This window comes from Dendrobates tinctorius, unplaced genomic scaffold (assembly GCF_039654945.1).
Source record: "Dendrobates tinctorius isolate UK_male_01 unplaced genomic scaffold, ASM3965494v1 ptg000065l, whole genome shotgun sequence".
Taxonomy (NCBI): domain Eukaryota; kingdom Metazoa; phylum Chordata; class Amphibia; order Anura; family Dendrobatidae; genus Dendrobates; species Dendrobates tinctorius.
Genome location: NW_027361733.1, coordinates 27,066,748 through 27,210,926, shown reverse-complemented (window position 1 = coordinate 27,210,926; position 144,179 = coordinate 27,066,748). Strand labels below are relative to the sequence as shown.

Genomic DNA, 144,179 nt, shown 5'->3' with positions numbered 1-144,179 from the left:
CACTGGGGAACAATTTGAAAAAAAATTTCTGTTGAGTTAGGTTTTTGAGCTGATTTATACTAAAATTGGCATGCTGATTCCAAAAATGTAGTCAGTTTTTTTCTATCACGTCAAGTTTTTCCTCCTCAACTTACCTGCCATAGAAGCACAATTGCACTGATTTCTGTAATAAGACTTGTTATCTGAGTACAATTCGACTCATATAGAGCTACGTGGCAACTTGTAAGAGTAGTCACAACTGAGACAGTGTGGTGAGAGGTGTGTACAGCTCCCAATACGTCATAAGTATCAATATCTTTTACACAAAAAATGTATCATAGTAGGAATAAATAGGATTTGTGATAGCTTTTCTCTTTACATTGGGCGCTTAGTTGTAATTTATATATCTTTTATGATTTTTTTCTTTGTTAGTTTTCAAAGCTTGTAACTTTCCATCTCAGTGTTTTATTTACTTATGTACATATTTCCTTTGTTTCAGATCATGTCTGCTCCTTCTTCCTCTCGTCATAAATGCCTAAACAACCCTGACTCCTTCTGCTATATTTGTGGTGTTTTCACCATTCCAGTTCAAAGGGCAAACATCAGTGCATTTGTCAAACAAGCATATTTTGCATATTTTAAAGTAAAACTCGGTGATCAAGATAAGCCATGGGCCCCTCACATAGTGTGCAAGCAGTGTGTCGAGAGTTTACGGATGTGGACCAAAGGAACACGTGAAAAGTTGGCATTTGGTATCCCCATGGTGTGGAGAGAGCAAAAAAGTCATTCCACAGACCGTTACTTCTGTTTAGTGAAAACATCAGGATTTAACAGGAAAAATAAAAGTAAAATAGAATATCCAAATCTACCGTCAGCTATCAGACCAATGCCTCATTCAGCTGAAATTCCAGTGCCAGTTTTCGAACAGCTACCATCTCTAGAAGGTCTGAGTGATGTTGACGAACACAGTGACAGCAATGATGCAGAATTTGAAAGTCACAAGGATTCAGTTCGTAAGGGATTTGATCAGCACGAGTTAAATGATTTAGCACGTGAATTGGGCTTATCAAAAAAAGCTTCAGAATTACTAGCATCAAGGCTGAATGAGAAACAGTTACTTGAACAAGGAGCGAAGGTATCATACTTTCGTACTAGAGAAAGTACATTTTTGCAGTACTTTCGGTGTGACAGCGGTTTTGTGTTTTGCCATAATATTCCTGGTTTACTACAAGAATTAGGGCTTTCAATGTACAATCCAAATGAATGGCGACTGTTTATTGATAGCTCAAAGCGGAGTCTTAAGTGTGTCGTTCTACACAATGGCAATTTATTTGGTGCAGTCCCTATTGGGCATTCTGTCTCTCTTCGTGAAGAACATGGAGATGTAAAGAGAGTTATTGAGTTATTGAAATATGACACACACAATTGGATCATCTGTGTTGACCTTAAAATGGTTTGCTTCCTTCTTGGTCAGCGACGTGGGTACACAAAGTATCCCTGCTTTCTCTGTATGTGGGACAGCAGAGCTCGAGAAAAGCATTGGGTTGAGTCGAATTGGCCTCCAAGATCTGGTCTTAAACCTGGAGATCCTAACATTCTACATCAGCCACTTGTTGACAGGAAGAATATACTATTCCCACCTCTGCACATAAAACTAGGTCTCATGAAGCAATTTGTAAAAGCATTGCCAACTGACGGCGACTGTTTTAAGTACATCATGTTGGCACTTCCTGGACTGTCCATTGAAAAAAATCAAGGCTGGTGTGTTTGATGGTCCACAAATTCGACAGCTCATCAAAGATGAACATTTCACCGGGACTATGTCAGATCTTGAGAAGAATGCTTGGTTATCATTCAAAGACGTCGTCAAGAACTTTCTTGGAAATACATGTGCAAGTAATTACAAAGAAATTGTTCAGAAACTATTGGAGAGCTACAAAGCGCTTGGTTGCAACATGAGTATTAAACTACATTTTCTGCATTGCCATCTTGCCAACTTTCCGGAAAATCTTGTAGCTGTTAGCGATGAGCAAGGTGAACGATTTCACCAAGATTTGAAGGTTATGGAAGACCGTTACCAGGGTAGATGGGATGTACATATGATGGCTGACTATTGCTGGAGCATCAAGCGTGATTGTCCTCAAGTTAAACACTCCAGAAAAAGCTATAAATGTACATTTTTACCTTAAATACTTGCATATATATATATATATATATCCTTTGTAAAAAACATGATAGTGTTAAAAAACATATTTGTCATGCCTATTTCTTATATATTTCATTTTTTGTTCATATTTGTACTATTTAAAAAAAAACAAAAAAACTTTAGGTACAGTAGTTTACATATTTTTGAGAAGACAAAAATCCTATAGATCAAAAACTTGACGTGATAGAGAGAAACTGAGATCATTTCTGGATTCAGCATCCAAAAATTAAGAACAGTTGTCTGACCTAACTCCTAAAAAATTGCGTTCCCCATAATTTAACACTCATTTTTAAACAATGTTTTCCAAACATATGAAACAATCCATTATGACAGGCAACGCTACCTCACGCCTTTCACACAGATATTACATGTGTGTAGAAAAGAGAATATTTAAATGCGCTATACTGTAAAATGAAAGGATGAAAATACACTACTCACTTGCTAACGCCTAGGAAAGGCGTGCTCGCCTTAGTTAAGTAGTCACCTTTTTTGGTATCAATCTCTAGGAAAAAAATTCTAGGCGACCAGCATTCAGAATATCACGCTCTCTCTATGTCTTAACAAGTGAGTTTTGTATTTTCATCCTTTCCAGTATAGCATGCTTAAATATTGTCTGTTCTACAGACAAGTAATATCTGTGTGAAAGATGTGAGGTAGCCTTGCCTGTCATGGTGGAATCTTTCTATGATTGGATAACATTATGAGGAAATGTGAGTGTTATCTTGTTGCCTTTATTTTGGTGATGGAGCTCACCTTTTGTTGCCAAATCTAGGTTAATCTAGGCATGCAGCAATGTTGTTATTGCCTAATGTTTGTTGCAGTTTTGTTATGTAATGTTAATTTTACACCAAGTTAAAGAAGGCACAAAGGGTCATTTTGGCCATTGCCACATTCGTGTTATGGCAATATTATGTTTGCCTTTAAGCAAACCAAAAAAAAAAGGCAAAGCTAAAAATTTGTCTACTATAGTTAACGTCTCTGTGTGATTTTTCACAATCCCTCACAACATTCTAACAGACACCAACCAATGCAATGAAACACTCATAGAATCATAAAGGCTTGAGCAAAATATATTTAGACACACTTAAAGAAACAAATTATAACATAGACACAGCATGCTCTTGCCAAGAAGTTGCCCCCTCAGGTGAGATAAAGTAATTTGTGAAAATATCACGCACTTTGAGGCCAGAGAGCGGTCTACGTAGAGGGTTGATAAGTGGTCTCACCCTGCGCACATTGTCCGGCCTACGCACAACACCATCAGAGGAGGAACAATCATGTATCCTGGAGAAGTTATGCAGAACAACACAGGCTTTCACAACTTCATTCACATTTTGCTCACTCAACTGAATGGCAGACTGGAGTACCGGCCATTTGGCACAAAGAATCCCAAAGGAACACTCCACCAGTCGCCTAGCACGTGATAGGCGCAAGTTAAAAATTCTGCGCCTGTGGTCAAGGTTGCGCCGGGGATATGGCCTCATGACATTGTGTGATAACTGAAAGGCCTCATCTGCCACAAGGACATAAGGGACTGATTGTTCGGGGGAGCCTGGTAGCTGGCGTGGTGGTGGTAGATCCAACTGGTTGGTGCGTAGCCGCCGAGCCATTATGGAAGTATTGAAGACTCTAAAGTCTCCCGTCCTTCCATAGGCCCCAATGTCAACAATTATAAACTTGTATTGAGGGTCTACCAGAGCCAACAATACAACAGAAAAGTATTGTTTATAATTGAAGAATTGGGAGCCTGAGTTCGGCGGCTTACGCACCCTGATATGTTTGCCATCCAGGGCCCCAATACAATTTGGAAACTGGCAGTCCTCCTCAAAGTCCCTTGATATCCTTAACCAGTCTTCCATCCTGGGCTCGGGCATGACCACTTGATAGAGTCTTGTCCAGATTTGTGCACATGTAGACCTCACTATGCCTGAAATGGTTGACTTTCCAATGAGAAACTCATGGTGGAGGGCGGCATAAGACAGGCCAGTGGACAGGAAGCTGTAGAACAACAGAAATAGTACAGTTTAGAATGGCAAAAGTAAAAAAAAATCAGTTACATGCCGACCAAACTTGGTAGGAAATGAGAGAGAACAACACACACATATTTGGTGGCACAATGACTAAGTGATATGCAGGACATATTAGATGTAACATTCTGGTGTGTCAGGTGAAGCATATTTTGAGTAAGATGAGGGCTTAAACTTTGTCCAAGAAGGCCAAAAAACATAATTCAACACACACATTATGAACATAGAGAATGTGGTTGTGTAGTACATACCGTATTGTGAGTAGAAGTCGCTCCTCTGCAGATATGGCTTTGCGCATCCTTGTGTCCTGAAAGGTGATCCCAGGGCGCACTGTCTCCAAGAGGCGATCAAATGTGGAAATACTCATACGACAGTATAGGTAAAATTTCTCCGGATGCTCCCGCAGAGAAGAATAGAGGCGGTGAAAATGACCTCTTGTGAGTCGTTGCCTCAAAAGTGGATGAACCCACATGCGTCTCCTCCTCCGCGGATCCACTATCACAGGATATGGTTGCCCAAAGCGCCGTGACAAAAGCCAGGTAAAGAGAACCTGCTCAGTTGTATTGAATTGCAGACCATCTGCCATGCTGCACAAAGAACACAAACACTCCTCGTGAAAGCAAGGTGACAAATGTACAGAATGTAGGCAGCCACCTGTTTCTGAGTGTCTAAATAGGGTGCAGGTTAATGATTTAAATTGTTTGCAGGCCTCAAAACCGTTAAATGTCCATTTTGCAAGGCTGCGAGAAAATCTCGCCATACGGATTGCATACGGATGCCACACGGATTACATACGGATGCTGACATGCGCAAAATACGCGACCTCACCTTGCTTACGGATGACCTACGGAGCACTATTTAGGGGCCATTCATCCGTATTACGCATGTATACTACGGACCGTGTTTTGCGCAGGTTAGTGTGACTCCAGCCTAAGACATCTCTATGGGTGGAGATACAAGGAGGGAAAGTAATAAAATCCTCACAGGGGTTTGTTATAAGCCACCAAATGTAACAGAAACCACTGAAAATGTATTATTGAAACAAATAGACAAAGCAGCAAATCACAATGAGGTGATTATTATGGGGGGACTTCAACTACCCCGACATAGACTGGGAAACTGAAACCTGCGTATCTCAGAAAGGAAGCCAATTTCTGACAGTAACCAAGGATAATTATCTGTCACAACTTGTGCAGGGCCCAACTAGAGGGACATCCCTTCTGGACTTAATTTTAAGCAACAGGCCAGATAGAATAACAGAAGTACGAGTCGATGGGCACCTAGGGAACAGTGACCACAATATAATACAATTCCACTTGTCCTTCAGTAAGGTGCCCTGGAAGGGGGTTACGAAAACGCTGAATTTCAGGAAAGCAAAGTTTGATCAGCTTAGAGAGGACCTTCGCTGAATTGATTGGGACAATGTCCTCAAAAATAGGAGCACAGAAAATAAATGGGAAATATTTAAATCAGTTTTACCCACCCACTGCGAGCTAGCCATACCGTACAGAACTAAAAGGGCTAGGAACAGGAGAACACCAATGTGGCTAAATAAGGATGTAAAAAGGGCAATAAATAACAAGAACAAGGCATTTAGGAAGCTAAAACAAGAAGGCAATGAAGAAGCATTAAAAAGTTATAGAGAAAAAAATGTGTAAAAAAACAAATACATTTAGAAAAAGTGGAAACTGAGAGACTCATTGCTAAGGAAAGTAAAACAAACCACAAACTATTCTTTAATTATATAAACAGCAAAAAGATTAAAATTGATGGTGTCGGCCCTTTAAAGAACAATGAGGGTGAAATCATAGATGTGATGTGGGAAAAGCAAATGTTTTTAATACTTTTTTCTCAACAGTGTTCACACAGGAAAAGGATTTGCCAGGGGAAATGCAGAGTGATAATGTAAACTCCCCATTAAGAATTACCTGCCTAACCCAGGAAGAAGTGCAGAACCGCCTTAGTAAGATTAAATTTAACAAATCACCAGGCCCTGATGGCATTCACCCTCGGGTATTAAGGGAGTTAAGTAATGTGATAGACAGGCCTCTATTCCTTATATTTAAAGACTCTATAGAAACAGGGTCTGTTCCTTTTGATTGGCGGCAAGCAAATGTGGTACCAATATTCAAAAAGGGGTGTAAAAGGGAACCTGGAAACTATAGGCCGGTAAGCTTAACATCTGTTGTGGGTAAAATTTTTGAAGGGTTTTTAAGGGATACCATTATGGAATATCTCAATGTTAATAAATGTTTAACTCCATATCAACATGGATTTATAAAGGATCGCTCCTGTCAAACTAACCTGATCAGCTTCTATGAGGATGTAAGCTCTCAAATGGACCAAGGAGAATCATTGGATGTCATTTATCTCGACTTCTCTAAAGCTTTTGAGACTGTCCCACATAAAAGATTGGTAAGTAAGAGGAGAAAGCTTGGGCTAGGGGAAAATGTGTGTAGATGGGTAGGTAGCTGGCTTAGTGATATTAAACAAAGAGTGGTTATTAATGGGGCATACTCAGATTGGGTCCAGGGTTACTAGTGGGGTACCTCAGGGTTCTGTATTGGGCCCCCTACTATTTAACCCCTTAAGCCCCATGGGTGGTTTGCACGTTCATGACAGGGCCAATTTGTACAATTCTGACCACTGTCCCTTTATGAGGTTATAACTCTGAAACGCTTTCATGGATCCCGCTGATTCTGACATTGTTTTCTCGTGACATATTGTACTTCATGTTAGTGGTAAAATTTCATTCATATAACTTGCGTTTATTTGTGAAAAAAAACGGAAATTTGGCAATAATTTAGAAAATTTCGCAATTTTTCAAATTTGAATTTTTATGCCCTTAAATCACAGAGATACGGCACACAAAAAACTTAATAAATAACATTTCCCACATGTTTACTTTACATCAGCACAATTTTGGAACCAAAAATTTTTTTTTGTTAGGAAGTTATAAGGGTTAAAAATTGACCAGCGAGTTCTCATTTTTGCAACACCATTTTATTTTTACGGACCACATCACATTTCAAGTCACTTTGAGGGGTCTATATGATAGAAAATACCCAAAAGTGATACCATTCTAAAAACTGCACCCCTTAAGGTGCTCAAAACCACATTTAAGAAGTTTATTAACCCTTTAGGTGCGTCACAGAAATTTTTTTATTTTACCAAGGGTAACAGGAGAAATTGAACTGCAAAAGTTATTGTGCAATTTGTCCTGAGTACGCCGATACCTGATATGTGGGGGGAACCACTGTTTCGGCGCATGGCAGACCTCAGAAGGGAAGGAGCGCCGTTTGACTTTTTCAATGCAAAATTGGCTGGAATTCAGATCGGACGCCATGTCGCGTTTGGAGAGCCCCTGATGTACCTAAACAGTGGAAACCCCCTACAAGTGACCCCATTTTGGAAACTAGACCCCCCAAGGAACTTATCTAGATATGTGGTGAGAACTTTGAACCCACAAGGGCTTAACAGAAGTTTATAACGTACAGCGGTACAATTAAAAAATCATATTTTTTCCACAAAAATGAGCTTTTCACCCTCAATTTTTATTTTTCCAAGGGTAACAGGACCCTAAAAGTTATTGTGCAATTTGTCCTGAGTACGCTGATACCCCATATGTGGGTGTAAATGACTATTTGGGCGCATGGCAGAGCTCGGAAGGGAAGCAGTGCCATTTGACGTTTTTGGCTGGAATTGAGATCGGACACCATGTCGCCATTGGAAAACCCCTGATGTACCAAAACAGTGGAAACTCCCCACAAATGACACCATTTTGGAAACTAGACCCCCTAAGGAACTTACCTAGATGTGTGGTGAGCACTTTGAACCCCCAAGGGCTTCATAGAAGTTTATAATGCCCAGGCATGAAAATAAAAAAATCGTATTTTTTTCCACAAACATGATCAATTAGTCCCCTTTTTTTTATTTTCCCAAGGGTAACAGGAGAAATTGGACCCCAAAAGTTGTTGTCCAAAGTACGCTGACACCCCATATGTGGGAGAAAACTACTGTATGGGCACACGTCGGGGCTCGGAAGGGAAGTAGTGACGTTTTGGAATGCAGACTTTGATGGATTGGTCTGCGGGTGTCATGTGCGTTTGGAGAGCCCCTGATGTACCTAAACTATTGAAACTCCCCACAAGTGACCCCATTTTGGAAACTAGACCCCCCACGGAACTTATCTAGATGTGTGGTGAGCACTTTGAACCCCCAAGTGCTTCACAGAAGTTTATAACGCCTGGGCGTGAAAATAAAAAAAATCATTTTTTTCCACAAAAATGATATTTTTGCCCCCAATTTTTTATTTTCCTAAGGGTAAAAGGAGAAATTGGACCCCAAAAGTTGTTTTGCAATTTGTCCTGAGTATGCTGATACCCTATATGTGGGGGTAAAACATTGTTTGGGCGCATGGCAGAGCTTGGAAGGGAAGGCGCACCATTTGACTTTTTCAACGCAGAATTGGCTGGAATTGAGATCAGACGCCATGTTGCATTTGGAGAGCCCCTGATGTGCCCAAACAGTGGAAACCCCCCAATTATAACTCCAACCCTAACCCCAACACACCCCTAACCCTAATCTCAACCCTAACCCTAGCCCTAATGGGAAAATGGAAATAAATACTTTTTTTTATTTTATTTTTCCCTAACTAAGAGGGTGATAACGGGGGGTTGGATTTACTATTTATGGCGGTTTTTATGTTTGGCAGCTGTCACACGCTAAAAGACGCTTTTTATTGTAAAAATAGTTTTTGCATCACCACATATTGAGAGCTATAATTTTTCCGAATTTTGACCCACCGAGTCATGTGAGGTCTTATTCTTTTCGGGACGAGTTGACGTTCTTATTGGTACCATTTTCGGGCACGTGACTTTTTTATCGCTTTTTATTCCGATTTTTGGGACGCAGAATGAACAAAAACCAGCGTTTCATGAATTTCTTTTGGGGGGGTGCGTTTACACCATTCCGCGTGCGGTAAAATTGATAAAGCGGTTTTATTCTTCGGGTCAGTACGGTTACAGCGATACCTCATTTAGGTTTTTTTTATGTTTTGGCGGTTTTATGCAATGAAAACTATTTTATATAAAAAATAATTATTTTTGCATCGCTTTATTCTGCGAGCTATAACTTTTTTTTTGTGGATGACGCTGTATGGCGGCTCGTTTTTTGCGGGACAAGCTGACGTTTTCAGCGGTACCATGGATATTTATATGCGTCTTTTTGATCGCGTGTTATTGCACTTTTTGTTCGGTGGTATGATAACAAATTATTTTTTGCTTCGTTTTTTATTTTTATTTTTTAAGGGGTTCGCTAAAGGGGTTAACTAATGGGACAGTTTTATAGGGCGGGTTGTTACGGACGCGGTGATACCAAATATGTGTACTTTTATTGTTTTTTTCTTTTCAAAAAATGAATTTATTGGGGAATATATTTTTTTTTTTTTTACTAATTTATTTGGCGATTTTTTTTAAATTATTTTTACACTTTTTTTTTTTTTTTACTTTATTACATTGTCCCAGATGGGACATCGCTGATCTGTCACATCACAGATCACTATGCCAGATCAGCGATCTGTCACAGGCATAGACGCAGACTTCCTCATGCCTGCGCTTTGCAGGCACTGAGGAAGCCAGCTCCCTACAGGCCCCCGAAGGTCCCCGTCGCCATCGCCATCTTGGATCCGGGGGCCTGTAGGGAAAGAGCCCCCCGCAGCAGCGCTGCACATTGCGCTGCCGTGGGGGGCTCAGGGAAGCACGGAGGGAGCCCCCTCCCTGCCGATGCTTCCCTTTAACCCCCGGTACACCGCGATCGTGTTTGATCGCGGTGTACAAGGGGTTATCGTGTCGGGGGCGGTCCGTGACCGCCCCTGACACATTGTGCCGGGTGTCAGCTGTGATAATCAGCTGACACCTGGCCGCGATCAGCGGCGCTCACCACGTGGGCGCCGCTGATCGCTATGACGTACTATCCCGTCCCTGGGAATTAAGTCCCAGGGCACATGGACGGGATAGTACGTCATATGGGATTAAGGGGTTAATATATTAATGATCTAGTGGATGGCTTACACAATAAAATATCAGTATTTGCAGATGATACAAAACTATGTAAGGTAGTTAACACAAAGGAGGACAGTTTGCAACTACAGACAAATTTGAGTAAATTGGAGAATTGGGCTGAAAAATGGCAAATGAGGTTTAACACAGATAAGTGTAAGGTTATGCACATGGGAAGGAGAAACAGATGCTACAATTACTTACTAAATGGGAAACTGCTGGGGAAATCAGACATGGAAAAAGACTTAGGCATCTTAGTCAATATGAAGCTAATTGGAGTGCCCAGTTTCAGGCAGCTGCCACCAAAGCAAATAGGGTCATGGGATGCATTAGAAGAGGTCTGGGGACACGAGATGAAAACATAATTCTCCATCTATACAAATCACTCGTCAGACCACACCTGGAGTATTGTGTGCAATTTTGGACGCCGGTGTTCAAGAAAGACATTACTGAACTTGAAAGGGTTCAAAGGCGGGCTACTAAAATGATAAATGGAGTTGGTTCACTACAGTACCCAGAAAGGTTATCAAAATTAGGTCTATTTACTCTAGAAAAGAGAAGACTTAGGGGAGACCTAATATATATGTACAAGTATATCAGAGGGCAATACAGAGATCTCTCCAATTAACTGTTTGTACCAAGGACTGTGACAAGAACAAGGGGGCATTCTCTTTGTTTGGAGGAAAGACAATTTCTGCACCAGCATAGAAGAAGGTTCTTCACGGTAAGAGCAGTGAGGCTCTGGAATTCTCTTCCTGAGGAAGTGGTGATGGCCAACTCACTGAATGAATTTAAGAAAGGAATGGATGCTTTTCTTGTGAGTAACAGTATAGAAGGTTACGAATAACAGAATGTTATAGGTAGATGGTTGACCCAGCTTAGGGGAAGGAATTTTTTTCCCTATGGAGAAAATTGGCTTCTACTCTGTGGGTTTTTTGCCTTCCTCAGGATCAACAATGCAGAACAGCTGCACTAAAAATAGGCTGAACTAGATGGACATAAGGTCTTCTTTCAGCCTTCAAAACTATGTTATGTTACATACTGTCAGTCTCCAATGAAACATACAGACTGTAGTCCTCCTATTAGGCCTCCTCTAAGACATACAGACTGTCGGCCTACTATTAGGCCCCCTATAAGACATACAGTCACCCTCTTAGATACTGTACAGACCGCACTCTCTGCCTTTGTACAGCATACAGGAGGATGATAGTACGGTCGGTATACAGGCCATATAAGAGTGTGGTGTCTGTGTATCTTATATAGGAGGCACTGGCAGAGATTGTGATCTGCGATGCTGCATCATGTCATGTATTAGCAGGGCCGGTTTTAGGCAAAATGGGGCCCTAGGCAAAGTTTAAAATGGGGCCCCAAATGCTAACATATTGCACATAACACAGAAGCATTTCAATTGTATTTACATGCGCTGAGTTCAGGACGCTAAATGAGTGTGATGGACAATATTGAAGTCGTTCAACACTTGTTTCCCAACCTCTGAGAAAGAATGATGGGGACAGAACAATCACTAATGGATCAATCTGTCCCCATACAGTATCATGTTATCAGCAGCACATCTACAGTTTACACTCCATAGTCCTCCATATAATGTGATATACTATATGGAGGACTATGGAGCACAATACACTCCTCAGTCCTCCATATAGTATAATACATGCAGGGGTGGCATTTATGCACATGTAATCGAAGTACATGTATCAAAGTACTTCTGGCAGTTATAACATGGATGAATGTGACACGCATCTCTATTCTCTTCATACAGGTAACCAGCTTTTCCAATCTCTGCTCTGAATCCACTCCTGTGTCTCCATTCAATGTCAGCAAGCAGTTAATCCTGAATGCTATCTCTGTGTTTTCAACTCTGCAAGCTTATATCTGGTAACCAGCTTTTCCAATCTCTGCTCTGAATCCACTCCTGTGTCTCCATTCAATGTCAGCAAGCAGTTAATCCTGAATGCTATCTATGTGTTTTCAACTCTGCAAACTTATATCTGGTAACCAGCTTTTCCAATCTCTGCTCTGAATCCACTCCTGTGTCTCCATTCAATGTCAGCAAGCAGTTAATCCTGAATGCTATCTATGTGTTTTCAACTCTGCAAACTTATATCTGGTATATAGTTTTTTTTCAACTTACTCTGCTTGTCCCCTTATGTTGTGAGGTCAAGAAACTTTTCAAAGTGCTTTATGATCCATGTAGTGCTGGACATGTGTTTATTTGACCACAACATTTTATTGGGTCCTGGTGTCTCAATTTAGTGTGATTGATTAACGAGAAGAGAGAGCCAAAAAAACAAAAAAAAAACTTAGCCTTAACCTCCTATATATTCAGACATAGCTAGGGGGAGCATTTATGCAGGGGTGGCATTTATGCACATGTAATCGAAGTACTATTGGCAGTTATAACATGGCAGTTGGGCAGGAGACAGGTAAGACATTTATATACATCTACTCCCTGTACATTAGGAGTACAACAAATATACCATATGCATTTGTGTAATTTTTATCCTGGCCGCTGCATTCACACACATCCACCGCCCTGGCATTAACTCTCCACACTCCATCCATATTGGCCCCTCGCTTCTTTCCTCTCCTATGTATAGCACTCACGCTCTTTTCACATTGTTAAATTGCACAGATCCAGCCAGTCCCACCATTCAACACCAGAGACGCTCTCACAAATCACTTAACCATCTGCTCACTCTTTCTATCCTCCTTCTCCTAGTCGCAGGAGACATTGCTCCCAACCCTGGTCCCCCATGTTATAGAAAGTCAAACCCCCCCACTGCTACACTCAGAAACCCCTCTAATCTTATTAATATTCCCTGCATGCCATCTGTCTCTCTTAATTGTGCACTTTGGAATTCTCGCTCATTGTGTAACAAACTCTCCTTCATTCATGACTTCTTCCTTTCTAATTCTCTTAACCTCCTGGCTCTCACTGAAACCTGGATCCAGCAGTCAGATACTACCGCTGCTGCTCTTTCATACGGGGGGCTTCACTTCTCTCATACCCCAAGATCAGACAATAGAGCTGGTGGAGGCATTGGTCTGCTCCTATCACCAAAATGTACCTTTCAGGTTATCCCTCAAGTACCCTCACTTGTCTTCCCTTCTTTTGAGGTCCATGCCGTCAGACTCTACACCCCCTTCTCCATGCAAGTGGCGGTGGTGTATCGTTCTCCCGGCCCCTCCCATCAGTTCCTGGATCATTTTGCCACTTGGCTTCCACATTTTCTCTCCTGTGACATCCCTACCCTCATCATGGGAGATTTCAACATCCCCATTGCTCTTCCCCTCTCCCCATCTGCTACTCACCTTTTATCTCTAACCTCCTCATTTGGCCTTTCGCAGCTTACTAATTCTCCAACGCATGAAGACGGAAACTCCCTCGACTTGGTCTTCTCTCGGCTTTGTGCAGTGGATGACTTTGCAAACTCCCCTCTCCCGCTCTCTGACCACAATCTTCTTTCATTCTCTATCAAGAACTGCCAGGCTGCTCAGGTCACCCCCACTGTCCAGACTTATAGAAACATACAGGCCATTAACACCCAGAAACTTATGAAGAACTTGCAGTCTTCATTGGCCCCTATCTCCTCCCTCTCATGTCCTGATTCTGCATTGAAGCATTACAATGAAACACTTCAAAGTGCCCTGGATGAATTTGCACCCCATATAAATAGAACACCACAACACAGACGGCGACAACCCTGGCACACGGTGCAAACACGTTTCCTGCAGCGGTGCTCCAGGTGCGCCGAACGTCTGTGGAGAAAATCCAATCTACACGAAGATTTCATCCATTTTAAGTTTATGCTTAGAACATACAACACTGCCCTTCACCTCTCAAAACAAACCTATTTCAACACCCTCATCACCTCACTGTCCAATAACCCGAAACGTCTCTTTGACACTTTTCATTCTCTACTCAATCCAAGAGTACAGGCCCCAACCACGGAGCTCCGAGCTGACGATCTGGCTAATTACTTCAAAGAAAAAATTGACCAGATCCGACAGGAAATTATCTCCAAATCCCCTCATACCATGCACTGTCCTCCCTCCCCCACTGCATCTAACTCACTCTCTGATTTTGAACCAGTCACAGAAGAAGAAGTAAGCAGGCTCCTTGCATCTTCTCGCCCAACTACTTGCACCAGTGACCCAATTCCGTCACATCTCCTCCAGTCCCTTTCCCCTGCTGTCACCCCTCACCTAACTAAAATATTTAACCTCTCTGTCTCTTCTGGTATTTTTCCCTCCTCTTTTAAGCATGCCATCATACATCCACTACTTAAAAAACCATCCCTCGACCAAAACTGTGCCGCTAACTATAGACCTGTCTCTAATCTTCCCTTCATCTCTAAACTCCTGGAACGCCTGGTCCACTCCCGTCTTATCCGCTATCTCTCAGAAAACTCTGTTCTCGACCCTCTCCAATCCGGTTTCCGCTCTTTACACTCCACTGAAACTGCCCTCACTAAAGTCTCTAATGACCTGCTAACAGCTAAATCAAATGGTCATTACTCCATGCTAATTCTCTTGGATCTCTCTGCAGCATTCGACACTGTGGATCATCAGCTCCTCCTCACTATGCTCCATTCCATTGGCCTCAAGGACACCGTTCTCTCCTGGTTCTCCTCCTATCTCTCCGACCGCTCCTTTACTGTTTCTTTTGCCGGTTCCTCCTCCTCTCACCTTCCCCTTACTGTTGGGGTTCCTCAAGGATCGGTTCTAGGCCCCCTCCTCTTTTCCTTGTACACTGCCCCTATTGGTCAAATAATCAGTAGATTTGGTTTCCAGTACCATCTCTATGCTGATGACACCCAATTATACGCTTCTTCTCCTGACATCACGCCAGCCTTTCTAGAAAACACTGGCGATTGTCTAAACGCTGTGTCTAATATCATGTCCTCACTATATCTGAAACTGAACCTGTCAAAGACTGAACTCCTGGTGTTTCCTCCCGCTACTAATGTACCTATACCCGACATTGCTATTTCTGTGTGTGGTTCCACTATTACTCCCCAGCAACATGCCCGCTGTCTTGGGGTCATACTTGATTCCGAGCTTTCCTTTGCCCCCCACATTCGATCACTGGCTCGCTCTGGTCATCTGCACCTCAAAAACATTTCTAGAATTCGACCTTTTCTTACTTTTGACTCTGCAAAAACTCTTACTGTTTCTCTTATTCATTCTCGTCTCGACTATTGTAACTCTCTTCTAATCGGTCTCCCTCTTACCAAACTCTCCCCTCTCCAATCTGTCTTGAATGCTGCAGCCAGGATCATATTCCTCACCAATCGTTACACCGATGCCTCTACCTTGTGCCAGTCATTACACTGGCTACCCATCCACTCCAGAATTCAGTATAAACTTATTACCCTCACCCACAAAGCCCTCCATGGCTCAGCACCACCCTACATCTCCTCCCTTGTTTCAGTATACCACCCTACCCGTGCCCTCCGTTCTGCTGATGACCTGAGGTTAGTATCCTCAATAGTCAGAACCTCCCACTCCCGTCTCCAAGACTTTACACGTGCCACGCCAATTCTTTGGAATGCACTTCCCAGGTCAATACGATTAGTCCCCAATCCCCACAATTTTAAGCGTGTCCTGAAAACGCATTTATTCAGACAGGCCTATCGCCTCAACACATTAACCTAACCTATCCCTGTGTGGCAGAGCCAAAAGTTTTACCATAACCAGGTTTCCAGCATCATGTTCCCACATGCTTTATGCATCCATTAGCCCTCTGTGTCAGTACTGTTACACACTTAACATTATGGCTGGTCCATACAATCAGAGCAACTGTTACCACCCACCTTTCGTGTCTACCTCTTTCCTCATAGACTGTAAGCTTGCGAGCAGGGCCCTCACTCTTGTTATTTGTTATAATCTACTGTATGTGATTATTGTTATGCTGTAATGTCTATTGTCTGTACAAATCCCCTCTGAAATGTAAAGTGCTGCGGAATATGTCGGCGCTATAAAAATAAAATTTATTATATTATTATTATAATACACTCCTCATAGCCCTCCATATATTAAAATACACTCAGTCCTCCATATAATATAATACACCCCTCCATATATTAAAATACACTGCTCAGTCCTCCATATACTATAATAAACTCCTCATAGTGCTCCATATAGTATAATACACCGCCAGTCATCCATGTAGTACAATTCACTTCCCATAGTATAATGCACCCCATAGTTCTTCATATAGTATAATGTATTCCCCATAGTCCTCAATACAGTATAATGCAGCCCACATATAGTATAATGCAGCCACCCCATACAATATAATGTAACCCCCATAGAATATAATGCAGCCACCCCTTAGAGCATAATGTAGCCCCCCAACATATAGTATAATGTAGCCCCGCCATAGAATATAATGTAGCCCTCCTCATAGTATAATTGAGCCCCAATATAATAAAACCCCTATACAATATAATCTTGCCTCCCATAGAATATAATGCAGCCCCCCATAGAATGCAGTGTAGCCTCCTCATATAGTATAATGTAGCCCCCTCAGAGTATGATGCAATCACCCCCATAGAATATAATAAATCTAATACAGCCCCCCATAGAATATAATGTAGCCCTGAATAGAAAATAATACAGCCCACCTCCCCACAGAATACAATGTAGTCCCTCATTATATAACACAGCCTCCCCCATAGAATAAAATGTATACTGTACCCCCCATGGTATATAACACAGCCACATAGTATATAACACAGCCCCCCATTGGTATACAGCACAGCGACATGGTATACAGTACAGTACCATGGTATACATCACAGCCCCACATGGTGTACAGCACAGCGCCATGGTATACAGCACAGCCCCACATGGTATACAGCACAGCACTATGATATACATCACAGCGACATGGTATACAGCACAGCGACATGGTATACAGTACAGCCCCCCATTGGTATACAGCACAGCGCCATGGTATACAGGCGACTGTTAGCACTGCAGATAGCAGCTCACCACACAGCCAGCTCTACACATGGCAGGCCACAGGAGTCAGACAGAGGGAGCCTGGAGAGCAGAGAGTGAGAGTGTCACTCACACCACACAGCCGGCACTGCAGGACAGCGGGAGCTGGCAGAGCAGAGCTGCCTGAGAGGATGGGTCACGGACAGGAGGACACAGACTCACTCCACTGTACTACTCGCCACCGGAGCTGGCAGTACACAGAGAGAGCAGAGTAGGAGTAGAGTAGCTATTAGCCAGCCAGGAGCCAGCAACAGAGCCAGAAAGCAGAGCGCGGTGCGTGTCGCCGCCCATAAAGAACGGCGACGCAAGGTCCTTATCTGGGAGTGGAGCCAGAGCCAGCCAGGGTCACCCAACGTCGCGTCAGAGGGGGTAGCTATGGTACGTGCATGTGCGTCACTGCAAATACTGAGACGCTCTTTTAAAGGGTCCACGCTTTTAAAAGGGCCACGTTTTTAAAGGGCCCCAGCGACCCTCGGGGCCCACTGGGCATTTCCCGGCTACCCCGCCAGGCCAGACCGACACTGTCCAAAACCATCATTTTTTTCCCTGCATACAATTTGCCTTTCTGGAAGTCTATTGAGCAATAGCCAAGGCTTTTACTTGATAGGCTCACTCTGCACAAATGCTAAAGGCTTCCTGGGCGGTATGCCACCAGGTGTTCATACATTAAATTTGTAAGGCCCCCACATGGTCTTTTATTCTCTTAAGTTCGCATTTATGGACACAAGCCATGGCAGGAACTGCAGGTGGAAATTGCTTAACCAGCAATCTAAGGTGCTGTCCTGATTCTTACTTCTTTTGGATTTCCAATGGTTCCTATGTACTCCAGTGAAATGCCTAGGAAAATAGAATTTTTAGTTTTTGCTGTTAAATCTTTTTCATTGTGGGAACCAGCTTCCTTCCTGATTGCCCTGAGACATTTCCATTTCTGGAGTTTTTTTCCTCCTTTGTTTTGTATTTATGCTGCTTTTACTCCTTTTTAACTACTTGGTTGTAACATGGTGCGACTAGACGAGTGTGGCCTGCTGCGGAGGAGCTGACTGTGCTGATATTACATTAGGGTCAGCCTCCAAGTGGTGGAAGCGAACACCTTTGGTTCCTGTGCCCTCCAATGAAGTCTATGAAAAAGAGATTTTATGCCAGATACCAAAAATCCTTATTTTTACATTGATTATTAATACAATGTTTTCTGTAACTGTAGTAAGGAATAATCCAGAATTATTATTTGCAAATATTGCAGTTTAATGCTTCATTGATTATTAATACAATGTTTTCTGTAACTGTAGTAAGGAATAATCCAGAATTATTTGCAAATATTGCAGTTTAATGCTTCATTGTTCCTGGGATGCTTGTGTGCACAGGTCTCCTCTGCTTGTATCACAGCATCTCACCTGGGTTAAGGTCAAGAATCTAATGTAGCCATACCAAAGCTCAAATTATTTAATTTTTTCAACCATTCTTTACTCATGTGCTTTGAGTCACTATCAAGTTGCATCTTCCATCCTATTCTTAGCTTGAGATCATGGACACTGCTGTTACATCACCGCTGTAAATGCTTCACACATAGGATAATGTTTTGGTGTTGGTATGCAGTGTTAGAGTTATGTATTGGTGCCGAAAAAGTATCACTTCTTTGTGGTAGTCTCGGACAAATTTAAGATGGGCCGCAATGGTTTTTGTTTTTTTTCGGGACAGTGATTGCTTAAAGGGGTTGACTGCAGACATATGAATCTCCCCAGCACACGTACCGTGTGCTGTGGGTGTTCGCTGGTTTCTGAGTGCGTAGTGGGAGCGGCCTTGCTTCCATACCTCTAGTCGGCCATGCCCACGGGACAGCCTCGTCACTATATGGGGTGAAGTCTTCCTCAATACAAGCGTATGGCGTGAGGTCATGCCCACTAGATGGGCCCTGACCTGGAGTATGTATAACGCATACATACCCTCCGGTCCCTGCACAGAAACCAGCAAATCCCCAAATTCAGTCACACAGATAAACTGTAAATTTATTGACTTGAACTGGACAACCTCATTAATTTGTAGTGGCCTTCCGTGGACCGCATTCATAGTTTTTTTTGCAGTTTGTAGAGTCTTCAGTAGGTCTTTGATCTTTGGTTTCATTCTTACTTCTTTCATGATTGCCCATTATGGTCATGAAGATAATTTGTCTAACTGTAGACAGATGTACACCCAGGTCTTCAGCAATGCTTTTGTAGCCTTTTACTCCTCATGCATCCCTATAAGGCCACATTCTGTATTTAGTCAGTCTTTTACATCCGTAGTTGTAGCCAAACCCAGGAGTGGAACAACCAGAGGAAAAGTATAATAGAAACCCGTCACCACTTCTGGATTTATCACCCACTCCAGGTTTTGGATTACTGATATTGATGTAAAATACTGAGCATGTGCGTGTGGTGAAACACATCTTCTGATGTCTCGGTAAGTTGATTCACAGATCTGTTCTCAAGAACATCTGGTTAGTCAGCATCCAAGCTTTGTCTCCCCGTATTTAATGGTCAAAGCACCTCTAAAACTCACACTTTTAATCTCAACTTCTAAATTAATTTTTTTTTTGTTAGAAATTATCTCTAAGAAGTCCTAACCACAGAAGTTCACTTCCTTTTGTCCTGTGGATGTGTTTCTTAAAGTGCTCAAAAGAAAACAAATGGGCAACATTTGGTTAGTAGTTTACATTGTCTATAATTGTAACTTCGATGACAAATCTGCCACATCTTATCAGTAATAAATGCAGAAACCTAAGTAATTTCAAGGAGGTCACCTATTTTTTTTTTTTTTTGCAACTTGAAGATGACATCTCATCTAGGAAATGTCAGCCTGCAGCTCTGTCGTCACAGCCTTTTATGTATTTAGGTTGTGTCTGTGACAACACGGCAAGAGAGTTAGAGAGAAAGAGACACGTCAGGTACATGAAGCCGATGTGTTACGGGCCGGACACAACGTGGATGAAACTCAGGCCAACAGGTAATGATACGGTAGAATTTTTTTGCTGTCGTGTCCAGATGATAGATTGAGAATTGTGGGGACATTTTTTGCATAACTTTTAAAAGTTGAATTGTTCACAATTTTTCAAGGGCAACAACTCTGAACAGGAGTCATCCATTAAGCCCCTCTAGCAACGTGAGTGCGGGCCCAAACTAACCCAATCTACTTCTTCCCTCCACGTCCTGTTTTCAGTTTTATTAATGGAGAAGTAATTTGGTGTGTGTATACGTGTGTCGATAATGCAGAAAATGTACCTGCCATCACATGTAAAACCACAGATAACGCTCAACTTGTTAGAATCAAATCATTGATATGATGAGGGGGGCAATCTGCACCATGAGAAATCTAACCGGCAGGGCTCCTGCTGCAGGGTCTGTCCAGTTTAGATGACAGGAAACCCCCCCCCCGACCACACACAGGAAGGTCTGATAGTAACCAATTATGTTGCACCCAGTCTCGGGGTGGGGGTTTGGTGTGGCGTCTATAAATTGTGAGCTGTGATATTATATAGTGGAGATGGGACGTTGATGTACCTGCCAGGTAAGTGATCACATCACTATACACTGTCAATGGATTTATAAAGATAAGGAAATTAACACTGTAGGGCTTTATTGATAAAATCTAGTGCGGAGCAAATGTGTTATCGGAGCATGCTCGGGCGTGATCAGAGTATCTTGGGCGTGCTTGTCTACTATGTTCGTGTCCCCGTGGCTGCATGTTTTGTGGCTCTTAAGACAGCCTCAACATGAGGGGATCCCCTAACAAGCAGGCAATCCCCTCATGTGTTGTGGCTGTCTGAGGGTATGTGCACAGGCTACGGATTCACGTGCGGATTTTTCCGCACGGATTTGCAGGTAAAACCGCAAATAAAGTGACCTGCGGTTTATCTGCAGATTTGCCTGTGGTTTTCCCCTGCGGTTTGACACCTGTACAATGGAACAGGTGTCAAACCGCAGCGGAATCCGCAGAAAGAATTGACATGCTGCGGATTTAAAATTGCAGTAAATCAGCATGGAAAAAAATGCATGTGCACTGTGGATTTGAAATCCCATTGGCTAACATTGTACTGTACAAGGACTGCGGAACTGCTGGAGATCCGCAGGGCCAGATCCGCAGCAGAATCCACAGCGTGTGCACATACCCAGGAGCCACAAAACATGCTGCCACGGGGACTGGAACATAATATACAAGCCCGCCCAAGTTACTCTGATAACACCTGAGCATGCTCCAATAACACCTAATCCTAACACATTCGCTCATCACTAATAAAATCTCCTTTAATCAAAGCTTTCCTGTCTGAATGCAAATGATAGAAGTCAGATGTATAGCACAGCAGTGAGGACATTGGAAAGTATTCGCAAAAGTCATGACAAATTTGATTTTGGTCGCCAAATTGTGGCTTTATCAATTTTGAAAACACAGCTCCCTGAAATGCCTTGAGGGGGGATGCATGCTGTGACTTGTAGTTCTGCAACAGCTGACAGACACATTTTGAGTGGCTTGAAATCAGTATTTGGTCAGTATTTTACCTCAGTATGTGTTAGCCAAAACCAGGAGAGGGTGATAAATCCAGAAGTGGTGACGTGTTTCTATTATACTTTTCCTCTGATTGTTCCTCTCCTGGTTTTGGCTTACAAATTCTGAGGTAAAATACTGATACATGAACGTGGCCTCATTGGTAGGGCGACAGTTTACTAGTACAGGACACCATCAGACGTCTAAGGGAAAAATGCCATAATGGGTCAGAGGCTGCTGTTTATGAGGCCCAAAGTCACCTACACAATGTTACTTAGAACAGTCAGAAAATAAAAACGACCTATTAGATTATATTTTTATTTAAACCCTAATATTTAGTTAGTGGATCTTTAAATATGAACATATCTGATTATGAATTGATCATTACAAATTAATGACTAAAACTAAAATACAAACTTTAGCTAAAATCCTTATTTTGCCAGATATTCTATATTCCTACATCTTTAATGTGGAAAGTTTGATTGTTAAAAATTCTTAAAACTCTGGTAACTATTCTCACTGTCTGTACGGTGACCTATATATTGTAGCTTCTGGTATTCGGTATAAAAATAATAAGACTTAAGTCACTGGTTGAAGATGGACATTATATTTCATCTTGATGGGATTTTAATATGAAGAGTTTACAGTGTTGAGACAGAAGACAGCAGGGAAGACTTTCAGAAATAAATATATAAATATATATATATATATATACATACACCTTGAGAAAGACGGGTCACCGTTGAATCGTCGCCACTTGAGGATCAGTAAAGTAATCTGGAGTGCTGCCTATTTTTTTTTTAATTTTATTAACTCGGTAGTATGGACACTGCTGAATAGGTTTTGCACCAATTGTATAATTTTGGTAGTGCTGCCCTTTTTTTGAGATATATATTTTCCTATAAATGCAACTGAATGATTAACATGCACTTTATCATATTTTGAATACAGCTAAAAATATCTTTTAAGGGGCTATTCACACTGCATTTTTGAATCTATTGTAAGTGTAATTATGCCCCTGGTTTTGCGTCAATTTGCCTTATTTGACTCAATGGCATATAAAGTCCAAAGTATGAAACGTTTGCAAACCTTACCGGTGGCATCGGTTTCCCCTATGGACATGTCTAGGCATGACTAAATCCCATATTTGGGGGCTTTGGATTAAAGCCCCCCTGGGTGAAGACATGAACATACTGCAAAACGTGGTTGGTGTTAATTTTCCAATTTTCCATAGTAAAAAAAAATGGGGGACATGAAGGATCGGACATAGGACAGAGCCGATGTCCGTACTGATCTGTAGCCCAGGTTTATTATACAGAGTATATATATATATACGGTATATTTATGGCACAATTTTTTAATGCAAATCTACACCTTGCTCATAGATGTACAATGATCAATTTCAGAAAAGGCGCCAACAAATATTGCATGGCTTAAATAGTTTTTGGAGAAAATGACTCCAACTACCTTCTTTACTAGTACAGTTTTAGCACATGTGGGCCGAATATTTGTGTAAGGCCGGGATCACACACGTGAATAACTCGGACGAGTCTCGCATGTTAATACCCGGCACTGCCGCCGGCACTCGGGAGCAGAGCCTGCGGCTCCATGTATTTCTATGCGGCTGTACACTCCGCTCCCGAGAGAAGGCAGCAGTGCCGGGTATTAACATGCAAGACTCGTCCGAGTTTCTCGCATGTGTGATCCCGGCCTAAGGCTACATTCACACGTTCTGCATTTTTCACCCACTCCTGGATTACAAATACTGATGTAAAATCCAGAAGTGGTGACGTGTTTCTATTATACTTTTCCTCTGATCGTTCCACTCCTGGTTTTGGCTTACAAATACTGATTTCAAATACTGACCAAATGCTGAATGTGTGAATGTAGTCTTACGGATATTCTACTTGTTTTTATGTAAATGTTTGGGTGAGAGTGGAGGGTGTTGTCTTTTTCCCATAAGAATATTTTAAGTAATTTAGAAAAACAGGAAATGAAAAAAAAGTAATTCCATAAGATATGTATGATCTGATTTTTTTTGGGGTATTTTTACAACAAAATATAAATACTTTTATGAATGTGACTGTCAGAAGTTGTTTTCACATTTTTATATTTTAATCTTTTATTCAATAATGTTTGATAATCAGGCTCCTATCGGGTCTGATTGATGCCAGATTAACCCCTCCACACTTTTTGTACATTCATAGTCAGTGTGTGCATGTATAGAGCAGGCTCAGGAGCTGTGCCAGCGCCATTGAAGGCAGATGCCGGCTTTAATACATAGCTGGCATCTGCACTTAATTGTAAATGCTATTTAACTATAGAAATGCCAATGTCAATCACTGCCAGTGGTATTTAAATAGAGCAATTAATGGTCCGCACACCGCTCGGCACTCGCAACGTAAACGTGGAGGACCGATGGCTTATCATGGCAACTGCCATCTTGGGCCTTCTTTTGAAATGAATTTCAGCGATAGAATGACCACAATTGGAGACTACAATTTATACTTTATACTGCAATACTGTGTTATTGATTGATTGCTTACAGTAAATTTCAACAGGTAACTGTATAATTCCTCTGTGGCACTTTAAAGTAAAATATAATATATAGATATATATATCATACACACACACACATTAAAGTTCGGTCTGTAAAATTATTGATCACTTTCATATGCACACTGAAATGGTATTATTGAATAACCACAGTTCGCCACACAAAAAGCAAGTTGTCACACTGCTCTATAAAAAAGAAAGATAAAGTTATGGAGATACAAATTTCTTTTTTATTTTCCACAAAATTAAGATTTTTTTGTGACTACTAAAATATTAAAAGAAGGTATATAAGCTTGGTATTGCGACAATTGTACTGACCTGGATAAACATGTTTCTATGTAATTTTAACTGCATAAAAAGCACCATAAAAACAATCCCCCCCTTCATACAGTAAAACTGACATTCAAAACTACAACTATTGCAAAAAAAAAAGAAAACCTTTGTACAGCTATATCAACAGAAAAATAAAGTTATTGCTCTTGGTACGAAAGAAAAGTGCAAATATGACAAATTAACTGGTCCCAGAGTTACAAGGACTAGTTAAAAGAAAAAAAGCTTTTGGTTTCCAAAATGGCGCAATGGAGACATATGTTTTTTTAAGGTCTCTATTACAAATTAAAGTTGTGACAAGCAAGTCAATGAGTCCATTAAAAAATTGAATATGACACATGCCATCTAGGTTTCGTTTGCGTGCGGTCTATTTTTTACGGTTTATTGGATAGGAGAACCCTGGAAAATGTTTATTTTTACTTAGGAGAAAAATGGAGGACGATGAAAATGAACACACAGGCCAAGAACAGATGAAAATGGTATCTAGCAAACTGATGAAAATTTGTTGTTTTTTTTTCTCCTATGCAAATACAGAGGCATTTGAATTGGGCCCCATTCTACAAAAAAAAAAAAAAAAAGAGGGAACACAACTGGTTAAGGGTTCATCTGAGTCTCTTACTGGAAACTGTACAGAACAGGCAGAGCTAAACCAAACAGAAGTCTGACTGATTTACCTCTGCTGCTGGCTCTGGCCTTCTCCTGCTGTTCCATGATACACAGGTATCCATCCTAGATTGCTTTTTTCATAACTTCTGATCAGCAGGCATTCCAAAATAACAACGCCACAAGACCAGACAACTCCTTTTAAAGGACAAGAGCTTTCATCAGAAACTTAGGCATTTTTAATCCCTTAAAGACCAGACAATTTTTTATTTTGCGCTTTTGCTTATTTACTCCTCTTCTTCTAAGAGCCAAAACGGTTTTATTTTACCATCAAAACAGGGATAATTTTTGCAGGGTAAGTTGTAGTTTTGAAAGACATCATTCATGTATTGGAAATGGGGAAAAAAAAATAGTGGCGGTAAAATTGTTTAGAAAAAAAAAAAAAAAAAAAAGGAATTCCGCCATGGTTACGCTTTTACAGCTATTATTCTTTGGTAAAAAAAAAAATAAATCTTAAGTTATTATTCTCTAGGTCAGTGTGGTGGCAGTGTTACTGTCCTATGAGAGAAATAAAATCAGACCTTTGTAAAGAAAAATATAATTTTCCTTTGTTGGCATTTTATTTTAACTTCAACTGAGCTGTGTGAGCGATTGTGTTGTGAGCAGACAAGTTTTATTGAAACCAATTTAAGGTATATGGAATATTTTTCAATTTGTTTTTTTTTTTAAATGTATTTAGGGAGAAGTGGACTGGTGACCCAAAAACAGCAAATCAACCATTTGATTTTTGTTTTTGTTAATATAGCCAATCTGATTAATTCTATATTTTGATAGATCATACTTTGCATACTAAAAATTTCAATTTTAATTTTTGAATTACAAAAGCGAGATTTGAATTTAGATTTGTTTTTAAAAGTTTTACTTTTTTTTAATCTACGAAGGGAATCTGAACCTGCGATCATCCAATTGCTTATACAATACAAAAAAATATTGCACTATATAGTGTAGACCACTGTCTCCTATGAAGCCACGCCTGCGGCGGACCAAAATGGGCCAATGGTAGCAGGAGTGCACAAGCACCAGCGAATGAGCATTCTATTTAAATGCAGCTGTCAGAGGTTAGACGGTTACCAGCAATGATCGGTGCTCTGCTCCAGCAACTGTTAAACAATACTAGAAATAGGCCCGATGGTATCGCATCGGGAGTGCGGTGAAACATACACATCACCGCTATTCCCCACGCAGGCGCAGTAACAGTCGTGTCGTTACCGCGCATGCACGGGTACAGCGTGCAGTTGTGGCTGTTACTGCGCATGCGCAGGAATAGCAGTGACGTGAATGTCACTTGCCCAGGCGACATGCATGTCACTGCCATTCCCACGCATGTGTAGTAACGACACGGCTGTTACTGTGCCTGTGTGGGAATAGCAGAGACGTGTATGTCACTTGCCACAAACTGTGCCTGCGCAAGTGACACTGCCGCGGTGCCTTATGGGATTTGGCGACAGTAGCCGGAAGTCCCAACTGGCGATTATATTATAAGATAGTCAAACTGGAGTACCCCTTTAATGTCTGATGCTGCAGCACCAGCTACTGGGATGGAAAGCAGGAATCCTCTGCAGAGAACCTTGACTGCTCTCCTCATGGTGGTGTAGCAGGTTTCCATACTGATATCTGCACGTTGGCATCCATGCCAGTGTAACACTCCAGGGCTGAGGGTAAGCTCATCAGCAGCCCAGCCTCCAGCTCATGTCAGTGGTCCTGCTGTAATCATCCCAGCAGGAGCAGCACTCCCCCCCCCCCCCCCCTAGCATCTCCCATACACTGAAGACTACCAGGTGCTGCTCTGCAGATCACTGCTGGGTGAAGACAAGGTCATTGCTGCCCACACTGCAGCAGGCACCACTGCCACTCTGCCCGGCTCCTACCCACACCGCACACCTAGGAGGAAGATGTCTGACAAGATCTTAAACTTTCTGTCTGCTTTCCGAGCCTCACTACCACTGATGGCAGCTGGGCTGAAGGACCTGTGATGACGTTAGCACCATGTGTCGTGTGGGCGGAATCTGACTTCAGCTGTGCTGCTGCACTGTGGTCAGCAAGTGGCACTGCTGCGGTGCCTTATGGGATTCGGGGACAGTGGCCGTAAGTCCCAACTGGGGATTATATATATATATATAGATGTAACATAGTAGTCTACCATGTGTGGAGAGAGAGCTCAGAGGAACCAATGTTTTAGGCAGGTGTTAAAGAAATGCTGCAAAGTAAGAATGCTTTCAAAAATAGTGTTAAAATGCAAATTGAAGGAACAAAAAAGAAATGTAAAATCACATCAATATTTAGTGTAATCACCCATTGCCTTCAAAACAGCATCAGCTCTTTTACACTGTAGTGTTTGAATGAACTTCACAGGGATGTTGTTGCAAACATTTTTGAGAATTAACCAAAAATCTTCTCAACGTCAAGATCGGGGCTCTGTGATGTACACTTCCAGGATCACTTAAATTTTGATGCACTGTAACAAAGTATATCATGCAGGACAACAATCCCAACATACAGCCAATCAGACAGCTCTTGGATGGTATTACATCATGGATAAGTTTCTATAATCCTGACCAAATCCCCAGCTCTATGGACTGAAATGCAGTCCCAAACTTGTAAGGGCCCTGCACCATGGTCAACTGTTGTCTGCTGACACTCAATTACACCACTCATCAGTGAAGAAACTGCCTTCTGTTACATCAGTACAGAGCACCTGCTACCATTTTTATACACTCCAGTTCCTATGTTTTCATGCATAGTTTAGTTGCTTGACCTTTTGTCCCTATGTATAAAGTATGGCTTTCTGTCCAAAATTGTTTCTTGAAGATCAATTCTGGCCAGACTTCTCCAAACAGTAGAAAGTTGTAGCTACGACTGGTTGGTTGCTGCCCGTTCTGAGCTGAAGACACTGCTGGATATTTTCTGAATTTGTAAGGTAATATACTGCATTAACTTTCCTTTGTCGATTACTGTATGTCCGGTCATCAATGTTACTAATTTCTTGGTGCTTATAAAAAGTTTGAACAGCACATTTTTAGAATTCTAGTCTTTTTGCTAGGAAAAGACATTGCTGATGCAGTATAACTACCTTGTGCCTTGTTACTGTGCTTAGTCTTGCGATGGTGTATGGCCTGTGACATGAGGCTGTCTTCACTTTATTTGTTTCAATTAACAGAATGCAAACTATGAAGACTTCTAGTTTCAAAAGAATTCTTATCTTTTTAGCAATTTCTCCACATCAGTCTTAAAGTTTTGCACAGCACTGTATGTACAGTATTTATATGAATAAATACATATGTACACAAAGTATATATATGAAATTATAGTTATTTAGGAAAAAAAATCTGATGTATATTTCAGAGACGCATATATATTACAGTTTTAGTGACTTGATCTCTGCTCTTCTTCCTATATAGAAAATAGCTTGCGTCATTTCCCTGTAAGCCCATCCTGGCTCCACTGAACACCACCACTGGAGAAATGTCCCCAGGACTGTCTGATCTGAGAATGGAGGAATATTATGGTCAATCTCAGGTCTGTCAGCCCAAGGAACATATCTTCTGAGCACCAACAAGGACCGAGTTCCTACATCAAAGCTGAAGATCTAAGGACAAGTAGCAGAATCCCACAACATAATAGTATGACTATATCGTAAACATATGTTGTATTTAAATTTTACATTTATTTTTTTACTTGCAAATTTCCTGATTAAATAATACCATGCCAACTCCAGTCTCTAATAGGAAGCAACACATTCCTGTTTCTTGGAAAGCTGGATGACATCTGACATGTTGGACTCAGTATATCAGATCCATTGCTGTATAACTAAGTGAAAATGTGACAAACCATGTGAGCAGCCATGGAGCCACCCAGCTTTCCTAAAATCAGACATTTCAAAACCCAGTAATTTATGATTGTAAGTCATGGACATTAAAGGGAACCTGTCACGTTCATCACATTGTCTGATCATCTGCAGGCAGCATGATTATAGAGCAGGAGAAGCTCAACTTTTTGTGGGAAAAGATTCAGCATGACTATTCATTTTAATCAGTTGTTTCCATGCTTAAGAGTCCAGTGGGCGGTCCTATCAAGTGATTGACATCTAGGCAAAGAGCAGAGTTAGCAATTAACAAGTGCAAGTTACACTGAATCATCTCCCACACGCTATACAACAATTTGCGCATCTCCTCCTGTAGGACGCGTGTACCATTTTAGTCTTCGTTTAAAGCATCAGAAGTCAGGCCCCCGTATACATACAGGTTTGACCATCACTCTTATGTGTATGGGGGCGCCAGCCAACTGATGATCAAGGGAGATGTCGATCAGTTATGCCTTACTTCAGCCCATCAACTGCATTATTCTTCTGGAGATAAGCCACTGGCAGAGATGTCTTTCGGCAGCTTTCTCATAGAAAACGCTGGAAAGCGATCCGTTGTTCAGCAGACAACCCCATCTAATGTGTATGGCCAACTTAAAGGGGATATGTCAACATGTATTTGCTATATAATCTGATTCCAGCAAGGAGTCATTTGCTAGGCTGTATGCTGTAGTTTCAATAAAATCAGTGTTTTATCAGAAGGATATTATCACTACACGACTAAGTCTCATGTTTCATTGTTGTAAGGGACCTCCAGGGTCATCGTGTCCAACCACCTTCTCAATGGAGGATTCACTAAACCATCTGGGACAGGTGTCTGTCCAGCCTTTGAAGACTTCCATTGAATGAGAACTTTCAACCTATCGTGGCAGCCTGTTCCACTCATTGATCACCCTCACTGTCAATAAGTTTTTTTTCTATTATCTAATGTTTGTCTCCTCCCTTCAGTTTCATTCCATTGCTTCTCGTGTTTCCTTGTGCAAATGAGAATAAAGATGGTCTCTACACTGACATCCTTTCAGATATTTATAGACAGCTATAACGTCTATTCGTGAGCGGACTACAAACTATCCTGGTAGTGCTTCTCCAAACTTGCTCCAGTTTTTCAAATGTTTTTTATAAAATGTGGCGCCCAGAACTGGACACAGTATTGCAGATGAGGCCTGACCAAAGAGGAGTAGAGCGGGATAATTACTTCACGTGATCTAGACTATATGCTTCTCTTACTACATTCTAGAACTGTTTGCCTTTTTTTGCTGCTACATCACACTGCTGACTCATGTGCAGTCTGTGATCTATTAGAACACCCAAGTCTTTCTCAAGTGTGCTGTTGCTTAGTTCTATTCCTCCCATTCTGTAGATGTATTTTTTTGTTTTTCTTACCCAGGTGTAGAATCTTGCATTTCTCCCTGTTAAATATAATTCTATTAGTCGCTGCTCATTGTTAACGCTAATCTAGATTCTTTTGAATCCTTTCTCTGTCTTCTCTAGTGTTAGCTATTATTAATGAGCAAGTGTACTCTTTGCTCAGGTTTTCCTGTGCATGCTCGGGTGGACTCCGAGTACTTTGTAGTGCTTGGAGATTTAGTTTTGTCGACGCAGCTGCATGATTTGCGGCTGCTAGATAGGGAATCCCCTCATGTATTCAGCCTAACAAACAGGCATTCCTCACACGTATTCAGCTTGTGCAGCAGCCGCAAATCATGTAGCAGAGACGACGAAAACCAAATGCCCGAGCCCACCAAAATACTCGGAGACCACCCAAGCATGCTCGCTCATCACTATTAGCTATCACTCCTAGATTTGCACCGTCTGCAAATTTGATCAGTTTACTTTCAGTTCCCTTTTCTAGATCATTTATAAAAATGTTGAACAACACTAGGGCCAGGAGAGAGCCTTTTGGTACTCCACTTGAGATACTCTTCCAGTTGGATGTGCAACCCTTTATCACCACTCTGAATACGATCACGGAGCCAGTTATGAATCCACCGTAGTCTTGTCAATCCCATACTTGGTAATTTTTATAACAATAGTATGAGATACTTTATTAAATGATTCATGGTCAATTGGCGTGTGTATCTCCACCCCAACCACTGATTCGTCAGTTGTCAGCTTTCCGTCAATGCAATCAGTTGTGTGGGGAGGGTTAAACAGGGCTCAGCATTTCTAGCTCTGCTAGATCTGCAGCAAAGAAAACAGGGATTGTATCAACATGACCGCAAGCAGCCCAGTAAGTGACATCATTGGAATCAGGATCTGAGACACTACTCTCAGATTATACAGCAAAAACCTGCTCTCATATTCCCTTTCACAGTAATTGACTAAATGCTGAATAGGTCCATTTTTAGATGTTATCTATAAGATAAGTTCACATAGCTGACTAACAACAGCAATAAACACACCATAAACCATATAGTAAGAGGACAGCTGAAGACATATCCACCAGATGCCATAACACAAAGGCAAAGTTTGATTCAGAGTAACTTTCCCTTGTCACATTGTGTCTCCTAAATACCTCATTATACAGTAAATGCAGAGCCTGGAAATCAATAAATGCATTTTCCCAGGAGTGCTGTCAGTGGCAGCTCAGCTCTTCTGACAGGCACATGAGAGAGTTCATCCTTTTGGGGATGGTAATGACTACTTCCTGCCACTCTCAGTTCTCGCGCTTTTCAGGTCCTTGCACTGACCTCACATTATACGATGATCTGTTCATTAGACAAGAAATCTCAGATAGGTTTTACATTGGAAAAAATCACTAGAAGCATGATAAGAGTCGTCCTACGACATCCGTACCTAGGGCCACAAGCATTACACGCCAAGCCCAGTACTGTTGTCCTCTTATGTGGCAGATAGGTGGCTAGGCCTCTAAATCACAAGGGTCTGGGTACAACTTCTGCATCCGTTTAAGGGTTATATTATCGCAGCCTTCTAATATACTTTGTATGTCTTTTTTACTATTTTTAAAATTTTATTTAAAATCTATGCTTGCCATCAGTGAATTTACACAGTAACATAGTTATTAAGGTTGAAGGAAGACTTTAAGTCCATCTAGTTCAACCCATATCCTATCCTAACCTTCCCTAACATGTTGATCCAGAGGAAGGCAAAAAAAAAAAACCATGTGGCAAACAGTAAGCTTCACATTGCGGAAAAAAATTCCTTCCGGACTCCACATATGACAATCAGACTAGCTCCCTGGATCAACGCAATATTAAGGAAACTAGAGTATATACCCTGTAATATTATACTTTTCAAGAAAGGCATCCAGTCCCTTCTTAAATTTTAGTAGGGAATCACTCATTACAACATCATATGGCAGAGAGTTCCATAGTCTCACTGCTCTTACAGTAAAGAATCCGCGTCCGTGAGTATGCTTAAACCTTCTTTCCTCCGGACATAGAGGATGCCCCCTTGTCCCCGTCACAGGTCTAAGAGTAAAAAGATCATTAAAAAGCTCTTTGCACTGTCCCCGCATATATTTATACATTGTAATAAGATCACCCCTAAGCCTTCGATTTTCCAAACTAAATAACCCCAAGTGTAATAACCTGTCTTGGTATTGCAGATGCCCCCAGTTCCCTAATAACCTTGGTTGCTCTTCTCTGCACCCGCTCCAGTTCAGCTATGTCTTTCTTATACACCGGAGACCAGAACTGTACACAGTATTCTAAATGTGGTCGCACTAGTGACTTGTTTAGAGGCAAAATTATGTTCTCCTCATGAGCATCTATGCCTCTTTTACTGAATCCCATTATTTTATTTGCCTTTGCAGCAGCTGCCTGACACTGGCCACTAAATGTGAGTTTGTCGTCCACCCATACACCCAGGTCTTTTTCAGTGACCGTTTTGCCCAGTGCTTTATAATTAAGCACATAATTATACATCTTGTTCGTTCTACCCAAGTGCATGACCTTACATTTATCGCCATTAAAGCTCATTTGCCATTTATCAGCCCAAGCTTCTAGTTTACATAAATCCTCCTGTAATATAAAATTGTCCTCCTCTGTATTGATTACCCTGCAGAGTTTAGTGTCATCTGCAAATATTAAAATTCTACTCTCTATGCCCCCTATAAGGTCATTAATAAATATGTTAAAAAGCGGGCCCAATACTGTCCCCTGTGGTACCACACTGCTAACCGTGACCCAGTCCGAGTGTGCTCCATTAATAACCACCCTTTGTTTCCTATCCCTGAGCCAGCTCTTAACCCACTTACACATATTTTCCCCTATCCCCATTTTTCTCATTTTATGTATCAACCTTTTGTGTGGCACCGTATCAAAAGCTTTTGAAAAGTCCATGTACACCACGTCCACTGCATTCCCTTGGTCCAGTACGGAACTTACCTCTTCATAAAAGCTTATCAGATTAGTCTGACAGGAACGGTCCCTCGTAAACCCATGTTGATATTGGGTCATGAGGTTATTCTTCTCCAGATACTCCAGTATAGTATCTATTAGAAAACCCTCCAGGATTTTACCCACAGTTGAGGTTAAACTTACTGGACTATAATTTCCAAGTTTAGTTTTTGTCCCCTTTTTGAATATTGGAACCACATTTGCCATACGCCAGTCCTGTGGTACAGACCCTGTTATTATGGAATCATTAAAGATTAAAAATAATGGTCTATCTATGACTGTACTTAATTCCTGCAGTACTCGGGGGGTGTATCCTTTCCGGGCCCGGGGATTTGTCAATTTTAGTGATTTTTAGACGCCGCCGTACTTCCTGCTGGGTTAAGCAGGTGACATTTAATGGAGAATTTAATTTTATCACTGATCATGTTATCCATCATGGGATTTTCTTGAGTAAATGCTGTTGAAAAATAGTCATTTAGCATGCTGGCTTTTTCCTCATCCCCATCCACCATTTCACCCAGACTATTTTTAATATAATATTTTTAAGGGGGCCAACACTATCATTTTTTAGTTTCTTACTATTTATGTAGTTAAAGAATATTTTGGGATTATTTCTACTTTCTCTGGCAATGAGTCTCTCTGAGTCCATGAGTCTTTGAACATTCATATTTACATCCAAAGGCTGAAACGATTATCAGACCTAATACTTAGCACAGGTGAGGGTTTGGTGCAAATCTATCCAGTCCAGACAATGAGACAATTCTCAAACTGGAGAATGAAAATTTTTTCATTGAACGATATACAGTGGGGAAAAAAAGTATTTAGTGCAAGTTCCACCACTTAAAAAGATGAGAGGCGTATGTAATTTACATCATAGGTAGACCTCAACTATGGGAGACAAACTGAGAAAAAAAAAATCCAGAAAATCACATTGTCTGTTTTTTTTTTTCATTTTATTTGCATATTATGGTGGAAAATAAGTATTTGGTCAGAAACAAAATTTCATCTCAATGCTTTGTGATATATCCTTTGTTGGCAATGACAGAGGTCAAACGTTTTCTGTAAGTCTTCACAAGGTTGCCACACACTGTTGTTGGTATGTTGGCCCATTCCTCCATGCAGATCTCCTCTAGAGCAGTGATGTTTTTGGCTTTTCGCTTGGCAACACGGACTTTCAACTCCCTCCAAAGGTTTTCTATAGGGTTGAGATCTGGAGACTGGCTAGGCCACTCCAGGACCTTGAAATGCTTCTTACGAAGCCACTCCTTCGTTGCCCTGGCGGTGTGCTTTGGATCATTGTCATGTTGAAAGACCCAGCCACGTTTCATCTTCAATGCCCTTGCTGATGGAAGGAGGTTTGCACTCAAAATCTCACGATACATGGCCCCATTCATTCTTTCATGTACCCGAATCAGTCGTCCTGGCCCCTTTGCAGAGAAACAGCCCCAAAGCATGATGTTTCCACCACCATGCTTTACAGTAGGTATGGTGTTTGATGAATGCAACTCAGTATTCTTTTTCCTCCAAACACGACAAGTTGTGTTTCTACCAAACAGTTCCAGTTTGGTTTCATCAGACCATAGGACATTCTCCCAAAACTCCTCTGGATCATCCAAATGCTCTCTAGCAAACGTCAGACGGGCCCGGACATGTACAGGCTTAAGCAGTGGGACACGTCTGGCACTGCAGGATCTGAGTCCATGGTGGCGTAGTGTGTTACTTATGGTAGGCCTTGTTACATTGGTCCCAGCTCTCTGCAGTTCATTCACTAGGTCCCCCCGCGTGGTTCTGGGATTTTTGCTCACCGTTCTTGTGATCATTCTGACCCCACGGGGTGGGATTTTGCGTGGAGCACCAGATCGAGGGAGATTATCAGTGGTCTTGTATGTCTTCCATTTTCTAATTATTGCTCCCACAGTTGATTTCTTTACTCCAAGCTGGTTGGCTATTGCAGATTCAGTCTTCCCAGCCTGGTGCAGGGCTACAATTTTGTTTCTGGTGTCCTTTGACAGCTCTTTGGTCTTCACCATAGTGGAGTTTGGAGTCAGACTGTTTGAGGGTGTGCACAGGTGTCTTTTTATACTGATAACAAGTTTAAACAGGTGCCATTACTACAGGTAATGAGTGGAGGAAAGAGGAGACTCTTAAAGAAGAAGTTACAGGTCTGTGAGAGCCAGAAATCTTGATTGCTTGTTTCTGACCAAATACTTATTTTCCACCATAATATGCAAATAAAATGAAAAAAAAAACAGACAATGTGATTTTCTGGATTTTTTTTTCTCAGTTTGTCTCCCATAGTTGAGGTCTACCTATGATGTAAATTACAGACGCCTCTCATCTTTTTAAGTGGTGGAACTTGCACTATTGCTGACTGACTAAATACTTTTTTTCCCCACTGTATATTGCAGGGGTGCACAATATTGTTTGGTCCAAGGGTTGCAATGCCTTGCTGAACCAATTCCAAGGGAGCAAAAAATGTAAAGGGGTACTTGTATGAATAAATCAACATATTCTCACACACTGCCCTCTCCAAAATATCCCCACCCACATTGCCCCTCTGCAAAATGTTAGCCGCACACTTCTCTTCTAAATAAAGTACCCGCCCACCAGCACTACCTCACACAAAACTGTGCCCCCTTTTACAATTGTTTCCCATTATGTTCACTCCCGTAAACATTAAATCCCTCCAACCCTCATCGATAATGATAAAACGGAGCGTTACCTGTTGCTGTCTCCACTCCTCTGCGCCTCTTTGGTGCCGAAACCAGTGTGATGACAGCACCATGCCAGCCTTATCATGCCGCTACATGTCAGAGCCGGGACTGACAAGCGCTCCTCTGCCCCAGCCCTGGAGCCACAATGATCAAATGTATTCATGTCTAAAAGACGCAAATACAATTGAATATAAGGAGAAGGGAGTGGCATCTCCTGAACAGCTCCAGGGGCCGCACTACATTCATTGACAAACCGTATGTTGTGCTGGCCTAATGTATAACGTACTACCAGGACAAAAAAAGAGTATTCAGGATCACAGAGGATTATCCAGACTGGATACAACTGCAATAAATTTTATATTGTAAGATGCTTTGGGTATGTACGAATTTCAGTTCACTGACAGCCAAACGATGTATTGAAAAGGATGAAGACGTAAAGGCACTGTCAGCATAGTGACTGTTCAAACCTGTATAGATGGAAAACAAGCAGGCGGGAGGTGTATGTAAATGATTGCCCTCCCATGATGCACCGAGCTCCTGTGCTTGGGTTGAACAGTCACTGTGCTGACAGTCCCTTTACAATAGGATATAATTACAAAAAATGTTCACATACAATGATGAAAATTGAAGCACAATGTACTGATGTCTCCTTGCAGCTTTATAGTGATATATGATGACGGGGTATGAGCACCTTTACTTCTGCTGATCTAAGACGCCCCATTACACTGCAGGGCCAAAGATATAGCTCCTGGAACAAACAACAAATGTCTTGCACAAGCCATTTACTAGTGGGTGCAATTAAGTAAACTACTTTAAAAAAGGTACTTCTGTACCAAGATTACCCGTTATCACCTGCAAGTCCAGTTGATTACTTTATGGTCGCTCTGGCCTCCAGCATCAGCGACAAGTATAGCACTCGGCTACCTAGAGCAGACATAGTCTTGGGTGGTCAAATATGTGCACCACCTCTCCATTCACTATTAAATCATGCAACTCCTAACCCCCATTTTTATGATCAGGGGTCCCAGAATTAGTTTTCACCTTAGTAGTAATACAAGCCCTTTAATCTTTAACATTACATCATACAAGGAAGCCTTATTCTGGTGGTGGGACCTTGTGCGCACGTCCTACACGGGGTTGTCACTTTGTAGCCCGAGAACCTCGTGCTAGTGAAGGCGTCTTCATAATTCTTTAGTAAATGATGACAATGATCAGTGTGTCAGCACTTCCCTCTGGTGTCAGCGTCACAACAATGCTGTCATAACCAAGATGTCTGGCACCTGCTTCAGCACCCTGGACAGCTCCTTATAGTCATGTCTGTTCCCATCAGATGCTGCTGCTCCTGGTCCCTGGAGTCACTCCTGTCCCTATATAAATATGCAGCATGAAGCTGATTAGCAGCGACTGACAAGAGAGGCTCCAGGCAGGCGAGACATCAAAATGGAAAGGAAGAGGGGACAACTGTACCATGCATGTTACCTGTAAGTGTATTTAACTAGATCAGTGGGGGAAAACTCACGATGAACCTCCACCATCATGGCTACTTTCCAGAAATATTAGGAAATTGCTTAACTAGCAAATCCCTGCAGAAAGTGGATTCTGTATATTACAAATTAAATAAAATGTTTTAATGAAGCAAATAAATATAATCACCTTTAGCATGTTATAGTTTACCTATAGAATCAATGTACATTGTACATGTATTACATTACTTATCCTGTACTGATCCTGAGTTATATCCTGTATTATACTCCAGAGCTGCACTCACAATTCTGCTGGTGTAGTCATTGTGTACATAGATTACATTACTTATCCTGTACTGACCTTGTATTATACTCCAGAGCTGCACTCACTATTCTGCTGGTGCAGTCACTATGTACATACATTATATTACTGATCCTGTACTGATCCTGAGTTACATCCTGTATTATAGTCCAGAGCTGCAATCACTATTCTGCTGTTGGAGTCACTGTGTACATACATTACTTATCCTGTACTGATCCTGAGTTACATCCTGTATTATACTCCAGAGCTGCACTCACTATTCTGCTGGTGGAGTCACTGTGTAGATACATTACTGATCCTGTACTGATCCTGAGTTACATCCTGTATTATACTCCAGAGCTGCACTCACTATTCTGCTAGTGCAGTCACTATATACATACATTACTTATCCTGTACTGATCCTGAGTTACATCCTGTATTATACTCCAGAGCTGCATTCACTATTCTGCTAGTGCAGTCACTATATACATACATTACTTATCCTGTACTGATCCTGAGTTTCATCCTGTATATCTTTTATTATAAAAATGAAAAACACAGCAATAATAATGGTACCACAATGCTCCCGAGGACAGTTCCTGTCCTCAGAGCTCCTACACTTCAGATTGTCTCTCACACACAGTTTCCCATGGAAGCAGCGCCAAGCCAAGTCCCAAAACTTCGAGGGGATCCTGATAGAATTCAAAAGATGCAGACCCACCCCAAGATCCCGACTTGGGCAATCCCTGAGCACCAGAGGCCTCTGGAAATGGGTCAACAGAACCCTATTGTCAAGGAGTTTCCTTGGCAGAGTCCTAATCTCCCACATTCCCAGACCCCACCGGCAAATTACCTTCAGACCCAAGGTAGCGTAAGCCGGAAGATGCCCATGCGGTGTGCGAAGATCCTTCACTTGCCCTCCTGTCTCCAATTCCTGGAAGAAAAGCTGAAACCATCCCCTACAGAATACCCACGGAGGAGCCCTCTCTTTCCAGAGGTTTGCAATACTGATCTTAATGAAGGTATCCACAAGGAATACCACAGGGTTGACCATACCCAACCCTCCTAGTTTCCTCGTACGGTAAGCTCCCTCTTGACCAGGTTGTCTATTCCCCCATAATAGTTGGAAGAACAAACTGTAGACCCGAGTCCAGAGAGACTCCGGCAAGATGCACACACAGCCCAGATAAATCAGTAAAGGGAGCAGGTAAGTTTTGATCATGTTTACCCTTTCCCTGAGGGTCAAAGACCAACCCTTCCATTGGTTCACCTTCTGAGTGGCGATCTATAGCCTGCTGTCCCAATTTTGTTTGGGGTAATCCCCCTGGCCAAATTCGATGCCAAGGACTTTTGCAGAGACTTTGGGTCCTGGAAGGGTGTCCGAGAGATCAAAACCAGGATCTCCTCCTCCCAGCCAGAGACTCACACTTATCCCGGTTGATCTTAGACCCGGATGCCTCTGAGTAGCGATCTACCTCTGACATCAGCCACCCTGCCTCCTCTTGATAGGAAACAAAAAACAGTGACATCATTGGCATACGCCACCACCCTCAGAGTGGCGGCCCATCCCGAACCCGACCAACGGTCCACGCTCCACCCTCCTAAGAAGTGGGTCAATCACAAACACGTACAGCAGCGGGCTCAAGGGACAACCCTGGCGAACACCAGATCCAACCTCAAAAGAGCTGCCAATCCAACCATTCACAAGCGGGAAACTCTCTGCCCCACCGTACAAGGTTTTAAGCCAATCAACAAACCCCCCCAGCAGGCCATATCTCAGAAGGACAGACCAGAGGTACTTATGATTAACCCGATCAAACGCTTTTGCCTGGTCCAGTGACAGCATGTACCCCTTCCAGTTACCAGCCCTACCCTGCTCCACCACCTCCCGGACACCGAGCACAGCACTAAATGTGCTGCGACCTGGAACAGAGCTATGCTGGGCCTCCGAAAGGAGTCGGGGGTGCAAATTTCACCAGTCGATTAAACAGCACCTTTGCCAGAACCTTCCTGTCTGCATTGAGAAGTGCTATGGGACGCCAATTCTCAATGCACGATGGGTCCTTACCCTTTGACAAGATGATCAGGGCAGACCTCCTCACTGACTTTGGCAGAGTGCCCGAGGAAAGACACTCATTGAATACCTCAGTCAAGAGGGGAACCAAAGCATCCTTAAAGGTCTTATAGAACTCAGATGTTAAGCCATCTGGACCGGGTGATTTTTTTTGGGCAAGCCCTTCAATCGCCAACTTAACTTCCTCTTCCCTGATCATCTCTGTCAAAACGTCAAGAGAGGGGTCTACCCCTGGTTCGGGAACGTTATCAGCCAGAAAAGCCGACATCTCATCCCAATCAAGAGGTGCGAGTAGAAGGATCTGACAACTTCCAAGATCCCTGATCTGGATCGCCTCAGGGACCCCGTAGTGTCGACCAGTCCTGTAACCACTTTACTATTCACTGACATCTTGCAGTTTCTGTAAGGGTCGGGCGAGCGGTACTTCCCGTAATCCCTCTCAAAAACCAAAGATGCGTGTCTATCGTACTGACACCTCATGAGCAAATATTTCACTCTGGAGATCTCCTTGCAGCTACCTCCAGTTGAGACAAGATGCTCGAGTTTCCTCCTCACACCCTGATACAGGCGGTACCTGTTCAGACTCCTGAGGCTCGAGAGCTGGCAGAAGAATCTCGCCACCCTTTCCTTGAACATCTCCCACCACTCTGACTTAATACTACAAAGATCCAGTAAGGGTACCTGGCTCTGAAGAAAATCCTCAAAGGACTGTCTTATATCCGCCTCTTCCAAGAGAGATGAATTGAGCCTCCAAAAGCCTTTTCCCATCCGGAGACTCTCTGCAACATTCAGAGAAAATAAAATTAAACAGTGGTCTGAGAACTCCACCTCAAGAGACACTGGTGAAGAGACCGCTTCCTCCTTTAAATAAAACCTATCTATTCTGGACCTACAGTTACCTCTATGATAGGTGAACCCCTCGTGGCCTGGGGTGTGCCGAATGTCGACATCCACCAGGCGAGCCTCACTAGCTATACAATTAAGGGCGACGCTATCATAAGTCAGCTTGTCTCTAGAACCTCCTCTATCTCGGGGCCTCGTGACAGTATTGAAGTCCCCTCCAAAGACAACCTGCCGACTTGTAAAAAGGTAGGGCTTGATCCTCATAAAGAGACACTTCCGGTCCCACTTAGATTGGGAACCATAGATGTTAATGAGCCTGAGCTCTTGTCCCTTCATGAGGACATCTAAGATCAGGCACCTCCCCATTTCTAACTCAATAACTCGCCGGCATTCCACCGTTGCGGTAAAAAGGACCGCCACTCCGCTATACGGCTCGGCCGCAAGAGACCAATAGAAGGGCCCAAGTCTCCACTCCCTTTTGGCTTTGAACACATCTGCCATGTTTGGCAGTCTGGTCTCTTGCAAAAAGAAAATGTCAGCTTCAACACGGCTGAGAAAATCAAAGGCCGCAAATCTGGCTGCATTTGACTTTATACTGGCGACATTAATAGACGCCAGCAACAACGGAGTGGGTACCGCCATCATTGGTGATTGCGTTAGATGGCTTTCTTCTTCCCACTCCCCTTATCCTCTGCCTCAGAGGAATCCTTCTCCCTCTTTAATGACACAGAGGTGTGCATTCCCACGTGACTTTTCTTTTTGTCGTCCTCGTTTCCGGGCCAGTCCCTCCCTCCAGGGACCTTACAATTCCCAGAAGGAGACTCTGCACCCCCTGTAAGCTCCGCCGAAGCCGGAACCTCACCCTCAGTTTCCTCCTCAGAGGAAGAGATGTTCTCAAGGGCTTGGAACCGGTTAGAAAGACAAACCAGAGGGGAGTCAGTTTTTCCTTCCTTAGGTACCTTGGTCAGAGCAGGAGAAGATATTTTTTCTCCCTTCTTTCTCTTCTTTTTGGTGCCGAGCTTACGCTTGTTCTCTAGCCACTGCCTATTATCCTCATCCATACTTTAATAATGGGAGGATTCGGAGGCAGTGGCAGTTTCCTCCCTGTGGATCCTCCTGACCTCCTCATCCAATTCATCATCCCTCGGGGCCTCAGCAGCAAGACTGGCATCCACAGGACAAGGGTCACCTCCGTAGCACGGGGCTCGCTCAGCTCCCTCTCCTGTCTGCGCTTGTCTAGAGGCCTCAGCTGGGCAGGCGTCTTTTTATTACTTTTCCTCCTTGGCCCCTCAGCTCCCTCACCCCTGCTAGTCCTTTCCCCAGCAGAATCAGCCTGACGGCTTTCTCCTACCGGGGTCACAACTGCATTAGCAAAGGAGTGAGGACAACGGCTGAATGGGTGACCTAAGTCACCACACAGGTGGCACCTAATCTCCACACAAGATGTAGCAAGATGGCCGATATCCCCACACAATGCACATTTCTGCACAGTGCAGTTTGCACTGAAGTGTGTGGGGTTGCTGCACTTGTGACAGAGCTTTGGTTGCCCCTGGTAGAAGACCTGGATACGATCTCTAGCCAGTAAGGCAGATGATGAAATGTGGGCAACCGCACCACCTGAACTCTTAAGTTTTACCATAAACGTCCAGGCCCCTGACCAGATACCATACTCATCGCGGTTTTTCTTTGGCATCTCCACCACTTCTCCTTATCTGCCAAGCCACGTCATGAGGTCATAACAAGAAAGCGACTCGTTACAGGTCATCACGGTCACTTTCTTGACTTGATTTTGTCGAGACACCGCCTGGATGGCAAAGTCTCTCAAGCCGGGCTCATTTTTTTGCGTAACTCATAATTCAACCAGAAGAGCTCAAGCCCCTCTGGCCAAACAAAGCTGACATCAAAATCAGGCGTGGAATAGGGATGTATCAAGGCGTAGATGTCAATAGCCTTGAAGCCCATCTTCAGCAGGAGCTCCACAACCTTAGACCTTGTAGGACACGCATCACTGCCCCTCCAACGAAGACGGACCACATTCCTACGCACAATACCTGGCCCGGCTGTCGGAAGGGACCACACTGTATTTCCCCCATTTTGCTCTCGGAAGGCCCCGAGGCCATGCCTCTCAATCTAGAAGCATAGATCAACTTCTTGACCCTCTACCATTAGTGATCTCTCCCCCTTCTTTAGAGCCTCCAGGAGACGCCGCTGCAACATGCCGCCCCCAGAGCCCAGAGACGAGGTGGACGCCCTATTTCCCCCGGAGGTGACAGCGGCATAACTAATAATTGGTACTGCCACCACCGGGGGGGCAACCGGACCAGTGACCACATCAACACCAACAGTATCACTATTACCCACCTCCATAACACCCTCACTCTCCAAACCAGCAACCACACCACTAGACAAAGAAATTTCCTCATCCACACCTCCCACCACAATCACTCCTGCTGGACCAGTGACAACAGAGGGTGGCATTTTGACCTCCGCATCATCAGGCACAAGGGTCTCAGTCTCCTCCACAGAACTGGAGGAGACTTCACACCTGGACTTACGGGTGCCCTCCGCATCATCAGTTGGTATTTTTCTTTGCTTCGCTAGGCGCCGCTGATCCTTTAAATCAGGATCTTGCTGACCAGCAGCGCCAACGCGGAACAGGATCTTGGGATGATTGGAACGCCCAGCCCCCTCACACTGCGGCCGCTTCTCAACTAAGTGATCAGCGGCAACAGCATTCAGGGGCGCCGAGGCTACCGGAGCTGCCCTGACACTGGGCCGCTCCCCCCTCCCACTGAGGAGCGCAACAGTCTCGTGGCCTAACCGTACACCCGCCGCCGGGCCGCACTCACTGTCCAGCCTCTCGGCTGATGCACCTGCTGCTACGTCCCCGCTACTACAAGCAGAGACGGAGCTCTGCGCCTCACTACCATGCTCTGTACTCTCCCTGCGCCTTTGCACTGGATCCACAGCAGAAACCTGGGCTGGGCAACGGGGCTTATGCAGCGAGCTGACCCTGCTGCTGACTCAGGGGGTACAGGGAGGGGGGCATATACATAACTCACCACTTCCTGGAGCTTTGGCTTGTTTTTCTTTACCTTTTTCTTCTGGTCCCCAAGTGCCTCCTCTGGTAAATCATCACCAAGATGGAAGTTCTGAAGGCACACTGGGACCCCAGGAACTTGATCTCCGCCATTAATGCCCCTCCCTGGCTGCTGTTGTCACTGTAATCCCCAGAGCCAGCAGAACTGTGACCAGATGCCAATGTCGCCTGTCCAGCAGGGAGCTCGCTGCTCGTGGCCTGCGGGTGACTTTGCAGGCTGCCCGGTGGGGCTTTCTGCTGGTAGTCATCATCCACCTGGCTCTCAGGCTGCAGCCCCATCTGCCCTTGCTCTCTTATCAGCCATTTCTCTAAATCGGTCCTAATTTACTAGTTTTTCTTTAAATGGTCCACTTTTTTCTCTTAGGAATGCTTTCCTCACCTCCAGCTCATTAATTTCAAGCTTCAGTTGCTTTACCTCCGCCTGGAGTTGGGTCTTCCTGGGTCTGGAGGAACCTGCAGCTTGGGCGCTTGTGCAGCGCATCTACTCCCGGAGCCTCCTGATGGTCTTGCTCACCTCTTCATCCTCACGCAGGTGGCTCATGACCCGGGAGGCACAGGTGGACACAGACTCCTTTGGTTTCTGCAGCCCCCAACTTTCCTCAGCGAGGTCTGCCTTACCTCTGTGAGCACTCAGCTTTCCTCCGGAAGGACCGCCATCTTGCACGCTAGCAGGTTTCTCCTCCATGTTGGAAGCCTTACGGCTTCTACGGGTCTCTGCAGACCAGGGAGGAGTAGGAGCCACAATGCTGCGACTCCTGGTGGAGCATCTCACCCCCGAGTCCTCTGATGTGCAGGCCGGTTGCTGGTTTCTTCTGCTCACCGCCGGCCTGGTCCGGGAAAGCCTGGAACTTGGCGCCTTCACTCATCCCAGGAAACCCACTCTCCCTGGGTAGGAGAGCAGGTCCCCAGGTGGAGGTGTTGTTTCTCAGAGGTCAGGGGCACACAGCAGGATCAGCAGCAAACACACCCACAATTAGCACAATGAGCAGCAGCTGAACAGAGCTGCACTCACTATTCTTCTGGTGCAATCGCTGTGTACATAAATTACTGATCCTGAGTTACATCCTGTATTATACTCCAGAGCTGCACTCACTATTCTGCTGGTGCAATCGCTGTGTACATACATAACATTACTGATCCTGAGTTACATCCTGTATTGTACCTCAGAGATGCAGTCACTATTCTGCTGGTGGAGTCACTGTGTACATACATTACTTATCCTGTACTGATCCTGAGTTACATCCTGTATTATACTCCAGAGCTGCACTCACTATTCTGCTGGTGCACTCACTGTGTGCATACATTACATTACTTATCCTGTACTGATCCTGAGCTGTACTCACTATTCTGCTGGTGGAGTCACTGTGTGCATACATTACATTCCTTATTCTGTACTGATCCTGAGTTACATCCTGTATTATAAGCCAGAACTGCACTCACTATTCTGCTGGTGCAGTCACTGTGTACATTAGGGGGACCGGATCTCATATGGGGGGGGGGGGGGGGGGAATGTCAATCTTGTTCGTCTGGACCCCACAAAACGATTCCCCTTTCCAGATATTGAGATAGCCAAAATTTGAGCTCGATCAAACGACGTTAACCCGTGCCGCTCGTCGCTCAAAGTTTGAAAAAATCCAAAATTGAGATATTTTAAGATTTAGGTATTTTGCATAGTCTGTTAGACTATAAAGAATGTGACAACAACATTGCAGAAATAGCCCTGACCAAATTTTCGAACCATTTGTGGTATTTGAATGCAGAGTTGGTGGGATTATCGTTTTTTGATCCCACCATTACAATGAAAAGTTGTTAATGGCTAATAAATTGCTCAGTAGCACAGATGAACCATCAGAGCACGCTAACCTACATGAGTTGATAATTTTACATAGTTATCTAATCTATTCTAGAGCTTTTGTTAAAGTAGTTTTTGAAACGTCAGAATATAATGCTCGGCATTTGCTTACAACTTGCAGGACATATTGCTTTGTTCTTCATCTTTTGTCAGAAGGTCGTTAAAGTCGGTTACTTCCTACCTCTTTTAATTTTTCTTTCCTAACTTTTGGATTTACAACCCTAGCGTGCTCTGATGGTTCATCTGTGCTACTGAGCAATTTATTAGCCATTAACAACTTTTCATTGTCTGTAATGGTGGGATCAAAAAACGATAATCCCACCAACTCTGCATTCAAATACCACAAATGGTTCGAAAATTTGGTCAGGGCTATTTCTGCAATGTTGTTGTCACATTCTTTATAGTCTAACAGACTATGCAAAATACCTAAATCTTAAAATACCTCAATTTTGGATTTTTTCAAACTTTGAGCGACGAGCGGCACGGGTTAACGTCGTTTGATCGAGCTCAAATTTTGGCTATCTCAATATCTGGAAAGGGGAATCGTTTTGTGGGGTCCAGACGGACAAAATTCCGACATCGATTTTTTGCGGTCACCCTAGTGTACATACATTACTTATCCTGTATGGATTCTAAGCCACATCCAATGTTATACTCCAGAGCTGCACTCACGATTCTGTTGGTAAAGTCACTGAATACATTACTTATTTTGCACTGAACCCGACACATTAAATTTCTTCATCAAAATGCGTCTCTTGGCAGGAAAAATGTTCCATACAAAATGCACGTTTGTGTTTTTTTTCCAATTTATTAAAAATGGGTGAAAAATGCTGCAAAAACACTAATGACAGACATGATGCTGATGCTCAAAATCTCCAAGGAAAAAATAAGCATCACGTGCATCTGATTTCAGATATCTCACTCAACTATGCTTTCAAGTGCTCAAATGCTGCGTTTTCCCTTAAAGATGTGAAGAAAAAAAAAAAAGGAAAAATGCAACGTGTAAACACAGAGCTCCTAGTCCTGAACGCAACAGTTTCATACACGCCTATGTAGCTGTTCTGCTTGGGTAAGGACAGCGGCAGCACACACTGGATGTGAGAAACCAGAAACACCAATATCTACAGGCAGCGGAGAACAGCAAAGATGGCCAAGTGTCTTCTAATAACTTCAGCCTGGAAAGAAGGATCGTATCTCATTTGTTGTACACTTGAAGCATCTGTTGCTAAATATGTTTATTAAATATTCACTGTGCCTGTGCCAAACCTGCCTACACATCTCCTGTTCTGCAGACACGATAAAATCTCACATTACACTACTGAATCATGGGAAGAAAGAATGTTTGCCATGAAAATATCACTACTATAATTATATACATACAGTCATATGTTAAAGTTTGGGCACCCCTATTAATGTTAACCTTTTTTCTTTATAACAATTTTGGTTTTTGCAACAGCTATTTCAGTTTCATATATCTAATAACTGATGGACTCAGTTATATTTCTGGATTCAAATGAGGTTTATTGTACTAACAGAAAATGTGCAATCTGCATTTAAACAAAATTTCACCGGTGCAAAAGTATGGGCACCCTTATCATTTTCTTGATTTGAACACTCCTAACTACTTTTTACTGACTTCCTGAAGCACTAAATTGGTTTTGTAACCTCATTGAGCTTTGAACTTCATAGCCAGGTGTATCAAATCATGAGAAAAGGTATATCTGACTGTATATCACTATAACACCTGTGTACAGTATTTCACTTACTATATTACTGCCTCAATGTCCAAGAATATAACTACTAGAATACTCCCCCCCCCTTCATTTACAAGAATATACAGTGGGGGAAATAAGTATTTGATCCCTTGCTGATTTTCTAAGCTTGCCCACTGACAAAGACATGAACAGTCTATAGTTTTAAGGGTAGGTTAATTTTAATATTGAGAGACAGAATATCAAAACTAAAATCCAGAAAATCACATATATAATTTTATAGGCATTTTACAGTGAGAAATAAGTATTTGATCCCCTACCAACCATTAAAGTTCTGGCTCCTACAGACCAGTTAGACGCTCCTAATCAACTCGATACCTGCATTAAAGACAGCTGTCTTACTTAGTCACCTTTTATAAAAGACTCCTGTCCACAGACTCAGTCAGACTCTAACCTCTACAACATGGGCAAGACCAAAGAGCTTTCTAAGGATGTCACAGACAAGATGATAGACCTGCACAAAGCTGGAATGGGCTACAAAACCATAAGGCCTCTTTTACACATCCGTTTTTTGTTGTCAGTTAAAATCCGCCAAAATGGCGGAAAGCAGATCCGTTAGTAACTGATGCAAACGGATGAACCGGACCGTTTTTTTGACGGATCCGATGAATGCAGAATTTTAAAGGAACCGCAGTCCGAGAGAGAGAGAGAGAGAGAGAATTTTTTCCACCGGCAGAAAGGATTTCAGGGTTAAATTCCCGGCTGACTTCCTTTCTCCAGGCATGCGCACTGTAAAATGCGGATCCTCCAGCAAAAAAAAAACGTTACAGGGTCCGTCCAGGCATCCCAGCGGACGCAAACATTTTGGCGGATCCGCAAAAAAACCGATCCAACGGATGGCCATCCGTCAAGATCCGCCGGTAATGCAACTCAATGGGGAAAAAAAGAAATCCGACAAAAAAAATGGCGGATCCGTTTTTTCAAAAACTGTTGGATTTTGACTGATGGTCAAAAACGGAAGTGTGAAAGAGGTCTAAGTAAGACGCTGGGTGAGGAGACAACTGTTGGTGCAATAGTAAGAAAATGGAAGAAATACAAAATGACTGTCACTCAACATCGATCTGGGGCACCATGCAATATCTCATCTCGTGGGGTATCCATCATGAAAAGGGTGAGAGATCAGCCTAAAACTACACGGGGGGGAACTTGTTAATGATCTCAAGGCAGCTGGGACCACAGTCACCAAGAAAACCATTGGTAACACATTATACCGTAAGGGTTTAAAATCCTGCAGTGCCCACAAGGTCCCCCTGTTCAAGAAGGCACATGTGCAGGGCCGTCTGAAGTGTGCCAATGAACATGTGGATGATTCTGTGAGTGATTGGGAGAAGGTGCTGTGGTCAGATGAGACAAAAATTGAGCTCAACTCGCCGTGTTTGAAAGAAAAGAAATGCAGCCTATGACCCAAAAAACACCATCCCCACTGTCAAGCAGGTGGAAACATGTTTTAGGGGTGTTTCTCTGCTAAGGGCACAGGACTACTTCACCGCATCAATGGGAGAATGGATGGAGCCATGTACCATAAAATTCTGAGTGACAACCTCCTTCCCTCCACTAGGACATTAAAAATGGGTCGTGGCTGGGTCTTCCAGCAAGACAATGACCCAAAATATACCGCCAAGGCAACAAAGGAGTGGCTCAAAAAGAAGCACATTAAGGTCAAGGAGTGGCCTAGCCAGACTCCAGACCTTAATCCCATAGAAAACTTATGGAGGGAGTTAAAGCTCCGAGTTGCCAAGCGAAAGACTCAAAATCTTAATGATTTAGAGATGATCTGCAAAGAGGAGTGTCTGACTGTTGTGCTGGCCAACAAGTATTAAGTTTTGTTTGCCAGGGGGATCAAATACTTATTTCTCACTGCAAAATGCAAATAAATTTACCGCATTTTTCAGACTATAAGACGCACTTTTCCCCCAAAACTTTAGGAAGAAAATAGGAAAATGGGGGTGGGTGCATCTTGTAGTCCGAAAGCAGGCTTACCGGAGGGGTAGCGGCAGTTGTGTAACAATGGAATCGGTGGCAGCAGAGGTGTGGTGGTGCAGAGTGCGCCTGAGCAGGGTCCCTTCCTCAGGATTCCAGCTTCAGAACTGTAGAGATGCCGCCCGCCCGCTGTCCACTGCGAGCAGAGACGAGTGCATCACTGGATTTCCCTGCGGCCATGTTCCTGAAGCAGAGGCGGCGCGTGCGCAGATTGAGATCTTTGTGGCCCTTGGCTTCAGGAAAATGGCCGCCGGAGGCCACGTGTGTGCAGCTTGAGATCTTGGCAGCCATTTTCCTGAAGCAGTGGTCCTCCGAGATCTCAATCTGCGCACGTGCAGCCTTAGGAAGATGGCCGCCGAGAAACCACTGATGCACTCGGCTCTGCTCGCCGTGGACAGCGGGCTGAGGCATCGCCACATTTCTGCTGCTGGCATCCTGAGAAAGGGACCCTGCTCCATGCTCTGCCTCACCGCTGAAACCAGACCCGCAGCATCGCACCCCAGGACTGCAGCCGCCGGCTTCCTGAGGAAGGGACCATGCCTCCTGTGACCCCGCTCTACGTCTGCCGGCCCTCGGTTAAGATGCCTTAAATTCGGACATTAAGACGGACTCCCATCTCATTAAAATCTTTTTTCTGCCATTTTCCACCCAAAAATTTGAGGCGAGTCTTATCGTCTGAAAACAAGGAGTTTTGTGATAACTCACCGTAAAATCCTTTTCTCCGAGACGCTCATTGGGGGACACAGATACTGTGGGTGTATGCTTCTGCCACTAGGAGGCTGACACTAAGTGAAAAAAAGAGGTTCGCTCCGCCTCCGCCGTATACACGCTCGCCCTTATTGCGGGCGGAACTCAGTTTGGTGCCAAAGCAGTAGGAGGACAACAAAATCAGCCTTAATACAGATACAACATGTCCAGAAAAGGACCACCCTTATATCACATAAATAAATTCGTATTAACTAAACAAAAACAGAGCCAACTAGCTAATAGGGGGGGTGTTGTGTTCCCTAATGAGCGTCTCGGAGAAAAGGATTTTACAGTAAGTTATCACAAAAATCCATGTTTCTTCGTCTCATTGGGGGACACAGATACTGTGGGACGTCCTAAAGCAGTCCCTGGGTGGGAGATTGACTCACCGATCCAAGCTACATGCACCTCTTGTTTAAAAGATGCACCACCGCTGCTCAGAGAATCCTTCTACCCAGGCTCGCATCCGCCGAGGCATGAGCATGGATATTATGTTTGGCAAATGTGTGTCGGCTGGACCAGGTTGCTGCCTTGCAAACCTGTTCCGTCGAAGCCTGGTGCCGAAACGCACAAAAGGCGCCCACTGCCCGGGTAGAGTGCGCTCTGATCCCTGCTGGAATTGGCATGCCTCTAATGCGGTAGGACTCATGAATAGTCAAACAAATCCATCTGGCTATGGTCGATTTTGAGGCAGCAAGTCCCTTCCTGCGCCCTTCAGGGAGCACAAACAGCGTGTCCGTCTGACGAAAGGGTGCCGTCCGCGACACGTACCTCCGGAGGGCTCTTATCAGGTCTAACGTGTGAAGAGCCTTTTCCACACGGTGCACCGGTGCTGGACAAAATGAAGGCAAAACAACATCTTCAATAATGTGCAAAGAGGACACGACTTCCGGCAGTAAAGGAGGGGCTGGTCTGAGGACCACCTCATCCTTATGGAAAGTGAGGAACGGAGCTCGGCAGGATAGGGCTGCCAGCTCTGAAGCCTGCCTGATGGAAGTGATGGTCACTAGGAACACCACTTTCCAGGAAAGGTACCTCAAAGAGATATCCTGAAGCGGTTCAAATGGAGCTTCCTGCAGAACACTTAGGACCATGTTAAGGTCCCTGGCGTCCATAGGCGCCTTATAGGGTGGTACCAAGTTGGAGACTCCCTGAATGAAAAGTCTTCACCTGCAAATTGGTAACAATTCTGCGCTGGAACAGGACAGATAAGGCAGATATTTGTCTCCCTAGGGAACTTGGGGCAAAGCCCGAGTCTAATGCTCTACAGACTGAGCTATCCGGGCTCTCTAAGCCCGACTGGAGAAAAGCCAAGATGTTGGGGATCGAGAATCTCAGCACCGCGGCCTCAACACCAAGCAAAGAACACCTTCCAGGTGTGGTGGTAACTTCGTGCTGAAGCAGGCTTCCGGGCGCTAATCATTGTAGCGACCACCTCGCTCCCGAACCCTGCCTGGGTTAGAATCTAAGATTCAACGGCCATGCCGTCAAACACAGGGTCCCCGAGTTCGGGTGGCAAATCGGCCCTTGAGACAGTAGATCTGGGCGCTCTGGCATGCGCCAAGGAACGTCGGCGAGCAGCTGCATTAGATCTGCATCCCACGCTCGACGGGGCCAGTCTGGGACCAGCAGAATCGCCGGCACCCCTTCAGTCTTGATCTTTTTGATGACTCTCGGAAGTAGTGGCAGTGGGGGAAATAGATATGGGAGGCGAAACTGGTTCCATGGCAGAACCAACGCGTCCACCGCGAATGCCTGCGGGTCCCTGGCCTGAGCGACATATGTGGGCACCTTGGCATTCACTCTGGAAGCCATCAGGTCCACATCCGGAGCTCCCCACAGTTGACAAATCTGCTGAAAGACTTCGGGATGTAGAGACCACTCTCCGGATGAAAGACCCTGCCGGTTGAGAAAGTCTGCCGACCAATTTTCCACGCCCCGGAATGTGGACAGCCAAAATCACCGAGTAGTTTGCTTCGACCCACTGAAGAACGAGCCCCACCTCGCGCATGGTTGCTCTGCTGCCCCCTTGATGATTTATGTAAGCCACCGCTGTGGCGTGTCCGACTGAATCCGGACGGGGCGGCCTGCTAGAAAGCGATGAAACTTCTGCAGAGCCAGCCGAATTGCTCGTATCTCCAATAAGTTGATCGGGAGGCGTGCCTCATGTGGCGACCACCGTTCCTGGGTTGTGTGGTGGCGAAACACCGCTCCCCCACCGAGGAGACTGGCGTAGGTTGTCATTACCAGCCAATGATCTGGGGGGAAAGGTTTCCCCTGGGCCAGAGAGGAACTGGTTATCCACCATCCGAGCGACTGCCTGACTTGAGAGGACAGTCGGCACCGCCGATCGAGCGTGACAGGATTCTTGTCCCAGGCTGACAAGAGGGCGTGCTGCAGGGGGCGAAGGTGGAACTGGGCGACAGGTATCGCTTCCATTGCTGCCACCATTTTCCCTAGAATCCTCATCCCGGATCGGATGGTATGAAGGACTGGTTGGCGAAGTGTCCGGACTCCCTGACGGAGAGCTAGCGCCTTTTCCTGAGGGAGAATTACTAACCCTCGGCAAGTGTCGAAGATCATTCCTAGGAAGGAGATCCTCTGAGCTGACACAAGGGATGACTTCTTTGCATTGCCAACCATCCTAAGCGGGCAAGAGTATCTAGCATGATGTTGACCTTTTCCTCGCATGCCCGTATTGACGCATGCCCGTATTGACGTCCAGATAAGGCAAGATGACTATGCCTCGAGAATGCAGTGTGGCCATGACAACTGTCATAACCCTTGTGAACACTCTGGGAGCCGTGGCTAGCCCGAAGGATAGCGCTACGAACTGAAAATGTTGATCGCCGATGGTGAAGCGTAGAAACCTCTTATGAGGAAAAAAAGGAAAATATGCAGATATGCATCCTGGATGTCTATTGAGGACAAGTATTCTCACTGCTCCATGGCCGATATGACTGAACGGAGAGACTCCATCCGGAAATGTCTGATCCTGATGAATTTGTTCAGAAGCTTCAGGTCCAAAACAGACCTGACAGACCCGTCCTTTTTGGAAACTGCAAAAAGGGCGGAATAGAACCCCTGAGCTCTTTCGTGTTCCGGCACTGGAACAATTACTCCGTTGTGCTGGGGCGATTTAATGGCTCCCAATAGAGCCCTTGCTGGGTATCCACCCTGGAAAGCCAGGAAAGAAAAACCGTCTTGGAGGATATCTGACAAATTCTATTTTGTAACCTGGGGCCACCAATTCCTTTCCTCATGCGTCGTGGGCGACATTGGCCTAGACGTGGTGAAACCAGAGTAGGCGGCCGCCCACCTTGCCGGTGTCGTCTGGTAAAGGCCTCGAGTCATTTGGCCGACGATCTTTTGGATCTGGATCCCCTCGATCTGGGCTGCTGAGTACGCATTCTCCCCAATGGGTTGGCTCTATATATGAGACCTGCCGCTTCCTATCCTGGTTGGGGGACCTGAGGCGGCGGAATTGGCTGCTGTAGTCCACCCGGGGTTGCGACAAGCCCGAAAACGTGCCTGAAAACGTGTGACGAAAAAGCGTTTTGACCTTTGTTGAGGGAGAAACCCACTCTTTCCTCCAGTGGAGTCGGAGATAAGTTGATCCAACTTCTCCCCAAATAGGTAGCCGCACTGATAAGGCAGGGAAGTCAAGGACTTCTTAGAAGTAGAATCGGCTCGCCATGTCTTTAACCATAGGGCTCTTCTGATAGAAATTGCATTAGCGGCAGCAAGTGCCGAGCAATTGTCAGCATCCAAAGACGCATTGATTACATAGTCTCCGTCCATCGTCATCTGACCTGCGACCTCCGAAATCTCTGCAGGTAGATCCTGCTCCTGCGCGACCTTGTTTAATGTTTCTGACCATGATATCATAGCCTTGGCTACCCCAAGTTGCTGCGAATGAGGGAGCGAGCGCTGACCCTGACGCCTCATATACTGAGCGAGCCAAGCTCATAAGACGATCCGTGGGATCCTTAATTGAGATTACACTAGGGACGGATAGCAGGGTCTTAGTGGCTAGGCGCGAAACCGGAGGATCCACTATCGGGGATTCCATCCATTTTTTACGGAGGTCTGGAGCAAACGGATACCTTGTTTCGAGTGACTTTTGACCCGAGAAATGCCTGTCTGGACGCTTTCCATGCTTGCTGCACTATGCCCTCAAACTCCGGGCGGGAGGAAAAAATTCTGTGCAGGCGCTTCACTTGCTTAAATATCACTTCATGCCCCGTAGCCGCTGCGGGATCATCCTCAATCCCCAAGGTCTGATTGACGGCTTCTATGAGGCTGTCCAGTGTTTCACGTGACGCTGGAGTATCCAGGTCAAGGGGCTCGTCTGAGCCAAATTCGGAGGTCTGCTTGCTATCAACCACTGGTGATGGGGAGCGAGAAGCAGAACTTACGGATGCCAAGGCACCGGATGGACTGGGCGACACCGTGTGGATTCGTTGCACTCAGGTCTGCCTGGAGTGAGAGCGGCCCCTGCAGGGGAGAGGCTCTTGTGAGGTGGAGGTCCCCTCTAAGGCCGGCGAGCCACTGTCCCTGCCACCATCTGAGGCCTGAAGGGACTCAATTGCATGATCTGTGACAGTGGTAGAACCCACTCTGGGGGGCTTGGCACCTTGGTCGCGGTCGCAGAGGACGGACACTGAGGTTCTGTTAGGCGTCGGGCTCCGAGCGCTGCACAGCGGGAATCCCGAGTCTTGTCCTTTGCGGTCTGCCCACACCAGCATTGTGGGTTCGGTCGCAGGGGAGGGCTCCTGGGCGTGTTTGGAGTCGCCGGCTTTGCATAATCGCTTGCTCTGCGCCCGCGGAAACGCAGCCCGACAAGAGATGCATGCTGCTTCCTCGGACATGCAGTATCTGTCCGCTGCTGGGGATAGGGGAAAGGAGGTAGCACCTCGTTTTCCCTGTGATCTCCCGGGCAGCACTTACTCCAGTCCTGTGCCCCCCCGTTCCTGGACGCCTCCGCACAAAAATCGCACGCCACCAGCTGTGGGGCGGACCGCCAGCCTATAAACCGGTTCAGGGGCGGCATTTCCGGGTCTGCGGCCTAGCCGCGCTCCGAAGCCGGGGACTAAATTTATCCCCCCGCCGCCCAGGCCTGGGGGAGGGCCGCCGGAAGTGACGCGCGGCCCGGAGGCGGAACCTCCGGTTGCGGCCTAGCTTCGGCTAAAGCCGCGGCCTCAATGTATCCCTGCCCGCGACGGGGGGGGGGGGAAGGAACGGGGGTCCATGGCGCCACAAAAAAATGGCGCTACTTACTGGTGCAGGCTTCTCCGCACCACTCTGCAGCCACTGGCCGGTGGCATCTGACAGCTAAGGGCTCCAGCCCCTAATCTTCGCCGCAGGAGCCCTCCTAGGCCCTCTCCTCACTGACGATCCTCTTCAGCTTCCCAGCTCAGGTATGTGAGGGGGCCTTGACAAAATAGGACGGTGCAGGCACCCTAGCTCCATCTAACCCCTTCAGGGGGTGAGGAGAGGGACCGTCCGCCGCCTTGCAGCACCGCAGTCTAAGCATTGGTGGAGCAGTGGGGGCTGCACGGACTAGTCTCGTGCCTCTGTACAGCCCATGGTTTCAATACCTAGGGGTGGTAAGGGCTAAGTCCAGCATTGTGTCCCAAGTCGCGGAAGAGGATACGTGGAGGGACACTCGCACGTGCTCACCCGTTGTTGGTTTGTGGAAATCGGACCCTTTCAATAGGATCCATTGCCCCTGTCTCATCTTCATAGACGGTAAAAATAAAATAAAAAAAAGTCTGGGGAAAACGGCCCAGATATGTCCCACGGTGCGGGAGAGGATACGTGGAGATGATACTCAACACGTGCTCGCCCGTTGATGGTTTGGGGAGATCGGACCCTTTTAATAGGGTCCGTCGCCCCTGTCTCATCTCATGGGAAAAAAAAAAAAAAAAAAAGAAAAAGTCTGGAGCAAAACCAGACGTTTGTGCCTCCATGGACACTAAGCAAAAAACAGTTCCGCCAGCAATAGGGGCGAGGGTGTATACGGCGGAGGAGGAGCTAACTTTTTTTCACTTAGCGTCAGCCTCCTAGCAGCAGAAGCATACACCCACAGTATCTGTGTCCCCCAATGAGACGAAGGAGAAAATACGTTATATAATTTATACAATGTGATTTTCTGTGTTTTATTTTTGATATTCTATCTCTCAATGTTAAAATTAAGCTACCCTTAAAATTATAGACTTTTCATGTCTGTCAGTGGGCAAACTTACAATATCAGCAAGGGATCAAAATTATTTCTTTCACTGTAATTACTATAATACTGCCCCTATGTACAAGTATATAACTACTACAATACTGCCCCTATGTACAAGAATATAGCTACTATAATACTGCCCCTATGTGCAAGAATATATCTACTATAATACTGCTCCCTATGTACAGGAATATAACTACTATAATACTGCCCCTATGTACAAGTATATAACTACTACAATACTACCCCTATGTACAAGAATATACCGTAACTACTACAATACTGCCCACTATATACAAGGAAATAATTACTATAATACTACTCCTATGTACAGGAATATAACTACTATAATACTGTCCCTATGTACAAGAATATAACTACTATAATACTGCCTCCTATGTACAAGAATATAACTACTATAATACTGCCCCTATGTACAAGAATATAACTACTATAATACTGCCTCTATGTACAAGAATATAACTACTATAATACTGCCTCCTATGTACAAGAATATAACTACTATAATACTGCCCCTATGTACAAGACTATAACTACTATAATACTGCCCCTATGTACAAGAATATTACTATAATACTGTCCCTATGTACAAGAATATAACTACTATAATACTGCTCCTAAGTACAAGAATATAACTACTATAATACTGCTCCTACGTACCAGAACATAATTACTATAATACTGCTCCTACGTACCAGAATATAACTACTAGAATACTGCTCCTACGTACCAGAATATAACTACTAGAATACTATCCTTATGTACAAGAATATAATACGGTGCTCTGCAGACATGAATATAACTGAGAATATACGATGAAGATTAGTGATTACGCTCAGAACAATCCCATCATTGATTGCACAATAGGTAGGAAAAGATCAGAGATGACTCAACCAGACACAAATTACCCATGCGAGACTCCTGCACCGAAACATTTATTTTACAGTAGTGGTTCAGATAACTTAACATCCTTCTGGCTTTGTTTCACGTTAGGTAATATTCAAACATACATAATGACATGCTACAAACAAAATATGATTTTCTCCCCTGCAAATATTCAGAGGGACCTCAACGTCACTCCGACCCCAACCCAGCCCCCCCGCTCTCCCCAGGTTCTAGACACACAAATTTGCAGACGCCAACACTTGCAACGTTTACTCCTGGCAGATTGATGACAGTGGAAACTTCTCTTCTAACAATACAGGGGAGCGAAAACAAATATGGGAACATTCGGAATAAAATCTGTGTAAATTGTCTGTTTGGCTTCATAAGGGGCTTTTGCAGTTCTATGTGCGATACGCATTGTGAAATATCAAGGGCATGTCTAAAAAACACTTTGTTCCATGTTATATCTTCTACTCCAGCCCGTTCCAGAGCAGCAATCACAATTCTGTTTTCCCGATATCTCTCTGGCTGCAGGATCATATGCCCTGCAGCTGATCTGGGTTCTACATCAGATTTAGAGACGCTCTATTCCTTCATGGCACATTGCAGCAAAATGTATGTGAGTTGTGTGTGTCAGCCCAATCTGGATGGCTTCCAATAAGAATCTGGACGATCTTTAAATGCTGATTTGGCTGTGAATGAAGAGGGACGTCATGCACTCAGATCAGTAAAATAGCAAAACAAAGTAGTAATTTCATCAGACCTTAATCTATAGAGGCAAATCACTGTCACCAAGTGATGAGAAGACAGGAGCACAAATCATGTAAGAAGATGTAAAATTGAATTTTTTTTTTTTTTTTTTTAACAGAGGAGCAAGAAGTATTTTATTAATATCCTAGGAAAATGCATCAGGACAAGGCATTTTGCAGGTAGCATCGCCATCTAGTGAAGAGTAGATGTAATGTCAGTCACTAATCCGTATCACAGACAGACACACAGTCCGCCCCTTTGCTATCCAAATATATACTTTCCTTATAGTATGAGGTTGGCTGGTCAAACATGACATTGTCCATGCATACACCCTGCAAGTAAATAAGAAAAAAAAAAAGAAAATAATTCTAGGCTGTCACAAATATATATATAGATCTATACACTGAATTCTTAGTCTGTCGCTTTCTCTGGACCCATGGCACATAGGGTTTGAGCTGCGCTCAGCTTAGCTGGTACTACACATAGGGATGGTGGAAGTGTAAGAAGAAGAAAGTACAAAATGCACCAGCATTCATAGCGAATGCATAACGGCTATAGGATACGCTGCATCCAAGACAGACCACCGGACGCCCCCTACACCTGACCCTATATGCATTACGGCTGCGAGGGCCCACTGTACAGGCCATGGGTGCAAGGAAAGCTCCCATATTCAGAAACAAGTCAATGCTGCCTTAACAAAACCTTAGGATGTTTGTTTAGTTCCCAAAGGAGAGACAGTCTGAGGGCGAAAAAGGGGATGGGTGAGGCTCTGTTGTGCAGTGCTGCGAATTAGAGATTGTCACAGCACTATGGGTGCTAGGACCAACCATAATCCAATGAGGAGGGCGAGGGGGCAGCCCACATATCTTTGGCATAGTGACAAGTTCTCTCCCAGCACCAGACATCATACAACGCTGCGTATACTAGTGACACTATATACAGATAAATACAGCGCTGCAAAGTACTACTGACATTATATACAAATAAATATGGCGCCGGCTTCCTATGCCAGCAATATGCAGGCGGGGGGCTAAGCCCTGCAGTCACAACACAGTTTATTGGGGCTAAGGGCTGTATGGATACCAGGAATGCCCAAATGTAAGACTATGCCACTCCCACTTTCCTTTTAGATGTTACCCAAATTCACTGCCCCTTACTAACTACATATTAAAACAAGAGTATTCCCCTTGCTAGGGGTGGAATCACTTACACGGGGCATATAAAAGAGGGCAAATGGGCTACAATTCATTCACTGGGGGTTCCTGTATTACTTGACACACAGCACCACCTACAGGTAAAACAGGTGTACTGCATCTCAAAAATCTAACATTCTAAAAGTGCAAATTTACCCAAAATTTTCTAGCTTTCAGAAAGGATTATGAAAAAAAATATTTAGACTTTTTTCCCGCTTGGAGTGTATATGGTTAAACCTATTCCACTGTCCGACAGTAAACAATTTTATGCCGAAAAAAAAAAAAAGACGTTACAGCAACAGAACAGTCTTCTTGCAAAACGTCTTTTATGCCAGGAGAGCAGCTGATTGGGCAGCGTCCCTGTCACTCACACACAGCAGGCCCACCCTTGCAGTAATACACACTCAGACTACAATGTGACGCACACAGAATCAAAACTCATCTTGAATGGGAAGGGGGGGGGGGGGGGGGGAGAACAGGAAACCAACACAGGAAGGAATCTGTTCCACAAAGATCACTTCCTGACCCAGTCACACTGACATGGAATATGACACTATGTATACCGAGGTGGTGACAGAGGGCTGGATTCTGCACACGCTCGGAGACAGTGGGTGACAAAGGGTTAAGAAGGGAGGGGGTGCGGAAGTAACAGGTCCCCATACAAAAATATACCCAATAAAAACTAGACAAACAAAAATAAAAATAAATTAAATTAAAAAGATTTGATCATGAAAAGAAAGGTGGGGAATAGGGCGGGGAACGTGAGTGGTGAGCATGCGCTTTACTCCCCGGATGTTCAATCACCGCACCGAGGGGACAAGATAATAGCTGGTCAGATGATGGGGTGGGGGTATGATTACACAGAGGGCTGTTGGTTGAGATCAGTTCTCCCCCTCCTCTCTAATCCTAGTGACCTGGGGGTCCTGCACTCGCTCAGTTAAATCCGTCGGTGCGATAGCTGGCATGGGAGTCGCTGGTGAGCTGTGTGGTCTCCGTGGCTGAGCTGGGTTGTACCATCACTGGGATATCAGCAGCATCTGAAATAGAAAAGTGCCTTTTTTAGATTTTTTTTTTTTTTTTTTATGGTTAAGGCTGTAAGTGGCCCATGAAACAGATTCAACCACATGAGAAATTTTGAAACATTTTCTCATAAATACAATGTGCAGAAGGAACTGAACTCTAGTGCCACCTGTTGGAAGCAGCAATCCTAAATGTCAATATTGACCCTTTATCAAGCCTTCCCATATGATTTAGGATAAAAGCCAAACCAGAATCTCATCTCTCACTGTCTCTCACCCAGACAAATCAAATCTCACGCTTTGCACTGACGAGGGGCAACACCCTGAAACACCATGCCTTCAAATTTAGATTCTGGTTTAGTTTTTATCCTAAGTTACATGGCAAGGCTCGTGAAAAGGATCGATATTGACTTTTAGGATCGCTACTTACAATAGGTGTCACTAGAGTTCAAGTCCTCCTCCTATCTGAAGAGAAAATTTGCATATTTAATATCCCAGAGCAGCATGCATAGAATATAAGTCTCCTCATTATCACATGCCAGGCCTGGCTTGCCGCTCTGCATAAAGAGAAATGTTACCCCTTAAATCTCATATAAATATGAAAAATTGTTAAGTCCTTGTAAAAACAAAAAAATTAAATGTATCTCTTATTAAAAATTCTTTGATCTCAAGTTGTAACCCTAGTTTACTCATTGCCTAGCTAAGCGGTTTCCTTGCCTACAAGTGGAGCCCTTACAAGTTCTTGCTCTAAAGTTGTCCAGATCATGGGATGGGACCAGTTCAGTGTCACTCTGCTCCACTAATACTGAAGAGGCAAAACTGCCACTGCTTGCAACACCGGAGATCGCACAGCTCAGCCATGCTACTGCCTCCGAACTGTCAATCATCCAGGAGGGCACTATCACCCCCCCACACCACCTGGGAAGCAGTGCCTTCCTAAATAAAGATCTGGTGAAAACTCATTACTTGATCAGAACGCTCATCAGTGCAGAGTTGTGAATGCGTCTGCTTCCATACACTTTCCAGGCCCATCATTAAACAGATTTTGGGCTATCGAAAGTGATGCACACCCTGAGGAATTTTATGGTATTGTCACAATTGATAGTAAATGGCAATTTCGAAGATTAAAAGTAGACTGTATTCGGCACAATGCAGCAATTCTTTGTCCTGGATCAATATTCATTAGGGAAGTGTTGTTTACAGGTTCCGGTGTATACAATCCTATACTGTGCTGGATTCACGCTTGCACCAACGTCGCTGCAAGATGTGCACATTAGTACGCTATATGGCAGGTGTGAACACTACTGTACGCGTCTGACCTATAGCCATATAACTGGTCGAAAATTGAAATTGCAATCCTGTTCCCCCCTCACACATCGCTCACCCCTTTCGTCAGACTGCATTTGTGCCTCCAGATCTTCGGGAGACACATAAAAATCTGTCTCCTCTCCTTCAGGGGGCCGTGGTTTACATTTTCCACAACAGCAATTACAGCAACAGCAGAGACAGCAGCAGCAGTAACATCCGGTGATGAGGCCACAGAACATGAAAAGAGCCTGAAAAGACATGGAAGAGTTATACACAGTAGTCCTATGTAAACTGTTGAAAAATGGTATTTAATGCAATATACAGCAGCCCAATATACATATGGGGGTATATGACTAGCACTCCATGCAACAAGTCTAAAACAATAAGGTGTGGGGGAAAATCATATTAAGTAAATGCACTCCTTCTAATAAATATTGGCACAGCCATGAGCTGGCATTATGCTGTAATTTAAGCTAATTTTCTGTTTCAGTGGCCTGTCTCACTCACTGTAAACTCCGTCCATTCTATTGTCACTTCAGTAACGTGACGGGAAAAGCATAAAATAGCAAAAGGTCACAAATTATGTGCAAAAACTACAAGCACTAAAATAGGCCACTTGTTTGATGCTGGAAAATTGAAGTACAGGTCTTGCTATATTCTCGAGATAGGCTACAGAGTGAAATGAGGATTAATGCACGGAAAAGGTCAGAATATGGAAAGATGAAGTTTAGAGACCCCCAGCTATACATAGTCCCCAATATAAGGAGCCCAGAAAAACCAAGCACCCTGGCTATACATAGCACTGCCAAGACCAGGGACTTCTGCTATACGTAGCAGCCAGTGGAAGCCTGGGAAGACCAGGGACTCCTGCTATAAAGAAAAAACTAAAAGCTGGGAGGGACCAGGCACTTAAAGGAATTGTCTAGACCTACATAAAAAACAAAAAACAAAAAAACCCACCTAGAATACATAAAAATAATTAAATGTATACTCATCTTTCCAATTTCACGTCGCTCCTCTTAGAACTTATTTCAGCGTTCAATCTTCCTGATCTAGCCAATCAAGCATGTGACTGACTAATGCAGTGATTGGTTGCAGTGGTCACATACCTGCTCAGCCAGAATAGGAAGAACAGAGGCCAGCAGGGAGCCGAGGTTAAGTATAGGTAAGGCAAATATATTTTGTATATTAAAGGGCCTGTTCACCCAGAATGATTATACAGAGCCTGGGGAGATGATGGATTGACATTTTATAGCACAACCATAATTCATCACAGAGGACAAATTACAGTTATGTTAAAGCACATCTACACTTGTTCTCTCCTGCAATCTCACCTGGTACAATGCTCCTGCTAACTCGGTGGTATTGTATCATGCACCCCTCATTACTTACCTTTGCCCACCAGCTGGACAGCACAAAGTATGTGTTGACATTTTCTTCCCCAAACTGTTCCGCCACGTAGAGTCCAAGTGACCCGTACTTGTCGTATATATTCCTCTTTGTGGCGTCTGTTAGTATACCGTGTGCATTGTTGATCTCCTTGAACTTTTCGGAGGCTTCTGGATTATCTGGGTTTTTATCTGGATGGTATTTCAGTGCTAGTTTTCTGAAAGATGCAATAACATTCTAGTAAGAACCTGGGAAAGCATTGGAACAATATATATATATATATATATATATATATATATATATATATATATATATATATATATATACATATAATATAGTGTAAATTCCTCTGATATTAAACCTCAATTTGCTGTCAAGGGCTGTTAAAGTGTACTAGCCTACAATACAGCACAGTTGAAGGTTTGTTCCAGTTTTATCCAGTCCTGAGGATCCTTTCTGTGCTAAAGAGCCTGGATGTACTGTACTCTGCAGTAAAAATGGCCAGGAAACACAAGTTTTCTAGGTCAGTACGATTGTAGGGATACCAAATGTAAAGTTTGTGGGTTTTTTTCTGTTTTAGTGGTTTAAAAAAAAATTCTGAACTTTGTAAAGCAAAAAAATAAGTTTGTAGCATCATTTTCTGAGACCTTTAACTTTGCTTGCTTTATTTTCCATCAGTGAAGCTGTAAGATGCTTCGCTTTTGAGTGCTGAGCAACAGTTTTTATTAAGATCATTTTCCGGGCCTATACATTAAATGGAGGTCTTTAACTGCAGTACAAACATATGGTGACGGTATAAAACAATGCTTAACAATCAGAGCCCTACATATACATTTTGGATAGTGCTGCTAGCTGACTCATGTATGAAATGATTCATTTCTCACCGGTAACATCTTTTGATGTCATCAGATGTGGCATTCTTGTCCAATCCTAAAACATGATACAGGGATTCTCCGGATGTAGAGAGGGAGCGCTGCCGTTGGTCCGCCATCTTATCTCACTAGAAAGAGAAAGAATTTTAGTAATAACCACGAACATGTGGTGTTGTGAATAAAGAGGATGTAAAAGGTTAAATATTCTGCAAACTGCGATATTTTATGATTTCACTTCCTACAACAAATGAAGCAATATCTGCTCTCCGTTTATTTAACAAGTTAGTGAATATTTTACAGCTCATTGGACTTGTCCCTCTATCCTCCACTAGATTAGGTGGGGAACACAAATGGCAAATCCAACTATGCTGTTACCACCTAAAGGGGTTGACCTAGACCCCGTCACTGCCATCTTAATCTACTTGTAACATCAGCCTGTGACTGGACTTTGTTTTAAGAAAAAAGGTCACATTGTTCTTATAATGCAATACTGTAACATACAGGACAGTGTATGGAACAAGCAATGAAAATCGCAGGTTTAAGTCTGCTATGAGGATGAAATGATTAGGTTAAAGGGGCTGTCAGGTCCAAAGCGATAAGTCTGCAGTCACACTGTCTGACTGTAGACTTATGAAACCCCCCCCAGCGCACACACTGTGTGGAGAGAGGATTTGCTGGTTTCAGAGCCTTGACCGGAGGGGCTATGCATGCATTATATGCACTACAGCCAGAGGCAGTCTCGGGGGCATCGGCCACACCCACTTGACAGCCTCACTCAATACAAGTGCATGGAGCAAGACTGCGCCCACTGGCTGGGTGTATTTGTAACACATACATACCCTTCGGTCCCAGCTCAGAAACCGGTCAATCCTTGCACAGAGTGACTGCAGATTTATCAATTTGGACCGGACAACCTCTTTAAAAGTAAAAAGAATAAATAAAATGTGGAAATTTGAATAAACTTTTTTGCTTGTGCAGATTAAGAGAATCGCTTGCAGATAGATACTACTGTGCTAGCGCTGCCACCATATTGTTGGGAGAAAAAAAAAATTGGGCTCCAGCAAAATGGCGGCGGATGTGCAGTAGCATCTATTGGCGAGCGATAGATGCTACTGCGCCGCAGCCATTTTGCTGGTGTCATTTATTTATTTATCTATTTTTTAACGACCACAATATTAACTACGCAATCGCAGTATTTACAATTGCAGGCAGATAACTGAAGGTTCAGCGACCTGTCATTTATCCCCTTAACGACCGGCCGATACGCCTTTTCTCGGGGGTAGCCGAAACCCCAGAGAACGTGATGCGGGTCGGTTTTTATAGACCCCGGTGTTGCGATCGCAGTTATTAACTGTATAATGTCAACCGCAAAGGGAAAAAAAAAAAAAAAAAAAAAAAAAAAAAAAAAAAAATCAGACTTTCCATGTAATTTCTCACTCCTCTGATGTGATCGCACATCAGAGAAGAGAGAGAAATAGGGTCCCCCGGTCACCACCCCGGTACCTCCATTGTCCATGCAGGCCCCCTAAAGTCCCCTGTGCAGCCGGATTCTTTTTCTGGGAGAAAATGGCTGGTGCCTGCACAGTGCCCCCGCCGAGATCTGCCGTCCAGCACCAATAGGAGATTTTTTTCCTATTGGTTCATTTTGATCACAGTGATCAAAATGAAAAAAAATTGTAAATCAAACCCCCCTTTATCACTTAGTTAGGGAAAACAAAAACAAAAAAAAAAAAAAACAAACTGTATTTATTTCCATTTTCCCATTAGGGTTAGAGTTGGGCTAAAGTGAGTTGGGCTAAAATTATAGGGTTAGGGCTAAAGTTAAGCTTAGGGTTGGGGCTAAAGTTATGGTTAGGGTTTGGATTACAGTTGGGATTAGGGTTAGGGGTGTGTTGGGGATAGGGTTAGAGTTAGAATTGGGGGGTTTCCGCTGTTTAGGCACATCAGGGGCTCTTCATATGCGACATGGCGTCTGATCTGAATTCCAGCCAATTCTGTGTTGAAAAAGTCAAATGGTGCTCCTTCCCGCTCTGCCGTGCGCACAAACAGTGGTTTACCCTCACATATGTGGTATCAGCGTATTCAGGACAAATTGCACAACAACTTTGGGGTGGTCTATTTTCTCCTATTACCCTTGGGGAAAAAAATTTGGGGCCAAAAAAATCATTTTTGTGGAAAAAATATGATTTTTTTATTTTCAGGGCTCTAAGTTATAAACTTTCAAAGTGCTCACCACACATCTAGAAAAGTTTCTTGGGGGGGGGGGGGGGGTCTAGTTTCCAGAATGGGGTCACTTGTGGGGGTTTTCCACTGTTTAGCACATCAGGGCTCTCCAAACGCGACATGGCGTCCGATCTCTTTTCCAGCAAATTCTGCATTGAATAAGTCAAACGATGGTCCTTCCCTTCCGAGCTCTGCCGTGCACCCAAACAGTGGTTTACCCCCACATATAGGGTATCAGCGTATTCAGGAGAAACTGCACAACAAGTTTTGTGGTTCATTTTCCCTTCTTACATTTGTGAAAATAAAAAAAACTGGTTCTGAAGTAAAATGTTTGTGAAAAAAATTTAAAAATGTAAATTTTTTCCTTCCATATCGCTTCAGTTCTTGTGATGCACAAATGCCAGAAGCCTGACAAACAAGATGGAAAAACTAGAAGCAGAAATATCTACAGGTAGCTATGACATAGTGAGAATAACCGAGACATGGTTAGATGAAAGCTATGACTGGGCAGTTAACTTACAGGATTACAGTCTATTTAGAAAGGATCGTAAAAATCGGAGAGGAGGAGGGGTTTGTCTTTATGTAAAGTCTTGTCTAAAGTCCACTTTAAGGGAAGATATTAGCGAAGGGAATGAGGATGTCGAGTCCATATGGGTCGAAATACATAGAGGGAAAAATAGTAACAAAATTCTCTTTGGGGTCTGTTACAAACCTCCAAATATAACAGAAATCATGGAAAGTCTACTACTAAGGCAGATAGCTGAAGCTGCAACCCATAATGAGGTCCATGTTATGGGGGACTTTAACTACCCGGATATTAACTGGGAAACAGAGACCAGCGAAACCCATAAAGGCAACAGGTTTCTTCTTATAGCCAAGAATAATTATCTTTCACAATTGGTGCAGAATCCAACCAGAGGAGCAGCACTTTTAGACCTAATACTATCTAACAACCCTGACAGAATAACAAATCTGCAGGTTGTTGGGAATCTAGGAAATAGCGACCACAATATTGCGCAGTTTCACTTGTCTTTCGCTAGGGGGACATGTCAGGGAGTCACAAAAACACTGAACTATAGGAAGGCAAAGTTTGACCAGCTTAGAGATGCCCTTAATTTGGTTGACTGGGACAATGTCCTCAGAAATAAGAATACAGAAAATAAATGGGAAATGTTTAAGAACGTCCTTAATAGGCACTGTAAGCGGTTTATACCTTGTGGGAATAAAAGGACAAGAAACAGGAAAATCCCAATGTGGCTAAGCAAAAAAGTAAGAGGGGCAATTAACAGTAAAAAGAAAGCATTTAAACTACTAAAGCAGGATGGCACCGTTGAAGCTCTAAAAAACTATAAGGAGAAAAATTCTTTATCTAAAAAAATAATTAAAGCTGCCAAAAAGGAAAGAGAGAAGCACATTGCTAAGGAGAGTAAAACTAATCCCAAGCTGTTCTTCAACTATATCAATAGTAAAAGAAGCAAACGTGAAAGTGTAGGCCCATTAAAAAAATTGTGAGGAAAGTATGGTTGTAGATGATTAGGAAAAAGCTAATATATTAAACACCTTCTCCACGGTATTCACGGTGGAAAATGAAATGCTAGATGAAATGCCGAGAGACAAAGAAAATCCTATATTAAGGGTCACCAATCTAACCCAAGAATAGGTGCAAAATCGGCTAAATAAGATTAAAATAGATAAATCTCCAGGTCCGGATGGCATACACCCACGAGTACTAAGAGAACTAAGTAATGTAATAGACAAACCATTATTTCTTATATTTAGAGACTCTATAGCGACGGGGTCTGTTCCACAGGACTGGCGCATAGCAAGTGTAGTACCAATATTCAAAAAAGGCTCTAAAAGTGAACCTGGAAATTATAGGCCAGTAAGTCTAACCTCTATTGTTGGTAAAATATTTGAACGGTTTCTGAGGGATGTTATTCTGGATTATCTCAATGAGAATAACTGTTTAATGCCATATCAGCATGGGTTTATGAGGAATCGCTCCTGTCAAACCAATCTAATCAGTTTTTATGAAGAGGTAAGCTATAGACTGGACCAAGGTGAGTCATTGGATGTGGTATATCTTGATTTTTCCAAAGCGTTTGATACCGTGCCACACAAGAGGTTGGTACACAAAATGAAAAAGCTGGGTCTGGGGGAAAATGTGTGTAAATGGGTAAGTAACTGGCTTAGTGATAGAAAGCAGAGGGTGGTTATAAATGGCACATTCTCCAACTGGGTCGCTGTGACCAGTGGGGTACCGCAGGGCGACGTCTGTGTTGGGACCTATTCTCTTCGACATATTTATTAACGATCTGGTAGAAGGTTTGCACAGTAAAATATCGATATTTGCAGATGATACAAAACTATGTAAAGCAGTCAATACAAGAGAAGATAGTATTCTGCTACAGATGGATCTGGATAAGTTGGGAACTTGGGCCAAAAGGTGGCAGATGCAGTTTAACAATGATAAATGTAAGGTTATACACATGGGAAGAAGGAATCAATATCACCATTACACACTGAACGGTAAACCAATGGGTAAAATCTGACATGGAGAAGGACTTGGGGATCCTAGTTAATGATAAACTTACCTGGAGCAGCCAGTGCCAGACAGCGGCTGCAAAGGCAAACAGGATCATGTGGTGCATTAAAAGAGGTCTGGATACACATGATGAGATCATTATACTGCCTCTGTACAAATCTCTGGTTAGACCGCACATGGAGTACTGTGTACAGTTTTGGGCACCGGTGCTCAAGAAGGATATAATGGAACTAGAGCGGGTACAAAGGAGGGCAACAAAATTAATAAAGGGGATGGGGGAACTACAATACCCAGAGAGATTAGCAAAATTAGGATTAGTCAAGAAAAAAGACGACCGAGGGGCGATCTGATAACCATGTACAAATATATAAGGGGACAATACAAATATCTCTCCGAGGATCTGTTTATACCAAGGAAGGTGACGGTCACAAGGGGGCATTCTCTGCGTCTGGAGGAGAAAAGGTTTTTCCATCAACATGGAAGAGGATTCTTTACAGTTAGGGCAGTGAGAATCTGGAATTCCCTGCCTGAGGAGGTGGTGATGGCGAACTCAGTCGAAGGGTTCAAGAGAGGCCTGGATGTCTTCCTGGAGCGTAACAATATTGTATCTTACAGTTATTGTTAGGTTCTTTAGAAGGACGTAGATCTGGGGATTTATTTTGACAGAATTTTATAGGCTGAACTGGATGGACTATTGTCTTTTTTCAGCCTTACTAACTATGTTACTATGTTCTTGAATGTGGTTTTGAGCACACTTTTTAGAATGGTGTCACTTTTGGGTATTTTCTGTCATGTACACCCCTCAAAGTGACTTCAAATGTGAGGTGGTCCCTAAAAAAAAAAATGGTTTTGTAAATTTTGTTGTAAGAATGAGAAATCGCTTGTCAAGTCAACTTTTAACCCTTATAACTTCCTAACAAAAAAAATTTTGTTTCCAAAATTGTGCAGATGTAAAGTAGACAGGTGGGAAATGTTATTTATTAACTATTTTGTGTGACATATCTCTCCAATTTAAGGGGATAAAAATTTAAAGGGAGGTGGAGAGTTCTCCTTCAATAGAAGTCTTCAAACAGAGGTTGGACAGACATCTGTCTGGGATGATTTAGCAAATCCTGCTTTGAGCAGGGGGTTGGACCAGATGGCCCAGGAGGTCCCTTCCAACTCTACGATTCTATGACTCCTGTAGCTTACTATAGAAAGCACAGTCTTGCCATATTTACACCAAACTTGGATTTTTAAATGGTGTCACACAACTACAGAGTGTCCCACAAGAAAAAACAAGCCCTCATATATCTCAACAGTAAAAAAGGAAAAGGGAAAAGAAAAAAAAACAAAAAAAAAGGAACAAAAATGAAAACTGACTGTGGCGGGAACAAGTGGAAACAAGACAGTGCGAAAATCTGCTTTTCAACTCCAGAATGTTTTACTAGAGGGCAATGCGATGTCCAGTTGTTGAAGGGCATGGAAAGGGTTAATACAATTATCTAATCAAACACAAAACTATCTATAGCTTTTAGAGCACTGGCATCCAATCATCAAACTTACATCTGCGGTAGGGCAGCCATTACTATCAGGGCAGAATGGAAATTGTCATTTTGTAACAGCATAAGTGTTACAGGATGGAAATCACCTGATCTATGGGTCCACTACATCTGTTAAAGCCTTTGTCCCATACTACTTGCACAGATGCAAACATATAGCAGACAGAAACAGAACTAAAGCGCGATGGATTAACAGATGGCCATTGCCGTTTATCCGGAATTCCTAGGACAGTGGTGTTTAGGAAGGTGATGGCAAATAAGCCCCGTAGAATGTAAGTCCGCAAGGACAGGGTCCTCTCCCCGCCAGGGCTGTGGAGTCAGAGTCGGAGTCGTGGAGTCGGAGCTCATTTTGGTGGAGTCGGAGTTGGAGTCGGTATAAAATGGACCGACTCCGACTCCTAAAATATATAATAAATTGGGTACAGTAATTCAATGCAGGATGTGCTGAATATTTTTTCATAGGAGTTTGGGAAAGTTATGAAATGTCCTATAAATGGCTGTTCTATTCCTGATCTAAGGCTACATTCACACACAGCGTTTTTCCTGTGTTTTTTGAGGATACGTTTTCCAGCTGCAAAAGCTGATCATCTTTTTATAAAACCGCATCACCTGAAAGGTTTTTGAGCTCATAGATAATGTTTTCAATAGCAAAAGCAGATTAGAAATCTGCTCTGTCTATCCATATCGTATCTGTACCAAAAATAATGAAAACCGGGTAGTACACCAATTTATATTCTGTTCTATCTAAATATCTTGATTATTGGATCATAAAAATGATTAAATGTCTGAGGTTCACATTGTACTACAATAAATTTTTCACTTAAATATAAGCAATATGTGTGGGAGTCGGAGTCGTGGAGTCGGAGTTGGAGTCGGTGTAAGGGAAATTGAGGAGTCGGAGGTTTGGCTTACCGCCTCCACAGCCCTGCTCCCCGCTGTACCAGCCTGTTTGTATACTGTAAATGATATCTATAACTTTGTAAGTAACCCCCCCTTCTCATGTACAGCACCATGGAATTAATGGCGCCATATAAATAAATAATAATAATAAGCAGGGACAAGGAGTCTGTCGGAGGGAGAAATGTCCTCATACAGAGTTAAATCCCCTCGGGAAGAGTCCTTTCTAATACACTGTGTGATCTCCCCTCCTCCCCACCATCTGCCGCACAGTGCGCTCTCTCTAAAGTCTATGAGGCCCTAGGTGTGATGACGCCACCATGGCTAAACCTTCAGTCATCGATGAACACATGTCTTATAATTATAAAGACCAATGACGGGGGCAGAATGTATTTCCCAAGCAAGTTTAACTATATAAAAAAAAAAACAAAAAAAAAAACAAAAACCACACCTCAATCCAGTCTCTGGGATTGACTCACAGACAGTAGCAAAAGATTGCCAATCCTTTCCTGCTGTATAGGAACACATCGTCAGACTAGTGAGACTAAGCACAACTAGCAATTGCTTCATGTTGCTGGAATTGAACTTCACCTGAAGGAAAGAAATTTGACCATAAGCTGGAAGAAATGTATGGCACTGCCAGCCACACAAGACTGCCTGCCAATGCCGATAGGTGCTGCTCCTGTCAGGACACCACCTTAGGCTATATGCACAAGTTCAGTATTTGCAGCAGATTTTTCTACGGCAAAAAACTGTGTTGGCAGGAAAACCATAGTAACATAGCAAGGCCGAAAAAGGACATTTGTCCATCCAGTTCAGCCTATATTCCATCAGTATAAGTCCCCATATCTAATTCCTTCTAAAGAACCTAATAACTGTAAGATACAATATTGTTACGCTCCAGGAAGACATCCAGGCCTCTCTTGAACCCCTCGACTGAGTTTCCCATCACCACCTCCTCAGGCAAGGAATTGACGATTCTCACTGCCTTAACTGTAAAGAATCCTCTTCTATGCTGGTGGAAAATCCTTCTCTCCTCCAGACGCAGAAAATGCCCCCTTGTACATGGTTATTAGATCGCCCCTCAGTCGTCTTTTTTCTAGACTAAATAATCCTAATTTTGCTAATCTCTCTGGGTATTGTAGTTCCCCCATCCCCTTTATTAATTTTGTTGCCCTCCTTTGTACCCGCTCTAGTTCCATTATACCCTTCCTGAGCACCGGTGCCCAAAACTGTACACAGTACTCCATGTGTGGTCTAACCAGGGATTTGTACAGAGGCAGTATAATGCTCATCATGTATACCTCTTAATGCATCCCATCCAGATCTCTTTTAATGCACTGCTGCATAACATACACTGGTCTTTGATGCATTTTGCAAGCATTTTTAGTAAATTAATGTCAATAAGTGAAAAACGCTGCAAAAATACAGAAAAAATTGTCATGCTGCAGATCTGAAATAATAATAATAAAAAAAAAAAAGCTTGATGGTTTAAATCTGCAAGGAAAAAATAAACAGCAGGTGCATGAGATTTCAGAAATCTCATTCACTTTACTGGTAGGCCAAGTTCACACTAAGCGTTTTAGCTAATTTTCAGCTGCGTTTTACCATACCAGCAAAGCCTATGAGATTTTCAGAAATCTCATGCACACACTTTTTTGGCATCGATATTTTGTGCGTTGCAGGTTTTTGGACATAGAGCATGTCACTTTCAGCATTTTTCACCCATTGACTTGAATGGGTGGTGAAAAAATGCTGAAAAAAAAACCCAACAAAAAGGTAGGTGTCAGGGTTTTGCTGCGTTTTTTGTCCCAAAATCTTTTTCTATGGAATAGGACTTTATTCAACACTAAACTTTATTAGCATGCACAAGAGACAAATCTGGAGTGTCAAAACCGCAAAAAAAAAAAAAAAAAAACCACGAACACGAAAAACATTGCTTTTTCCCGCAGCTAATTTCATGCCGAGATCAAGTTTTGCTGCGGAAAAAAATATGCGGAATGCGGAAAAAAATATGTGGAAAAACACCTAGTGTGAACTTACCCATACTGTAAAACAATGCAATTTTTTTTACACGGCAAAAACCGTGCAAAACCGCAGCATGTGAACAAACCCATAGGATTGAGATCAGAGGTGAGCAGCAACTTACTTTTGGTAACTCCTCTCCACTAAACTCCACTCAAAACCTATTGCAGTTCCTAGGGTCCAGAAAGCGGAGATAAGAGTTGCTGTTTGATTGCTCCTGACCCAGTAAAGCAGCTTTGGATGTCCCTGTACTGCCTGCGGCATATAGTGATCCTAACTATTCCAGCTCTGAGACCTATTTTCAATCATATATGTCTCGTCACGAAGAACACCTAGTTCTAATGACATAATTAAACTGATCAATCAACATAGATCACATGAGCTACAATTCGCTCTTCATAATGATCACTTCAACAAATTCTTCAAGAAATGGTCAGTATGGGACCATGTCTTCCCTCCCCCGTTAGTATGAGTTTGGTAGGATTTTTAATTAACAAAGTGGACCCTCAACTTGATTTGTGACATACCGTTTATTGTACTTTATCCATTACTTCGATCGCTATGTTTGCGCTTGCACTTGATTTTGTATGATCTAACGTCTGTTGCGTCAATTAATGACTCGATGTTATTGTCTTTTGTTTTGAAAAAGAATAAAACTTTCGAAAAGTAACTATTCCAGCTATCTTTAAACACAAGCTCCACAAGGTGCATACATCAAAAATGAAAGTTGATCTAATCTTTAACCATACAAAGAACAATAATCAACCAGACAAGCCGCATTCTTCGACATCATCATCACTGGCCCATGTAAACATGGCAGTGACCAGAAGAAAAACAAGCAGGTAAAGACTGTTGTACAATATGTGGCCTAAAAACTATGAGATGTGCAAATGGAATATAAATGCTCCGCCATTGCGGATGATGTCCTTCTATACATTACAAGCCCACATACGTCAATTCCATCTATTATGGCAGAAGTGGATCAATTTGGCACATGGTCCAATTTCAAAATAAACACTTCAAAATCTCAGGCCCTCAACTTTTGCTTGCCATCTACCACTCAGGCTATCATCCAATTAAATTTTCCTTTCTCTTGGCCATCACAGGGTATAAAATGCCACCCCAAACCATTGCTGACCCACTGCCAAACTGCTCATGCTGAAGGATGTCGCAGGCAGCAGATCGTTCTCCAGGGAATATCTGTGACCTAGTCTCCCGGTACTTACCTGCACGAAACCTCCGATCCTCACAAGATCTCCTTCTGTACTCCCCTCTTATCTCCTCTTCCCACAATCGCATACAAGATTTCTCCCGTGCATCCCCTCTACTCTGGAACTCTCTACCACAACATATCAGACTCTCGCCTACCATGGAAACCTTCAATAAGAACTTGAAGACCTACCTCTTCTGACAAGCCTACAAACTTGCAGGAACCACCGATCCACCAAACCGCTGCACGACCAGCTCTACCCTCGCCTACTGTATCCTCACCCATCCCGTTGTAGATTGTGAGCCCTCGCGGGCAAGGTCCTCTCTCATTCTGTACCAGTCGTGACTTGTATTGTTTAAGCTTACTGTACTTGTATATATTATGTATACCCCTCCTCACATGTAAAGCGCCATGGAATAAATGGCACTATAATAATAAATAATATCCAGACTGTCACGTCTATCACACATGCTCAGTGTGAACCTGCTTTCATCTGTGAAGAGCACAGGGCGCCAGTGGCAAATTTGCCAATACTGGTGTTCTGTGGCAAATGCAAAGCGTCCTGCACGGTGTTGGGCTGTGAACACAACCGCCATCTGTGGACGTCGGGCACTCAGACCATCCTCATGGAGTCTGTTTCTAACAGTTTGTGCAGACACATGCACAATGGCATGCTGGAGGTCATTTTGCAGGGCTCTGGCAGTGTTCCTCCTGTTCCTCCTTGCACAAAGGCTGAGGTAGCGGTCCTGCTGCTGGGTTGTTGCCCTCCTACTGCCCCTCCACATCTCCTGGTGTACTGGCCTGTCTCCTGGTAGAGCCTCCAGCCTCTGGACACTAAGCTAACAGACACCGCAAACCTTCTTTCCACAGCTCGTATTGATGTGCCATCCTAGATGAGCTGCACTACCTGAGCCACTTGTGTGGGTTGCAGAGTCCGTCTTATGCTACCACGAGTGTGAAAGCACAACCAACATTCAAAAGTGACCAAAATGTCAACCAGAAAGCATTGGTACTCAGATGTGGTCCCCACCTGCAGAACCACTCCTTTATTGAGGGTGTCTTGATAATTGCCAATAATTTCCATCTGTTGTCTATTTCATTTGCACAACAGCATGTGAAATTGATTGTCAGTGTGGCTTCCTAAGTGGACAGTTTGATTTCACAGAAGTTTGATTTACTTAGAGTTATATTCTGTTTAAGTGTTCCTTTTTTTTTTTTTGAGCACTGTATATTAAAAATGAATATTTTACCTAGACTGCTTTACCTTTTTCAAACTATCCCGACCAGAATCCCTTTAAATTTTTGGAAACATCTACGTAGTAGCTTTAGTAAGTTCATCTGGCCAACTGGTCGTCCACGTATTTGTGTCAGATCTAAACAGATGGAAGGCCTCGGTCTTGCATATTGCAGAAAACACTACATGGCAGCAGTCCACGCTAGAATACTAGATTATTTTCATCATCAACATGGGAAGCTTTGGGTTCAAATAGCGCAAACTATATGTCCAAGGGCATTAACTACACTCCCCTGGAACCCACATTCCCCAGCCCTTAAACTCTCTCAACAATCCTACAGCACATACTGCACAATCTTATCCCTACGTCAAGACAATAAGAAGATCTCTCTAAGGCTAGTTTCACATTAGCGTTTACGGCCGCGTCGGGCTGCGCACGGCCGCCGCTAAGCCTCACCCCCTGCCGCGCCTCCGCCGGTAGCTCCGCCTACGGGCGCATGACGTTGCATGCGTCCTGCGTCCCCCATCTTTAGCACTGGGGACGCAGGCCGAGCGCAGGTATGCGTTTGGCGGCGCATGCATCCTTTTGACGCTGCGCCGACTGCACCAAATTGCTACAGGTTGCGTTTGGCGCTGGTCGGCGCACAGTCAAAAGGACGGATGCGCCGCCAAACGCATACCTGCGCTCGGCCTGCGTCCCCAGTGCTAAAGATAGGAGACGCAGGACGCATGTAGCGTCATGCGCCCGTAGGCGGAGCTACCGTCGGAGGCGCGGCAGGGGACGGGGCTTAGCAGCGGCCGTGCACAGCCTGACGCTGCGGCCGTAAACGCTAATGTGAAACTACCCTAGTTGACCCACAGGGCCCATTATACCCAATCTCAGACAATCCCACCTTTTTACCGGGGCCATTTTAAAAATCGATTTCTGGGTAGAAGTAAATATCACCCTCTTCACTTTGCTCATGTGCTAACGCATTTTTAATACCCCTCAATGAGATATTTCAGGACTGCTCTATCCCTCCAAGAGCCAACTATGACTATAGACAGTTGCAACATTTCTTTTCCCATGTTAGAAGAGATAGACAGCTAAATAGGGATCTTACAAATTTTGAAAAACTATGCCTGTCGTCGTCTCCACCCTTGCACTCCATCTCATTACTCTATAATACCCTAATAGCCCATACTACAACTGTCAGACAATCCTATTGTGATGCATGGAAAAGAGAACTGGGCAAATCTTTTGAAGACTCACAATGTGCTAAATGTTTTCAATTTGCTCACAAAACGTCAATTGCAAACAAAGCATTTGGTGGAGCTGTCCCATAATAAGAGGCTTCTGGACTCAGGTAATTCAGACTATTAAAAAAAATGACTAGTCTCTCTGTGCCCGACTCTCCCAAATCTCTTTTGCTCTTTAAGCTCTCAACTAGTTTCACCAGATACAACAGGTCTTTAATAAGCTACCTAATACAGGCCGCCAAGAATATCATTCCTTGTCACTAGAAAAGTACTTCTCCACCTACTATGGAGGAGTGGTTCCGTGAAATAGCCCTTCTAAATAGGATGGAACATTTGATTGCCCAATCCCCCACTAACTGTGATAGATACTGTGAGACTTGGAGAGACTGTATTGAATTCCAAGAATCCAATTTCTACCGTCTTACATCAGACTGATTGGATCCACCCCTTCTTCTGGTGCGTTTCGTCTCTGTCCGGATTGTGCTCCGCGTTGGTTCGCGCCTGGTTATGCTATGGTTTCCATTGGATTTTAGTAACTTCATAATTGTAATACTGATGGCCTAAAATATTCCCTTCCCTCCTTTTTCTTCTTATAACTTGATGTTTTATTGGACGATATACTTATATTCTATGATATACTGATGCTGATATTGTCCTAGTTATTCTTTTTTGTTGTAGTTTGAGATTGAAAATTATTTAACCTTTAAATAAAAATGGAATTTTGAAAACTATGAGTTGTGCTCTCAATAATATGCAAACCGTATGGTGACCAATGGATCGCTCAACCTCCTGGAGTTCTCAATGACCCAATTATCAAAGCTTTAATGGGTGTCGACTTGTTAGGCTAGTTTCACACTAGCGTTTTGAGGCACAGCGCACGCACGCCGTGAAGCTCCGCCCCCTGCTGCGCCTCCTCCGGTCAGCTCTGCCTATGGGCGCATGACGCTACGTGTGACCTGCGTAGGTTACGCCGACCTGCACCAAACGCATCGTGTTGCATTTTGGTGTGGCCGGCACACCATCAAAAGAACGCATGCGCCAGCAAAAGCATACCTGCGCACGGCCTGCATACCCAATGCTAAAGATAAGGTACGCAGGTCGCATGCAGTCATGCGCCCATAGGCGGAGGAGGCGTGGCAGGGGGCGGAGCTTCACAGCGAGCGTGCGCTGCGCCTCAAAATGCTAGTGTGAAACTAGCCTTAGTCAATTGGCATAAATTCAGGCAGGAAATCTAGATGCAATTTCAGAGGCCTCAGAAGTACCTCCATAGCTCTATTGGGTCAAACAGTTCCCAATACCTCAGCTTCCTGTAACCCACTGGAGCCCCAAAAAGTATGCCTTTTTAGTAACTCAAGAATTTTTCATAAGAAGGTCTGTTTAGCCAGGTATATACACTTCTTAAATTATGGTCACTCCATACGCACTTTACAATGTAGCCATCTCCATTTGTTCTGACTCTTGTTGCTTGGTGTCTGCCATTTTAGGCTAGAGTCTGGGTCTGTGGTGGTTTTTCAATGGGTTGAGTAGAAATGCAGAAACCTCCCCATCCCCTAGACTTACAAAATTTGGAGTCCTTTAGGGAGACCTTCTGGAAACATTTACAAATGAAAAATCAATGCTCTCTCTCAATGGGGCAATCGCCCACCTATGAAAGAAGGGAGTGAAAGACAGATCATTAACCTCTCTCCTGCTAAAGTAATAATGAAAATAGCAAATGAACAGATAAAAATCAATTAAATACACAGTCTATTGAAGGAGCTCGACTGATAACAGAATCAAAGACATCAAAGGATCTACAGTCACATGAAAAGCTGTTTAAAGGAGAAAGGACACCCTAATATCAGTGTTATAGGGAAAGCATCACATATATGGATAAAAATGAGTCTGGAGGTTCTCAGTACTACAGGGGTATGGGACAAAGTAATGATTATGGGGGACTGGGAAGTTTCTACATTTTTTGTTTGTCATACCAATGAAGAGAACTGCAGTCACTGCTCTCTCGGCCAGAAAGTCATCAGTCTCAATAAATAATACACATCTATAACATCTTCAGAGTACAATGTGAATAGACGTGTAGTATGACTTACCTTCACCACAGGAATATACATGAAACCAGAAAATCCAAGTTGTGAATTATGATCAAAACAAACTTGACGATCTTGTCCTTTGATTCTTTAAATTTCTTCTCCCTTTACGTCCTTCTCATGTTTATTTTCGAAAACTGGGAAAAGTCTTCATTGGAACACTTTTTTCTTTAATGCCTCTCCTTTTCAACATCAATCGGCTGGTGCCCCTATACACAATAGTCCATTGGCCTAAACTATGATGTTGGCAGGCTGGGACGATATTAGAAAGACTTTATTCTGGGGGGGGGGGGGGGGGGTTTGTGCAGTTTTTTTTTTTTTTTTTTACAATTTGACTATGGGGTTAGAAGTTAGAAATGGGGGCATTTTATAGATGCCTATTACTAAACTTTGGGCTTGATGTCACCTGAAAATATAAAGACATCAACCCCAATACCATCACTCCACATGCCACCACATGCCATTTTACGAGTGTAAAATGTGAGGATAAGTGCCAGATTTGGCGCATCTTCTGGATGTGTGCCATTTCTGGTGCGACCGAGAGTTGATGTTTTTAGTCTGGGAGGGGGACTAATATCCACAGCCCCTTCCTAAGCTATTAATACAAGTCCGCAGTCGCCTGCCTAGCTTTTGCTGGTTATTATTTACAGAAGGATCCAACGTCATTCTTTTTATGGGGTCCCCCATTTTAATTACCAGGAAAAGCTAGGTATACAGCTGTGAGCTGATATTAACAGCCTGAGACGCTCCATGGGTATTACCCCCTTCCCAGGCTATAAACATCTGCCCTGAGCTCCTCCGCTTTCCCTCTGCTGGTTAATAAAATGTGGAGGGATCCTATGTAATTTTTTTCAGATATTTAAATACATGTACAGTAAGAATACAAAAGCACTGTACTAATTATACAGTTGTGCTCAAAAGTTTACATACCCCAGCAGACTTTTTGCTTTCTTGGCCATTTTTCAGAGAATATGAATGATAACACCAAAACTTTATCTCCACTCATGGCTGGTGGTTGGGTGAAGCCATTCATTATCAAACTACTGTGTTTTCTCTTTTCAAATTATAACAACAACCCAAAACATCCAAATGACCCTAATCAAAAGTTCACACACCCTGCTGATTTTGGCCTGACAACATGCACAGAAGTTGACACAAATGAGTTTGAATAGCTACTAAAAGGTAACATGTGCATAAAAGCGGGGTGAGTTTCTGGGATCCAGACAGACTTTTGCATCTTTCATCCAGCCGCTAACATTTCTGGATTGTGAGTCATGGGGAAAGCAAAAGAAATGTAATTGGACCTATGGGAAAAGGTAGTTGAACTGTAAAAAACAGGAAAGGGATACAAAAAGATATCTAAGGAATTGATAATGCCAGTCAGCAGCGTTCAAACTGTGATTAACAAATGGAAAATTAGGGGCTCTGTAAAAACAAAAACACGGTCAGGTAGACAACAAAAATTTTGTCCACAACTGCCAGGAAAGTTGTTCGGGATGCAAAGAAAAACCCAAAAATAACACCAGCTGAAATACAGGACTCTCTGAAAACTAGCGGTGTGACTGTTTCAAGAGGCACAATAAGGAGGGACTTGAAGAAAAATGAGCTGCATGGTCGAGTCGCCAGCAGAAAGCCATTACTGCACAAATGTGACAAAGTATCTTGCCTACAATACGCAAAACAGCAAAGAGACAAGCCTCAAAACTTCTGGAACAAGGTAATTTGGAGTGAGGAGACCAAAATTTTATATTTTGGCCACAACCATAAATGTTACATTTGGAGAGAGGTCAACAAGGCCTATAATGAAAGAAACACCATTCCTACTGTAAAGCACGGAGGTAGATTGCTGATGTTTTGGGGATGTGAGAGCTACAAAAGGTACAGGAAACTTGGTCAAAGTTGAAGGAAAGATAAATGAAGCACATTATCAGCAAATACTGGAGGCAAATTTGCAATCATCAGACCAGAAACTGCGCATAGGACGTACTTGGACGTTCCAACATGACGATGATCCAAAACACAAGGCCAATTCGCCCTTTTATTAGCTACATGAGAACAAAGTGAAGGACTCCTCTGCTTTCCTCATGAATGATTCATGAGGAAAGCAGAAACCAGAGAAGTCCCGGACCCCTCCGCGGGCCGGTCACAGGCAGTGGGCGGGCCGGATGCCGCCCCTTGCCCAGGTCTGGTCTATGGATTACCACTATAATACCGAAAAATTTTGAACGAGTTTTTTTTGAGGGTTATATACCATGGAAATGTACTTCAAACCACGGAATAGTCTATGGGTGACCAATATTATAACAATACAATTTTGAACAAGTATTTTCAGGATTTTATATCAACGAAATGTACCAAGAACATGTAATACCGTATAGCTGAGAAATGTAGCCCAGCAAAATTTAACTTTTTTTTGAGTCTTATATATCACAAAAAATGTTCCCCAGAACACAGAATAGTGTATGGGTAGGAAAGTGTAGTTGTAGTTATACAGTCATAAAGGCTTTACAGAAAGTGCAAAGCCAGACAAATTATGAGGAGGGTCATCCATAGACCCCTGAAAGGCAACTACTGGCAGGCCTCATTAAAATATTGAATATTACAAACAATTTATGTGCTTCTGTCATCTGATGGTATGAAAAAAATCGTAGTTACCGTTAACGGTATTTCTCTGATCCCATGACGGCACCACGGAGAGAGGGGATGCGCCCCACGGGGACAGGAAACCTACCGATAAAAAGGCGGTACCTCTCTCCCGCATCAGTTGTTTTACAGAGCATTAATGGAACTTCAGCCTAATACTAACAACACTTTAAGAAAAGGGAATATCTATAATTATTAAACTGCGTAGAGGAGACACCATGTGACTTTCTGACTAAACTATATTTACAATAAGTGCGCACTCCACACGTGTAGGGAGGGAATATACGGGTGCCGTCATGGGATCAGAGAAATACCGTTAACGGAAAGTAACTACGATTTTCTCCTTCCCCCCATGACGGCACCATGGAGAGAATTGCAGAGACTATTGGGGGGGAACCACTGCCTCCAGCACCCTTCTACCAAAGGTTAGATCTGAGGAGGTGGCTAGGTCCAGACGATAGTGGTTGAAGAAAGTTGAAGGAGAGGACCAAGTAGCGGCTCTACATATCTGCTCAATGGAGACGCCTGCTCTCTCTGCCCAGGAAGTTGACACCGCTCTTGTGGAATGGGCCGTTATTCTGCCTGGGATGTCCGAGCCTTCTGATGAGTACGACAAGTTAATGGCGTCCCTTATCCACCTCGCCAGCATGCTCTTTGATGCCCTTCGCCCTTTCTTTGGCCCCTGGAAGCAGTCAAAAAGAGACCTATCCTTCCTACACTCCCTGGTTGCCACTAAGTATACCATTAGACATCTCCTGACATCTAATGTGTGCAAGGTCTCTTCTCCTTTGTTTTTGGGATTGGGGCAAAAGGAGGGGAGGGAGATTTCCTGAGTTCTGTGGAATCAGGACGCTACCTTCGGCAGATAGGCTGGGTCTGTCCTAAGTACCACCCTGTCATCCAGAATCTCTGTGAATGGAGGAAAGGCTGACAGGGCCTGGATGTCGCTAATTCTACAGGCCGATGTGAGGGCTACCAAGAGGGAGGTCTTGAGAGATATTAATTTTAGCGGTGCTTCCTGCAAAGGCTCAAAGGGGGGCTTGGACAGGGCTGAGAGTTCCAAGATTAGATCCCAAGGAGGGGTGTTTAGGTAAGACACGGGCCTGGATCTACTGACTGCCTTAATGAACCTGGATACCCAACGATTCCCTGTCAAGTCACAGTTGTATAGGGCCCCCAGGGCTGCCACTTGAACCTTTAGTGTGCTGGTAGCTAGGCCTTGCTCTAAGCCCCTTTGGAGGAACTCTAAGATCTTTGATATGGGTACCTTCCCCTTTAAACTAGCCTTTGATACTGAAAGGAACTTCCTCCAGACCCTCACATACTGTCTAGTGGTTATCGGCTTCCTGCTTCGCAGTAGCGTGGATACTAAATTTTGGGAGAAGCCTCTGTTGATTAATAGAGCCCTTTCAAATTCCAGGCCATCATATGTAGGTTCTCCGCCTGAGGGTGCAGTACTGGGCCCTGGGAGAGTAAGTTCGGGATATCTGGGAGGACTCAAGGATCGGAGATGGACATTCTCCTCAACCGAGAGAACCATGTCCTTCTCGGCCAGAAGGGGGCTATTAATATTACCCTTGCTTTGTCCTCCCGAATCTTCCTCAGAACTGATGGAATTAAGGCTATTGGCAGGAACGCATATGCAAGGGGAAAGTGCCAGGGGATCATAAGGGCGTCCAGGGCTATCGGGTCCCCGGATGGGTCTATGGAACAGAAAGTTTTCACTTTCCGATTCGTCTTGTTGGCGAATAGGTCTATGTAGGGTTTCCCCCATAGCTTTGTGATCTGATTGAAAAATTCCTGGTTCAGCTCCCATTCGCCCTGTCTCAACTGTGTGCGACTTAAAAAGTCCGCCATCAACTGTCTGACCCTTTTATGTGTAATGCCGTCAGGGAGCCTAGGTTCCCCTCTGCAAAGTGGAAAATTGACTTTGTCACTTACATAAGGGTACGGGATCTCGTGCCCCCTTGATGATTTAAGTAAGCAACTACAGTGCTGTTGTCCGAGAACACTCTTACGTGGTGGCCTCTGAGGGAGTATAGAAAATACTGGAGGGCGTGCTTCACGGCTAATAGCTTCTTTATATTCGAGGAGGCTGTTTTTTCGTTTTCTGTCCAGGTTCCTTGTACTACCAGGTTGTCCCAGTGAGCCCCCACCCCCTGGGGCTTGCATCTGTAGTAAGGAACTGAGAGACCGGTATCACCCAAGGAACCCCCCTGGATAGGTTGGTTTCGTCCACCACTGTAGAGAGCAAGCTGTTACGGGTGAGATGTTTAACTGCCCTTCTAAATTCCCGTGAAGAGAAATTTCTGCCTCTAGTATCTCCCACTGGAGATCTCTTGTATGAGCTTGGGCCCACTGGACAGCTGGTAGGCAGGCTGTCATTGAGCCGAGCAAGAACATGGCCTTCCTGAGTGTCATTAGTGTCCGTGTCATTGCTCCTGTTGCTAGCTGTTCTATGTGTAGCCTTTTCCCTTCGGGGAGGCAGCACTCCTGCCTGATGAAATCTATGGTTATGCCTAAATATTCTTGTACTTGGCTCGGAATTAACCAAAATTTCGGTAAGTTCAGCAGCCAACCTAGGTTGGACAAGGATTTCATAGTCTGGTTCAACTGGTCTCTGCAATGACCGGGGGAGTTGCCTACTACTAGGAAGTCGTCCAAGTATGGGACTATTAGGACATCCTGTTCTCTCAAGTGTGCCATAACCTCAGATATGATTTTCGTGAATACTCTCGGGGCGATGGACAGCCCAAATGGGAGGGCTTTGAATTGGTAGTGCTTTATTTCTCCACCTATTGTGACTGCTATTCTGAGAAACCGGCGGTAATCCGTGTGTATGGGGACGTGATAGTACGCGTCTTTCAAGTCGAGTACCATCATGTAACAAGCTGGAAACAATATCTTTACTGCAGATTTTATTGTTTCCATCTTGAATGGAGGAATCACTAGGCATTTGTTTAACCTTTTTAGGTTCACTATCATCCTGAACGTCCCATCTGGTTTCTTTCGTAAGAAGATAGGGGAATAGAAGCCTTCTCCTTTTTCTTGGTGGGGAACCTCCTGCAACACCGCTTTCTCCACCAGGGTCTGAATCTCTTGTTGTACTGCAACTTGCTCTACTATCGACTGCCTCTGTGGGGTCACTACGAAAGAGGGTTTGGGTGAGGTGTGGAATTTTAATTTGAGACCTGTTTCTACGATGCTTAGGATCCAGGAACTGCTTGATATCTTTTCCCAGGTCGGGATGAAGAGGCTCAATCTTCCCCCTACCTGGGAGACGCCTTCATTGGGGTTGCTTCTTGTCTGCCGGTTTCCCGAACATGAACCCCTTCCTTTTGCCTCTTCTATCTTCCCACTTGTCCTGGGAGTTTTTAGGTGGCTTCCTTTGGATAAATTTCCAGCTCCGAAACCGTTTGAAGGTGAAATTGGATGGGTTAGGGAAAGACTTCTTTTTATCACCTGCTTTCTCAAGTATATCGTCCAGTGTAGGCCCAAAAAGGAATTCACCTTCACAGGGGATGAAGCACAACTTAGTTTTTGCTTGTAGGTCTCCCGTCCAGCACTTGAGCCATAGAGCCCTTCGTGCTGCATTCGAGAATGAGGCTGCCCTGGCTGTCAACCTGATTGAGACCGCGGATGCATCCGCTAGCAATGCCGCTGCTCCTCTAATTAACGGGACGGAGTCCAGGATTGCTCCCCTTGGCGTTTTGTTCTTTAGTTGGTCGTCCAGCTGGTCCAGCCACACCATCAGGGCTCTGGCTGTGCAAGTGGCAGCTTTAGCAGGTTTTTGTCCACCACCGGCTGCTTCCCAGGCTCCTTTTAGGAATGTATCAGCTTTTTTATCCATAGGGTCTTTCAGTGTCCCCATGTCCTCGAACGGCAGAGAAAATTTTTTCGAGGCTTTTGCTATGGCTACATCCACTTTCGGTGCCTTGTCCCAAAACGAGCAGCTTGGCTCCTCAAAGGGGTATTTTCTTTTTGGTGCTAGGAGGCCCTTTTTCTCTGGCCTTTTCCACTCCCTCTGTATGAGCGCCTGGATTTTATCGTTCATGGGAAAAGACCTCCTCTTCTTCTGCTCCAACCCACTAAACATGGCATCCTGGATGGTTCTTTTAGGCCTGGTGTCTACTAGCCCCATAGTGGTTCTGATAGCCTTTATTAAGTTATCCGTCTCTTCTATAGGGAAGCAGCTGCGACCTTCACCCGCAGAGGACGAGGAGCCGGATGACGGGCTGTGACTGATGAAGAGGATCCGCTCTCCCCATCACTAGTATCTGACTCGGGTTCCTTTATTTTGGGTTTCTTATGCTTTTTGCTTTTTCCCTGCAGGGTTTTGACGGTGTTCTCTACCTGGTGGGCAATTAGGGCTCTAAGGTCAGAAGCGAACCCTGGGGATTCCTTGCATATTGTAGGTGAAATGCAGGACTGGCAGAGCTTTTTCCCCATGCCATGGGGAGCTCCTCCTTACAAAGTGGGCATATCTTGTGGCTGGACTTCTGTGTGCACTTCTTCCCCTATAAGAGAAGGACAGGCCCTAATTACAGAATATACGTTCACGTAGTCCACTTACCAGCCAGACCGAAGGATACCGAATCAGATGTGGGCCCCGGATCTGCACGCTGCTTGTCCTTTGGGACCCCTGTCCCCCCAGACTCCTTGCTGCGTCGGGACTCTGAACGGCTGCTGCTGCCGTGCCGCTGTGACTGCTCCTTGGTCTCCTTCAGACGGTGCTGCAGCGGTGACTTCCGTGGCTGCTGCTGGTGTCCTGTGTCCGAAGACGCGTCCAACAGCTGCTGCTCTTCTGGCTCAGTGCTCATGGCTCCTGGTGACAGGCTGCACTATGCCCCCTGAGCGCTTTTAAGCCAAGTGAGGGCAAGTTTCAAAAAAAAAAAAAAAAAATTTCCTCTTGTTGCACCCGGCCAGCTGGTTTGCGGCATGTTACGTCGGACTCTCCGCCCCGCGAACCACCGTCGCTCCCAGTGGTGCATTGCGCGGGCGGCGGCGTCTCCCCCTGCCCTCCGCGCGTGTGTGACGTCGCCGCTCCGCCCTGCGCACCACCCCCGGCTCCCAGTGGTGCATTGCGCGGGCGGCGGCGTCTCCCCCTTTCCTGCCGGCCCCTGTGTGACGTCACGCGCTCCGCCCCGCGCGTGTGCACCACCGACAGCTGCCAGCGCGTGTGGGGGATACCTGCTCCAGCCGCCATCCTGAGGGAGGACGGATCTTCTTGCTGCCGCCTCTCCTCCCTGCACCCTGGAGGCCCGCTGACCCCAGCGGTGGCGCCTCGTCCCAGCTGGGGCGGCTACCCCGGGGGCTCCCGCTGCTATCCTCCAGACTGGTCGGCCCCGGCATCTGGCAAGTCTAGAGGTTCCCTATGGGGACAGGAAACCAACTGACGCGGGAGAGAGGTACCACCTTTTTATCGGTAGGTTTCCTGTCCCCATGGGGCGGATCCCCTCTCTCCGTGGTGCCGTCATGGGGGAAGGAGGAAGTGTGGGCTAATCCAGGCTTTGTTCATTTTTTATGAGAGTGAGCCTGTCTGTATTCTCTTACAGGCTAAAGCGCCCGTCTGTTATGACACCCCCCAGCGGCACTAAAACCCCACTCAGACAAGACGCTAGCGTCAAAGCAGCACAACACCTCCAAGGCATAGAAGGACAGCTCATGCCAGGTGTCCAGGTTTGAGACCTAATAGTTGAAAGTCGCAGAGGAATTAGGGAGTATGCTGGTTTGTTTGGCCAGGTATTGCTTGACCATCTTTAAAAACTTTTACCTCCTTTTCAAAAATACCCGGTCATCAGGTCCTGGGCACTGGGCTGGTGTCATGAAATTGGTTCACACTTTTGAGTGTGTCTCCCTGGCCTCTGCCGTGTGTCTCCCTGGCCTCTGCCGTGTGTCTCCCTGGCCTCTGCCGTGTGTCTCCCTGGCCTCTGCCGTGTGTCTCCCTGGCCTCTGCCGTGTGTCTCCCTGGCCTCTGCCGTGTGTCTCCCTGGCCTCTGCCGTGTGTCTCCCTGGCCTCTGCCGTGTGTCTCCCTGGCCTCTGCCGTGTGTCTCCCTGGCCTCTGCCGTGTGTCTCCCTGGCCTCTGCCGTGTGTCTCCCTGGCCTCTGCCGTGTGTCTCCCTGGCCTCTGCCGTGTGTCTCCCTGGCCTCTGCCGTGTGTCTCCCTGGCCTCTGCCGTGTGTCTCCCTGGCCTCTGCCGTGTGTCTCCCTGGCCTCTGCCGTGTGTCTCCCTGGCCTCTGCCGTGTGTCTCCCTGGCCTCTGCCGTGTGTCTCCCTGGCCTCTGCCGTGTGTCTCCCTGGCCTCTGCCGTGTGTCTCCCTGGCCTCTGCCGTGTGTCTCCCTGGCCTCTGCCGTGTGTCTCCCTGGCCTCTGCCGTGTGTCTCCCTGGCCTCTGCCGTGTGTCTCCCTGGCCTCTGCCGTGTGTCTCCCTGGCCTCTGCCGTGTGTCTCCCTGGCCTCTGCCGTGTGTCTCCCTGGCCTCTGCCGTGTGTCTCCCTGGCCTCTGCCGTGTGTCTCCCTGGCCTCTGCCGTGTGTCTCCCTGGCCTCTGCCGTGTGTCTCCCTGGCCTCTTCTCCATATTTTCCACAATGGCCTTCTGGTATAGAACCATTTTAGCAGACCTCTCCACCTCAAAAAAAAAAAAAGAGATGCAAAGTTCTCCATGTAGCATGGGTCTAGCAGGGTGAACAACCAGTACTCTTTTTTGGCCAAGATAAATGTAACATGAGGTTCACGGGAAAGGCAGCAGCACATAAAGTTGGTTATATGTGCCAAGCTCCATACAGCCAACACTTCCCTGTCAACACCATGTTGACGACTCTCCATCTCCTCCTCCTCATTGCCATCCTCAGTAGAGATGAATGAACATAATCGGCTCCCTCCTTATTCGGCAAGCTATAGCACTTGCCGAAGAAGCTGCATTGGAAACCCGGATACCTGGAGCGCTCCCGATAATCAGCTATTCAGTGCCGCAGCTGCATGAGTCAGGGCTGTTCTGACAGTCACAACACACAAGCTCTCCATGCACGTGTTGTGACTGTCACACAGCTGCGATACATGCAGCTGCGACACCAAACAGTCGATAATCGGAAGCGCACCAGGTACCTGGGTTCCCGATGCAGCTTCTTTGTTAAGCACTAAAGCAAGCCGAATAAGGAGGGAGCCAACGATGTTCGCTCATCTCTAATTCTCAGCCCATCCATGTAAGAGACGGTATGAAGGATATGTGACAACTAGTCTCTGTTGCGCTATCCACCAGCTCCTGTTCCTCATTGATACCCAATCCGCATACAAAGCTTCATGTTTAATTGTGAGCAGTGACAGTTTAAGTTGGCACAGAAGCTGGATAGTTGAGATGTCTAAGGCGTCATCGCCGCTCAACATCTTTGTTATGTCCTCAAAAAAACTCAGAAAACCGCACAAGTGTCAAGCAGGCCCAATCTTCAGTTGTTATTTGTGGAGGCTGACCAGAATACCAATAGGCGTGTTGGAGCTGGTACTCAACCACTAGCCTCTTCTGTTCACAAAGCCTTGCCAGCATGTGCAGTGTGGAATTCCAGCGCGAGGCGACAATACACACCAGCCAGTGAGTTGACACTTGAATGCGCTGCTGCATCGCCAGAGTGGCGGCAGCAGTAGCCGACTTGGGGAAACGGGAGCTGATGTGGCGTACCTTGACCAGAAGCTTTGGCAAATTTGGGTATGTTTCCAGAAACCGCTCAACTACAAAGTTGACCACATGTGCTAAGCATGGTGTGTGTGAGACTGCTAAGCTCCACAGCCGCCAACAGGTTACGCCCATTGTCACACACGGCCATGCCTGGTTGGAGGTTCAGCAGTAAAAACCACAGATCTATCTGGTCTGTTATTCCTTTAAGTAACTGTGCAGAGATGTGCGGTTTATCTCTTAGACAAATTAGCTTCAGCAAAGCCTGTTGCTGCTTGGCTGAGGCAGTGCTGCGGAGCTTACAACTGATTTGGACGATGTGCTTTGAGTACGAGATACGGGTAGCACATCGGAGATGGAGGATGAGGAAGAGCAGGAGGGGGTGCGGGAACCTTGATGTATGTGCACACAATCAGTAAACTTTGCGGGTTGGACACTGCGTACTTGTGCAGCGTCCAACCTGCAGCAGCCAGATGTTACAGCATAGTAGATAGGATTTAAAGAAATCACATGCCCACTATGTGTCCATGTCTCTCCAGACCGCAGCATGTCAATTTCTCTTGCGGAGACACTAGTCTCCGAAAGAAAAAATTTCACCAAAAGAATGTATTGGAACTTGGGAATCAGCATAGTTCAGTGAACACATGCAAATTCACCTTCGTTTAATAGAAGGCAGCGCTTTGGATGCAGGGAACATGCACTACATCCAAAGTGCTGCCACTTCCAGATCATCTGCACATACCACGATAGAAGTAGGGCCAGAACTCCTAAGCATCGGGACAGGAGCACATGTGCTGTGCTAGGGTGTGACTCGGCCCCAGCCTCCACAGTGTTCACCCAGTGTGCCATAAATGAATTGTAGCATCCCTGGCCACAAGTGCTTGGCCACGTGTTGGTCGTTAAGTGGACATTGCCAGTAAATGTATTGGTAAGGGCACGGATGATGTTTCTGGACACGAGCTGGTAAAAGGCGGGGATGCCACCCTCGGAGAAAAAGCGGGGGGCAGGGGGACAGAACACCAAGGGACGGTTGCCGCCACGAGTCAGCATAAATCCTCCGTGTCTACCAACCTAAATGGCAACATTTACACGACAAGCAGCCTGAAAATGTGCCCATTTCGCATTTGGGCCTGTGGGTGGGTGGCTGGGAGGCTGGGAACGGTCTTTCATTCCAAGGCCTGGGGTAGGGACAGCTGAATGCTGTGCTGGGACAAGGATTTGGAAGTGCTTGATGTTGGCAAGTCAGAATGTGCAAGGATAGGTGCAGAGCAGGAGGCATCTGTGCCAGTGTTTTGGACAGGTGATTGGTAATCACCTATCACGGGGGAAAATGCAGTGATATCACCAGATGGCACCAATCGTGGACCAGGCGTTCGACCCACAGAGTCGGGTGTTTAGATAGCATGTGCCTGAACAGGTTGGTGGTGATTAGGTTCTTAGTGGTAAGGTCCCTGCTGATCTTGGCATAGCACAGGTCGCAAATGGCCATTTTGTTTGTCTCAGAACTCCCTTAAAAAAAAAAAAAAAAAAAAAAAATGTCCCAGACTGGGGAACACCTCTCTTTCATGGAAAAATTCAGGAGTGTCAGTGTTCTGCAGAACAGTCTTCCTTTCTGTTTCGGTGCTGCCACTCTCTCCCACTTAGTGCTGCTGGCCTCGCTCTGCATGCCAGCTTCCCATGTTAGGTCGGTGACTTGTTCATCCACCACCGCACCCTAGTCCTCCTGACTTTGTGACTTAACAACAAGATTTAGCGGCAACTGTGTCTCATTATCTTCCTCCTTATCCCAAATTTGCCATTCCCCACCGGGCCACCGTCATGTTCTTGTGGCTGCTTTAAGTTTTGTGCATCACTAAACAGTATGTCATGTCCCTCTTGGAGCATGCAGGCAGAGAGGCCAAAATCAAGAAATGTTGTGGTAAACAGCTCTTCAGAGTGTCCTGGGACAACATGGTGGGTAGAAGGAAAATCAGGGTGAGGATTAGGTGATTAGGTGATCCAGACTTTAGGTTGACAAGACTGTGTGGTGCTGCCAAGCTTGCGGGAAGCATTATCCGCTATCCAACTGACCCACCTGTTCGAACTGCTCTGGCTTCAGAAGTGGTGTACCGTGCCTCCCTGCAAAGTGGGACAGGAACCTATGACAAAGATGAGCGTGTTTCTAGTGCTCCAGCAACAGGTATAGTCGCACCTGCCCCACATCCTCGGCATCTGCGTGTACCATCATCAGCACTTCCCCATCCCTTAATGCACGCCTTACGCATTTTGTAATTGCTAGGTCTCTTGAAACCAAAGTGTATTTCTAATAAAAGAAAAAAAATTGGTCATCTGCAGCAATCAAAGCAGTTTTGGGGAGTTTACTCCACCGTAATGTAACAGAAAGAATGCAAAAGTGTATGGATGACAAAATTAAATCCAGAAAAATGTTTTCAATGTGCTCAGGTTTTAGAGATCACAGAAATGTTCACAGACCACATAACATTGTGTGGCTGAGAAATGGAAGCCTACAACATTTTTTAAAAGCTTTTTGTCAGTTTTAGAGATCACAGAAATGTACTCCACACTATAGAATAGTCAATGGCTGAGAAATGTAGCCCAGGAAAATGTTTCAGCGATTTTTGGGTGCATTATACAACATAAAAAGGACCTCAAAGCATGCAATACTTGATGGTTCAAAATATATTCCATTTTTTCAGCCCCCACAAATGACTGCACGGGCCTGTCTACAGACTGGATTCTGTCACTATCCCTGCTCCTGCAACTCTCCCTCTCTTTCCCTAGGCTAAATGCCATTTGTATGTGATACAAACAGCAAAGCAAATAATTAGCCCTTATAAGGACTGTAAGTATGATGGTTCAGCTTCCATACCAATATGAACACTACAGGACTCTGATTCGTTATGCTGTGCACACAAGCCTAGACAAGCACTCTCTCCCTCCAATACGAAGTGGCACAGAGCTGTGCAATGGCGTCAGTGTTTCTGAGCCAGCCGGCACCTGTCCTTTTATAATCCCTGATGTCAGACTGCCAGCCAATCACAGTAATGCCATAACCAAGATGGCAATGGCATTAGTGACTCACAGGCAATATTTATTGGCTGCGTAAATGGCGCCAAAGATGTAGGACGGGGATTCCAGCTTTACATAGAGCACTGTCCATTAATCACCGAGAAATGAGCACCGTGCTACTCGAGTGATAACCGGGTATCACAGAGCACGTTCGCTCATCTTAGTTCTCACAGCTGAAGTCACGTTAACATTTGCATCATTGCTTTCCATCATAACACTGGACATGGTAAATCCATGCTATATCTGTGGCATGCCACTAACATATAATGGGTCCACCATGGCCTGTTATGATGGCAAAAGAAACCCCTGCTTGGAAAGCCTGGCTAAGAAACAACTTGCTGTTTTCAAATTACCATAATAGAATTTCCTTGTACACAGCACTGGATAAAATACATAAGAATCAGAAAGGTAAGGCTGTACACACATGCTATACTAATAAGGCACATCTGTCAGATTTGATTGGTGGGCCAAAAATACATGTAGCAATAATTTTGCCAAAATGAACAAAACCGGAAACCGACACTTACTGGTCAGTAGGGTTTTTTAATATTTATTGGTATTGGAATGAGTGGATGTGAACATGAAACTAAAGACTAATACTGCAAAAACGCTGCATACAATATTTACACAATATACAGCATCCCATTATATTTAACATCCAGCTTTTCAAAGGCGCTGAAATGCACACAAGATGTCGGGCATTCTTCAACATGCAATAATAAATCTAATAATAGCTGGCTCAGTGAACCTGTGATTAAAACAAATTAAGATGGGGGGGGATCAATATTTTCAGCTTCCTATTAAAATCCTGTGGACGTAATACAGAACAGGTCTCTGGTTCACTAGCTTTCATTACACAGAACAGAGCCAGATGTTGGCAAGACCATGGGATGAATCCACCTCCTGCCAATATCTGTCTGTGGAACCACATTGCCTAAAGGGCTCAAGTGATAAATACCCATGCCGAGCTGGATATCTGTCACCTAAGAGCTATGCCGTAGTGAAGGAGAAAGATAAAATGGTACAAGTCGAATTTGTCACACCGCTGCCCTTCCCTGGAATAGATGGGGTTAACACAGGGATGACGCATCAGCTGGTATGTTTGTGAAAGGAGTTGGGATGTGCAAATCATGTGCTGGAACAGAAAGTGTTACCGAAAATAAGAAAAGTTTGCATTATCATTTTTAGTTAGGTTGGCAAAACTATGGAAAAAAAAGCAATAATGTATGCAACTCAGGAGAGGGAATGGATGGGAGATTATAGGTTTGTACAACGCAGGCAGGGGCGAGGATACAGGTCTATGCAGTGAGACCCTATCCTTTGATCATAAAGGGATATATTAGGGGTCTCAAACTCTATTAGCTAACAGTATAATTAAAATAACGGGATACAGGCCAGTGCAGTCCCACAGAGCAGCAAGAGATGTTATAAAGATCTACACATTGAGGCCATGTGCACACGGTGCGGATTCCGCTGCGGATCTGCAGCAGAACTGCAGGTGATGTACAGTACCATTATAGCCTATGTAACAAAAAAAAAAACAAACCACTGTGCACATGCTGCGGTTTTTTCAGCGCGGTTTTTGTGCGGACAAAAAAGCAGCATGTGACTTCTTTTGTGCGGTTTTGCTGCAGTTTTCCACTTGCTCCATTCTACAAATCCGCAGGTGGAAAACCGCAGTCAGGCTATGTGCCCATGTTGCGTTTAAATCCGGATACTGAAAACCGGACTCCTTCCCAGAAATCGCGCGTTTTTTCTGCGCAATTTTACCGCGATTATGTTCGTGATTTTCGCGTGCGATATTCAAGCACTTTCCAAGCGATTTGAAGCATCGCTTGGAAAGTGACTGACAGGTTGGTCACACTCGTCAAACATAGTGTTTGACAAGTGTGACCAACTTTTTACTATTGAGGCTGCCTATGCGGCTTCAATAGTAAAAGATAGAATGTAAAAAATAATTAAAAAAAAAAAAATAAAAAAAAAAATCGGGGTATATTTACCTTCCGACGTCCCGCGCTGCCATCCCGGGCCTCAGCGTTCCCAGTAATGCCTTGCGAGACCTGTGATGACGTTGGTCTCGCATTGCTATAGCGATCTCACGAGACCGCTAGAGTCATGCGAGACTACGTCATCACAGGACTCTGCCGCAAGGCATTACTGGGAAAGCTGAGGCCCGGGATGGCAGCGCGGGACGTCGGAAGGTAAACATACCCCGATATTTTATTCTTTTTTTAACAGGGGTATGGTACCCAGGGCCTGGAGGACAGTCTCCTCTCCTCCACACCGTGTGTACCAACCGCACATGAGACGCTTAACTTTGCGCATGGTGGGCATAGCCACATGCCGGAAGCAAGCGATTCTCATGCATTCCTATGGGTGCGGAATCGCGGCAATTCTTTGCGATTCAGCACAAAAGAATGAGCATGGTGCGAAAATCGCGGCAAAAACGATTAAAAATTGCATCGTGGGTACACAGCCTAAAACCGCAAAAAAAAAAAAAAAGGGAAGAAATCCGCAGGAAAAATGCAGGTCATTTGACCTGCGGATTTACTAAAATCCGCGCGGAAAAATCCGCAGGAGGATCCGCTCTGTGTGCACATAGCCTGAAGGTGGTAGATTTATAAAGTGAAAGCATCAGTGACAGTAAACCTATAAAAACTGGTTGGATTATAGACATTCACTAAAGAATACAGATATATAGAGGGAGGAGACAGAAGCGCATGTAGATGCATACTGCGAAGGTATAGATGCATAAAATGGACTCCATATACTATAGATGCAGTAATGATAGTAAATTGTCTGGTGATCTCTATGGTATCCAAACAACAAAAATCAAGAAAAATGAAAAGAACATTTCCCGTAGGTTTACATTCCACAGTGTTCCTCGGATGAAGACATGGTGATGACCAGTTCTTCAGTCACCTGACCCTGCAGCCAATCGATGGCTTCAGTGATCGTGTGACTGAAGGGATTGGGGGGAATGGGGGGGTAACGTCACTAATCATCCCTTTCCAATTTTGAAAACGGTATAGAAAACCCCTTGAAATTGGTTACACAGCCATATATTGGGGCATCTCTGCCACTGCTCTATTAGCCAACAATACAATGAAAATAGCATCTATAACGTTAAGAGGTCGGGATGCTGTGGCTGTAGTACGGACACTAAAATGCAGTTATATTTCATATAGATTTATGCGCCACTTGGATTTCTAAAAAGCCATACAATATTGTGATGGCTGCATCAGTGGAATCATCAGATAACCTTAGGGTGCATTTGCAGTGGGTACGGAAAATATTCAGACCCCTTTAAATTTTTCATTCTTTGTTTAATTGCAGCCATTTGATAAATTCAAAAGTGTTCATTTTTTTCTCATTAATGTACACTCTGCACACCATCTTAACTGAAAAAAAACAGATGTAGAAATTTGTGCAAATTTATTAAAAAAAGAAAAACTGAAATATCACATGGTCATAAGTATTCAAACCCTTTGCTCAGACACTCAAATTTAAGTCACATGCTGTCCATTTCCTTGTGATCCTCCTTGAGATGGTTCTACTCCTTCATTGGAGTCCAGCTGTGTTTAATTAACCTGATAGGACTTGATTTGTAAAAGAACTCACAGCACATGTCAGACTAAATGAGAATCATGAGGTCAAAGGAACTGGCCAAGGAACTCAGAGGCAGAATTGTGGCAAAGCACAGATCTGGCCAAGGTTACAAAAGAATTTCTGCAGTGCTCAAGGTTCCTAAGAGCACAGTGGCCTTAATAATCCTTAAATGGAAGAAGTTTGGGACCACCAGAAGTCTTCCTAGACCTGGCCGTCCAGCCAAACTGAGCAATCGTGGGAGAAGAGCCTTGGTGAGAGAGGTAAAGAAGAACCCCAAGATCACTGTGGCTGAGCTCCACAGATGCAGTAGGGAGATGGGAGAAAGTTCCACAAAGTCAACTATCACTGTAGCCCTCCACCAGTCAGGCCTCTATGGCAGAGTGGCCCGACAGAAGACTCTCCTCAGTGCCAGACATATGAAAGCCCGCATAGAGTTTGCTAAAAAAACACATGAAGGACTCCCAGACTATGAGAAATAAGATTCTCTGGTCTGATGAGACGAAAATAGAACTTTTTGGTGATAATTCTAAGCGGTATGTGTGGAGAAAACTAGGCACTGTTCATCACCTGCCCAATACAAGCCCAACAGTGAAACATGGTGGTGGCAGCATCATGCTATGGGGTGTTTTCTGCTGCAGGGACAGGACAACTGGTTGCAATTGAAGGAAACATGAATGCGGCCAAGAACAGAGATATCCTGGATGAAAACCTCTTCCAGAGCGCTCTGGATCTCAGACTTGGTCAAAGGTTCACCTTCCAAAAAGACAACGACCCTAAGCACACAGCTAAAATAACAAAAGCGTGACTTTAGAACATCTTTGTGACCATTCTTGACTGGCCCAGCCAGAGCGTTGACCTAAACCCAATTGAGTATCTCTGGAGAGACCTGAAAATGGCTGTCCACCAACGTTCACCATCCAACCTGACGGAACTGGAGAGGATCTGCAAGGAAGAATGGCAGAGGATCCCTAAATCCAGGTGTGAAAAACTTGTTGCATCATTCTCAAGACGACTCATGGCTGTACTAGCTCAAAAGGGTGCTTCTACACAATACTGAGCAAAGGGACTGAATACTTATGACCATGTGCTATTTCAGTTTTTCTTTTCTTTAATAAATTTGCAAAAATTTCTACATTTCTGGGGTTTTTTCAGTCAAGATGGGGTGCAGAGTGTACATTAATGAGAAAAAAGTGGACTATTGAAATTACCAAATGGCTACAATGAAACAGAGTGAAAAATTTAAAGTGGTCTGAATACTTTCCGTACCCACTGTACACTAGTCAATTATTGGGAAAAAGTGTTCCTAGGAAGACTAATTTCCTGATAGTCAGTTTTTACATGGTACCTTCAGCTGCGAACAACAATGACAGTCTAGGCGCACAGAACAATCTATTACTGATTAGGAAGATCTGGCTTTCACATTAAGGGTGTGTGCACACGCTGCGGATTGTCCTGCGGATTTTTCCACGCGGATTTGTCAAAAACGGCAGGTAAATCCGCAGGTCAAAAGACCTACGGTTTAGCCTGCGGTTTGACACCTGCCATGGAGCAGGTGCCAAACCGCAGCGGAATCCGCACAAAGAATTGACATCTGCGGTTTTGAAACCGCAGAAAAATCCGCACTGTAGTTTTCATTTTTCATTGATTATAACGGTACTGTACACCGCAGCAGGAACTGCTGCTGATCCGCACGACCAAAACCGCTGCGGATCCACAGCAGAATCCGCAGCGTGTGCACACACCCTAACACTGGTTTCTTGCATAATAGGACAATGCATCACTATGACGTATTTTACAGTAATCACAGCAACTACAGGAGGCCATATCAAGGGAGTTATAACTTCCTGTAAGATCACGCCAAAATCCATTTCCCAAATAGTGTTATCTATAACAGTCCAAAAGATCAATAATTAGATCATTATATGCTCAAGAGTATATAGTGCTTAGTTTCGTCAGTACAGAACAAATCTCGCTAAAATTAGGAGCTTATGACGTCAATTGCACAAGAAGTTGCATCTCTAAATGATGTCACTTCCTGTAAGGTGACCGCCAAGGAGCCATTTAGATAAGCCGTGTCAGGGAGTAGATCTTCCCGTAGTAAATGGTCTTCCAATGACAACGGAAGACATGTTGATGTAGTTCAGCAGCGCTGGATGTCTAGAGGATCGGATAACACTTATTACAACACAGTGTGAGGCTCAGTTAATTAAATCTTCAGCACAAATCCCCCCCCCCCCCCCCAACCCCAACATTGCTATATGTGAATCTCACCAACTCTGACACTTACATGAATGCAAAGTACTCATCTAAGCATTTCCCTTTGAGGAGAGCATACTAGAGGTTGAATATTAAAAGGATGTGTTTACTTTTACTACTTTTTTGTTTTATGCCCATGCATTAAAAAAAAAAAAAAAAAAAAAATCAACTGGTCCTGATAAAACATCTACTGTTTTGTGTATGCAGTTCTCATTTCGACCTGTGTGTTTCTATGGTTACATATGCTGTCTGATCCTGCTGCAATGTGTCACTATACTCTCTCAGATATCCTAAGGCTTTATTCAGACATACATGTTTTTATGGATACAATATGGATCAATTAGTAAGTGGGACTGTACCATATGCCAGTGCTTTTTTTTTGCCAAACTAGGATGTGCATGGATCAAACTCAAATCAATGGGTCTGTAAAAAAAAAAATTCAGGCAGAACACTGATGGCATCCTAGTTGTATCCTGGTGTTGTCAGCTTTTCACTGTTGATAGAAACTTGAGAAACCTTCATAAGTTTTTTTTTTGCATAAAAAAATTTGCACATCCGGCACAATGATGTAGATTGGTCCTTCTTTTCCCCTCCATGTATGAGAAAAAAAAAAGTGTCTGAATGAGGACTAAGACAGTGATCTTCAGTCTGTGGCCATCCAGCTACTACAAATCCTATCATGGCAGTTGCACCATGGAAGATGAAGTTTTGCAACATCTTAATATCTCTTATCTACAGACAGTAGACACTGAGGAAGCCAAAGTAACAGAAAACAGTCAAAACTCACCACAAACCCTTATCAGCAAGGGACATATACATCCATAACGCAACAGCATGAGAGAACAATCGCAGCGAGACTCGGATCACTCACACCCTTATAAGTCTACTAGATGGTTGGCCCGATTCTAACGCATCAGGTATTTTAGTCTCTCTCTCTGCGCTGCACATCTCCCGATGGAGGCGTGTGTCCTTCGAATGCACTGATTGGTCGCGGCCGGCATTGGACTGCACTCGGATGTCATGCCAGTACGGTCCGATATACGCCAAGTCAGGTCATGGAGGAGATGTAGAAATTGGTTTCTCCGTCTCCTCCGCACCTGCGCTGCAATTTTCTCATGCGACAGGATCGGTGAACAGCAGCATCATGCTCGCAGCAGAGCTGGAGCCGAGAGTCATTAGAATATCGCACCTGAGGCTGTAGCATCGGATGCCATACGTTAGTGTTTCCAGCCTTAGGGTATGTGCACACGCTGCGGATTCCGCTGCGTTTCCGCAGCGGTTTTGGCCGCTGCGGACCCGCAGCAGATTTAGCTGCTGTGTACAGTACCATTCAAATGAATGGTATAAAAAACCGCTGTGTAGACGTTGCGGAAAAATCCGCGCCGATTTGCTGCGGTTTTGAATCCGCAGAAAGAATTGACTTGTCAATTCTTTCTGCGGAAACCGCTGCAGGTTCCTATCTCCACCATTGTGGAGATGGTGAATCCGCAGGACCAAACCGCAGGCAAAACCGCAGGTCTTTTGACCTGCGGTTTATCAGTGGTTTTTGCAAAACCCGTGCGGATTAATCCGTAGCGGATTCCGCAGCGTCTGCACACACCCTACACTGTGGACCCAATGATATCCTGAGTCCTGCAGTGCGCAGGCGCTGGGCCTCTCTGACCTTTCCCGGCACACGCACACTGAAGGACTTTGCTCTGCCCTCAACAGGACAGAAAAGTACGTCTGCGCAGGAGCACGATGCCGGGGAGCCTGTGTGGATGATGCAGGGTTGCATCATCCACACGAAGCAAGCAGAAGGGCGGCATCGTAAGAAGATGGTAGGCGCCGGACCAAGACCTGCGACACCCCTCGGACCGGGCCGCCCCGCCCCACAGGTGAGTGTAATAAAAGTTCTTTTTTCTAGGTCAGGTTGGGGGCAGATATACAGCATTATAGAATGCTGTATAACAGCCCTGAAAGGTGATGGCCATAACTTATATCGGCCAAAAATGGTGACAGGTTCCCTTTAAGATCGTCGCATGCCACTCTTACATCACAGCATATTGCAAGTGAATGAGGGTCTCACGGTATTGTGACAGCCAAGTCACAAAGTCAGAACAAGTGGAATATTTAGCAACTGGTTGGCTGCGGCAACTTCTGGAGTCGCATTCACTTGCACCAAGCTGAGATGCAGCAGTTGCATACAGCGACCTTTGGCAGCGCAAATTGTGTCACGGCCAAAGTAGCTCGGTAGCCTCTGCCTTAGGTCATGTTCAGATGGCCATATTGAAAAACAGGACAGTCACGACCACAAATTGCAGACGTGAAACTGCTTCATCTCATGCATTATTATGGTCTGTAAAATAGACCAAAGCAGTGCCACGTGCATAGGCACACTGGCGATAAAGGATCCATGTAGGTCGGTGGAGCACACATATCGATTACGGTATATGCTTGCCTGAATGAGCCCTTAAAAGTCAACTTCAAGACCAAAACCTTGACACGCAAAGCCATCCAATCCATATGATAGTCCAAAAGTTGCCAGTGTATCTGAATATTTGCTCATCATCTGAGCATCTAATAGCCACTATAAGACAATGGGGTTAAGCTCTCTTCTGCCTAAATGCCCCTTTACATTTAGTGATGCACCAGCGATCCGACCCGGTCAGGATCGCTGGTGCATCGATAAATGATCGCTAGTGAGCTGTCACACAGGCAGACCTCACAGTGATGCAGCAGCGACGCAGCGCACGATACTCACCTTTCACACACAGCGATCCTGACGTCCTCCCGCCCACCTCCACGCGTCGGCACCAGCAGGAAGCGCCCGACGAGAAATGGAGCCAGACATTCTCGCGCGATCAGCGATAGTCAGCGGGGGAGCTGGTCGGAGGTAAATATCACACATAGCGATATCGCTATGTGTAAAACCCCCTTGAAAACATGGTGCGCCTTATCTGTTTTTCACAAATAACAGCAAAAAGTTTGCCAAACACTGTCTAAAAATGATCATAATGACAATTTAACCCAAACCATTGTTCAGTGAGTAAAATGTAACACTAAAGTAGTCATCCAAGTATTGAATGTTAATATTAAAGCTGCTATATTCGTTCTCAGAAAGGATATCAATCTTATCACTGACTATGAATGGTCTGACCTGACTGATTGTAAGGACCAATATGGACTAAAATGTGCATGGCTGCATCAGAAAATTATTGTTCACCAGATAATGGTTCATTTTATTGTTATTCAACCATCAGTCTTCTGTTATATGTATGGCCACCTTAACTCCACAGTCATCTAAATTATGTCTCATGTTATTGCAGTAGTCTATAAAGAGCTGTATTTTACATGTATAGATTGTAATTGGTGCCCACATTAGTAGGCAACTATATATATAACCCATACACTATCTCTCTGAACATAATTCTCCATCAAACTCCACCGCACCCAAAAGCACTACAAACATTGGCTGGTGACTAGCTCATGCAGCCTTTATCCCCCATTCGCTCAAGATGGCTAGACCATCATTGTAAGTAAGCACCCGCACTTTGCGTCACCCCCACTTCATTGTAGATTGTAAGCTTATGAGCAGGGTCGTCATTATCCTTGCTTTAATTATTGTATTTTCTTTGTTACTTATGACAGTTGTACATGAACCTCTGAAGTGTAATGGGCTGCGAAATATGTCGGCGCTATATAAAGATTATTATTATTATTTTTATTATTGGTACTTTATCACAAGTGATAATTGTTTGATTGCAAGTGGACCTTCTGCTGGGACCCCAAGTGAAGAGACCCCCTCCCAGTCATCTGGAGACAGGCTCTGATATAAAATTCCACCTCATTGTGTTCTGGAATGAACTGAGACGCATGGTTGTACATGACCCTTGTATAACCATTAAAGGGGTTATCTGGTCTCAAAAAAAAAAAAAAAAAAATTAAACAAAGGCTGCAGTCACTTTATGTCTGCAGAACGGTGACAGTATGCAATGGGAACACTGTCTCAATTTCCAGTGCGGATGGGCGGTCGCTGTTCCCAAGATGTCAAGTATGCAATCTGCATCCTTGTGGTCATGTGTCTGCTAGTCTCACCTGCCTTCTCTCAATAGAAGGAAGTTGAAAGAAATATAAAGCCTAATCAGCATATGACTAAGTATGCAAATTCAATACATGGAGTCAATTGACAACCCACCCACACAGGGAATCCTGACAGAGTGTGCATTGCACATTGTCACCGCTCAGCCATCTGCAGTCACATAGTATGATCCAGAATTGTCTTCTTTAGATTGAACATGCCCTTTAATGTTTATGGGTCTGAAAATAATAGCCAAGTACTAAACTTGGCCATCTCCTTTAGTCCGATCGACCTGAATGAAGCAACACAGGTCATGAGCATCCAAACTACTCCATTAAATCCCAACCGTAGAGACAAGGAACAATATATTGAGACCCATGCTCTCGTAAAAGGCGGGGTTTCCAGTGATCAAACATGCATCACAGGTTCTTTGCAAAACGCAATAAATATCTGACATAAAAGGTCAAGAGTCAGATATCACTCATCAGTGGTTTATGGAAATTGTAAAGTACCTAAGGATGAATTTAGACATGAGTGAAACCTGGTCCGAGTAGGAACTGTGATATCCAGACAGTCTCAAGTCTCCTGATTGGAACTCAGCCTCATACACTGCAGAATTAAAGGGCTACACCCTCCCCCCCCCAAAAAAACAAATAAATACAAAAACAAGTTATACCTTATCTAAAGGTATACTGGGCCTACTGTTCAGTGATCAGTAAATTATTCCCTATACCACTGATAAGGTAAAACTTTTTCTTTTTTAGAGGGGAGGGAATAACTAACACGGAAGATCTGCGGCAGAAATTTCTGAATTAGGTTTGCAGGAACCCATGCACCTGCTGAGGTCACACACCCCTTCACGTTAGAACAGAAGTTTTGAATCATAGAAATTTCTGTGCCAAGTCTGTTACATATGAATATCCCCTACATGTCACCTTTATTATTCAGTACTAGCCACAATCGTGAGAATATAAAGATTATATATCTAATAGACGCACACTCTGCAGGATAGACTGCTGGAAACTGAAGGACAGATGGTTCCCTTAGGTGACACTGAAGATGGAGATTAGGAAAGTGTGCAAGTATGTCAGTCTGTGTATATGTGATGGTGATGAATGTGTGTTTTTGTATATAATATACACACATACATGGATTGGGTGCACAATATATATATACTGTGTGTGTGTGTGTTAGTCTGTCTATGCATGTATATATACAGAGTGATCAATTTCAAGTGTTTATTTCTGTTGACTATAGCTTACAGCCAATGAAAACCCAAAAGTATTAGAATACCGTATTTTTCGGATTATAAGACGCACTTTTGTTCCCCCAAATTTTGGGGGAAATTTGGGGGGGGGGGGGGGGAGCGTCTTATAATCCGAATCTGTGTGCTGCTGTGCTATAGAATGGGGGGGGGGGGGGCTTTGGCATGGTGTCAGGGGGCTAGGGTGGGCTGGCAGCGGGCTGCAGAGACAGCGGGAGGTCACGTGCTCCCGCTCATTAGGCTCATGTAATATTCACTGCAACAGCTGTCCATCGCCTCGGTGCTGAAGCCGCGTCGAGTTGGTAGACAGGGGAGCGGCGCATATTGCATATGCCTGCACTCCCCCTCCCCCCCCGGTCACTATACTCACCCTCCGATGATGGCTCCGTGCTCCCAGCTCCCCCGTGGCTCTTCCTGTGTCTGTGCTGACATCCTCCTCCTGCTAGGGAGCGTGGCAGGAGCTGCTCATTCAGGCAGTTCATCGTAGCTTCAGGACCTTTCGTCACGTGACCAATAGGACCTGCGGTCACGTGACGGAAGGTCCTGAAGCTACAATGAAGTGCCTGAATGAGCAGCTCCTTCCGTGCGCCATTGCAGGAGGAGGATGTCAGCACAGACACAGGAAGAGCCACAGGGGAGCTGGGAGCACAGAGCCGTCATCGGAAGGAGAGTTAAGCATTTGTTAGTTTACCATGTGCTTGCCAGCAGGGGGGAATATAGGGACGGTGGGCCCATGTGAATGCCAGCAGGGGGGAATATAGGGACGGGGGGCCCGTGTGAATGCCAGCAGGGGGGGGAATATAGGGACGGGGGGCCCGTGTGATTGCCAGCAGGGGGGGGAATATAGGGACGGGGGGCCCGTGTGATTGCCAGCAGGGGGGGGAATATAGGGACGGGGGGCCCGTGTGATTGCCAGCAGGGGGGGGAATATAGGGACGGGGGGCCCGTGTGATTGCCAGCAGGGGGGGGAATATAGGGACGGGGGGCCCGTGTGATTGCCAGCGGGGGGGAATATAAGGACGGGGGGCCCGTGCGAATGCCAGCAGGGACGAATATAGGGACGGGGGGGCCCATGTGAATGCCAGCAGGGGGGAATATAGGGACGGGGGGGCCCGTGTGAATGCCAGCGGGGGGGAATATAGGGACGGGGGGCCCGTGTGAATGCCAGCAGGGGGGGAATATAAGGACGGGGGGGCCCGTGTGAATGCCAGCAGGGGGGGGGAATATAAGGACGGGGGACCCGTGCAAATGCCAGCGGGGGGGGGGAATATAGGGACGGGGGGGCCCGTTTGAATGCCAGCAGGGAGGAATATAGGGACGGGGGGCCGGTGTGATTGCCAGCAGGGGTGGGGGGAAAATATAAGGACGGGGGGCCCGTGTGAATGCCAGCAAGGGGGGGGGGAATATAAGGACGGGGGCCCGTGTGAATGCCAGCAGGGGGGGGGGATATAGGGATGGGGGGGGCTGTGTGAATGCCAGCAGGGGGGAATATAGGGATGGGGGGGGGCCGTGTGAATGCCAGCAGGGAGGATTATAGGGACGGGAGGCCGGTGTGAATGCCAGCGGGGGGGGGGGGGAATATAAGGACGGGGGGCCCGTGTGAATGACAGCAGGAGGGAATATAGGGATGGGGGGGGCCCGTGTGCATGCCAGCAGGGAGGAATATAGGGACGGGGGGGCCCGTGTGCATGCCAGCAGGGGGGGGGGGAATATAGGGACGGGGGGGGGCCTATGTGCATGCCAGCAGGGGGGTATATAGAGAGAGGGGGGGCCATGCGAGTGACAGCAGGGGGGCATATAGTGCCCGGGGGGGGCCCATATCCAGGATAGGATGGGGGGCTATGTGCCAGCACAAGGGGGCAATGTGCCAGGATGAGGGTTATATAGATACCAGGATGAGAGACATATATATGATTTGAAAGACGGACACTGGCATTATAAGACACACGTCCATTTAATAAGAAAAAAATTCTCTTTTTCTTCACCAAATTTGGGGGCGAGTCTTACAATCAGGTGCATCTTATAAAGCGAAAAAATTATTTTAAAATCTGAAATTTTAAAGCTTTTAGAGATGGAAATTTCATTCTCCAGCAGGACTTGGCACCTGTCCACACTGCCAACAGTACCAATACCTGGTTTACAAACAGCAGTATCACTTTGCTTGATTGGCAGCAAACTCGCCTGACCTTAACCCCATAGACAATCTATGGGGTATTGTCAAGAGGAAGATGAGAGGCACCAGACCCAACAATGCAGACGAGCTGAAGGCTGCTATCAAAGCAACCTGGGCTTCCATAACCCCTCAGCAGTGCCACAGGCTGATCGCCTCCATGCCACATTGATGCAGTAATTGATGCAAAAGGAGCCCCGACCAAGTACTGAGTACATTTACTGAACATACATTTCACTAGGACAACATTTCAGATTTTAAAATCATTTTTCAAGCTGGTGTTATAAAGTATTCTAATTTACTGAGATAATGACTTTTGGGTTCTCATTGGCTTTAAGCCATAATCATCAACATTACCAGAAATAAACATGTGAAATAGATCACTCTGTCTGTAATGACTCTATATAATAGGAGTTTCACTTTTTATATTGAAGAACTGAAATAAATTAACTTTTTGATGATATTCTAATCTTGTGAGAAGCATGTGTATATAGTGAACGTGTGTATGTAATGCGTGCGTACATACCATATTAAAGTAGGTGTGTACACATAAGTATGTGTGTATGCAAGATATAAACACACACATACACGCACATAGCGAGCATTTGTATATAGTGTGAGCACGTGTATGCACTAGACAGTATGCATGCATATATATTGTGAGTATGCATGTGTATGCAGTATATATAGTGCGAGTATACGTGTGTTGTGTAAGCAGTATATATACATATATATATAGTGAGTATGTGTGTTGTATGCACTACATAGTAGGTAGTATATATATATATATATATATATATATATATATATATAGTGTGCAGTATAAAGCGTGTACATATAAATTTATGTATATGAGTAAACGTGTGCTGTATGCAGTATATGGTGTGCACACATATATATATATATATATATATATATATATACACACACACACACATATTACACCTCCTCTCAGGCGGATTCACTGTGCACACATAATGCAGAATCCAGGGCAGATGTCACATCTTCCTTATGACCCCCCACTATATACACAGAGGACGCCGGTTGCCGGCTCTGCACCTATACACATATACTGATGACTGACTACAGCCGGGGATATAGACGCTGATGTAAATCAATGGAGATTATGGATGATGCCTATATTTAGCCGCCCCACCCCCTCCTGATCTACCCCCACCACCCAGCAGCCTGTCTGCCACTCACCGATAGTCTATTATCCGCAGAACGCTGCTCCCCGCTTCCTTCCCCGGTTCTCTCACCTCTCCCCGGTGCCGCTCGGTTCGGCTCGGTCACGTCTCGTCAGTCAGACGCAGAGGGGGCGGTGCGTGCGCGTTCCAGCCGTGACGTCACATAGGACCGCAGAATGCGCGCACCCGGAAGTGAGGGAACCTGGAGACGCGCTCTTGGGTTTCCCGGGGCGGGAAAATCTGGGCGAGAGAGGAAGGTGTTGGTGAGGCGATGACTGAAGGGGAGGAGGCAGAAACTGAGGGCGGGAACTGGGAAGAAGTGTTGGGAGAAAGGCACAGATGAAAGCAGAGTAGCTAATGCGGAGGAAGGTGGGGTTATATATATGAAGCAAGTAGCCCATGAGGTAACTATGGGGGGGATTGGGCAAAGTAGATGAAAGGGAGAGTCATAATTAGGGAAAGTGAACGGACTGGCCATCCGCTGCATAGAAAAGCACTCTGTCATGCTTCAGTCAGCAGAGCCGACGGCCAGTCCGAGCGTTGCGATACCTGACCGAGCTATATGGCCATCCCACTCTTCCCTAATACTGATCTTGAAGCACCGATGTCTAATTTTAGTCTTAGGATGTGCAAACTATCTTTTTTTCCAGCATTTTTTGACTGACTCGTAACGGAAAATACTCCGCAAACTAGGCTTTGGCTAATCAAAAGGCTGCAAAAAAATAATGCTTCAGATAAAAAAAAAGTCTGGGAAAATTGTGCAAAAACTGATGAATAAAACATACAAAGCTCCCCAAGGAAGGAGAGAGCGTCTGCTCAAGCAGTTTCCACTAGAAAACGTGTACGGTTTGATCGCCTGAATGATGACCATTCTGACTAAAAACACAACCATCTGAAAATGGCTCTCAGAAGGAAATGTTAGATTATGGGCAAATACATGAGAGAAGTATAGAGCGTTTTCCAATGTGTGCGCTCAAGTGAACAGCAATGTACAGGTCGTGCGCTTGTCCTGTGCTTTAGAGCCCCTATCAGGTAATGGGGCTGATGTTTGAAGGTGGTCTAATAGTGGTGAATGTAAGTACACACCACCTTACCAAAAGAGCCCTGACTTGTGGAGATGAGGGCTCATTCAGTAGTCAGTATTTTCCAACTACGAGAAACCGATTATTCTGATCAGAGTGTGGTTCCAGTGAAAAAATTTGACATGAGGCCCCGAATGTTAACATATTGCACATCACACAGAAGCATTTCTGTTGTATTTACATGCACCGAGTTCAGGCCGCTAAACGAGTGTGATTGACAATACTGAAGTCGTTCAACTCTGTTTCCCGGCATTTTTACACCAACAGAGAAAGAATGATGGGGACAGAACGATCACTGTTAGATCAATCTGTCCCCATACAGTATCATGTTTTCAGCAGCACATCTACAGTTTACACCGGCGATGTGCTGCTGAGAACAATGATTTTAATGCCGGCATAAACAATCCAATCACTCGATGAATATGTAGCATTTTGCTTGTTTAGTATAATGCACCCCATAGTCTTCCATATATTATAATGTGCCCCATAGTCCTCCATATAGTAAAATACACTCCCCATGGTCCTCCAAATAATAATAATCTTTATTTTTATATAGTGCTAACATATTCCGCAGTGCTTTACAGTTTGCACACATTATCATCGCTGTCCCTGATGGGGCTCACAATCCAAATAGTAGAATACACTCCCCATGGTCCTCCATATAGTATAATACACTCCCCATGGTCCATATAGTATAATACACTCCCTATAGTCCTCCATGTATTTTAATACACTCCTCAGTCCATCATATACTATAATACACTCCTCATTGTCCTCCATACATTAAAATACACTCCTCAGTCCTCCATATAGTAAAATACACTACTCAGTCCTCCATATATTAAAATACACTCAGTCCTCCATATAGTATAATACACTACTCAGTCCTCCATATAGTATAATATACTCCTCATAGCCCTCCATATATTAAAATACACTCAGTCCTCCATATAGTATAATACACTCCTCCATATAGTATAATGCACCACCATAGTAATCCATGTAGTAAAATTCACTTCCCATAGTATAATGCACCCCATAGTTCTTCATATAGTATAATGTATTCCACATAGTCCTCGATACAGTATAATGCGGCCACCCCACAGAATATAATGCAGTCCCGCCATACAGTATAATGTAACCCCCATAGAATGTAATGAGCCCCCCCATATAGTATAATGCAGCCTCTGCATAGAATATATGGTATCCCCCTCAGAGTATAATGCAGCCCCCCCACAGAATATAATGTAGCCCCTCCATAGACCATAAAATACAATGTAGTCCTCAGAGTATAATGCAGCCCCCAGAGAATATAATGTAGCCCCCTCATGGAATATCATGAAGCCCCCATACAATATAATGCAGCCCCCTCAGAGTATGATTCAATCATCCTTCATAGAATATAATATAACATAGCCTCCAATAGAATATAATGTAGCCCCCCATAGAATATAATACAGCCCCCCATAGAATATAATACAGCCCACCCATAGAATATAATGTACCCCCCAATGAATATAACAGCCCCCTCCATCCTCCCCCCATTGTATATAACACAGCCTCCTCAAATCTCCCCCCATTGTATATAACACAGCCTCCTCCATTCTCCCTCCCATTGTATATAACACAGCCTCCTCCATTCTCCCCCACTTGTATATGACACAGCCTCCTCCATTCTCCCCCTCATTGAATATAACACAGCCTCCTCCATTCCCCCCCCCATTGTATATAACACAGCCTCCTCCATCCTCCCCCCCATTGTACATAACACAGCGTCCTCCATCCGCCCCCATAGCGACACAGTCCAGTACTCACGGCTATATAAAAAAAAAAAAAGAAAAAAACAGTCCTCACCACTCCTCGTGCCCCGCGCTGTTCCCGGCTCCGGTCTCATCAGCTGTAGTCTGCCCGGCACACAGTGGGCGTGCGATGATATGACGTCATCGCGCACCTGCGGTGTCAAAGGGGAAAGATGGGAGAGGGAGCGTCATCTGACGCTCTCTCCTCCATCATTGCTTTGAACTGTACAGGCGTCTATGACACCGGTATAGTTCAATGCGGCGGCGGGGGGAGTCGGCGCTGGCGGCAGGTGGGCTCCCCACCTCATGAGCCCCATAGCTGCTGCATGATGGGGGCCCCTTGGGGAGCGGGGGCCCTAGGCAGCTGCCTGGTCTGCCTGCCATTAACGCCGGCCCTGGGCATGGTTTCGCTCCATACTGTCATGATCCAGGACGGGGTTTCGCTTTGGCCCATCCTGGTCTGATTGGGGGTTAATTATTCCGCCTCTCCCTGGCAGAGGGCGGCTATTTAATGCTCACTGGACCTAGGTCCGGTGTCAGTTATACTCCTGCCCTCGGCTGAGTTAGTTGACCTTGTGCGTACGTGTACCTTGTGCCTGATATCTAGCTTGCTTGTTCGGTTTTGATGCGCTTCTGTCCCTGTTACGAGTTCTGCCTGTCCCTCTTGTACTGCGCTACCTCTCGTGTATGACTCTCTGCTTGTGATCCGACTTCTCTCTGCTCGTCCCCTTGGTACCGCGTTGCCCTCTTGTGTATGACCTTTGGCTTTGTCTGACCTCCCGTCTGTTTACCCCTTCTGTACCTCGCTGTCCGTACTGTGAACGACCTCCATTTTGCCTGACTCTGAGTTTGCTGTCTTCTGTGAAAGCAGGACGCTAAGCCCCGCCCCCTTTCAGTCACATGACCGTAGGTCCCGTGCCGGCTTGCTAAACTGCATCACTAAGGTCCTATGCACCTATACTTTCTGGCTATTCTGGTCCCCAGGGGTCCCTACAGTGCGGGTGAGTCCCTGCTCAGCGGAGGCTGTACGCCGGCGCTGTCAGGATCCTGATACATACACTTGTATTGAGCGAGGCGGCGCCCTGTCTAGCTAATTTATGTGCTAAGCATTCTCCATTTTTCCTATTTTCTAGAGCAATAATGCAAATAATACATCATTTTATCTCGGATGAGACTCGCCAGTGCAAGTCAATGGGTGCGAGAAAAAAATCAGACAGCGCTCAGACCATGCGAGTGCTGTCCGAACTTTACGCACCGGTGTCCTTTGAAAAGCCAGCAATTCATATGCGTATATATATATATACCCGGTAATTCATTTGTCGGCTTTTGTAAAATCATTGCAGAAGCCGGCAGGATAGGAGGCAGGATTTACATACAGTAAACCATTGCAGAACAGTTAGATTTACAGTGGGGAAAAAAAGTATTTAGTCAGTCAGCAATAGTGCAAGTTCCACCACTTAAAAAGATGAGAGGCGTCTGTAATTTACATCATAGGTAGACCTCAACTATGGGAGACAAACTGAGAAAAAAAAATCCAGAAAATCACATTGTCTGTTTTTTTTCATTTTATTTGCATATTATGGTGGAAAATAAGTATTTGGTCAGAAATAAGCAATCAAGATTTCTGGCTCTCACAGACCTGTAACTTCTTCTTTAAGAGTCTCCTCTTTCCTCCACTCATTACCTGTAGTAATGGCACCTGTTTAAACTTGTTATCAGTATAAAAAGACACCTGTGCACACACTCAAACAGTCTGACTCCAAACTCCACTATGGTGAAGACCAAAGAGCTGTCAAAGGACACCAGAAACAAAATTTTAGCCCTGCACCAGGCTGGGAAGACTGAATCTGCAATAGCCAACCAGCTTGGAGTGAAGAAATCAACTGTGGGAGCAATAATTAGAAAATGGAAGACATACAAGACCACTGATAATCTCCCTCGATCTGGTGCTCCACGCAAAATCCCACCCCGTGGGGTCAGAATGGTCACAAGAACGGTGAGCAAAAATCCCAGAACCACGCGGGGGGACCTAGTGAATGAACTGCAGAGAGCTGGGACCAATGTAACAAGGCCTACCATAAGTAACACACTACGCTACCATGGACTCAGATCCTGCAGTGCCAGACGTGTCCCACTGCTTAAGCCTGTACATGTCCGGGCCCGTCTGAAGTTTGCTAGAGAGCATTTGAATGATCCAGAGGAGTTTTGGGAGAATGTCCTATGGTCTGATGAAACCAAACTGGAACTGTTTGGTAGAAACACAACTTGTCGTGTTTGGAGGAAAAAGAATACTGAGTTGCATCCATCAAACACCATACCTACTGTAAAGCATGGTGGTGGAAACATCATGCTTTGGGGCTGTTTCTCTGCAAAGGGGCCAGGACGACTGATCCGGGTACATGAAAGAATGAATGGGGCCATGTATCGTGAGATTTTGAGTGCAAACCTCCTTCCATCAGCAAGGGCATTGAAGATGAAACGTGGCTGGGTCTTTCAACATGACAATGATCCAAAGCACACTGCCAGGGCAACGAAGGAGTGGCTTCGTAAGAAGCATTTCAAGGTCCTGGAGTGGCCTAGCCAGTCTCCAGATCTCAACCCTATAGAAAACCTTTGGAGGGAGTTGAAAGTCCGTGTTGCCAAGCGAAAAGCCAAAAACATCACTGCTCTAGAGGAGATCTGCATGGAGGAATGGGCCAACATACCAAGAACAGTGTGTGGCAACCTTGTGAAGACTTACAGAAAACGTTTGACCTCTGTCATTGCCAACAAAGGATATATCACAAAGTATTGAGATGAAATTTTGTTTCTGACCAAATACTTATTTTCCACCATAATATGCAAATAAAATGAAAAAAAAAACAGACAATGTGATTTTCTGGATTTTTTTTTCTCAGTTTGTCTCCCATAGTTGAGGTCTACCTATGATGTAAATTACAGACGCCTCTCATCTTTTTAAGTGGTGGAACTTGCACTATTGCTGACTGACTAAATACTTTTTTTCCCCACTGTGTATATATATGTATATATATATATATATATATATAGACACCTATACTATGTGTATATATCTTGTCTATCTATTCTATTCAAACCTATTCTATTCTTTACTGTACGCGGCATCTGCCAGCTTTTACTATATACAGTATATCTATATGCATAGATATATATTATATTTTTTTTGAAGATTATTTTGTTTTAAAACGATGTGTACAGTTTTTTTTTACAATGCTATTTTAACATGAAATTTAACATAGAGAGAACTGCTATATGTCAAAGCTCATGTTAAAATCACCTTGCATATGCATGTCATATGGATGTTCCATGGAAAATCGCACAGAAATTGCATGACACTCGCATAGCACTCGTCCATTTTTTCGGTCCGGAAATCATACTGTTCTTTTTCCCGCAAATGGGTATGAGCCCTTAGCGATTTTGACCGGACAACCCCTTTAAACCTTGTCAGAATTAGTCTGTTATTTTGCTAAACTAAATATTTCCCCAGCTAGACAAGGTACTATGCAGAACATGCCACAATTGCCGTTTTTTGTAGACCCCTGCCAGAGAAAAGTATTAAATTATCTACCTTAAAATTGGTGGTTTGCACGTTAATGACCGGGCCAATTTTTACAATTCTGACCACTGTCACTTTGGGGTAATCAGGAACACTTCAACGGATCCCAGCGATTCTGAGATTGTTTTTTCGTGACATATTGTACTTCATGATAGTGGTAAAATTTCTTCGGTATGACTTGTGTTTATTTGTGAAAGAAAAGGAAATTTGGCAAAAATTTTGCAATTTTACAACTTTGAATTTTCATGCCCTTAAAGCGAACTTGTCACCAGGTTCGGCCGATACGAGCTAGGGCCACCACCTTTCAGGGCTTATCTACAGCATTCTATAATGCTGTACATAAAGCCTCGACCCGACCTGCAAGATATGTAAAAATAAATTATTTTTACATTGCTTTATTGAGAGCTATAACTTTTTTATTTTTTTGCTGATTTAGCTGTATGGCAGCTTGTATTTTTGCGGGACAAGATGATGTTTTCAGCGATACCATTTTTATTTTACATCAGTCTTTTTGATTGCATTTTATTGCACTTTTTGTTTGGCGGTAGCATTGTTTTTTGCCATTTTTTTACGGTGTTCACTGAAGGGGTTAACTAGTAGGACTATTTTATAGAGCGGGTCGTTACGGACATGGCGATACCAAATATGTGTGCTTTTGTTTTTTATTTACATATTAAATATATACTACTATTCAAAAGTTTAGCATATTGCCAAGAAAAAGAAACTGAATGGCACTCACCTGGTAAAAACTTTCAAGACTTTATTGGGGAATCCTTGACAGGAGAACGGGAGCAAAAAACAGGAGTAACGACGATTGTTTTGCGCACACACTACGCTTCCACAGGTCACAACAATCAAAAGTTTAGTGTCACGATATGTGACTGGCCCTGCGTGATGCGACCGATGATCGGTCGGTAACCAAAACAACTGGACAAACAAGGGGACACAATTACAATGGTGGGCCCTGCTATAGGAAACGGGGAAAGGGACACCTCCTGCACTCTGCTGCGGCTGAGTCCTAGACTACCCTGACGTCCCTATACGACTTCTTTCAAACCGTTGCCGAACAGGATACCTTGTCCCTCACTTTCCCTGCACCTATCCCTCACTAGGGAAATGGTAAGTGTGGACACTGGTCCCACCGCTGCACTAATAAAACACCAAGGGGAGATACGACAGACAGGGTTAAACAAAACAACACTTAGCTTTCTCTGCTGCCAATGCACCGTGCAGCAGAATAAGGCTCCTGAACTCACCTTTCAGCAGAATCACCACTGATCCAGAAAGCTCCTCTCTTCAGCAGAACCACCACTGCTCTCGATAAGCTGAACCACCACTGCACCAGGTAGCTCCAGTCTTCACCACGGTTGGTATCCAAAAAGGAACTGTCATAACCAGCCGTCAGCTGATGCACCAGGTGACCTTGTATAGGAAGGTGGGAGTGGTCACCACCAGCACACGCAGACTAACTAAACATGCAGTAACACCAACAGCCACCGGGGAGAAAAACTGACATTAACCTCCGATAACCTGAAAGGAAAAAAAAGTTTATATCTGAGAAGCCCAAACTGACACATCCAAAAATGGATCGTGACATTTAGGGTCACTTAGAAATTTCCTTATTTTTGAAAGAAAAGGAAATTTTTTTGCCAGTGAAGCAAACATTAAATTATTCATAAATACACTCTATACATTGTTAATGTGGTAAATGACTATTCTAGCTGCAAACGTCTGGTTTGTCATGCAATATCTTCATAGGTGTATAGAGGCCCATTTCCAACAACCATCACTCCAGTGTTCTTATGGTGCTTTGTGTTTGCTAACTGTGTAAGAAGGCTAATGGATGGTTAGAATACCCTTGTGCAAGTATGTTATCACAGCTGAAAATAGTTTGGCTGATTAGAGAAGCTATAAACCTGATCTTCCTTTGAGCTAGTTGAGAGTCTGGAGCATTACATTTGTTGGTTACATTAAACTCTCAACATGGCCAGAAAAAAAAAGAACTGTCATGTGAAACTTGACAGTCTATTCTTGTTCTTAGAAATGAAGGCCATGTGAGAAATTGCCAAGAAATTAAAGATTTCCTACAACGGTGTGTACTAGTCCCTTCAGAGGAGAGCACAAACAGGCTCTAACCAGAGTAGAAAGAGAAGTGGGAGTCCCCGCTACACAACTGAGCAACAAGACAAGTTCATTAGAGTCTGTAGTTTGAGAAATTGATGCCTCACAGGTTCTCAACTGGAGGCTTCATTAAATAGAACACGCAAAACGCCAGTATCAACGTCTACAGTGAATAGGTGACTCCCGGATTCTGGCCCTCAGGGCAGAGTGGCAAAGAAAAAGCCATATCTGAGACTGGCTAATAAAAGGAAAAGATTAATATGGGTAAAAGAACACAGACATTGGACAGAGGAAGATTGGTAAAAAGTGTTATGGACAGACGAATCCAAGTTTGATATGTTTGGATCACACAGAAGAACATTTGTGAGAAGCAGAACAACTGAAAAGATGCTGGAAGAGTGCTTGATGCATCTGTCAAGCATGGTGGAGGTAATGTGATGATCTGGGGTTACTTTGGTGCTGGTAAAGTGGGAGATTTGTACAAGGTAAAAGGGATTTTGAATAAGGAAGGCTATCACTCCATTTTGCAACGCCATGCCATACCTTGTGGACAGCACTTGATTGGAGCCAGTTTCATCCTACAACAGGACAATGACCCAAAGCACACCTCCAAATTATGCAAGAACTATTTAGGGAAGAAGCAGGCAGCTGGTATTCTATCTGTAATGGAGTGGCCAGCTCAGTCACCAGATCTCAACCCCATTGAGCTGTTGTGGGAGCAGCTTGACCGTTTGGTACGCAAAAAGTGTCCTTCAAGTCAAACCAACTTGTGGGAGGGACTTCTGGAAGCATGGGGTGAAATTTCTCCAGATTACCTCAGCAAATTAACTGCTAGAATGCAAAAGGTCTGCAATGCTGTAATTGCTGCAAAGGGAGCATTCTTAGACAAAAGCAAAGTTTGACGGAGAAAATTATTTCAAATAAAAATCTTTTTCTAACCTTGTCAATGTCTGGACTAGATTTTAAATTCATTTGGCAACTCACTTGATTAATAAAAGTATAAGTTTTCATGGAAAACACAATTGTCTGGGTGACCCCAAACTTTTGAATGGTATTGTATTTATTGCTAAAGATTTTTTCTTTATTTAGGGATTTTTAAAAAATTTACACATTCTGAATTTTTTTTTAAACTTTTTTATATTGTCCCCGTATGGGACATTACTATATTAGATCTGACACTCTACACTGTACAGTATTAGATCAAGATCTGACAGGTAGGGAAGGAGGCATGCTGGCGCCTGCTCTCAGCAGCATCAGCATCGCATTGTCCTGATAGAAGCAAGCAGGGAGCCCCCTCCATGTGCGATGCTTCTCTTTGCCGCTGTCGGTATCAGAGGGGTTAAATGCCTGCGATCGGTGCTATCACATACAGCTGACACCTACACGCGACTGCAGTGAACGCACCTTCTGCAGAGCAGTATATGTACGGCGCATGTTGGGAAGGGGTTAATAAACTTCTTGAATGTGGTTTTGAGCACCTTGAGGGATGCAGTTTTTAGAATGGTGTCACTTTTGGGTATCTTCTATCATACAGACCCCTCACAGTGACTTCAAATGTGATGTGGTCCCTACAAAAAATTGTTTTGTAAGTTTTGCTGGAAAAATGAGAAATCGTGGTCAACTTTTAACTCATAACTTCCTAACAAAAAAAAAAAATTGGGGTTCCAAAATTGTGCTGATGTAAAGTAGACATGTGAGAAATGTTATTTATTAACTATTTTGTGCGATATATCTGTGATATTAAGGGAACCTGTCGCCAGGTTTGACCGATACGAGTTAGGGCCACCGCCTTTCTACAATGCTATAGATAAGTTACAACGGTGGGCCCTGCGATAGGGAAAGGGGACTGTTATGAATGAGTCACCGGAGGAGGAAAAAACAAAAATGCAAGCTAAGTCCAGAAAACCGGAGAGGTTGGTAGCTAGCGGATTGCAGACCCCTGATCCTATTCACAACAACTAACAGTAGCCGTGGAGCGTTCCTACGGTGGTCCTAGCAGCCTCTTCACAGCCGGAGAACTAAATAAGGCTAAAGAAAGAAAGGGGAAATCTAAACTGCCCCAGAGCAGACCCCAAAGCAATAGACAGCCCCCAACATGTATTGTCGGTGAAAACAGATGAAAACACAAACAGACAGAAAGACAGGCAGAGCAAACGATGGGGCCCAACTAACTAGATAGGAAAGGACAGAAAAGATGCTGGCTGCAATCCGCAAAAACCCTACCAAAAATATCCCAACACGTCTGATAGGAAAAATGACCCTGAAGTCACTAGACTTCAAAATCCCTATATCAGCACTCCGATATATTCTGAAGACAGAGCAAAAGAGATTTAACCGATCAGGGACAAAAATGGAAATTCAGCAGAGCCCCAGCCGGGGCTGGCAGAACACAAAACTAAGCAAATCAGACAAAATCTCATGGAACAATAACAGAGCAAAACTTAGCTTTAGAAGACAGGAACTAAACTGGAGGCCAAAGCTCAGAGCAGAGAAATCACCAGCAACCCTACAGGGCGTCGGCTGCCTTATATCCACTCAGAGATTCCGGATGTCCAATCGCAATCCACCTATTCAGGTGACAGGTTTCTCCCATCCAAATCAGTTTCACCACCTCCTTTTACCAGCCGAGGGAGTTCATCGGACATCAAAGATGAACGAGAAAATGAGCTCACAACAGTACCTCCCCCTTGAGGAGGGGTCACCGAACCCTCATCCACGCCACCAGGCCGATCAGGATGGGCCCGATGAAAAGCACGAACCAATCTTTCGGCATGAATATCAGATGCAGAGACCCAAGAATTATCCTCCTGGCCATAACCCTTCCACTTAACCAAATACTGGAGTCTCCGTCTAGCCAGACGAGAATCCAGTATCTTCTCAACCTCATATTCCACATTACCTTCAACCAATACAGGGTCAGGAGGTGCCACCACAGGAACTACTGGCTCAACAAACCTCTTCAACAGAGACTTATGAGACACGTTATGGATCTTAAATGTAACAGGAAGAGCCAATCAAAAAGAGACCGGATTAAGAATCTCCAAAATCTTGTAAGGTCCAATAAATCTAGGTTTAAACTTTGGAGAAGCCACCTTCATAGATATATTCTTTGATGACAACCAAACCATATCACCCACCTTAAACTGGGGACCAATGGTCCTATGCCGGTTGGAAAACCGCTGGGCCTTTTCCTGGGAGAGAGACAACTTATCCACCACTTGGTCCCAAATCTGGTGCATTCTCTCCACCACAGTGTCAACACCTGGGCAGGCAGAAGACTCCACCTGCCCTGAAGAAAATCGAGGCTGAAACCCAAAGTTACAAAAAAAAAAGGTGACATCAAAGTGGCAGAACTAGCTCTATTATTTAAAGCAAATTCGGCCAAGGGCAAAAATGAGACCCAATCATCCTGATCAGCAGAGATAAAACATCTCAAATAAGACTCCAAAGTTTGGTTTGTTCTCTCCGTCTGCCCATTGGTCTGAGGGTGAAACGCAGAGGAGAAGGACAACTGAATTCCCAGCTTGGAACAAAAAGTCCTCCAAAATCTAGAGACAAACTGAACTCCTCTGTCAGATACAATGTTCTCAGGAATCCCATGCAAGCGAACCACCTGTTGCAAAAACAAGGGCACCAACTCTGAGGAAGATGGCAACTTAGGGAGTGCTACAAGATGGACCATCTTAGAGAATCTATCACAAATCACCCAGATAACAGTCATTCTCTGAGAGACAGGCAGATCAGAAATAAAATCCATTGAGATATGGGTCCATGGCCTCCTGGGCACCGGCAAAGGCATCAACAACCCACTAGAGCGAGAACAAGGTTTAGACCGGGAGCAAGTCCCACAGGACTGCACAAAATTCCTGACATCACGAGATAAGGGTGGCCACCAAAAAGACCGACTCACCAAATCTCTAGTACCAAAAATACCTGGATGACCAGCCAATGAACTTCAGACATTACTCTCTTCCTCCACTGGTCAGGAACATACAATTTTCCAATGGGACAACGCTCAGGTTTGTCCTCCTAAAACTCTTCCAGAGCTCGTCTCAAATCGGGCGAGATGGCAGAAAGAACTACCCCCTCACCTAAGATGGTAGCAGGCTTGGTCACAATAGGAGAATCAGCAAAGAAACTCCTAGAGAGGGCATCTGCCTTGACATTCTTAGTGCACGGAAGAAAAGAGACCACAAAATCAAAACGTGTGAAAAACAAGGCCCACCTAGCCTGTCTAGGATTCAAGCGTTTGGCCGACTCAAGGTAAATTAAATTCTTGTGGTCAGTGAGGACCACGACTTGATGTCTAGCTCCCTCCAACCAATGTCTCCACTCCTCAAATGTCCATTTCATGGCTAACAGTTCCCGATTCCCCACATCATAGTTGCGATCAGATGGGGAGAACTTTCGGGAAAAGAAAGCACAGGGATTCATTTTAGATGTCACCGGATCTTTTTAAGACAAAACAGCTCCTGCACCAATCTCAGAAGCGTCCACCTCTACCTGAAACGGGAGTGAGACATCAGGTTGCTGCAAAACCGGAGCAGAAGTGAACCTCCGCTTCAGCTCCTGAAAGGAAGAAAGAGCCTCTGGAGACCAATTCAGCACATCAGCACCCTTCTTAGTCAAATCAGTCAATGGTTTGGCAATACCAGAAAAATTAGCTATAAATTTACGATAAAAATTACCAAAACCTCAAAACTTCTGGAGGGCCTTCAAAGAGGTGGGCTGAACCCAATCATAAATGGCCTGTAACTTGGCCGGGTCCATTTCAATAGTTGACGGAGACAAAATAAATCCCAAAAATGAAATCCTTTGTACACCAAAAAGGCATTTTGACCCCTTAACATACAGGGAATTCTCCCTCAAAATCCGGAACACAGTCTGAACATGTTCCACATGAGAATCCCAATCCCTGGAAAAGATCAAAATATCATCCAGATAGATGATCAAAAATGTATCCACAAAGTCCCGGAAAATATCACTCATGAAGCACTGGAAGACAGAAGGGGCATTAGTGAGCCCAAAAGGCATCACCAGGTACTCAAAATGTCCCTCCGGAGTATTACACGCCGTCTTCCATTCATCCCCATGCTTAATGCGAATAAGATTATACGCCCCCCTGAGGTCAAGCTTGGTAAACCAGCAAGCACATTTAACTCTGGAGAATAGATCAGAAATCAGGGGTAACGGATACTGATATTTAACAGTAATTTTGTTGAGGGAACGATAGTCAATACAAGGCCTTAATGAACCATCTTTCTTGGCCACGAAAAAAAACCCAGCACCCAAGGGTGAAGAGGATGGTCTAATATGACCCTTCTCCAACGACTCCTTAATATAAGATCGCATAGCCTCATGCTCGGATACAGATAAATTGAAAAGTCGACCCTTGGGAAATTTACACCCAGGGCTCAGCTCAATTGCACAGTCATAACTCCTATGAGGAGGCAAAGACGCAGACTTATTCTCACTAAATACATCATAAAAATCAGCCAAATAGTCAGGAACATCATGCGACTGGGGAGAGGTGGAGAAAACAGGAGTGTCACTAAGAGCACACTGACAACCCCAACTCACCACAGACACAGATTTCCAATCCAAAACTGGATTATGGATTTGCAACCAGGGAAACCCCAGAACAATGGTATCATGCAAATTATGCAACACCAAAAATCTGCAATTTTCTTGATGGTCTGGAGCGACCCGCATTACCACCTGGGTCCAAAACTGAGGTCTATTCTTTGCCAAAGGAGTAGCATCAATACCCCTCAAAGGGATAGGCATCCGCAGAGGTGTCATAGGAAACCCACAACGTTTAGCAAACTCCAAGTCCATCAGGTTCAGAGCCGCTCCTGAATCCACAAAAGCCTTAGGCCTCTTTCACACTTCAGTTTTTTACAATCAGTCACAATCCGCCAGGTTTTGAAAAAAACGGATCCTCAATTTTCTTTTGAGGATCCGTTTTTTTTCTCCATTGACTTTCATTAATGGCGGATTGTGACGGATTGCTGTCCGTTGCATCCGTTTTTTTTGAGGATCTGCCAAAAGTTGCTGTCCGTCACCATCCTCAAAGATTTCAAAACGGAGCTTGCAACGTTTTTTTTTCTGGCGGATCCTCCAGACACTCATTTAACCCGAAATTCTTTCTGGGTGCCGGACAAAAAAAAAAATCTCTCTCTCCTTTTCCAGGCTGCGATTCCTTTAAAATTCTTCATTTTGCGGATCCGTCAAAAAACGGATGGGTGGCATCCGTTGTCATCAGTTCTAAAACGGATCCAGCATCCGTCCTTTTGGCGGATTTTGACTGATGCAAAAAACTGAAGTGTGAAAGAGGTCTTAGCGGAAAATGTGGACAGGGAGCAGATCAGAGTAATTGCCAGAAGAAACTTAGGTTGTACACCACCCACAGCAAATGTGTGTGCAAAATGTTTCTCTCGTTTAGGGCAGACAGAAATATTATGAGAGGCATCTCCACAGAAAAAACACAGCTTATTACGCCTTCTGAACTTCTGACGTTGCGCCCGAGAGAAAATTCTATCACATTGCATAGGTTCAGACATTTGTTCAACAGGTGGCAACATTTCTCGTGTAATTTTACTTTCACGTAAACGCCGATCAACCTGAATGGCTAATGACATAGAATCGTCAAGACCAGAGGGAACCGGAAATCCCACCATAGTATCTTTTACGGTTTCTGACAAACCCTTCCGAAAGAGAGCTGCCAAGGCATCATTATTCCAGGTAGTAAGGACCGCCCACTTTTGGAATTTTTGACAGTACAACTCTGCAGAATCCTGACCCTGGCTCAATGCCAACAGGGCCTTTTCAGCTTGATCAATAGCATTAGGTTCATCATACAACAACCCCAAGGCTTGAAAAAATGCATCCACATTAGTTAGAATAGGATCATCAGGTGTGAAAGAAAACTCCCAATCCTGGGGTTCGCCGCGCAGCAAAGAGATGACAATTTTTTTTAAACCATAATTTTTATTGAAGTTTAACAATAAAATAGAAATTAAACATACAGATTATGGCAGTTACAATCGTTTATACTGTCTTCCAGTCGATTATCTTTAATAATAAGCAATTATCTCTTTTCTGGTTTCCAGTTTCAAAATTTAACAATCATTATACAACATTGAAACCCCAATGATTGAGCCTCCACCTATACACCAGACAGCCTGAACTCCTACATGCCCCTTGACCTAATCTCGCCTGGAATCCGAGTACTCCAGCCATTTTCCCCAAGTAACTTCAAACTTATACCCTCTATTATTGCTGATTGCTATCATCTTTTCCATACTACAATTATGTCGCATCTTAGCCCTTATTTTTTGAACAGTAGGAACCTGCACTTCAGCAGCGAGCTGCTCCACACGATCAGACAATTGCTTAATCTCCATTAAGAAAAAATTCCTCCTACGGCCCCAGAGAAAAAGAGGAAAAAATATACATAAAAAAAAAAATTCTGACACTTTTTTTTCTTTACAATTCATTCCTGCTATTGAGTACCCTAGAATCTGCGGTATGGCTGGTGATTCTGTTATGAATGAGTCACCGGGGGGCGTGGCCTGCATGCAGACCAGAGAGGCCACATAACTCACAGGCTCCTGCTTCTCCGGAATTAAACCGGCCAATAACAGCACTGTATATTACCTCTCCTCCTCCCTGTGCACAGTAACGGCTCCTGGAAGGTCCTGGGCACATGATGACCCGAGGGAGAGTGCAGAAACGCAGTTCCCTGCCGAAGCTCCCAGACTTCTTCCCCCGAGGACAAACTGCACATGCTGCAGGTAAAATGGCTGCAGCATCCCCTTCAGCTTCCTCACACTCATCTGGTGGCTCTGGGGGGAGGGGGGCCTCTGAGACTCACAGCAACCTGTCTCCTATTACTAAAGGAGACTTGAGAGACTTTTTGGCCTCCATTCGTGCTTCCCTAAAAGAAGACATGCAGTCCATGCTGCAGGAGATAAGAGGGGAAGTCTCGTCCCTGGGGGAGAGAACTGCTCATGTCGAGAGCAAGATGGCTGAATATGCCAAGACTATAAATGCACTAGTGGATGAGAACGAAGCTTTGAGACAGGATATGGCTGTGGTCCAGGATAAGATGTATGATCTGGAAGATAGATCACGGAGGAATAATGTGCGTGTCAGGGGCATACCGGAGGACATTCCAGATAAGGATCTGGCTGACTTTTTGCTTAAATTCATGCAAACTGTACTCCCAACCTTGCTCCCCAGGGATTTCCTGTTTGACAGGATACATAGACTCCCCAAACCCCGGCATGTGGACCCAGCCTTGCCCAGAGACACTTTGGCGCGCATCCACTTCTATACTACCAAAGACACCTTCATGCAGGGGATGAGGAAACCCCCTGAGCTCCCTGCTGAATACCAAGGCTTACAGGTGTTCCCAGATTTATCAGCGCCCACGCTGGCAAGGAGGCGAAAATTTGCTCATGTTTGTAAAGCACTACGTGATATTCATATCGGATACAAATGGGGATTCAATCCTGTCAGGCTGATAATATCTTATGAAGGCCGTGGTGTGCCAATCTCCCAAACAGGCTGAGAAGAAGCTAACCGATTGGAACATTTCCTTTGCTCCCCGCCAGAACCCGATGGGAAAGAAAATTGTTCAGGACTGGATTCAAACTTGAAGAGGAGGATGAGATGCTGTCCGGATGCAGGACTCTGCTGTGAGGGTGCTACGGATTTTGTCACCGTTTTTTTTTTTTTCTTTTTGCTCCAGCACCCCGTCCAAGATAACTTGGTTATTTTCCATCTTTTTGGGAGTGAACCTTGGAACTGCCCTGAGCTGGCATTTACCTGCGGTCTAGGACTGACCATTCAGGCGATTCACTGCCTGACTAGCCTGGCCTTTGGCCTAGTGGCTGCATGACTTTGTGTTTAGAATTTTTTTAACTTTTCTCTGTGTTTTGTTTCCCTTGTCTCCTGTTTTTTAGGTGCACCTCCGAGATGGGTCTTTTTAATGTGGTTACTGTGGTTCTCTATGTTGCCAACACACGAGCCCAGATGCGGATGATGTGGGTTCATGAAGATGTATGTTTAATAGCAAGTTTTATAATGTATAATTATGAGTGTGACCATTATGTCTTTAAATGTTAGGGGGTTGAATTCCCCCTGTAAGAGGTCCATCCTATGGAAAGAGGTGAAAAAATCAGGTGCAGAGATTATCTGCCTGCAGGAGACGCATCTGATAGAAGCTGATAATTTTAGGCTACGTCACCCACAGTTCTCTAATATTTACTTTGCTAATAATAACACTAAAAAGGCTGGGGTTTGCATCATCTTTAAAAATACATTAGCCATCAATTGTATTCGGAAGGTAGCGGATCCTGCGGGCAGATTTCTGTCCCTCATATGCACATTGAATGGCGAGTTGCACACTATCACAGTCATCTACGCCCCAAATCATTCGCAACAGACATTTATCTGCAAAGTACTACATAGAGTGGATGGTCTGGCGCAGGGTGAAAAGATATACTGTGGAGACTTTAATCTTCCCATGGACAGGGATCTAGACTGCTCACGAGGTGGCATTCGACCTAGGGGGGAGTTGAAAGGCATAGCCAAAGAATATCATCTACACGATTTCTGGAGGTACTCCCACGCGAGTGAAAAAGATTATACCTTTTATTCCTTCCGACACCGTACATATACTCGGATAGACCATATTCTGGTGGATACTTCGGTTCTTCCTAGGTGCGTCTCCTCCAGCATAGGATTAATTACCTGGTCTGACCATGCTCCCATTGTGTTACAGTTAGCGTTTTGCTTTCTGCCTATGCCCGTAATTTACGTAAGCTGAAATCTCACTTTAACGCCACTGGAGATAGGGCGCAATACTGGCACGTAGGGTACGTAAAAGAGAGGCTAAATCCAGAATAGATGGTTTACAAGATCAGAATGGGTGTCTCCCATTTATATAACTTACATTCTGACCCGCAGACCCGTCAACCTCAGGTAGCAATCGGTTCATATCTGCAATCAGTTAATTTACCGCGTGTATCCCAAGAACAATTATTATTGTTAAACGCCCCATTTACAGAAGAGGAGATCAAAAAAACTATTAAAAGCAGTAAGCTACACACCGCGCCTGGTCCGGATGGACTTTCAAATGAATATTATCGCACTTTTCAGGAACTTTTGGTCCCATATCTATTGAAGTTGTTTTCAAGTTGGCGGGATTCAGGCAAAGTTGCTGCCCCTAATTTGGAAGCTACTATTACCACTCTCCCTAAGCCAGGTAAGACCCCTGATAGTCCTGGGAATTTTAGACCCATTGCTTTATTGAATTGTGATTTAAAGATATATACCAAATTGCTAGCCTCCCGCCTTCATTTGATAATCCCCTCTCTTGTCTCTCCTGACCAGGTCGGTTTTGTGGCTGGCCGGGAAACCAAGGATGGTACCCGCCGAATGTTGAATCTCATTAGGGTGGCGGAACTGTCGGGCCTTCCCAGTGCATTCCTGTCCTTGGACACTGAGAAGGCCTTTGATAGGGTGCACTGGGGATATTTGGGAAGTGTTCTTAGGAAGTTTGGTTTGGAGGGCCCCATCCTTTCGGCGATTTTAGCCATATATTCCACCCCATCTGACAGAGTCCTAGCCTCTGGGTTTGTATCTACCCCCTTTTTGATCACTAACGGGACGCGACAGGGATGCCCACTATCCCCCATTATATTTGCATTATGCATGGAGCCACTGGCGGAGAAAATCCGTCTTAACTCTGATATCTCAGGTTTGATGGTGGGCCCGGCTGCTCACAAGATCGGTCTTTACGCGGACGACGTCATTATAGCCTGTGTGGACCTGTAGCGGTCGTTTTCGGCCGTCATGGTTGAACTAGAGGAGTTTGTGTCAGTATCCTATTACAAATTGAATGCATCCAAATCACTCGTATTCCCTGTCGCGGTCCCTTTGGTCACCAAAGCTGAATTAGAGAATAAGTTTCCCTTTCGTTGGACTGATCAGGGTATCCCTTACCTTCGTATAAAGCTTGCACACTCTCAACATATCTTAAAGGCGAACTATACTGCTTTATTCAGACAGATAACGACTGAGCTGGACATCTTACATCTGTTTATGACCTCCTGGGTGGCTAGAATTAATATTTTCAAGATGAAAATTCTCCCCAAGATATTATATTATTTCAGATGTCTCCCTTTGAGGGTCCCAAGCAAAATTATAACAAACCTTCAGCGCTTAACAAACAAATACATATGGGCCCACAAAACTCCTCAAGTGGCCAAGTCACTTTTGTATTACCCTTATGATCTGGGGGGAATGGGATTGCCAAATTTGATGGTGTATTATAAGGCCTCAGTGGTAGCGGGGCTGCGGGATTGGTGGCAGCTAGATAAGGATCATAGATGGTTGCAAATCGAAAATTTCTATGCGTCTAGAGGCTCCACCCGATTTATGTTAGAGGTTGAAGCCTTTGGGCCGCGGCCTTGTAATCTCCCTCTACCAACCATGTCTACTGCACTGCATTTTTGGAGACAGACGGTCCCGACTCTTATTAAAATCCTGTTAACTGAAGTGTCACTGAAGGTGCTAGAATTACATATCCGTATATAGATTTACAGCCATGGGTACTGGCTGGGGTAAAATCACTTCATCAGCTGTGTGACGGCACAGCGATTAAGCTGTTTGACCGCCTAGTTGCAAAACACCCAGATATTCGACATAGCTTTTATCAGTTTTTGCAACTAAGACATCTTATACACACTACACAACCGTCGTACTTCTTTAATTCTAACCTAGACCGTACAGTAAATGGCCTCTTCCTGGTGCCCGGACCTAGTACTCACAATGTATCTATCTTGTATAGAGCACTGAATGATCCTGACCCAGAGGTTAAACTGCAATTCATGAGACAATGGGAGGATGACTTGCAGGTCACCCTAGCGCCTGATGGGTGGCGGGAGGCGGTGTTAGAGGTTCGGAGAGTTTCCTCTTGTTTACACCATCTGGAACAATTGAAAAAAGTCTACTTACGCTGGTACTATTACCCAGTTAAAGTTGCTCGCTTTGGCCCTCAGTGTTCCCCATTGTGTTGGAGAGGCTGCGGTATGTTGGGGACACTTTGCCACATGTGGTGGTCGTGCCCGAAATTACTAAATTTTTGGGCTAGCCTAGAGGACGTGATAGCTGAGGTAACTGGGATACGGATGGCCTTACAACCCAGTATGGTTTTATTGCATATCGGTTTGGATGAGATCCCGTATGTGTTGAGAGGAGTGTTCTCGCATTTGTTTATAGCCGCTAGACTGGCAGTGGCATCCAAATGGAGAGTGGCCAGCGCTCCGACCATACAATTTGTGATTGACAGGATGAACCTTCATTGCCAATACGAAAGGGCTCTGGTATTATCTGCGTCATCTAAAAAGAAAAAGTCCCAGATTTGGGAACCATGGCTTGATAGCAGTCTCTCCTTCAATCCACCGTGATGATGCTTGTGCTACTTTGATTCAGGGTCTGATATTCCCTGCCCGCGATGAACCCTGCTATGTGTCTAGCTTATATGCCACTTTGATATTCAGGAACCTGCACTTTAGCAGATCAGTTTCTGTTAAGACCTTTGATCTAAGTAATTTACAGTCATATACTTAGGTGTACCTACCCCCTTTTCCCCCCTTATTCCTTGCCTCCTACGTTTGTATGTCTGTTTTCTTGATGTATTATTAATCTACTCTGCACTGTTTGCGGAATTGATGTGTTTTCATGTTTAACTATGTAAAATTTCAATAAATATGATTTTGGAAAAAAAAAATGAACGAGTCACCGGAGGAGGAAAAAAACAAAAATGCAAGCTAAGTCCAGAAAACCGGAGAGGTTGATAGCTAGCGGATTGCAGACCCCTGATCCTATTCACAACAACTAACAGTAGCCGTGGAGCGTTCCTACGGTGGTCCTAGAAGCCTCTTCACAGCCAGAGAACTAAATAAGCCGAAAGAAAGGGGAAATCTAAACTGCCCCAGAGCAGACCCCAAAGCAATAGACAGCCCCCAACATGTATTGTCGGTGAAAACACAGACAGAAAGACAGGCAGAGCAAACGATGGGGCCCAACTAACTAGATAGGAAAGGACAGAAAAGATGCTGGCTGCAATCCGCAAAAACCCTACCAAAAATGTCCCAACACGTCTGATAGGAAAAACGGCCCTGAAGTCACTAGACTTCAAAATCCCTATATCAGCACTCCGATATATTCTGCAGACAGAGCAAAAGAGATTTAACCGATCAGGGACAAAAATGGAAATTCAGCAGAGCCCCAGCCGGGGCTGGCAGAACACAAAACTAAGCAAATCAGACAAAATCTCATGGAACAATAACAGAGCAAAACTTAGCTTTAGAAGACAGAAACTGAACTGGAGGCCAGAGCTCAGAGCAGAGAAATCACCAGCAACCCTACAGGGCGTCGGCTGCCTTATATCCACTCATATTCCAGATGTCCAATCGCAATCCACCTGTTCAGGTGACAGGTTTCTCCCATCCAAATCAGTTTCACCACCTCCTTTCACCAGCAGAGGGAGTTCATCGGACATCAAAGGTGAACGCGAAAATGAGCTCACAACAGGGGACGTGGAGACCTCCTGCACTCCCCTGAGTCACTGTCCCTAACGTTCCCTATGCCGGTTCCACACCGGGTGCCGATCACGGACCTGTCGCCCTAGCACACCCTACACCTATCCCTTGCTAGGGAGCTGGGTGGCGCAGGCACTGGCCCCACCGCTGTACTAATACACACCAAGGAAAAACACAAACAGGGAAACACAACTTAGCTTTACTCTGTTGCACTTGCTCCTGGCAACAGAGTCCACCTCCAGCATGCAGCTCTCCTCCTGAATCGCTGCCACCAAGCTCTGTCAGAGCTACAAGGAAATCCCCTATGATTCCTTCCACACCAGGGCTAAGACAGTGCTGCAAGGAACGCTCTCCAGCTCCTTCCTCCACCAAGGATGGTTGAAATGAACACTATCACCAACACTGATTGCAACACCTGTGACTCTTTTATAGCAGAGCCAGCAATCACACCTGTATTATAATCATGTGCACTTAACTGAAGCAACAAGAGTGCAATGACACTCACCACCACCGTTGGCAAACTTAGAACAAATGACACCACAGTGCAATAATCCTAATGGCCACCGGGGGGCAAAAACCCACCTTAAGCACAGCTTAGGAAAAAAAAAAGGTTACCTGTGCTTTATATCTGTCATGATCTAGCATGGATCATGACACAGAATAGCAGAACTCCCCTTATCTGTCCCCATTTTACAAACCACCCATTTCAATGAATTTATCTAGGGGTGCAGTGATCATATTGACACCACGAGTGTGTCACAGAATTTTATCCCATTGGGCAGTGAAGAATAAATAACTCCATTTTTACCACCAAAATTTAGTTTTAGCCCCAGATTTTACATTTTCACACATGAAGTAGGGAAAAATTGCCCCAAGATTTGTTCCACAATTTCTACTGAACGTGGCAATATCCTATATATGGCTGTACAGTACTACTTAGCCATACGGAGAGACTTGGGAGGAATGGAATGCTTTTTGCCTCCTGAAGTGCAGATTTTCATAGAACAGTTTGCGCACTCCTAATTGCTAGAAGAGGAGAATACCCCCTCAAGTAACCCCATTTTAGAAACTATACCCCTTGGGGAATTTATCTACAGGTGTTGTGACGATTTTGACTCCATAGGTATTTTCCAGAAACAAGCAGTAATGTTGTCGAGTGAAAATTGCAAACTGCCGTTGTAGTGACCAGTACGTTGTAGTCACCTCACCAGTACATTATGCCCAGCCTGTAAGTTAGGCGGGCTATAATCGCTTCAGAAATGCCAAACGTGGATGAAATATCTGGTTTAGGTACACTGTGGGGCTCATAAGGTAGGGGGGCATTTGGATTTGAGAGCTGAGAATTTGCTATATTCCTTTTGGTGGATGAAAAGTCATTTCGCTTTTCCAGAGCCTTTGTACTACTAGTAACATGGAAGCCCCCTATATTTCCGTTAACAGATGACAGACCTGAGTGGGGACTTGCTTTTATTTGTGGTTTTAGTTGAAGCTTTTATTGGGAACATTTTACATAACGTTTTGAATCACATTTATCCAGTGCTCTGCTGACCACTTACTTTGGGGTTTCCATCTAAATCTCTGAGTGACATGATTCAGATAAAACTCCCGAGGGATCTATTCACTATAATGAGGCAGCAGAGTTACTCTGGACTCTGTTCAGTGGTGTCCTTTTCAGAAGTGCACAGAACTGTAACCAACGGCACTTTTATGCAATCCTAAAAAGACGGACACCACCGGATCACAGGTCAGATGGCGTCCACAGTCCCTCCATCTGCCTCATTATAGGGAATCTTCCACCAGAGGTTTAGTCTGAATCACGTATTTCAGAGATTTACACGGAAATCCCGATGCTATAGCAGAGCGCTGGATAAATGCTCCAAGCCTTACTGCGATCTTTGGGACACAGAATGAAAAATTCAACAGCATGTGAAGAATCGGTTTTATTTATTTTTTACGCCGTTCCTCGTGCAGTATAAGTGATTAGGTGACTTTATTCTTCGGGTCAGTGCGATTATAGCTATACCAGATTTATATCAGTTTTTTATGTTTGGCTGCTGTCACACACTAAAAGATGCTTTTTATTGCAAAAAATAGTTTTTGAATCACCATATTTTGAGAGTTATAATTTTTCTATATTTTGGCCCACAGAGTGATGTGAGGGCTTGTTTTTTGCAGGACGAGTTGACATTTTTATTGGTACCATCTTCGGGCACATGACATATTTTGATCGCTTTGTATTCAGATTTTTGGGAGGCTGAATGAACAAAAACAGCAATTCAGGAATTTTTTTGGGAGGGGGGAGGGTTATGCCTTTCTGTGCGTGGTAAAATTGATAAGTCAGTTTTATTCTTCAGGTCAGTACGATTACAGCGATACCTCATTTTTTTTATGTTTTGGTGCTTTTACACAATAAAAACTTTTATAGACAAAATAATTACTTTTGCATCTCTTTATTCTGAGAGCTATAACTTTTTTTTATTTTTTTTGCTGATGGAGCTGTACGGCAGCTTGTTTTGTGCGGGACAAGATGACGTTTTCAGCGGTACCATGTTTATATCCATCTTTTTGATCGCGCTTTGTTCAGCGATATGATGATAAAGCATTGTTTTTTGCCTTTTTTATAGTGTTCACTAAAGGGGCTAACTAGTGGCACAGTTTTATAGGTCGGGTCATTGCGGATGCGGCGATACCAAATATGTGTACTTTTATTTATTTATATTTTTTAATCAAATATTTATAGGTACAACATCTTTTCATTAGTTTTTTTTAAATATATAAACTTTTTTTTACTTTTTTTACTTAGTCGCACTATGGGACAATCATTTTTTGCAGGCTGATCGCTTCTACAGCATGGGGATGCAGCTGCATGATCAGCAAGTTTCCTTGCTCTGGTGTCCGGAATGTCGTCATGACAACATCTGGCCACCATGGCGTCATGGCGCGGGTTCGCTGGTCCAAAGGCACAGGTAATGTCAGCCCTCTGAAGTCTCCCGGAGTGCTGCAATCTCGTTTGATTACAGCATTTCGGGGGTTACATGTCTGGATCAGTGCGTAACCCCTCCTGGCACTTAGTGCTGGGTGTCAGCTGTCAGAATCAACTGACACCTGGCGGCGATCGCCTGCATACCACCTGTGTGCGTGTGCAATCACGTGGACGTAATTATCCATCCCTGGTTAATAGACCCAGGTCACATGGATGGATTATTACGTCTGATGTCAGAAAGGGGTTAAAGCGAACCTGGTAGCAAGATTGTACTCAGTAAACTACAAATAGTGACAGGTTGTCTCTGTTATACTGATTAAAATGATACCTGGGTTGTTGTTTAATATTTATTTATATTTTCAGTTAATGAGATTCTTGTGCTCTGGGGCGACCAGTGAGGGGAGACTTTATGTGGTGCTCTGCTTACATATTCATCCTTATGGACTTTTGACAGGTCACTGATCCTTCACTGACTTGCCTCCTATTTTACATAATACATGTTGAGCTTTCTGTTGATAATATTCTTGATATGTAATATTGTTGGTAATACCTATAATATTGTGGCTATTGTTAGGTTTAACAAAAAAAAATTGATATCTAGAGAAATGGCACCTGCGCAGTAGCATTGTTAACAATTCCGAAAAGAGGGAAGAATAGGAAGCATTTAAGGAAACCAGGATGGATGAAAACAGAACTTAAGCACATGCTAAAAAGGAAGAAAAAAATGTTTATAAAATGGAAACAGGGAGGCATATCTAAAGAAGAATATAATGCTGTCTGCAGAACCTGCAGGGCACAAATCAGATTACTAAAGCTGACAATGAATTAAGGCTTGCAAGAGATGTCAAAAGCAATAATAAAGGATTTTGGGGATATGTCAAAAGTAAAAGAAAAGTCAAAGATGCTATAGGATTTTTACAGGATGAAAATGATGAAATGGTAAGACAGGATCTTGAGAAGGCCGAACTTTTAAATTCCTATTTTGCATCTGTTTTCTCTCAGAAAGGAAATGTAACATCAACTGCTCTTCACTGTCCTGTTAAGGGAATAGAAGAATCCATGATATCTATAAACAGAAAGATAGTGAGGAAACACTTAGCTAACCTAAATGAATCAAGTCTCCAGGTCCAGATGAATTACACCCCAGAGTACTGAAGGAGATAGCAGAAGAAATTTTTGAACCCCTCTCCATAATCTTTGAAAATTCTTGGAGAACAGAAGTCCCTGAAGACTGGAGAAGAGCAAATGTTGTTCCTATCTTCAAAAAGGGAAAGAAGGTGGACCCAGGCAACTCTAGGCCGGTGAGTCTGACTTCTATACCAGGAAAGATCTTTGGTTGCTGCCCACTTCTCCAGTTTATTTATATCTTTTTGAATCCTCTCTCTCTCTTCTCTAGTATTAGCTATCCCTCTTAGCTTTGTGTCATCAGCAAATATAATCAGTTTACCCTCAATTCCTTCATCTAAATCGTTGATAAAGATGTTGAACAATACAGGGCCCAGGACAGAGCCCTGTGGTACCCCACTTGAGACATTCTTCCAACTGGATGTGCAGCCATTTACGACCACTCTTTGGGTCCGATGCCTAAGCCAGTTATGAATCCGCCTTGTCAATTCCATACTTAGTCATTTTTTCAATAAGGATTGTATGAGATACTTTGTCAAATGCTTTGCTGAAGTCAAGATATACTATATCTACAGCATTTCCTTGATCCATCCAATCAGTGATTCCATCATAGAAGGAAATTAAGTTAGTCTGACATGACTTATTAGTTACAAACCCATGCTGACTCTGTTTAATCACTTCATTCTTATCCAGGTACTGACATACATGTTAATTTGTTCAAAGATCTTTCCTGGTATAGAAGTCAGACTCACCGGCCTATAGTTGCCTGGGTCCACCTTCTTCCCCTTTTTGAAGATAGGAACAATATTTGCTCTTCTCCAGTCTTTTGGGACTTCTCCTGTTCTCCAAGAATTTTCAAAGATTATGGAGAGGGGTTCAAAAATTTCTTCTGCTATCTCCTTCAGTACTCTGGGGTGTAATTCATCTGGACCTGGAGACTTGAATTCATTTAGGTTAGCTAAGTGTTTCTTCACTATCTTTCTGTTTATAGATATCCTGGATTCTTCTATTCCCTTAATAGGACAGTGAAGAACAGTTGATGTTACATTTCCTTTCTGAGAGAAAACAGATGCAAAATAGGAATTTAAAAGTTCGGCCTTCTCAACATCCTGTCTTACCATTTCATCATTTTCATCCTGTAAAAATCCTATAGCATCTTTGACTTTTCTTTTACTTTTGACATATCCCCAAAATCCTTTATTATTGCTTTTGACATCTCTTGCAAGCCTCAATTCATTGTCAGCTTTAGATGATCTGATTTGTGCCCTGCAGGTTCTGCAGACAGCATTATATTCTTATAGAGAAGAGAGAGAGAGGATTCAAAAAGATATAAATAAACTGGAGCATTGGGCAGCAACTAACAGAATGTTTTTTAACAGGGAAAAATGCAAAGTACTACATCTGGGCAATAAAAATGAAAAAGCATATACAGAATAGGATGTATTAACAGAAGCATACAGTCTAGATCATGTGAAGTCATTATTTCCCTCTACTCCTCTTTGGTCAGACCTCATCTGGAATATTGTGTCCAGTTTTGGGCACCACATTTTAAAAAAGACATCAACAAACTGGAGCAAGTTCAGAAAAGCGATCAGAATGGTGACCGGTCTGCAAACCCTGTCTTATGAGGAAAGGTTGCAGGATTTGGGAATGTTTAGTTTGCAAAAGAGAAGACTGAGAGGAGACTTAATAGCTGTCTGTAAATATCTAAAGGGCTGTCACATTGTAGAAGGATCATCTTTATTCTCATTTGCACAAGGAAAGACTAGAAGCAATGGGATGAAACTGAATGGGAGGAGACACAAATTAGATATTAGAAAAAACTTTTTGACAGAGTGATCAATGAGTTTAACAGGCTGCCACGAGAAGTGGTGAGTTCTCCTGCAATGGAAGTCTTCAAACAGGCTGGACAGACATCTGACTGGGATGATTTAGCTAATCCTGCTTTGAGCAGGGGGTTGGACCAGATGGCCCAGGAGGTCCCTTCCAACTCTACGATTCTATGATCTATCTCTTGCCAGAAGATGCTACTGTGCAAGAGCCGCTGTCTGCGCCATTTTGTTGAAGGAAAAATTTTTTTGGCTGCATCAAAATGGTGGTGGCGCTTGCATAGTAGCATCTATCGGTAAGAGATAGATGTTACTGTACAGGTTCCGCCGCCAGTGCATTTTTTATCTCGAAACCTCACAATAGCCACAATATTAGAGATTATCCACAATATTGCATACCAAGAACATTATCAACAGTAATATCAACAATATTATATGCATTATGAAAATAGGAGGTGGGTGAGTGTCATAAACCCATAGGGATGAATGAGAACAGAGCACAACATAAAGCCCCGCCAACAGGCCACCCTAAAAACACGAGAATTTCATTAACTGAAAACTGCAAATACAGATTAAATAACAACCACAAGACGGATTTCATCAACCCAGGTTTCATTTTAATCAGTATAAAAGCGCCAACCTGACTGTATGTAGTTTACTGAGAAAAATCCTGCTTACAGGTTCGCTTTAAATTTTCATGCACAAACAAAAGTTATGACTCAGAATATGGCGATTTAAAAGTTCTATAGTGTTTTTACAGCGGCTGTATTAGGGATGACTTCTGATGCACCAACTATTCATGTCCGTTAGAAGATTGCAGCACTATGCACTTTAGAAATACAGTGCCCTGGCTGTTAACATCCTTGAATATCAATTACTACCTTTAACCTTCAGCCAAGACAAACCCTTTAAGCATTTGTGCTGAAGAAAAACTTATTTTCATTACAAGCCAGGACAGCAAAAAGAAAATAATTTTCCCTAATCATGCTAATTTGATATAAACTCCTACTGATAATGAATTACTATACATGTTTTTAACTGTTCACAAGTCTAAACATCTTTGTGTTTATTTGCAGGAAAAGTCGTGGTATCAGAAGATATTTTAATTTATGTTGGAACAGTGCTGCTTTCATAAATTCAATTAGATTTTCTTTAAAGATGAGATTATAAGAAAAAATATATGTCTTGAGGTAATGTATAGTGATATATGTAAGGAAATATTAATTTACAAATAGGAATAAAAATATATTCCCTGACCGGGAATCGAACCCGGGCCGCGGCGGTGAGAGCGCCGAATCCTAACCACTAGACCACCAGGGAAGTTGGAATATATATGTTGGTTACATGTTGAAGTGTTGTACCACTGCCCTCTGCTGGCTCTGAAGATAATCTGTTTAATGTGCTCAAGATAAAAATTAGACTAATTTAATTTAGATTATGATTACAGATTAATATATAGAGTACCACATCTACATATCTTGTGATATCATCTGTCCTCATGTTTTGTAGACTAATGATTTAGCCTTGTTCTTAATCCACACCCACGCTAGCTAGCCCCAAAGAGAGATGTAACTATAGAGCAAACCTATACTTAACCCACTGAAATCCTGAGCTGTTGTAGTTAGGATGCCAATTTTCACTTTTATAATGTGTATATTTTTCTTCTTTAGTGTCATATATAGTTTAATTATTTTGTATGTGGAGCACATTATTATTGTGGTTATATATAAGAAAATGTACAGTATTATTTGTAATTTCATAACTCAAATTTATATGTTGCCACAAAACTGATTATTTTACTGGACAAAAAGCAAAATAGGTTTAGAAAATATTAGTTTATCAGTTACAGTTTTATTTGTAGCTACATCATTGAACTTTATTAATCTATAACCAATAACTGCTCAACAGAAAATTAGTTTGTTACATATAACTAAAACATGATAAAGTTGTGGTACAAAAAGTTGCTCAAGGGCTCAGGTTTAGGGTATGTGCACACACTGCGGATTCTGCTGCTGATCCGCAGCGGTTTTGGCCCTGCGGATCCGCAGCAGTTTCTCCTGCGTTGTACAGTACCATTATAATCAATGAAAAACAAAAAACGCTCTGCACATGCTGCAGATTTTTCCACGCAGATTTCCTGCAGTTTCTAATCTGCAGCATGTCAATTCTTTGTGCGGATTCCGCAGCGATTTTACACCTGATCCATTGTACAGGTGTCAAACCGCAGGGCTAAACCCAAGGTCTTTTGACCTGTGGATTTTGCAAAATCCGCGCGGAAAAATCCGCAGCTCAATCCGCAACGTGTGCACTTACCCTTACAGAGTCGGAGTCTATGGCAGTGTAGATAGCCATATAGGCGCTATGACTCCCATTCTGTCATATATCTGGTGTAACACTGATAAATTGCAAATATTTTGCACACGTTAAAGTTATGCAAAAATTTTTCAACCTTTAGGCTAAGTGCACATGTAGCAGAAAATTTCTGCTAGAAAACCTGACTCCCCAGAAACCGCGCATTTTTTTCTGCACGTTTTCAGCGCGTTACCGCGATTCTTATGCGTTTTTTTACGCGCATTTTCTAAATGCATAGAAATAATCAGAAACGCGGAAAAATCTGTGAAATTAATGAGCATGCTGCGTGTTTTCGCGGTAAAAAACGCATCAATGTGCACAAAAAGTGGGAAATGTATAGAAATGAATGGGAAGCTTATTTTTCGTGGTTTTATAGCGGATTTATTGGAAAATCTGTGGTAAAAACTGCGAAAAAAAACGCTACGTGTGAACACAGCCTTAGGGTTTTTATGCCAGTTTTGTCCAGCTGTGCCAAAATGGACGGCGTACTTTGTGCCAAAAATTTTACTTGCGTAAGATTTCTGGTGAGGCACATGCCACTTTCACACTAGTCTGATGCATTAAGAGGTACGTGTCTCAATGTATAAGCTGCCTTTGACTGCAGCATGCTCAGTCATGAAGACCAATAAAAGCAATGCCAATCTTGATTAATCAGGGCCTGTATATACACAGGCTGGAGTCACACACAACGTATAAAAAAGGTCAGTTTTTGACGGACCAGAATCGCACAAATGATTCATGAACAGGGATCCATATGTCATGCGAGGATGCGATTTTCTCACATCTAAGCATCCGTATGATGAGATTTTCTCGCCGGCTTGCAAAATGGACATATAAAGGAGCCCAATGACAGGTTAAAACACAAACAAAATAGATATATACACATAGAATACATATATATATATACACACACACACACACGTCATTGAGACACATATATATATTGTATATTTCATAGAGTTCTACATAGCATAATAGCCGCTAAATCAATTGCCAGCTTCTGTAAAATCAATACAATACCCGACATGAAATGACGCATGGTTTACATACAGTAAACCATTTCATTTCATGTATTTTTCCTATATGTCTTTGACTAATAATTAGATTAGAGTATGTGTGTAAAATATTGGACATGTAGGTGTTAAATTAACGGGTAAATTCGTTGAAAAAAATTGCTTGGGCTCTCGCTGTAATTTCTCCGCCAGAGAGGGAAAGCCAGTGAGTGAGGGCAGATATTAATAGCCTAGAGAAGGACCATTGTTTTTGCCCCCCCGGCTAAAAAAAACTGCCCCCAGCCACCCCAGAAAAGGCGCATCTATAGGGCCTTTTCTGGCACTTAGCCTCTCTATTCCCATTGCCTTTAGCGCATGGGTTAATAATAATGGGTCAATGTCACCTTGCTATTGAAAGATGACATTAAGCCGGGTAAACAATGGAGAGGTGTCAATAAGACACCTATTCATTATTAATCCTATAGTATTAAAGGGTTAAAAAAAGCCACACATATTGATTAAAAATTCTTTTAGTGAAATAATCACACAAAGTTTTTGACCAAATTTATTATTCTGCTTATCCAACAAAATCCCTTGTTGTCCTGAAAAAGCAATATCCATACCTCTCCGCCGTTCAGTCAGGTCCCCCGATGCAATCCATCACTAGGGGTTAACTAGTTTACAACAGGGGCCGGTGCTAATGCTACTGGCCCCACTGTAAATCACTGCAGAATGAATGAATCTGCGCCGGCGCCTCGGCTGACCGGACATGAACTAATAAGCGTGGGAAAGTTTCTGAACTTTTTCCCATGCTGTCAGTTCACCTCCGGTCAGCCGGGGACTCCGTTCAGCCTCAGTGAAGTCAGTGGTTGTCACTGAGGCTGCGCGGAGTCCCCGGTGACCGGAGGTGAACTCAGGAGCGTGGGAAAAAGTTCAGAAACTTTCCCACGCTTATTAGTTCATCTCCAGTCAGCCGGGGCGCCTGCACAGAGATGAATTCATTCATTCTGCAGTGGTTTACAGTGGAGCTGGTAGCATTAGTACTGGTCCCTATTGTAAACTAGTTAACCCCTTGTGATGGATTGCAGCGGGGGACCTGACTGAATGGCGGAGAGGTATGTATATTGTTGGTTTTTTATTTTTTTTACAGAACAAGGGTGTTATGAATGGGTCACCGAGGAGGATGGCAGGAACAGGCTAAGCCACCAGAAAACCAGAGAGGTTGGTAACTAAGCGGATTGCAGACCCCTGCTCCTATCCACACAACTAGCAGTAGCCATGGAGCATACCTACGATGTCCTAGGCGCCTCAGCACAGCCGGAGAGCTAACTAAGCCTAAAGCAAGAAAGGTGAAATCTAAACTGCCCCGAAGCAGACCCCAAAGGAATAGATAGCCCCCAAACATATTGTCGGTGTGACAAGATGAAACATAAACGCATCCAGAAAAATAGACTGAGCAAATGATGGGGCCCAAACTGACTAGATAGGATAGGAAAGGAAAGACACTGCAATCACGCAAAAACACCCGAAAAATCCAACACGTCTGATGTACAAAAAACACTGAAGTCTAACGACTTCGCCCCCATTATATCAGCACTCCGGTGTCAGCTGGAAGCAAAGCAAAAGAGACCAATATAACGGGACTGAACAAACTGACACAAGCAGTAACATATGGAGCGGTGGTCAGCACAGCCCCCAGCAGGAGCAAGCTGAACCCGCACAACAAGCAGAGATAGACAAAACCAGATCAGATGCAAAGGATTAGCAAATGAACCACTTAGCTGAGCAATGCAGGATCAGAGCAGGAGACATCAGACCACAGGAAAGAAATCACCAGCAGGGATTGAAGGAAGTCTGCTGACTTAAATACTCCAATCAGTAACCCCAGATCTCCAATCGTCATCATCATCAGGTGACAGACTTCTGTCAATCTGGCCAGCTCCACTACCTCCAGTAACCACCAGAGGGAGCCCTGAGAGAGAATTCACAACACAAGGGCTTTTTTTGGATTGGCAGAATAATAAATGTCTAAAAATGTGTATTTACTTAATTAAAATAATTTTTAATTAATGTGTGTGTGTCTTTTTTAACCCTTTACTATTCTAGGGTTAATAGTGGATAGGTGTCTTATTGACACCTCTCTATTATTAATCCAACTTAATGTCACTTTTCAATCGCAAGGTGACATTAACCCATTATTAACCCATGAGCCACCGCTAAAGGCAATGGGAATAGAGAGGCTAAGTACCAGAAAAGGCGCATCTTATAGATGTGTCTTTTCTAGGGTGGCTGGGGGCAGATTTTTTAGCTGAGGGGGGGCAAAATCAATGGTCCCTCTAGGCTATTAATATTTGCCCTCACTGGCTTTCCCTCTCTGGCGGAGAAATTACAGCGGGAGCCCACGCAATTTTTTTCAACAAATTTACCCATTAATTTAACACCTACATGTCCAACGTTTTACACACATACCCTAATCTAATTAAAAAATACAGCAATACCCCTCAACAATATATATAAATACATAGAAAAAGCATATATACACTCACTGGCCACTTTATTAGGTACAACATGCTAGTAAGGGGTTGGACCCCCTTTTGCCTTCAGAACTGCCTCAATTCTTCGTGGCAGAGATTCAACAAGGTGCTGGAAGCATTCCTCAGAGATTTTTGACCATATTGACATGATGGCATCACACAGTTGGCGCAGATTTGTCGGCTGCACATCCCTGATGCGAATCTCCCGTTCCACCACATCCCAAAGATGCTCTATTGGATTGAGATCTGGTGACTGAGGAGGCCATTTGAGTACAGTAAACTCATTGTCATGTTCAAGAAACCAATCTGAGATGATTCGAGCTTTATGACATGGCGCATTATCCTGCTGAAAGTAGCCATCAGATGTTGGGTACATTGTGGTCATAAAGGGATGGACATGGTCAGCAACAATACTCAGGTAGGCTGTGGCGTTGCAACGATGCTCAATTGGTACCAAGGGGCCCAAAGAGTGCCCAGAAAAAATTCCCCACACCATGACACCACCACCACCAGCCTGAACCGTTGATACAAGGCAGGATGGATCCATGCTTTCATGTTGTTTACGCCAAATTCTGACCCTACCATCCGAATGTCGCAGCAGAAATCGAGACTCATCAGACCAGGCAACGTTTTTCCAATCTTCTACTGTCCAATTTCGATGAGCTTGTGCAAATTGTAGCCTCAGTTTCCTGTTCTTAGCTGAGAGGAGTGGTACCCAGTGTGGTCTTCTGCTGCTGTAGCCCATCTGCCTCAAAGTTCGACGCACTGTGCGTTCAGAGATGCTCTTCTGCCTACCTTGGTTGTAACGGGTGGCAATTTGAGTCACTGTTGCCTTTCTATCAGCTCGAACCAGTCTGCCCATTCTCCTCTGACCTCTGGCATCAACATGGCATTTCCGGCCACAGAACTGCCGCTCACTGGATTTTTTTTCTTTTTCGGACCATTCTCTGTAAACCCTAGAGATGGTTGTGCGTGAAAATCCCAGTAGATCAGCAGTTTCTGAAATTCTCAGACCAGCCCTTCTGGCACCAACAATCATGCCACGTTCAAAGGCACTCAAATCACCTTTCTTCCCCATACTGATGCTCGGTTTGAACTGCAGGAGATTGTCTTGACCATGTCTACATGCCTAAATGCACTGAGTTGCCGCCATGTGATTGGCTGATTAGAAATTAAGGCTTAACACACAGTTGGACAGGTGTACCTAATAAAGTGGCCAGTGAGTGTATATAAATATGCATAGACCACATATCTTTATTGCATTATACATGAAAAACATTTAATGAAGCTAAATCAGATCTGTTTTATAATTAATTCCTTTAGGGAAACAAGGGTCTAATTTTAAGATCCATGCTGCCCCTCTGGCTCGCAAAGTAGACACTGTATCCACACCTCTCGCTGCCCTCTTTACTTGTTCAATGGCAGTTACTCTCATAGAAGTCATATTACCTGCATGAACCTCCTTAAAGTGCCTGGACAGTCTTGACAAAGAACGTTTTTAATTGCTATTGCCCACAGTGGCTCTTGATACATGTTCTTTAATTCTCTGCTTTAATTTACATGTGGTTGATCCCACATATTGCACATTATATGTCTGGCAAGAAACCAAATATATTACAGATCTGGAATTGCAATTAGCAAATAATTTAATAGTATATTCATGTTGTGCATCTTTTGCTCTAAATTTAGTGGTCTTTTGCATATAGTGACATAATCAACATCTACACATGCCACATTTATAGTTACCCATATTTTCAAGCCAAAAATAAGTTCTTTTTTTTTCTAAATTATTTGATCCCACATATAAATTGGGTGACAAAATGTTGGCTAAAGTCCTGGATATTTTAGCTACAAAACTCACTCCATTTTCTAAAATGTTGATTTTTTTTATCCTGCCTCAAAACTGGAAGATGCTGTTTTATTATTATTGAATATAATATTCAATTGAAAATGGTGTAGAAAAAAACACCTGTGATTGAGAGTCATATATAAGACATTGTTCTCTATTTCTGCTGCATGCTATATTTCTAGCCCTGTTCACACATGCATGTGAATAACCTCGCTGCCTGAATCTCCTTGTATATTTCTCGGGCGTTTTCTACGGTCCATGCCAATCGCAGCATGCTGCGATTGTCAGCGTACTACGCCCGTAATACACCAATGCAAGTGTATGGGTGCGCAAAAAATACGGATTACACACGGACCACACATGTGACTTGCGAGAAATACACACCCGGTGTCTTTTAGAAAAGCCGGCAATTCAGTGCGCTATACAGTAAACTCACACTGACAGGTTTAAGAAAGAAAGAATAGATATTTACACATTGAATATATATATATATATACATGTCATTGTGACAAACATATATATATATTTATATTTCACAGAGTTCTTCATAGCAGAATAGCCGCTAATTAAATTGCCAGCTTCTATCAAATGATTCCCCAACCCGACATGAAATGACACATGGTTTACATTCAGCAAAGCATTTCATTTCATGTTTTTAATATGTCCTTGACTAATAATTAGATGAGGGTTTGTGTGCAAAATTTGGGAGATGTTGTTATTTTAAGGGGTTAATTCGTTGTTAAATGCGTGGGCTTCCCATTGCCCTATATTGGTGGTGAGTGGGTTAATCTAACAAAGGGTTAATGTCACCATTCGATTGTAAGGTGACATTAACCCTTTGTTAGATTAACCAATTCGCCACCGCTACAGGACAATGGGAAGCCCAAGCATTTTTTAACAACGAATTAACCCCTTAAAATAACAACTACAACTCCCAAATTTTGCACACAAACCCTCATCTAATTATTAGACAGGGACATATAAAAAAACATGAAATGAAATGGTTTACTGAATGTAAACCATGTGTCATTTCATGTTGGGTTGGGGAATGATTTAATAGAAGCCGGCAATTTAATTAGCGGCTATTCTGCTATGAAGAGCTCTGTGAAATATATATATTTATATATATATATATATCTCAATGACTTGTGTGTGTGTGTATATGTATATATATATAGTATATACAGTGGGGAAAAAAAGTATTTAGTCAGCAATAGTGCAAGTTCCACCACTTAAAAAGATGAGAGGCATCTGTAATTTACATCATAGGTAGACCTCAACTATGGGAGACAAACAGAAAAAAAA

At 44.0% G+C, this 144,179-nt stretch overlaps 1 protein-coding gene and 1 non-coding gene across 4 annotated transcripts; both read right to left on the bottom strand.

Moving 5' to 3' along the window:
- Positions 1 to 57,599: 57,599 nt before the first annotated feature.
- DNAJC5 (DnaJ heat shock protein family (Hsp40) member C5) lies at positions 57,600 to 107,370 on the bottom strand. Of its 3 annotated transcripts, XM_073580845.1 has the most exons (6): positions 107,035 to 107,370; positions 64,109 to 64,224; positions 63,228 to 63,441; positions 61,912 to 62,083; positions 60,423 to 60,545; positions 57,600 to 58,647 (listed from the first exon to the last, which is right to left on the bottom strand). In XM_073580845.1, exons 2-5 carry the CDS (start codon positions 64,213 to 64,215, stop codon positions 60,442 to 60,444), a joined length of 597 nt encoding a protein of 198 aa, XP_073436946.1. In that variant the 5' UTR covers positions 64,216 to 64,224; positions 107,035 to 107,370; the 3' UTR covers positions 57,600 to 58,647; positions 60,423 to 60,441. The 3 variants fall into 3 exon arrangements, with proteins under 3 accessions (XP_073436946.1, XP_073436944.1, XP_073436945.1); XM_073580843.1 differs by having other exon boundaries at positions 57,600 to 60,545; XM_073580844.1 differs by having other exon boundaries at positions 57,600 to 60,545; positions 107,091 to 107,370.
- A 29,025-nt stretch (positions 107,371 to 136,395) lies between these two features.
- Positions 136,396 to 136,467, bottom strand: TRNAE-CUC (transfer RNA glutamic acid (anticodon CUC)). The gene has a single exon. It is a non-coding gene; the product is annotated as a tRNA-Glu (tRNA).
- Between the last annotated feature and the right edge of the window lie 7,712 nt (positions 136,468 to 144,179).

Coding starts and splice junctions, on each gene's coding strand:
- DNAJC5 (XM_073580843.1), bottom strand. CDS start 64,215: ATGGCGGACCAACGGCAGCGCTCCCTCTCTACATCCGGAGAATCCCTG. Junction 63,442..64,108: donor GACATCAAAAGATGTTACCG/GTGAGAAATGAA, acceptor TGCATCTTTCAG/AAAACTAGCACTGAAATACC. Junction 60,546..61,911: donor AATGCAGTCTGACGAAAGGG/GTGAGCGATGTG, acceptor TTTCTATTTCAG/ATGCTGCTGATATCCCAGTG.